Below are 111,253 nucleotides of genomic sequence, written 5' to 3'. Positions count from 1 at the left end.
CCTCCCTCTCCCCCCTCTCCTCCCTCCCCCTCCCTCATCCCCCTCCCTCTCTCCCTCCTCTCCCCCCTCCCTCTCCCCCTCCCTCATCCTCCCCCCTCTCCCCCCCCTCTTCCCCTCCCTCTCCCCTCTCTCCCCCTCTTCCCCTCCCCTCCCTCTCCCTCTCCCTCTCCCCCTCCTCTCTCCCCTCCCTCTCCCCCTCTCTCCCCCTCTCTCACACCCTCCTCCCCTCTCTCCCCCTCTCTCCCCCTCTCTCACACACCCTCCCCCTCTCCCCCTCCTCCCCCTCTCTCCCCCTCTCCCCCTCTCCCCCCTCTCTCCCCCTCTCTCCCCCACCTCTCCCCCACTCCTCCCCCTCTCTCTCCCCCACTCTCCCCCCACTCTCTCCCCTCTCCCCTCTCCCCCCCTCTCCTCCCCTCTCACCCCCTCTCTCCCCCTCTCCCCCTCTCTCTCCCCCTCCCTCACCCCCTCTCTCCCCCCCTCTCCCCCCTCTCCCCCTCTCTCTCCCCCCTCTCCCCCTCTCCTCTCCCCCTCCCTCTCCCCCTCCCTCTCCCCCCTCTCCCCCTCCTCTCCCTCTCCCTCCCTCTCCCCCTCTCTCCCCTCCCCACCCCCTCTCCCCCCCTCAACCCCTCTCCCCCACCCTCCCCCTCCTCTCCCCCCTCCTCTCCCCCCTCTCCCTCTCTCCCCCATCTCACCCCCCCTCCCTCTCCCCCACACCCCCTCTCCCCCTCCCCCCTCCTCTCCCCCTCTCCCCCTCTCCCCCTCTCCCCCTCCCTCTCCCCCTCTCCCCCTCTCCCCCTCCCTCTCACCCTCTCTCTCTCCCCTCTCCCCCTCTCTCTCCCCCCCTCTCCCCTCTCTCTCCCCCTCTCCCCCTCCCCTCCCCCCCTCTCTCCCCCTCTCTCTCCCCCTCTCCCCCCCCTCTCCCCCCCTCTCCCCTCTCTCCCCCCCTCTCCCCCTCTCTCCCCCCTCTCCCCCTCTCCCCTCCCTCTCCCCCTCTCTCTCCCCCTCCCTCTCCCCCTCTCCCCCACTCTCTCCCCCTCCCTCTCCCCCTCTCCCCCCCTCCCCCCCTCTCTCCCCCTCTCTCTCCCCCTCCCTCTCCCCTCTCTCTCCCCCTCCCTCTCCCCCTCTCCCCCCCCTCCCCCCCCTCTCTCTCCCCCTCTCTCTCCCCCTCCCTCTCCCCCTCTCCCCTCCCTCTCCCTCTTCCCCCCTCTCTTCCCCCCTCTCACCCCCCCTCTCTTCCCCCCTCTCTTCCCCCCTCTCTTCCCCCCTCTCTTCCCCCCTCTCTCCCCCCCTCCTCCCCCCCCTCTCTCCCCCCCCCCTCTCTCCCCCCCCTCTCTCCCCCCCTCTCTCCCCCCCTCCCACTCCCCCCCCCGCTCTCCCCCTCTCTCCCCCTCCCTCTCCCCCTCTCTCCCCCTCCCTCTCCCCCCCCCCTCTCTCCCCCTCTCTCCCCCTCCCCTCTCCCCCCTCTCTCCCCCTCCCTCTCCCCCTCTCCCCCTCCCTCTCCCCCTCCCCCTCCCTCTCCCCCTCCCTCTCCCCCTCCCCCCTCCCTCTCCCCCTCCCTCTCCCCCCTCCCCCCTCCCTCTCCCCCTCCCTCTCCCCCCTCTCTCCCCCTCCCCCCTCCCCCTCCCCCTCCCTCTCCCCCTCTCTCCCCTCCCCCTCCCCTCCCCTCTCCCCCTCCTCTCCCCCTCCTCTCCCCCTCTCTCTCCCCCTCTCTCTCCCCCTCTCTCTCCCCCTCCCTCTCCCCCCCCTCTCCCCCCCTCCCCCTCTCTCTCCCCCTCCCTCTCCCCTCCCTCTCCCCCTCCCCCTCTCCCCCTCCCTCTCCCCCCTCTCCCCCTCTCTCACACACCCTCCCCCTCTCCCCCCTCTCCCCCTCTCTCACACACCCTCCCCCCCTCTCCCCCTCTCCCCCACTCCCCCTCTCCCCCTCTCTCCCCCACCCTCCCCCTCTCCCCCTCTCTCTCCCCTCTCCCCCCCCCTCCCCCCCCACCCTCCCCTCTCTACCCTTCCCCCTCCCCCTCTCCCCCTCCCCCTCTCCCCCCCCTCCCCCCCCACCCTCCCCCTCTACCCCTCTCCCTCCCCCTCCCCCTCTCCCCCTCTCTCCCCCTCTCTCTCCCCCCTCTCTCCCCCTCTCTCCCCCTCTCTCCCCCTCTCTCTCCCCCCTCCTCTCTCTCCCCCTCCCTCTCCCCCTCCCCCCCTCTCTCTCCCCCACCCTCTCCCCCTCCCCCCCTCTCTCTCCCCCTCCCTCTCCCCCTCCCTCTCCCCCTCCCCCCCTCTCTCCCACCCTCTCTCCCCCTCCCTCTCCCCCTCTCTCCCCCTCCCTCTCCCCCTCCCCCTCCCCCTCTCTCCCCCTCCCCCCTCTCTCCCCCCCTCTCTCCCCCTCCCTCCCCCCTCTCTCCCCCTCCCTCTCCCCCTCTCCCCCTCTCTCCCCCTCCCTCTCCCCCTCTCTCCCCCTCCCTCTCCCCCTCTCTCCCCCTCCCTCTCCCCCTCTCTCCCCCTCCCTCTCCCCCTCTCTCCCCCTCCCTCTCCCCCTCTCTCCCCCCTCCCTCTCCCCCTCTCTCCCCCTCCCTCTCCCCCTCCCTCTCCCCCTCTCTCCCCCTCCCTCTCCCCCTCTCTCCCCCTCCCTCTCCCCCTCCCTCTCCTCTCCCCCCCTCTCTCCCCCTCCCTCTCCCCCTCCCTCTCCTCTCCCCCCCTCTCTCCCCCTCCCTCTCCCCCTCCCTCTCCTCTCCCCCCCTCTCCTCTCCCCCCCTCTCTCCCTCTCTCCCCCTCCCTCTCCCCCTCCCTCTCCTCTCCCCCCCTCTCCTCTCCCCCCCTCTCTCCCTCTCTCCCCCTCCCTCTCCCCCCCCCTCTCCCCCTCCCTCTCCCCCTCTCCCCCTCTCCCCCTCTCCCCCTCTCCCCCTCTCCCCCTCTCCCCCTCTCCCCCTCTCCCCCTCTCTCTCCCCCTCTCCCCCTCTCCCCCTCTCCCCCTCTCCCCCTCTCCCCCTCTCCCCCTCTCCCCTCTCTCTCCCCCTCTCCCCCTCTCTCTCCCCCTCTCCCCCTCTCTCTCCCCCTCTCCCCCTCTCTCTCCCCCTCTCCCCCTCCCTCTCCCCCTCTCCCCCTCCCTCCCCCTCTCCCCCTCTCCCCCTCTCCCCTCTCTCTCCCCCCTCTCCCCCTCCCTCTCCCCCTCTCCCCCTCTCCCCCTCTCCCCCTCTCCCCCTCTCTCTCCCCCTCTCCCCCTCTCTCTCCCCCTCTCCCCCTCCCTCTCCCCCTCTCCCCCTCTCCCCCTCTCCCCCTCTCCCCCTCTCCCCCTCTCCCCCTCTCCCCCTCTCTCTCCCCCTCTCCCCCTCCCTCTCCCCCTCTCCCCCTCTCCCCCTCTCCCCCTCTCCCCCTCTCCCCCTCTCCCCCTCTCCCCCTCTCTCTCCCCCTCTCCCCCTCTCTCTCCCCCTCTCCCCCTCCCTCTCCCCCTCTCCCCCTCTCCCCCTCTCTCTCCCCCCTCTCCCCCCTCCCTCTCCCCCTCTCCCCCTCTCCCCCTCTCCCCCTCTCCCCCTCTCTCTCCATCTCCCCCTCTCCGTGTAGGTATTGCCCCTTCTATAAGACGGTGGGGATCTTGCAGAACATCATTAGTTTCCACGAGCTGGCCCACCAGGCAGTGGAGAGCACAGCGCAGTCCGAGCGCCGCATCACCTGGGTGAATATCCGGGAGAACCTGGGGGACATCCTCTACAAACTCAGCTCCATGAAGTTCAAGGTCAGTGTCTGCCCAGCCTCACTGCTGCCCTGCTGGAACCTGCTGGGAATTTCACTCACTGCTCCCCCACCTCACACCCGCCTGTCTGCTGGGAATTTCACTCACTGCTCCCTACCTCGCACACCCCTGTCTGCTGGGAATTTCACTCACTGCTCCCCACCTCACACACCCCTGTCTGCTGGGAATTTCACTCACTGCTCCCTACCTCACACCCCCCTGTCTGCTAGAAGTTTAACTCACTGCTCCCCACCTCACACCCCACTGTCTGCTGGGAATTTAACTCACTGCTCCCCACCTCACACCCGCCTGTCTGCTGGGAATTTCACTCACTGCTCCCCACCTCACACCCACCTGTCTGCTGGGAATTTCACTCACTGCTCCCTACCTCACACACCCCTGTCTGCTGGGAATTCACCCCACACACCCCTGTCTGCTGGGAATTTCACTCACTGCTCCCCACCTCACACCCCTCTGTCTGCTAGAAGTTTATCTCCCTGCTCCCCACCTCACACCCCACTGTCTGCTGGGAATTTAACTCCCTGCTCCCCACCTCACACCCCCCTGTCTGCTAGACGTTTATCTCCCTGCTCCCCACCTCACACCCCACTGTCTGCTGGGAATTTAACTCCCTGCTCCCCACCTCACACCCCTCTGTCTGCTAGAAGTTTATCTCCCTGCTCCCCACCTCACACCCCTCTGTCTGCTGGGAATTTAACTCACTGCTCCCCACCTCACACCCCTCTGTCTGCTAGAAGTTTAACTCCCTGCTCCCCACCTCACACCCCACTGTCTGCTGGGAATTTAACTCCCAGCACCCCACCTCACACCCCTCTGTCTGCTGGGAATTTAACTCACTGCTCCCCACCTCACACCCCCCTGTCTGCTGGGAATTTAACTCCCTGCTCCCCACCTCACACCCCTCTGTCTGCTAGAAGTTTAACTCCCTGCTCCCCACCTCACACCCCCCTGTCTGCTGGGAATTTAACTCCCTGCTCCCCACCTCACACCCCTCTGTCTGCTAGAAGTTTAACTCCCTGCTCCCCACCTCACACCCCTCTGTCTGCTGGGAATTTAACTCCCTGCTCCCCACCTCACACCCCTCTGTCTGCTGGGAATTTAACTCCCTGCTCCCCACCTCACACCCCTCTGTCTGCTGGGAATTTAACTCACTGCTCCCCACCTCACACCCCCCTGTCTGCTGGGAATTTAACTCACTGCTCCCCACCTCACACCCCTCTGTCTGCTGGGAATTTAACTCCCTGCTCCCCACCTCACACCCCTCTGTCTGCTAGAAGTTTAACTCCCTGCTCCCCACCTCACACCCCTCTGTCTGCTGGGAATTTAACTCCCTGCTCCCCACCTCAAACCCCTCTGTCTGCTAGAAGTTTAACTCACTGCTCCCCACCTCACACCCCCCTGTCTGCTGGGAATTTAACTCCCTGCTCCCCACCTCACACCCCCCTGTCTGCTAGAAGTTTAACTCCCTGCTCCCCACCTCACACCCCCCTGTCTGCTGGGAATTTAACTCACTGCTCCCCACCTCACACCCCTCTGTCTGCTGGGAATTTAACTCACTGCTCGCCACCTCACACCCCTCTGTCTGCTGGGAATTTAACTCCCTGCTCCCCACCTCACACCCCCATGTCTGCTAGAAGTTTAACTCCCTGCTCCCCACCTCACACCCCCCTGTCTGCTGGGAATTTAACTCCCTGCTCCCCACCTCACACCCCTCTGTCTGCTGGGAATTTCACTCCCTGCTCCCCACCTCACACCCCTCTGTCTGCTGGGAATTTAACTCCCTGCTCCCCACCTCACACCCCTCTGTCTGCTGGGAATTTAACTCCCTGCTCCCCACCTCACACCCCTCTGTCTGCTAGAAGTTTAACTCACTGCTCCCCACCTCACACCCCTCTGTCTGCTGGGAATTTAACTCACTGCTCCCCACCTCACACCCCCCTGTCTGCTAGAAGTTTAACTCACTGCTCCCCACCTCACACCCCCCTGTCTGCTGGGAATTTAACTCCCTGCTCCCCACCTCACACCCCCCTGTCTGCTGGGAATTTAACTCCCTGCTCCCCACCTCACACCCCCCTGTCTGCTGGGAATTTAACTCCCTGCTCCCCACCTCACACCCCCCTGTCTGCTGGGAATTTAACTCCCTGCTCCCCACCTCACACCCCCCTGTCTGCTGGGAATTTAACTCCCTGCTCCCCACCTCACACCCCTCTGTCTGCTAGAAGTTTAACTCCCTGCTCCCCACCTCACACCCCTCTGTCTGCTGGGAATTTAACTCCCTGCTCCCCACCTCACACCCCCCTGTCTGCTGGGAATTTAACTCCCTGCTCCCCACCTCACACCCCCCTGTCTGCTAGAAGTTTAACTCCCTGCTCCCCACCTCACACCCCTCTGTCTGCTGGGAATTTAACTCACTGCTCCCCACCTCACACCCCCATGTCTGCTAGAAGTTTAACTCCCTGCTCCCCACCTCACACCCCTCTGTCTGCTGGGAATTTAACTCACTGCTCCCCACCTCACACCCCTCTGTCTGCTAGAAGTTTAACTCCCTGCTCCCCACCTCACACCCCCCTGTCTGCTGGGAATTTAACTCACTGCTCCCCACCTCACACCCCTCTGTCTGCTGGGAATTTAACTCACTGCTCCCCACCTCACACCCCCCTGTCTGCTGGGAATTTAACTCCCTGCTCCCCACCTCACACCCCCCTGTCTGCTGGGAATTTAACTCCGTGCTCCCCACCTCACACCCCTCTGTCTGCTGGGAATTTAACTCCCTGCTCCCCACCTCACACCCCTCTGTCTGCTAGAAGTTTAACTCACTGCTCCCCACCTCACACCCCTCTGTCTGCTGGGAATTTAACTCACTGCTCCCCACCTCACACCCCCCTGTCTGCTAGAAGTTTAACTCACTGCTCCCCACCTCACACCCCCCTGTCTGCTGGGAATTTAACTCCCTGCTCCTCACCTCACACCCCACTGTCTGCTGGGAATTTAACTCCCTGCTCCCCACCTCACACCCCTCTGTCTGCTAGAAGTTTAACTCACTGCTCCCCACCTCACACCCCCCTGTCTGCTGGGAATTTAACTCACTGCTCCCCACCTCACACCCCTCTGTCTGCTGGGAATTTAACTCCCTGCTCCCCACCTCACACCCCTCTGTCTGTTGGGAATATAACTCACTGCTCCCCACCTCACACCCCTCTGTGTGCTAGAAGTTTAACTCCCTGCTCCCCACCTCACACCCCTCTGTCTGCTGGGAATTTAACTCCCTGCTCCCCACCTCACACCCCCCTGTCTGCTGGGAATATAACTCCCTGCTCCCCACCTCACACCCCTCTGTCTGCTAGAAGATTAACTCCCTGCTCCCCACCTCACACCCCCCTGTCTGCTGGGAATTTAACTCCCTGCTCCCCACCTCACACCCCTGTCTGCTGGGAATTTAACTCCCTGCTCCCCACCTCACACCCCCCTGTCTGCTGGGAATTTAACTCACTGCTCCCCACCTCACACCCCCCTGTCTGCGAGAAGTTTAACTCCCTGCTCCCCACCTCACACCCCTCTGTCTGCTGGGAATTTAACTCCCTGCTCCCCACCTCACACCCCCCTGTCTGCTAGAAGTTTAACTCCCTGCTCCCCACCTCACACCCCTCTGTCTGCTAGAAGTTTAACTCCCTGCTCCCCACCTCACACCCCCCTGTCTGCTGGGAATTTAACTCACTGGTCCCCACCTCACACCCCCTTGTCTGCTGGGAATTTAACTCACTTGTCCCCAACTCACACCCCCCTGTCTGCTGGGAATTTAACTCCCTGCTCCCCACCTCACACCCCCCTGTCTGCTGGGAATTTAACTCACTGCTCCCCACCTCACACCCCCCTGTCTGCTAGAAGTTTAACTCCCTGCTCCCCACCTCACACCCCCCTGTCTGCTGGGAATTTAACTCCCTGCTCCCCACCTCACACCCCCCTGTCTGCTGGGAATTTAACTCCCTGCTCCCCACCTCACACCCCTCTGTCTGCTGGGAATTTAACTCCCTGCTCCCCACCTCACACCCCTCTGTCTGCTAGAAGTTTAACTCCCTGCTCCCCACCTCACACCCCTCTGTCTGCTGGGAATTTAACTCACTGCTCCCCACCTCACACCCCTCTGTCTGCTGGGAATTTAACTCACTGCTCCCCACCTCACACCCCTCTGTCTGCTGGGAATTTAACTCACTGCTCCCCACCTCACACCCCTCTGTCTGCTGGAATTTAACTCCCTGCTCCCCACCTCACACCCCCCTGTCTGCTGGGAATTTAACTCCCTGCTCCCCACCTCACACCCCTCTGTCTGCTGGGAATTTAACTCCCTGCTCCCCACCTCACACCCCTCTGTCTGCTGGGAATTTAACTCCCTGCTCCCCACCTCACACCCCTCTGTCTGCTGGGAATTTAACTCCCTGCTCCCCACCTCAGACCCCTCTGTCTGCTAGAAATTCAACTCCCTGCTCCCCACCTCACACCCCCCTGTCTGCTGGGAATTTAACTCCCTGCTCCCCACCTCACACCCCCCTGTCTGCTGGGAATTTAACTCCCTGCTCCCCACCTCACACCCCTCTGTCTGCTAGAAGTTTAACTCCCTGCTCCCCACCTCACACCCCTCTGTCTGCTGGGAATTTAACTCCCTGCTCCCCACCTCACACCCCTCTGTCTGCTGGGAATTTAACTCCCTACTCCCCACCTCACACCCCCCTGTCTGCTAGGAATTTAACTCCCTGCTCCCCACCTCACACCCCCCTGTCTGCTAGAAGTTTAACTCCCTGCTCCCCACCTCACACCCCCCTGTCTGCTGGGAATATAACTCACTGCTCCCCACCTCACACCCCTCTGTCTGCTGGGAATTTAACTCCCTGCTCCCCACCTCACACCCCCCTGTCTGCTGGGAATTTAACTCCCTGCTCCCCACCTCACACCCCCCTGTCTGCTGGGAATTTAACTCCCTGCTCCCCACCTCACACCCCTCTGTCTGCTGGGAATTTAACTCACTGCTCCCCACCTCACACCCCCCTGTCTGCTAGAAGTTTAACTCACTGCTCCCCACCTCACACCCCCCTGTCTGCTGGGAATTTAACTCCCTGCTCCCCACCTCACACCCCTCTGTCTGCTGGGAATTTAACTCCCTGCTCCCCACCTCACACCTCCCTGTCTGCTAGAAGTTTAACTCCCTGCTCCCCACCTCACACCCCCCTGTCTGCTGGGAATATAACTCACTGCTCCCCACCTCACACCCCTCTGTCTGCTGGGAATTTAACTCCCTGCTCCCCACCTCACACCCCCCTGTCTGCTGGGAATTTAACTCCCTGCTCCCCACCTCACACCCCTCTGTCTGCTGGGAATTTAACTCCCTGCTCCCCACCTCACACCCCTCTGTCTGCTGGGAATTTAACTCCCTGCTCCCCACCTCACACCCCTCTGTCTGCTAGAAGTTTAACTCCCTGCTCCCCACCTCACACCCCCCTGTCTGACAGGAATTTAACTCCCTGCTCCCCACCTCACACCCCCCTGTCTGCTGGGAATTTAACTCCCTGCTCACAAACCTCACACCCCTCTGTCTGCTAGAAGTTTAACTCCCTGCTCCCCACCTCACACCCCTCTGTCTGCTGGGAATTTAACTCCCTGCTCCCCACCTCACACCCCCCTGTCTGCTAGAAGTTTAACTCCCTGCTCCCCACCTCACACCCCCCTGTCTGCTGGGAATTTAACTCCCTGCTCCCCACCTCACACCCCCCTGTCTGCTGGGAATTTAACTCCCTGCTCCCCACCTCACACCCCCCTGTCTGCTGGGAATTTAACTCCCTGCTCCCCACCTCACACCCCTCTGTCTGCTAGAAGTTTAACTCCCTGCTCCCCACCTCACACCCCTCTGTCTGGTGGGAATTTAACTCACTGCTCCCCACCTCACACCCCTCTGTCTGCTGGGAATATAACTCACTGCTCCCCACCTCACACCCCCCTGTCTGCTGGGAATTTAACTCCCTGCTCCCCACCTCACACCCCCCTGTCTGTTAGAAGTTTAACTCCCTGCTCCCCACCTCACACCCCACTGTCTGCTGGGAATTTAACTCCCTGCTCCCCACCTCACACCCCCCTGTCTCCTGGGAATTTAACTCCCTGCTCTCCACCTCACACCCTGCTGTCTGCTGGGAATTTAACTCCCTGCTCCCCACCTCACACCCCTCTGTCTGCTGGGAATTTAACTCCCTGCTCTGCACCTCACACCCCCCTGTCTGCTAGAAGTTTAACTCCCTGCTCCCCACCTCACACCCCTCTGTCTGCTGGGAATTTAACTCCCTGCTCTCCACCTCACACCCCTCTGTCTGCTAGAAGTTTAACTCCCTGCTCCCCACCTCACACCCCGCTGTCTGCTGGGAATTTTACTCCCTGCTCCCCACCTCACACCCCCCTGTCTGCTAGACGTTTAACTCCCTGCTCCCCACCTCACACCCCTCTGTCTGCTGGGAATTTAACTCACTGTTCCCCACCTCACACCCCTCTGTCTGCTGGGAATTTAACTCCCTGCTCCCCACCTCACACCCCCCTGTCTGCTGGGAATTTAACTCCCTGCTCCCCACCTCACACCGCCCTGTCTGCTAGAAGTTTAACTCCCTGCTCCCCACCTCACACCCCACTGTCTGCTGGGAATTTAACTCACTGCTCCCCACCTCACACCCCTCTGTCTGCTGGGAATTTAACTCACTGCTCCCCACCTCACACCCCTCTGTCTGCTGGAATTTAACTCACTGCTCCCCACCTCACACCCCTCTGTCTGCTGGGAATTTAACTCCCTGCTCCCCACTTCACACCCCCCTGTCTGCTGGGAATTTAACTCCCTGCTCCCCACCTCACACCCCTCTGTCTGCTGGGAATTTAACTCCCTGCTCCCCACCTCACACCCCTCTGTCTGCTGGGAATTTAACTCACTGCTCCCCACCTCACACCCCTCTGTCTGCTGGGAATTTAACTCACTGCTCCCCACCTCACACCCCTCTGTCTGCTGGAATTTAACTCCCTGCTCCCCACCTCACAACCCCCTGTCTGCGGGGAATTTAACTCCCTGCTCCCCACCTCACACCCCCCTGTCTGCTAGAAGTTTAACTCCCTGCTCCCCACCTCACACCCCTCTGTCTGCTGGGAATTTAACTCACTGCTCCCCAACTCACACCCCTCTGTCTGCTGGGAATTTAACTCACTGCTCCCCACCTCACACCCCTCTGTCTGCTGGGAATTTAACTCCCTGCTCCCCACCTCACACCCCCCTGTCTGCTGGGAATTTAACTCCCTGCTCCCCACCTCACACCCCACTGTCTGCTGGGAATTTAACTCCCTGCTCCCCACCTCACACCCCTCTGTCTGCTAGAAGTTTAACTCACTGCTCCCCACCTCACACCCCCCTGTCTGCTGGGAATTTAACTCCCTGCTCCCCACCTCACACCCCCCTGTCTGCTGGGAATTTAACTCCCTGCTCCCCACCTCACACCCCCCTGTCTGCTGGGAATTTTACTCACTGCTCCCCACCTCACACCCCTCTGTCTGCTGGAATTTAACTCACTGCTCCCCACCTCACACCCCTCTGTCTGCAGTGAATTTAACTCCCTGCTCCCCACCTCACACCCCTCTGTCTGCTGGGAATTTAACTCCCTGCTCCCCACCTCACACCCCCCTATCTGCTGGGAATTTAACTCCCTGCTCCCCACCTCACACCCCCCTGTCTGCTGCGAATTTAACTCCCTGCTCCCCACCTCACACCCCCCTGTCTGCTGGGAATTTAACTCCCTGCTCCCCACCTCACACCCCCCTGTCTGCTAGAAGTTTAACTCCCTGCTCCCCACCTCACACCCCTCTGTCTGCTGGGAATTTAACTCACTGCTCCCCACCTCACACCCCTCTGTCTGCTGGGAATTTAACTCACTGCTCCCCACCTCACACCCCTCTGTCTGCTGGGAATTTAACTCCCTGCTCCCCACCTCACACCCCGCTGTCTGCTAGAAGTTTAACTCCCTGCTCCCCACCTCACACCCCCCTGTCTGCTGGGAATTTAACTCCCTGCTCCCCACCTCACACCCCCCTGTCTGCTGGGAATTTAACTCCCTGCTCCCCACCTCACACCCCGCTGTCTGCTAGAAGTTTAACTCCCTGCTCCCCACCTCACACCCCCCTGTCTGCTGGGAATTTAACTCCCTGCTCCCCACCTCACACCCCCCTGTCTGCTGGGAATTTAACTCACTGCTCCCCACCTCACACCCCCCTGTCTGCTAGAAGTTTAACTCCCTGCTCCCCACCTCACACCCCGCTGTCTGCTGGGAATTTAACTCCCTGCTCCCCACCTCACACCCCCCTGTCTGCTGGGAATTTAACTCCCTGCTCCCCACCTCACACCCCCCTGTCTGCTGGGAATTTAACTCCCTGCTCCCCACCTCACACCCCTCTGTCTGCTAGAAGTTTAACTCCCTGCTCCCCACCTCACACCCCCCTGTCTGCTGGGAATTTAACTCCCTGCTCCCCACCTCACACCCCTCTGTCTGCTGGGAATTTAACTCCCTGCTCCCCACCTCACACCCCTCTGTCTGCTGGGAATTTAACTCCCTGCTCCCCACCTCACACCCCCCTGTCTGCTGGGAATTTAACTCCCTGCTCCCCACCTCACACCCCCCTGTCTGCTGGGAATTGAACTCACTGCTCCCCACCTCACACCCCTCTGTCTGCTAGAAGTTTAACTCCCTGCTCCCCACCTCACACCCCCCTGTCTGCTGGGAATTTAACTCCCTGCTCCCCACCTCACACCCCTCTGTCTGCTGGGAATTTAACTCAGTGCTCCCCACCTCACACCCCCCTGTCTGCTAGAAGTTTAACTCCCTGCTCCCCACCTCACACCCCCCTGTCTGCTGGGAATTTAACTCCCTGCTCCCCACCTCACACCCCTCTGTCTGCTGGGAATTTAACTCCCTGCTCCCCACCTCACACCCCTCTGTCTGCTAGAAGTTTAACTCCCTGCTCCCCACCTCACACCCCTCTGTCTGCTGGGAATTTAACTCACTGCTCCCCACCTCACACCCCCCTGTCTGCTAGAAGTTTAACTCCCTGCTCCCCACCTCACACCCCCCTGTCTGCTGGGAATTTAACTCACTGCTCCCCACCTCACACCCCCCTGTCTGCTGGGAATTTAACTCCCTGCTCCCCACCTCACACCCCTCTGTCTGCTGGGAATTTAACTCCCTGCTCCCCACCTCACACCCCTCTGTCTGCTGGGAATTTAACTCCCTGCTCCCCACCTCACACCCCTCTGTCTGCTGGAATTTAACTCACTGCTCCCCAGCTCACACCCCTCTGTCTGCTGGGAATTTAACTCCCTGCTCCCCACCTCACACCCCCCTGTCTGCTGGGAATTTAACTCCCTGCTCCCCACCTCACACCCCCCTGTCTGCTGGGAATTTAACTCCCTGCTCCCCACCTCACACCCCACTGTCTGCTGGGAATTTAACTCACTGCTCCCCACCTCACACCCCTCTGTCTGCTGGGAATTTAACTCCCTGCTCCCCACCTCACACCCCTCTGTCTGCTGGGAATTTAACTCCCTGCTCCCCACCTCAACCCCTCTGTCTGCTAGACATTTAACTCCCTGCTCCCCACCTCACACCCCTCTGTCTGCTGGGAATTTAACTCACTGCTCCCCACCTCACACCCCTCTGTCTGCTGGAATTTAACTCACTGCTCCCCACCTCACACCCCTCTGTCTGCTGGGAATTTAACTCCCTGCTCCCCACCTCACACCCCCCTGTCTGCTGGGAATTTAACTCCCTGCTCCCCACCTCACACCCCCCTGTCTGCTAGCAGTTTAACTCCCTGCTACCCACCTCACACCCCTCTGTCTGCTGGGAATTTAACTCACTGCTCCCCACCTCACACCCCTCTGTCTGCTGGGAATTTAACTCACTGCTCCCCACCTCACACCCCTCTGTCTGCTGGAATTTAACTCACTGCTCCCCACCTCACACCCCTCTGTCTGCTGGGAATTTAACTCCCTGCTCCCCACCTCACACCCCCCTGTCTGCTGGGAATTTAACTCCCTGCTCCCCACCTCACACCCCACTGTCTGCTGGGAATTTAACTCCCTGCTCCCCACCTCACACCCCTCTGTCTGCTAGAAGTTTAACTCACTGCTCCCCACCTCACACCCCCCTGTCTGCTGGGAATTTAACTCACTGCTCCCCACCTCACACCCCCCTGTCTGCTGGGAATTTAACTCCCTGCTCCCCACCTCACACCCCCCTGTCTGCTGGGAATTTAACTCACTGCTCCCCACCTCACACCCCTCTGTCTGCTGGAATTTAACTCACTGCTCCCCACCTCACACCCCTCTGTCTGCTGGGAATTTAACTCCCTGCTCCCCACCTCACACCCCCCTGTCTGCTGGGAATTTAACTCACTGCTCCCCACCTCACACCCCTCTGTCTGCTGGGAATTTAACTCCCTGCTCCCCACCTCACACCCCACTGTCTGCTAGAAGTTTAACTCCCTGCTCCCCACCTCACACCCCTCTGTCTGCTGGGAATTTAACTCCCTGCTCCCCACCTCACACCCCTCTGTCTGCTGGGAATTTAACTCCCTGCTCCCCACCTCACACCCCCCTGTCTGCTAGAAGTTTAACTCCCTGCTCCCCACCTCACACCCCTCTGTCTGCTGGGAATTGAACTCACTGCTCCCCACCTCACACCCCTCTGTCTGCTGGGAATTTAACTCCCTGCTCCCCACCTCACACCCCTCTGTCTGCTAGAAGTTTAACTCCCTGCTCCCCACCTCACACCCCCCTGTCTGCTGGGAATTTAACTCACTGCTCCCCACCTCACACCCCTCTGTCTGCTGGGAATTTATCTCCCTGCTCCCCACCTCACACCCCTCTGTCTGCTGGGAATTTAACTCCCTGCTCCCCACCTCACACCCCTCTGTCTGCTAGAAGTTTAACTCCCTGCTCCCCACCTCACACCCCACTGTCTGCTGCGAATTTAACTCACTGCTCCCCACCTCACACCCCTCTGTCTGCGGGGAATTTAACTCCCTGCTCCCCACCTCACACACCCCTGTCTGCTAGAAGTTTAACTCCCTGCTCCCCACCTCACACCCCTCTGTCTGCTGGGAATTTAACTCACTGCTCCCCACCTCACACCCCTCTGTCTGCTGGGAATTTAACTCCCTGCTCCCCACCTCACACCCCCCTGTCTGCTAGAAGTTTAACTCCCTGCTCCCCACCTCACACCCCACTGTCTGCTGGGAATTTAACTCCCTGCTCCCCACCTCACACCCCTCTGTCTGCTGGGAATTTAACTCCCTGCTCCCCACCTCACACCCCTCTGTCTGCTAGAAGTTTAACTCCCTGCTCCCCACCTCACACCCCTCTGTCTGCTGGGAATTTAACTCACTGCTCCCCACCTCACACCCCTCTGTCTGCTGGGAATTTAACTCACTGCTCACCACCTCACACCCCTCTGTCTGCTGGAATTTAACTCACTGCTCCCCAGCTCACACCCCTCTGTCTGCTGGGAATTTAACTCCCTGCTCCCCACCTCACACCCCCCTGTCTGCTGGGAATTTAACTCCCTGCTCCCCACCTCACACCCCCCTGTCTGCTAGAAGTTTAACTCCCTGCTCCCCACCTCACACCTCTCTGTCTGCTGGGAATTTAACTCACTGCTCCCCACCGCACACCCCTCTGTCTGCTGGGAATTTAACTCACTGCTCCCCACCTCACACCCCTCTGTCTGCTGGAATTTAACTCACTGCTCCCCACCTCACACCCCTCTGTCTGCTGGGAATTTAACTCCCTGCTCCCCACCTCACACCCCCCTGTCTGCTGGGAATTTAACTCCCTGCTCCCCACCTCACACCCCTCTGTCTTCTGGGAATTTAACTCCCTGCTCCCCACCTCACACCCCTCTGTCTGCTAGAAGTTTAACTCCCTGCTCCCCACCTCACACCCCTCTGTCTGCTGGGAATTTAACTCACTGCTCCCCACCTCACACCCCTCTGTCTGCTGGGAATTTAACTCACTGCTCCCCACCTCACACCCCTCTGTCTGCTGGAATTTAACTCACTGCTCCCCACCTCACACCCCTCTGTCTGCTGGGAATTTAACTCCCTGCTCCCCACCTCACACCCCCCTGTCTGCTGGGAATTTAACTCCCTGCTCCCCACCTCACACCCCACTGTCTGCTGGGAATTTTACTCCCTGCTCCCCACCTCACACCCCTCTGTCCGCTGGAATTTAACTCACTGCTCCCCACCTCACACCCCTCTGTCTGCTGGGAATTTAACTCCCTGCTCCCCACCTCACACCCCCCTGTCTGCTGGGAATTTAACTCCCTGCTCCCCACCTCACACCCCACTGTCTGCTGGTAATTTAACTCCCTGCTCCCCACCTCACACCCCCCTGTCTGCTGGGAATTTAACTCCCTGCTCCCCACCTCACACCCCACTGTCTGCTGGGAATTTAACTCCCTGCTCCTCACCTCACACCGCTCTGTCTGCTAGAAGTTTAACTCACTGCTCCCCACCTCACACCCCTCTGTCTGTTGGGAATTTAACTCACTGCTCCCCACCTCACACCCCTCTGTCTGCTGGGAATTTAACTCACTGCTCCCCACCTCACACCCCTCTGTCTGCTGGGAATATAACTCACTGCTCCCCACCTCACACCCCCCTGTCTGCTGGGAATTTAACTCCCTGTTCCCCACCTCACACCCCCCTGACTGCTGGGAACATAACTCCCTGCTCCCCACCTCACACCCCCCTGTCTGCTGGGAATTTAACTCCCTGCTCCCCACCTCACACCCCTCTGTCTGCTGGGAATTTAACTCACTGCTCCCCACCTCACACCCCTCTGTCTGCTGGGAATATAACTCACTGCTCCCCACCTCACACCCCCCTGTCTGCTGGGAATTTAACTCCCTGTTCCCCACCTCACACCCCCCTGTCTGCTGGGAATTTAACTCCCTGCTCCCCACCTCACACCCCCCTGTCTGCTGGGAATTTAACTCCCTGCTCCCCACCTCACACCCCCCTGTCTGCTGGGAATTTAACTCCCTGCTCCCCACCTCACACCCCTCTGTCTGCCAGAAGTTTAACTCACTGCTCCCCACCTCACACCCCACTGTCTGCTGGGAATTTAACTCCCTGCTCCCCACCTCACACCCCTCTGTCTGCTGGGAATTTAACTCCCTGCTCCCCACCTCACACCCCTCTGTCTGCTGGGAATTTCACTCACTGCTCCCTACCTCACACCCCCCTGTCTGCTGGGAATTTAACTCCCTGCTCCCCACCTCACACCCCCCTGTCTGCTGGGAATTTAACTCCCTGCTCCCCACCTCACACCCCACTGTCTGCTGGGAATTTAACTCCCTGCTCCTCACCTCACACCGCTCTGTCTGCTAGAAGTTTAACTCACTGCTCCCCACCTCACACCCCTCTGTCTGTTGGGAATTTAACTCACTGCTCCCCACCTCACACCCCTCTGTCTGCTGGGAATTTAACTCACTGCTCCCCACCTCACACCCCTCTGTCTGCTGGGAATATAACTCACTGCTCCCCACCTCACACCCCCCTGTCTGCTGGGAATTTAACTCCCTGTTCCCCACCTCACACCCCCCTGACTGCTGGGAACATAACTCCCTGCTCCCCACCTCACACCCCCCTGTCTGCTGGGAATTTAACTCCCTGCTCCCCACCTCACACCCCTCTGTCTGCTGGGAATTTAACTCACTGCTCCCCACCTCACACCCCTCTGTCTGCTGGGAATATAACTCACTGCTCCCCACCTCACACCCCCCTGTCTGCTGGGAATTTAACTCCCTGTTCCCCACCTCACACCCCCCTGTCTGCTGGGAATTTAACTCCCTGCTCCCCACCTCACACCCCCCTGTCTGCTGGGAATTTAACTCCCTGCTCCCCACCTCACACCCCCCTGTCTGCTGGGAATTTAACTCCCTGCTCCCCACCTCACACCCCTCTGTCTGCCAGAAGTTTAACTCACTGCTCCCCACCTCACACCCCACTGTCTGCTGGGAATTTAACTCCCTGCTCCCCACCTCACACCCCTCTGTCTGCTGGGAATTTAACTCCCTGCTCCCCACCTCACACCCCTCTGTCTGCTGGGAATTTCACTCACTGCTCCCTACCTCACACCCCCCTGTCTGCTGGGAATTTAACAGACTGGTCCACACCTCACACACCCCCTGTCTGCTGGGAATTTCACTCACTGCTCCCCACCTCACACCCCCCTGTCTGCTGGGAATCTAACACACTGGTCCCCACCTCACACCCATCTACTGGGAATTTAACTCACTGCTCCCCACCTCACACCCCTCTGTCTGCTGGGAATTTAACTCCCTGCTCCCCACCTCACACCCCCCTGTCTGCTGGGAATATAACTCACTGCTCCCCACCTCACACCCCTCTGTCTGCGAGAAGTTTAACTCACTGCTCCCCACCTCACACCCCCCTGTCTGCTGGGAATTTAACTCACTGCTCCCCACCTCACACCCCTCTGTCTGCTAGAAGTTTAACTCACTGCTCCCCACCTCACACCCCCCTGTCTGCTGGGAATTTAACTCCCTGCTCCCCACCTCACACCTCCTTGTCTGCTGGGAATTTAACTCCCTGCTCCCCACCTCACACCCCCCTGTCTGCTAGAAGTTTAACTCCCTGCTCCCCACCTCACACCCCTCTGTCTGCTGGGAATTTAACTCCCTGCTCCCCACCTCACACCCCTCTGTCTGCTGGGAATTTAACTCCCTGCTCCCCACCTCACACCCCACTGTCTGCTGGGAATTTAACTCACTGCTCCCCACCTCACCCCACTGTCTGCTGGGAATTTAACTCCCTGCTCCCCACCTCACACCCCTCTGTCTGCTGGGAATTTAACTCACTGCTCCCCACCTCACCCCACTGTCTGCTGGGAATTTAACTCACTGCTCCCCACCTCACACCCCTCTGTCTGCTGGGAATTTAACTCACTGCTCCCCACCTCACACCCCCCTGTCTGCTGGGAATTTAACTCACTGCTCCCCACCTCACACCCCTCTGTCTGCTGGGAATTTAACTCCCTGCTCCCCACCTCACACCCCCCTGTCTGCTGGGAATTTAACTCCCTGCTCCCCACCTCACACCCCTCTGTCTGCTGGGAATTTAACTCCCTGCTCCCCACCTCACACCCCTCTGTCTGCTAGAAGTTTAACTCCCTGCTCCCCACCTCACACCCCTCTGTCTGCTGGGAATTTAACTCACTGCTCCCCACCTCACACCCCTCTGTCTGCTGGGAATTTAACTCACTGCTCCCCACCTCACACCCCTCTGTCTGCTGGAATTTAACTCACTGCTCCCCACCTCACACCCCTCTGTCTGCTGGGAATTTAACTCCCTGCTCCCCACCTCACACACCCCTGTCTGCTGGGAATTTAACAGACTGGTCCCCACCTCACACACCCCCTGTCTGCTGGGAATTTAACTCACTGCTCCCCACCTCACACCCCTCTGTCTGCTGGGAATTTAACTCACTGCTCCCCACCTCACACCCCCCTGTCTGCAGGGAATTTAACAGACTGGTCCCCACCTCACACACCCCCTCTCTGCTGGGAAGTTCACTTACTGCTCCCCACCTCACACCCCCCTGTCTGCTGGGAATCTAACACACTGGTCCCCACCTCACACCCATCTACTGGGAATTTAACTCACTGTGCCCCACCTTACACCCCCCCGTCTGCTGGGAATCTAACACACTGCTCCCCATCTCACACCCGTCTGCTGGGTATTTAACACACTGTTCCCCACCTCCCACCCATCTACTGGGAATTTACCACACTGCTCCCCCCCACCCCTCCTCACAACCTCCTGTCTGCTGGGAGTTTACCCCACACAGACCCCTGTCTGCTGGGAATATTACTCACTGCTCCCCACCTCACAACTTGCTGTCTGCTGGAAATTTAACTCACTGCTACCCACCACACTCCCCCCACACCTCCCTGTCTGCTGGGAATTTCACTCACTGCTCTCCACCTCACACCCCTCTGTCTGCTGGGAATTTAACTCCCTGCTCCCCACCTCACACCCCCCTGTCTGCTAGAAGTTTAACTCCCTGCTCCCCACCTCACACCCCTCTGTCTGCTAGAAGTTTAACTCCCTGCTCCCCACCTCACACCCCACTGTCTGCTGGGAATATAACTCCCTGCTCCCCACCTCACACCCCCCTGTCTGCTAGAAGTTTAACTCCCTGCTCCCCACCTCACACCCCTCTGTCTGCTAGAGATTTAACTCCCTGCTCCCCACCTCACACCCCCCTGTCTGCTGGGAATTTAACTCCCTGCTCCCCACCTCACACCCCTCTGTCTGCTGGAATTTAACTCACTGCTCCCCACCTCACACCCCTCTGTCTGCTGGGAATTTAACTCCCTGCTCCCCACCTCACACCCCCCTGTCTGCTGGGAATTTAACTCCCTGCTCCCCACCTCACACCCCCCTGTCTGCTAGAAGTTTAACTCCCTGCTCCCCACCTCACACCCCTCTGTCTGCTGGGAATTTAACTCACTGCTCCCCACCTCACACCCCTCTGTCTGCTGGGAATTTAACTCACTGCTCCCCACCTCACACCCCTCTGTCTGCTGGAATTTAACTCACTGCTCCCCACCTCACACCCCTCTGTCTGCTGGGAATTTAACTCCCTGCTCCCCACCTCACACCCCCCTGTCTGCTGGGAATTTAACTCCCTGCTCCCCACCTCACACCCCTCTGTCTGCTGGGAATTTAACTCCCTGCTCCCCACCTCACACCCCTCTGTCTGCTAGAAGTTTAACTCCCTGCTCCCCACCTCACACCCCTCTGTCTGCTGGGAATTTAACTCACTGCTCCCCACCTCACACCCCTCTGTCTGCTGGGAATTTAACTCACTGCTCCCCACCTCACACCCCTCTGTCTGCTGGAATTTAACTCACTGCTCCCCACCTCACACCCCTCTGTCTGCTGGGAATTTAACTCCCTGCTCCCCACCTCACACCCCCCTGTCTGCTGGGAATTTAACTCCCTGCTCCCCACCTCACACCCCCCCTGTCTGCTAGAAGTTTAACTCCCTGCTCCCCACCTCACACCCCTCTGTCTGCTGGGAATTTAACTCCCTGCTCCCCACCTCACACCCCTCTGTCTGCTAGAAGTTTAACTCCCTGCTCCCCACCTCACACCCCCCTGTCTGCTGGAAATTTAACTCCTTGCTCCCCACCTCACACCCCCCTGTCTGCTGGGAATTTAACTCACTGCTCCCCACCTCACACCCCTCTGTCTGCTGGGAATTTAACTCACTGCTCCCCACCTCACACCCCCTCTGTCTGTTAGAAGTTTAACTCCCTGCTCCCCACCTCACACCCCTCTGTCTGCTGGGAATTTAACTCACTGCTCCCCACCTCACACCCCTCTGTCTGCTGGGAATTTAACTCCCTGCTCCCCACCTCACACCCCCCTGTCTGCTAGAAGTTTAACTCCCTGCTCCCCACCTCACACCCCACTGTCTGCTGGGAATTTAACTCCCTGCTCCCCACCTCACACCCCCCTGTCTGCTGGGAATTTAACTCCCTGCTCCCCACCTCACACCCCTCTGTCTGCTAGAAGTTTAACTCCCTGCTCCCCACCTCACACCCCTCTGTCTGCTGGGAATTTAACTCACTGCTCCCCACCTCACACCCCTCTGTCTGCTGGGAATTTAACTCACTGCTCCCCAACTCACACCCCTCTGTCTGCTAGAAGTTTAACTCCCTGCTCCCCACCTCACACCCCACTGTCTGCTGGGAATTGAACTCCCTGCTCCCCACCTCACACCCCCCTGTCTGCTGGGAATTTAACTCCCTGCTCCCCACCTCACACCCCTCTGTCTGCTGGGAATTTAACTCCCTGCTCCCCACCTCACACCCCCCTGTCTGCTGGGAATTTAACTCCCTGCTCCCCACCTCACACCCCCCTGTCTGCTAGAGGTTTAACTCCCTGCTCCCCACCTCACACCCCTCTGTCTGCTGGGAATTTAACTCCCTGCTCCCCAACTCACACCCCTCTGTCTGCTGGGAATTTAACTCCCTGCTCCCCACCTCACACCCCCCTGTCTGCTAGAAGTTTAACTCCCTGCTCCCCACCTCACACCCCTCTGTCTGCTGGGAATTTAACTCCCTGCTCCCCACCTCACACCCCTCTGTCTGCTAGAGGTTTAACTCCCTGCTCCCCACCTCACACCCCTCTGTCTGCTGGGAATTTAACTCCCTGCTCCCCAACTCACACCCCTCTGTCTGCTGGGAATTTAACTCCCTGCTCCCCACCTCACACCCCTCTGTCTGCTGGGAATTTAACTCCCTGCTCCCCACCTCACACCCCACTGTCTGCTAGAAGTTTAACTCCCTGCTCCCCACCTCACACCCCCCTGTCTGCTGGAATTTAACTCACTGCTCCCCACCTCACACCCCCCTGTCTGCTAGAATTTTAAATCCCTGCTCCCCACCTCACACCCCTCTGTCTGCTGGGAATTTAACTCACTGCTCCCCACCTCACACACCCCTGTCTGCTGGGAATATAACTCCCTGCTCCCCACCTCACACCCCTCTGTCTGCTGGGAATTTAACTCCCTGCTCCCCACCTCACACCCCTCTGTCTGCTGGGAATTTAACTCACTGCTCCCCACCTCACACCCCCCTGTCTGCTGGGAATATAACTCCCTGCTCCCCACCTCACACCCCTCTGTCTGCTGGGAATTTAACTCACTGCTCCCCACCTCACACCCCCCTGTCTGCTAGAAGTTTAACACCCTGCTCCCCACCTCACATCCCTCTGTCTGCTGGGAATTTAACTCCCTGCTCCCCACCTCACACCCCTCTGTCTGCTGGGAATTTAACTCACTGCTCCCCACCTCACACCCCTCTGTCTGCTGGAATTTAACTCACTGCTCCCCACCTCACACCCCTCTGTCTGCTGGGAATTTAACTCCCTGCTCCCCACCTCACACCCCCTGTCTGCTGGGAATTTAACTCCCTGCTCCCCACCTCACACCCCCCTGTCTGCTAGAAGTTTAACTCCCTGCTCCCCACCTCACACCCCTCTGTCTGCTGGGAATTTAACTCACTGCTCCCCAACTCACACCCCTCTGTCTCTGGAATTTAACTCACTGCTCCCCACCTCACACCCCTCTGTCTGCTGGGAATTTAACTCCCTGCTCCCCACCTCACACCCCCCTGTCTGCTGGGAATTTAACTCCCTGCTCCCCACCTCACACCCCACTGTCTGCTGGGAATTTAACTCCCTGCTCCCCACCTCACACCCCTCTGTCTGCTAGAAGTTTAACTCACTGCTCCCCACCTCACACCCCTCTGTCTGCTGGGAATTTAACTCCCTGCTCCCCACCTCACACCCCTCTGTCTGCTGGGAATTTAACTCACTGCTCCCCACCTCACACCCCCCTGTCTGCTGGGAATATAACTCCCTGCTCCCCACCTCACACCCCTCTGTCTGCTGGGAATTTAACTCACTGCTCCCCACCTCACACCCCCCTGTCTGCTAGAAGTTTAACACCCTGCTCCCCACCTCACATCCCTCTGTCTGCTGGGAATTTAACTCCCTGCTCCCCACCTCACACCCCTCTGTCTGCTGGGAATTTAACTCACTGCTCCCCACCTCACACCCCTCTGTCTGCTGGAATTTAACTCACTGCTCCCCACCTCACACCCCTCTGTCTGCTGGGAATTTAACTCCCTGCTCCCCACCTCACACCCCCTGTCTGCTGGGAATTTAACTCCCTGCTCCCCACCTCACACCCCCCTGTCTGCTAGAAGTTTAACTCCCTGCTCCCCACCTCACACCCCTCTGTCTGCTGGGAATTTAACTCACTGCTCCCCAACTCACACCCCTCTGTCTGCTGGAATTTAACTCACTGCTCCCCACCTCACACCCCGCTGTCTGCTGGGAATTTAACTCCCTGCTCCCCACCTCACACCCCCCTGTCTGCTGGGAATTTAACTCCCTGCTCCCCACCTCACACCCCACTGTCTGCTGGGAATTTAACTCCCTGCTCCCCACCTCACACCCCCCTGTCTGCTAGAAGTTTAACTCACTGCTCCCCACCTCACACCCCCCTGTCTGCTGGGAATTTAACTCACTGCTCCCCACCTCACACCCCTCTGTCTGCTAGAAGTTTAACTCACTGCTCCCCACCTCACACCCCCCTGTCTGCTGGGAATTTAACTCACTGCTCCCCACCTCACACCCCTCTGTCTGCTGGGAATTTAACTCCCTGCTCCCCACCTCACACCCCTCTGTCTGCTGGGAATATAACTCACTGCTCCCCACCTCACACCCCTCTGTCTGCTGGGAATATAACTCCCTGCTCCCCACCTCACACCCCCCTGTCTGCTAGAAGTTTAACTCCCTGCTCCCCACCTCACACCCCCCTGTCTGCTGGGAATTTAACTCCCTGCTCCCCACCTCACACCCCCCTGTCTGCTGGGAATTTAACTCCCTGCTCCCCATCTCACACCCCTCTGTCTGCTAGAAGTTTAACTCACTGCTCCCCACCTCACACCCCTCTGTCTGCTAGAAGTTTTACTCCCTGCTCCCCACCTCACACCCCACTGTCTGCTGGGAATTTAACTCACTGGTCCCCACCTCACACCCCCCTGTCTGCTGGGAATTTAACTCACTGGTCCCCACCTCACACCCCCCTGTCTGCTGGGAATTTAACTCCCTGCTCCCCACCTCACACCCCTCTGTCTGCTAGAAGTTTAACTCCCTGCTCCCCACCTCACACCCCTCTGTCTGCTGGGAATTTAACTCCCTGCTCCCCACCACACACCCTTCTGTCTGCTAGAATTTTAAATCCCTGCTCCCCACCTCACACCCCCCTGTCTGCTGGGAATATAACTCCCTGCTCCCCACCTCACACCCCTCTGTCTGCTGGGAATTTAACTCCCTGCTCCCCACCTCACACCCCTCTGTCTGCTGGAATTTAACTCACTGCTCCCCACCTCACACCCCCCTGTCTGCTAGAAGTTTAACTCCCTGCTCCCCACCTCACACCCCTCTGTCTGCTGGGAATTTAACTCACTGCTCCCCACCTCACACCCCTCTGTCTGCTGGGAATTTAACTCACTGCTCCCCACCTCACACCCCTCTGTCTGCTGGAATTTAACTCACTGCTCCCCACCTCACACCCCCCTGTCTGCTGGGAATTTAACTCCCTGCTCCCCACCTCACACCCCTCTGTCTGGTGGGAATTTAACTCCCTGCTCCCCACCTCACACCCCTCTGTCAGCTGGGAATTTAACTCCCTGCTCCCCACCTCACACCCCTCTGTCTGCTGGGAATTTAACTCCCTGCTCCCCACCTCAGACCCCTCTGTCTGCTAGAAATTTAACTCCCTGCTCCCCACCTCACACCCCCCTGTCTGCTGGGAATTTAACTCCCTGCTCCCCACCTCACACCCCCCTGTCTGCTGGGAATTTAACTCCCTGCTCCCCACCTCACACCCCTCTGTCTGCTAGAAGTTTAACTCCCTGCTCCCCACCTCACACCCCTCTGTCTGCTGGGAATTTAACTCCCTACTCCCCACCTCACACCCCCCTGTCTGCTGGGAATTTAACTCCCTGCTCCCCACCTCACACCCCCCTGTCTGCTAGAAGTTTAACTCCCTGCTCCCCACCTCACACCCCCCTGTCTGCTGGGAATATAACTCACTGCTCCCCACCTCACACCCCTCTGTCTGCTGGGAATTTAACTCCCTGCTCCCCACCTCACACCCCCCTGTCTGCTGGGAATTTAACTCCCTGCTCCCCACCTCACACCCCCCTGTCTGCTAGAAGTTTAACTCCCTGCTCCCCACCTCACACCCCCCTGTCTGCTGGGAATTTAACTCCCTGCTCCCCACCTCACACCCCTCTGTCTGCTAGAAGTTTAACTCCCTGCTCCCCACCTCACACCCCTCTGTCTGCTGGGAATTTAACTCACTGCTCCCCACCTCACACCCCTCTGTCTGCTGGGAATTTAACTTCCTGCTCCCCACCTCACACCCCACTGTCTGCTGGGAATTTAACTCACTGCTCCCCACCTCACACCCCCCTGTCTGCTAGAGGTTTAACTCCCTGCTCCCCACCTCACACCCCCCTGTCTGCTGGGAATTTAACTCCCTGCTCCCCACCTCACACCCCCCTGTCTGCTAGAAGTTTAACTCCCTGCTCCCCAACTCACACCCCCCTGTCTGCTGGGAATTTAACTCCCTGCTCCCCACCTCACACCCCCCTGTCTGCTGGGAATTTAACTCCCTGCTCCCCACCTCACACCCCCCTGTCTGCTGGGAATTTAACTCCCTGCTCCCCACCTCACACCCCTCTGTCTGCTAGAAGTTTAACTCCCTGCTCCCCACCTCACACCCCTCTGTCTGCTGGGAATTTAACTCACTGCTCCCCACCTCACACCCCTCTGTCTGCTGGGAATATAACTCACTGCTCCCCACCTCACACCCCCCTGTCTGCTGGGAATTTAACTCCCTGCTCCCCACCTCACACCCCCCTGTCTCTTAGAAGTTTAACTCCCTGCTCCCCACCTCACACCCCCCTGTCTCCTGGGAATTTAACTCCCTGCTCCCCACCTCACACCCTGCTGTCTGCTGGGAATTTAACTCCCTGCTCCCCACCTCACACCCCTCTGTCTGCTGGGAATTTAACTCCCTGCTCCCCACCTCACACCCCTCTGTCTGCTGGGAATTTAACTCCCTGCTCCCCACCTCACACCCCTCTGTCTGCTGGGAATTTAACTCCCTGCTCCCCACCTCACACCCCTCTGTCTGCTAGAAGTTTAACTCCCTGCTCCCCACCTCACACCCCGCTGTCTGCTGGGAATTTAACTCCCTGCTCCCCACCTCACACCCCCCTGTCTGCTAGAAGTTTAACTCCCTGCTCCCCACCTCACACCCCTCTGTCTGCTGGGAATTTAACTCACTGCTCCCCACCTCACACCCCTCTGTCTGCTGGGAATTTAACTCCCTGCTCCCCACCTCACACACCCCTGTCTGCTGGGAATTTAACTCCCTGCTCCCCACCTCACACCGCCCTGTCTGCTAGAAGTTTAACTCCCTGCTCCCCACCTCACACCCCACTGTCTGCTGGGAATTTAACTCACTGCTCCCCACCTCACACCCCTCTGTCTGCTGGAATTTAACTCAATGCTCCCCACCTCACACCCCTCTGTCTGCTGGGAATTTAACTCCCTGCTCCCCACCTCACACCCCCCTGTCTGCTGGGAATTTAACTCCCTGCTCCCCACCTCACACCCCTCTGTCTGCTGGGAATTTAACTCCCTGCTCCCCACCTCACACCCCTCTGTCTGCTGGGAATTTAACTCCCTGCTCCCCACCTCACACCCCTCTGTCTGCTGGGAATTTAACTCACTGCTCCCCACCTCACACCCCTCTGTCTGCTGGGAATTTAACTCACTGCTCCCCACCTCACACCCCTCTGTCTGCTGGAATTTAACTCACTGCTCCCCACCTCACACCCCTCTGTCTGCTGGGAATTTAACTCCCTGCTCCCCACCTCACACCCCCCTGTCTGCGGGGAATTTAACTCCCTGCTCCCCACCTCACACCCCCCTTTCTGCTAGAGGTTTAACTCCCTGCTCCCCACCTCACACCCCTCTGTCTGCTGGGAATTTAACTCACTGCTCCCCACCTCACACCCCTCTGTCTGCTGGGAATTTAACTCACTGCTCCCCACCTCACACCCCTCTGTCTGCTGGAATTTAACTCACTGCTCCCCACCTCACACCCCTCTGTCTGCTGGGAATTTAACTCCCTGCTCCCCACCTCACACCCCCCTGTCTGCTGGGAATTTAACTCCCTGCTCCCCACCTCACACCCCACTGTCTGCTGGGAATTTAACTCCCTGCTCCCCACCTCACACCCCTCTGTCTGCTAGAAGTTTAACTCACTGCTCCCCACCTCACACCCCCCTGTCTGCTGGGAATTTAACTCCCTGCTCCCCACCTCACACCCCCCTGTCTGCTGGGAATTTAACTCCCTGCTCCCCACCTCACACCCCCCTGTCTGCTGGGAATTTTACTCACTGCTCCCCACCTCACACCCCTCTGTCTGCTGGAATTTAACTCACTGCTCCCCACCTCACACCCCCCTGTCTGCTGGGAATTTAACTCCCTGCTCCCCACCTCACACCCCTCTGTCTGCTGGGAATTTAACTCCCTGCTCCCCACCTCACACCCCTCTGTCTGCTGGGAATTTAACTCCCTGCTCCCCACCTCACACCCCTCTGTCTGCTGGGAATTTAACTCCCTGCTCCCCACCTCAGACCCCTCTGTCTGCTAGAAATTTAACTCCCTGCTCCCCACCTCACACCCCCCTGTCTGCTGGGAATTTAACTCCCTGCTCCCCACCTCACACCCCTCTGTCTGCTAGAAGTTTAACTCCCTGCTCCCCACCTCACACCCCTCTGTCTGCTGGGAATTTAACTCCCTACTCCCCACCTCACACCCCCCTGTCTGCTGGGAATTTAACTCCCTGCTCCCCACCTCACACCCCCCTGTCTGCTAGAAGTTTAACTCCCTGCTCCCCACCTCACACCCCCCTGTCTGCTGGGAATATAACTCACTGCTCCCCACCTCACACCCCTCTGTCTGCTGGGAATTTAACTCCCTGCTCCCCACCTCACACCCCCCTGTCTGCTGGGAATTTAACTCCCTGCTCCCCACCTCACACCCCTCTGTCTGCTAGAAGTTTAACTCCCTGCTCCCCACCTCACACCCCTCTGTCTGCTGGGAATTTAACTCCCTACTCCCCACCTCACACCCCCCTGTCTGCTGGGAATTTAACTCCCTGCTCCCCACCTCACACCCCCCTGTCTGCTAGAAGTTTAACTCCCTGCTCCCCACCTCACACCCCCCTGTCTGCTGGGAATATAACTCACTGCTCCCCACCTCACACCCCTCTGTCTGCTGGGAATTTAACTCCCTGCTCCCCACCTCACACCCCCCTGTCTGCTGGGAATTTAACTCCCTGCTCCCCACCTCACACCCCCCTGTCTGCTGGGAATTTAACTCCCTGCTCCCCACCTCACACCCCTCTGTCTGCTGGGAATTTAACTCACTGCTCCCCACCTCACACCCCCCTGTCTGCTAGAAGTTTAACTCCCTGCTCCCCACCTCACACCCCCCTGTCTGCTGGGAATTTAACTCCCTGCTCCCCACCTCACACCCCTCTGTCTGCTAGAAGTTTAACTCCCTGCTCCCCACCTCACACCCCGCTGTCTGCTGGGAATTTAACTCCCTGCTCCCCACCTCACACCCCCCTGTCTGCTAGAAGTTTAACTCCCTGCTCCCCACCTCACACCCCTCTGTCTGCTGGGAATTTAACTCACTGCTCCCCACCTCACACCCCTCTGTCTGCTGGGAATTTAACTCCCTGCTCCCCACCTCACACCCCCCTGTCTGCTGGGAATTTAACTCCCTGCTCCCCACCTCACACCGCCCTGTCTGCTAGAAGTTTAACTCCCTGCTCCCCACCTCACACCCCACTGTCTGCTGGGAATTTAACTCACTGCTCCCCACCTCACACCCCTCTGTCTGCTGGAATTTAACTCACTGCTCCCCAGCTCACACCCCTCTGTCTGCTGGGAATTTAACTCCCTGCTCCCCACCTCACACACCCCTGTCTGCTGGGAATTTAACTCCCTGCTCCCCACCTCACACCCCTCTGTCTGCTGGGAATTTAACTCCCTGCTCCCCACCTCACACCCCTCTGTCTGCTGGGAATTTAACTCACTGCTCCCCACCTCACACCCCTCTGTCTGCTGGGAATTTAGCTCACTGCTCCCCACCTCACACCCCTCTGTCTGCTGGAATTTAACTCACTGCTCCCCACCTCACACCCCTCTGTCTGCTGGGAATTTAACTCCCTGCTCCCCACCTCACACCCCCCTGTCTGCGGGGAATTTAACTCCCTGCTCCCCACCTCACACCCCCCTGTCTGCTAGAAGTTTAACTCCCTGCTCCCCACCTCACACCCCTCTGTCTGCTGGGAATTTAACTCACTGCTCCCCACCTCACACCCCTCTGTCTGCTGGGAATTTAACTCACTGCTCCCCACCTCACACCCCTCTGTCTGCTGGAATTTAACTCACTGCTCCCCACCTCACACCCCTCTGTCTGCTGGGAATTTAACTCCCTGCTCCCCACCTCACACCCCCCTGTCTGCTGGGAATTTAACTCCCTGCTCCCCACCTCACACCCCACTGTCTGCTGGGAATTTAACTCCCTGCTCCCCACCTCACACCCCTCTGTCTGCTAGAAGTTTAACTCACTGCTCCCCACCTCACACCCCCCTGTCTGCTGGGAATTTAACTCCCTGCTCCCCACCTCACACCCCCCTGTCTGCTGGGAATTTAACTCCCTGCTCCCCACCTCACACCCCCCTGTCTGCTGGGAATTTTACTCACTGCTCCCCACCTCACACCCCTCTGTCTGCTGGAATTTCACTCACTGCTCCCCACCTCACACCCCCCTGTCTGCTGGGAATTTAACTCCCTGCTCCCCACCTCACACCCCTCTGTCTGCTGGGAATTTAACTCCCTGCTCCCCACCTCACACCCCTCTGTCTGCTGGGAATTTAACTCCCTGCTCCCCACCTCACACCCCTCTGTCTGCTAGAAGTTTAACTCCCTGCTCCCCACCTCACACCCCCCTGTCTGCTGGGTATTTAACTCCCTGCTCCCCACCTCACACCCCCCTGTCTGCTGGGAATTTAACTCACTGCTCCCCACCTCACACCCCCCTGTCTGCTAGAAGTTTAACTCCCTGCTCCCCACCTCACACCCCGCTGTCTGCTGGGAATTTAACTCCCTGCTCCCCACCTCACACCCCCCTGTCTGCTGGGAATTTAACTCCCTGCTCCCCACCTCACACCCCCCTGTCTGCTGGGAATTTAACTCCCTGCTCCCCACCTCACACCCCTCTGTCTGCTAGAAGTTTAACTCCCTGCTCCCCACCTCACACCCCCCTGTCTGCTGGGAATTTAACTCCCTGCTCCCCACCTCACACCCCTCTGTCTGCTGGGAATTTAACTCCCTGCTCCCCACCTCACACCCCTCTGTCTGCTGGGAATTTAACTCCCTGCTCCCCACCTCACACCCCCCTGTCTGCTGGGAATTTAACTCCCTGCTCCCCACCTCACACCCCCCTGTCTGCTGGGAATTTAACTCCCTGCTCCCCACCTCACACCCCTCTGTCTGCTAGAAGTTTAACTCCCTGCTCCCCACCTCACACCCCCCTGTCTGCTGGGAATTTTACTCACTGCTCCCCACCTCACACCCCTCTGTCTGCTGGAATTTAACTCACTGCTCCCCACCTCACACCCCCCTGTCTGCTGGGAATTTAACTCCCTGCTCCCCACCTCACACCCCTCTGTCTGCTGGGAATTTAACTCCCTGCTCCCCACCTCACACCCCTCTGTCTGCTGGGAATTTAACTCCCTGCTCCCCACCTCACACCCCTCTGTCTGCTAGAAGTTTAACTCACTGCTCCCCACCTCAAACCCCGCTGTCTGCTGGGAATTTAACTCCCTGCTCCCCACCTCACACCCCTCTGTCTGCTGGGAATTTAACACCCTGCTCCCCACCTCACACCCCCCTGTCTGCTGGGAATTTAACTCACTGCTCCCCACCTCACACCCCCCTGTCTGCTAGAAGTTTAACTCCCTGCTCCCCACCTCACACCCCGCTGTCTGCTGGGAATTTAACTCCCTGCTCCCCACCTCACACCCCCCTGTCTGCTGGGAATTTAACTCCCTGCTCCCCACCTCACACCCCCCTGTCTGCTGGGAATTTAACTCCCTGCTCCCCACCTCACACCCCTCTGTCTGCTAGAAGTTTAACTCCCTGCTCCCCACCTCACACCCCCCTGTCTGCTGGGAATTTAACTCCCTGCTCCCCACCTCACACCCCTCTGTCTGCTGGAATTTAACTCACTGCTCCCCACCTCACACCCCCCTGTCTGCTAGAAGTTTAACTCCCTGCTCCCCACCTCACACCCCTCTGTCTGCTGGGAATTTAACTCACTGCTCCCCACCTCACACCCCTCTGTCTGCTGGGAATTTAACTCACTGCTCCCCACCTCACACCCCTCTGTCTGCTGGAATTTAACTCACTGCTCCCCACCTCACACCCCCCTGTCTGCTGGGAATTTAACTCCCTGCTCCCCACCTCACACCCCTCTGTCAGCTGGGAATTTAACTCCCTGCTCCCCACCTCACACCCCTCTGTCTGCTGGGAATTTAACTCCCTGCTCCCCACCTCAGACCCCTCTGTCTGCTAGAAATTTAACTCCCTGCTCCCCACCTCACACCCCCCTGTCTGCTGGGAATTTAACTCCCTGCTCCCCACCTCACACCCCCCTGTCTGCTGGGAATTTAACTCCCTGCTCCCCACCTCACACCCCTCTGTCTGCTAGAAGTTTAACTCCCTGCTCCCCACCTCACACCCCTCTGTCTGCTGGGAATTTAACTCCCTACTCCCCACCTCACACCCCCCTGTCTGCTGGGAATTTAACTCCCTGCTCCCCACCTCACACCCCCCTGTCTGCTAGAAGTTTAACTCCCTGCTCCCCACCTCACACCCCCCTGTCTGCTGGGAATATAACTCACTGCTCCCCACCTCACACCCCTCTGTCTGCTGGGAATTTAACTCCCTGCTCCCCACCTCACACCCCCCTGTCTGCTGGGAATTTAACTCCCTGCTCCCCACCTCACACCCCCCTGTCTGCTGGGAATTTAACTCCCTGCTCCCCACCTCACACCCCTCTGTCTGCTGGGAATTTAACTCACTGCTCCCCACCTCACACCCCCCTGTCTGCTAGAAGTTTAACTCCCTGCTCCCCACCTCACACCCCCCTGTCTGCTGGGAATTTAACTCCCTGCTCCCCACCTCACACCCCTCTGTCTGCTAGAAGTTTAACTCCCTGCTCCCCACCTCACACCCCTCTGTCTGCTGGGAATTTAACTCACTGCTCCCCACCTCACACCCCTCTGTCTGCTGGGAATTTAACTCCCTGCTCCCCACCTCACACCCCACTGTCTGCTGGGAATTTAACTCACTGCTCCCCACCTCACACCCCCCTGTCTGCTAGAGGTTTAACTCCCTGCTCCCCACCTCACACCCCCCTGTCTGCTGGGAATTTAACTCCCTGCTCCCCACCTCACACACCCCTGTCTGCTAGAAGTTTAACTCCCTGCTCCCCACCTCACACCCCCCTGTCTGCTGGGAATTTAACTCCCTGCTCCCCACCTCACACCCCCCTGTCTGCTGGGAATTTAACTCCCTGCTCCCCACCTCACACCCCCCTGTCTGCTGGGAATTTAACTCCCTGCTCCCCACCTCACACCCCTCTGTCTGCTAGAAGTTTAACTCCCTGCTCCCCACCTCACACCCCTCTGTCTGCTGGGAATTTAACTCACTGCTCCCCACCTCACACCCCTCTGTCTGCTGGGAATATAACTCACTGCTCCCCACCTCACACCCCCCTGTCTGCTGGGAATTTAACTCCCTGCTCCCCACCTCACACCCCCCTGTCTGTTAGAAGTTTAACTCCCTGCTCCCCACCTCACACCCCCCTGTCTCCTGGGAATTTAACTCCCTGCTCCCCACCTCACACCCTGCTGTCTGCTAGAAGTTTAACTCCCTGCTCCCCACCTCACACCCCTCTGTCTGCTGGGAATTTAACTCACTGCTCCCCACCTCACACCCCTCTGTCTGCTGGGAATTTAACTCCCTGCTCCCCACCTCACACACCCCTGTCTGCTGGGAATTTAACTCCCTGCTCCCCACCTCACACCGCCCTGTCTGCTAGAAGTTTAACTCCCTGCTCCCCACCTCACACCCCACTGTCTGCTGGGAATTTAACTCACTGCTCCCCACCTCACACCCCTCTGTCTGCTGGAATTTAACTCACTGCTCCCCACCTCACACCCCTCTGTCTGCTGGGAATTTAACTCCCTGCTCCCCACCTCACACCCCCCTGTCTGCTGGGAATTTAACTCCCTGCTCCCCACCTCACACCTCTCTGTCTGCTGGGAATTTAACTCCCTGCTCCCCACCTCACACCCCTCTGTCTGCTGGGAATTTAACTCCCTGCTCCCCACCTCACACCCCTCTGTCTGCTGGGAATTTAACTCACTGCTCCCCACCTCACACCCCTCTGTCTGCTGGGAATTTAACTCACTGCTCCCCACCTCACACCCCTCTGTCTGCTGGAATTTAACTCACTGCTCCCCACCTCACACCCCTCTGTCTGCTGGGAATTTAACTCCCTGCTCCCCACCTCACACCCCCCTGTCTGCGGGGAATTTAACTCCCTGCTCCCCACCTCACACCCCCCTGTCTGCTAGAAGTTTAACTCCCTGCTCCCCACCTCACACCCCTCTGTCTGCTGGGAATTTAACTCACTGCTCCCCACCTCACACCCCTCTGTCTGCTGGGAATTTAACTCACTGCTCCCCACCTCACACCCCTCTGTCTGCTGGAATTTAACTCACTGCTCCCCACCTCACACCCCTCTGTCTGCTGGGAATTTAACTCCCTGCTCCCCACCTCACACCCCCCTGTCTGCTGGGAATTTAACTCCCTGCTCCCCACCTCACACCCCTCTGTCTGCTGGGAATTTAACTCCCTGCTCCCCACCTCACACCCCTCTGTCTGCTGGGAATTTAACTCCCTGCTCCCCACCTCACACCCCTCTGTCTGCTGGGAATTTAACTCCCTGCTCCCCACCTCAGACCCCTCTGTCTGCTAGAAATTTAACTCCCTGCTCCCCACCTCACACCCCCCTGTCTGCTGGGAATTTAACTCCCTGCTCCCCACCTCACACCCCCCTGTCTGCTGGGAATTTAACTCCCTGCTCCCCACCTCACACCCCTCTGTCTGCTAGAAGTTTAACTCCCTGCTCCCCACCTCACACCCCTCTGTCTGCTGGGAATTTAACTCCCTACTCCCCACCTCACACCCCCCTGTCTGCTGGGAATTTAACTCCCTGCTCCCCACCTCACACCCCCCTGTCTGCTAGAAGTTTAACTCCCTGCTCCCCACCTCACACCCCCCTGTCTGCTGGGAATATAACTCACTGCTCCCCACCTCACACCCCTCTGTCTGCTGGGAATTTAACTCCCTGCTCCCCACCTCACACCCCCCTGTCTGCTGGGAATTTAACTCCCTGCTCCCCACCTCACACCCCCCTGTCTGCTGGGAATTTAACTCCCTGCTCCCCACCTCACACCCCTCTGTCTGCTGGGAATTTAACTCACTGCTCCCCACCTCACACCCCCCTGTCTGCTAGAAGTTTAACTCCCTGCTCCCCACCTCACACCCCCCTGTCTGCTGGGAATTTAACTCCCTGCTCCCCACCTCACACCCCTCTGTCTGCTAGAAGTTTAACTCCCTGCTCCCCACCTCACACCCCGCTGTCTGCTGGGAATTTAACTCCCTGCTCCCCACCTCACACCCCCCTGTCTGCTAGAAGTTTAACTCCCTGCTCCCCACCTCACACCCCTCTGTCTGCTGGGAATTTAACTCACTGCTCCCCACCTCACACCCCTCTGTCTGCTGGGAATTTAACTCCCTGCTCCCCACCTCACACCCCCCTGTCTGCTGGGAATTTAACTCCCTGCTCCCCACCTCACACCGCCCTGTCTGCTAGAAGTTTAACTCCCTGCTCCCCACCTCACACCCCACTGTCTGCTGGGAATTTAACTCACTGCTCCCCACCTCACACCCCTCTGTCTGCTGGAATTTAACTCACTGCTCCCCAGCTCACACCCCTCTGTCTGCTGGGAATTTAACTCCCTGCTCCCCACCTCACACCCCCCTGTCTGCTGGGAATTTAACTCCCTGCTCCCCACCTCACACCCCCCTGTCTGCTGGGAATTTAACTCCCTGCTCCCCACCTCACACCTCTCTGTCTGCTGGGAATTTAACTCCCTGCTCCCCACCTCACACCCCTCTGTCTGCTGGGAATTTAACTCCCTGCTCCCCACCTCACACCCCTCTGTCTGCTGGGAATTTAACTCACTGCTCCCCACCTCACACCCCTCTGTCTGCTGGGAATTTAACTCACTGCTCCCCACCTCACACCCCTCTGTCTGCTGGAATTTAACTCACTGCTCCCCACCTCACACCCCTCTGTCTGCTGGGAATTTAACTCCCTGCTCCCCACCTCACACCCCCCTGTCTGCGGGGAATTTAACTCCCTGCTCCCCACCTCACACCCCCCTGTCTGCTAGAAGTTTAACTCCCTGCTCCCCACCTCACACCCCTCTGTCTGCTGGGAATTTAACTCACTGCTCCCCACCTCACACCCCTCTGTCTGCTGGGAATTTAACTCACTGCTCCCCACCTCACACCCCTCTGTCTGCTGGAATTTAACTCACTGCTCCCCACCTCACACCCCTCTGTCTGCTGGGAATTTAACTCCCTGCTCCCCACCTCACACCCCCCTGTCTGCTGGGAATTTAACTCCCTGCTCCCCACCTCACACCCCTCTGTCTGCTGGGAATTTAACTCCCTGCTCCCCACCTCACACCCCTCTGTCTGCTGGGAATTTAACTCCCTGCTCCCCACCTCACACCCCTCTGTCTGCTGGGAATTTAACTCCCTGCTCCCCACCTCAGATCCCTCTGTCTGCTAGAAATTTAACTCCCTGCTCCCCACCTCACACCCCCCTGTCTGCTGGGAATTTAACTCCCTGCTCCCCACCTCACACCCCCCTGTCTGCTGGGAATTTAACTCCCTGCTCCCCACCTCACACCCCTCTGTCTGCTAGAAGTTTAACTCCCTGCTCCCCACCTCACACCCCTCTGTCTGCTGGGAATTTAACTCCCTACTCCCCACCTCACACCCCCCTGTCTGCTGGGAATTTAACTCCCTGCTCCCCACCTCACACCCCCCTGTCTGCTAGAAGTTTAACTCCCTGCTCCCCACCTCACACCCCCCTGTCTGCTGGGAATATAACTCACTGCTCCCCACCTCACACCCCTCTGTCTGCTGGGAATTTAACTCCCTGCTCCCCACCTCACACCCCCCTGTCTGCTGGGAATTTAACTCCCTGCTCCCCACCTCACACCCCCCTGTCTGCTGGGAATTTAACTCCCTGCTCCCCACCTCACACCCCTCTGTCTGCTGGGAATTTAACTCACTGCTCCCCACCTCACACCCCCCTGTCTGCTAGAGGTTTAACTCCCTGCTCCCCACCTCACACCCCCCTGTCTGCTGGGAATTTAACTCCCTGCTCCCCACCTCACACCCCTCTGTCTGCTAGAAGTTTAACTCCCTGCTCCCCACCTCACACCCCGCTGTCTGCTGGGAATTTAACTCCCTGCTCCCCACCTCACACCCCCCTGTCTGCTAGAAGTTTAACTCCCTGCTCCCCACCTCACACCCCTCTGTCTGCTGGGAATTTAACTCACTGCTCCCCACCTCACACCCCTCTGTCTGCTGGGAATTTAACTCCCTGCTCCCCACCTCACACCCCCCTGTCTGCTGGGAATTTAACTCCCTGCTCCCCACCTCACACCGCCCTGTCTGCTAGAAGTTTAACTCCCTGCTCCCCACCTCACACCCCACTGTCTGCTGGGAATTTAACTCACTGCTCCCCACCTCACACCCCTCTGTCTGCTGGAATTTAACTCACTGCTCCCCAGCTCACACCCCTCTGTCTGCTGGGAATTTAACTCCCTGCTCCCCACCTCACACCCCCCTGTCTGCTGGGAATTTAACTCCCTGCTCCCCACCTCACACCCCTCTGTCTGCTAGAAGTTTAACTCCCTGCTCCCCACCTCACACCCCCCTGTCTGCTGGGAATTTAACTCCCTGCTCCCCACCTCACACCCCTCTGTCTGCTGGGAATTTAACTCCCTGCTCCCCACCTCACACCCCTCTGTCTGCTAGAAGTTTAACTCCCTGCTCCCCACCTCACACCCCACTGTCTGCTGGGAATTTAACTCCCCGCTCCCCACCTCACACCCCCCTGTCTGCTAGAAGTTTAACTCCCTGCTCCCCACCTCACACCCCTCTGTCTGCTGGGAATTTAACTCACTGCTCCCCACCTCACACCCCTCTGTCTGCTGGGAATTTATCTCACTGCTCCCCACCTCACACCCCTCTGTCTGCTGGAATTTAACTCACTGCTCCCCAGCTCACACCCCTCTGTCTGCTGGGAATTTAACTCCCTGCTCCCCACCTCACACCCCCCTGTCTGCTGGGAATTTAACTCCCTGCTCCCCACCTCACACCCCCCTGTCTGCTGGGAATTTAACTCCCTGCTCCCCACCTCACACCCCACTGTCTGCTGGGAATTTAACTCACTGCTCCCCACCTCACACCCCTCTGTCTGCTGGGAATTTAACTCCCTGCTCCCCACCTCACACCCCTCTGTCTGCTGGGAATTTAACTCCCTGCTCCCCACCTCACACCCCTCTGTCTGCTAGAAGTTTAACTCCCTGCTCCCCACCTCACACCCCTCTGTCTGCTGGGAAATTAACTCACTGCTCCCCACCTCACACCCCTCTGTCTGCTGGGAATTTAACTCACTGCTCCCCACCTCACACCCCTCTGTCTGCTGGAATTTAACTCACTGCTCCCCACCTCACACCCCTCTGTCTGCTGGGAATTTAACTCCCTGCTCCCCACCTCACACCCCCCTGTCTGCTGGGAATTTAACTCCCTGCTCCCCACCTCACACCCCCCTGTCTGCTAGAAGTTTAACTCCCTGCTCCCCACCTCACACCCCTCTGTCTGCTGGGAATTTAACTCACTGCTCCCCACCTCACACCCCTCTGTCTGCTGGGAATTTAACTCACTGCTCCCCACCTCACACCCCTCTGTCTGCTGGAATTTAACTCACTGCTCCCCACCTCACACCCCTCTGTCTGCTGGGAATTTAACTCCCTGCTCCCCACCTCACACCCCCCTGTCTGCTGGGAATTTAACTCCCTGCTCCCCACCTCACACCCCACTGTCTGCTGGGAATTTAACTCCCTGCTCCCCACCTCACACCCCTCTGTCTGCTAGAAGTTTAACTCACTGCTCCCCACCTCACACCCCCCTGTCTGCTGGGAATTTAACTCACTGCTCCCCACCTCACACCCCCCTGTCTGCTGGGAATTTAACTCCCTGCTCCCCACCTCACACCCCCCTGTCTGCTGGGAATTTAACTCACTGCTCCCCACCTCACACCCCTCTGTCTGCTGGAATTTAACTCACTGCTCCCCACCTCACACCCCTCTGTCTGCTGGGAATTTAACTCCCTGCTCCCCACCTCACACCCCCCTGTCTGCTGGGAATTTAACTCCCTGCTCCCCACCTCACACCCCACTGTCTGCTAGAAGTTTAACTCCCTGCTCCCCACCTCACACCCCTCTGTCTGCTAGAAGTTTAACTCCCTGCTCCCCACCTCACACCCCTCTGTCTGCTGGGAATTTAACTCCCTGCTCCCCACCTCACACCCCTCTGTCTGCTGGGAATTTAACTCCCTGCTCCCCACCTCACACCCCCCTGTCTGCTAGAAGTTTAACTCCCTGCTCCCCACCTCACACCCCTCTGTCTGCTGGGAATTTAACTCACTGCTCCCCACCTCACACCCCTCTGTCTGCTAGAAGTTTAACTCCCTGCTCCCCACCTCACACCCCTCTGTCTGCTGGGAATTTAACTCCCTGCTCCCCACCTCACACCCCTCTGTCTGCTAGAAGTTTAACTCCCTGCTCCCCACCTCACACCCCCCTGTCTGCTGGGAATTTAACTCACTGCTCCCCACCTCACACCCCTCTGTCTGCTAGAAGTTTAACTCCCTGCTCCCCACCTCACACCCCCCTGTCTGCTGGGAATTTAACTCACTGCTCCCAACCTCACACCCCTCTGTCTGCTAGAAGTTTAACTCCCTGCTCCCCACCTCACACCCCTCTGTCTGCTGGGAATTTAACTCCCTGCTCCCCACCTCACACCCCTCTGTCTGCTAGAAGTTTAACTCCCTGCTCCCCACCTCACACCCCCCTGTCTGCTGGGAATTTAACTCCCTACTCCCCACCTCACACCCCACTGTCTGCTGGGAATTTAACTCCCTGCTCCCCACCTCACACCCCTCTGTCTGCTGGGAATTTAACTCCCTGCTCCCCAACTCACACCCCTCTGTCTGCTAGAAGTTTAACTCCCTGCTCCCCACCTCACACCCCACTGTCTGCTGGGAATTTAACTCCCTGCTCCCCACCTCACACCCCCCTGTCTGCTGGGAATTTAACTCCCTGCTCCCCACCTCACACCCCTCTGTCTGCTGGGAATTTAACTCCCTGCTCCCCACCTCACACCCCCCTGTCTGCTGGGAATTTAACTCCCTGCTCCCCACCTCACACCCCCCTGTCTGCGAGAGGTTTAACTCCCTGCTCCCCACCTCACACCCCTCTGTCTGCTGGGAATTTAACTCCCTGCTCCCCAACTCACACCCCTCTGTCTGCTGGGAATTTAACTCCCTGCTCCCCACCTCACACCCCCCTGTCTGCTAGAAGTTTAACTCCCTGCTCCCCACCTCACACCCCTCTGTCTGCTGGGAATTTAACTCCCTGCTCCCCACCTCACACCCCTCTGTCTGCTGGGAATTTAACTCCCTGCTCCCCACCTCACACCCCCCTGTCTGCTGGGAATTTAACTCCCTGCTCCGCACCTCACACCCCTCTGTCTGCTAGAGGTTTAACTCCCTGCTCCCCACCTCACACCCCCCTGTCTGCTGGGAATTTAACTCCCTGCTCCCCACCTCACACCCCCCTGTCTGCTGGGAATTTTACTCACTGCTCCCCACCTCACACCCCTCTGTCTGCTGGAATTTAACTCACTGCTCCCCACCTCACACCCCCCTGTCTGCTGGGAATTTAACTCCCTGCTCCCCACCTCACACCCCTCTGTCTGCTGGGAATTTAACTCCCTGCTCCCCACCTCACACCCCTCTGTCTGCTGGGAATTTAACTCCCTGCTCCCCACCTCACACCCCTCTGTCTGCTAGAAGTTTAACTCCCTGCTCCCCACCTCACACCCCGCTGTCTGCTGGGAATTTAACTCCCTGCTCTCCACCTCACAGCCCCCTGTCTGCTAGAAGTTTAACTCCCTGCTCCCCACCTCACACCCCTCTGTCTGCTGGGAATTTAACTCCCTGCTCCCCACCTCACACCCCCCTGTCTGCTGGGAATTTAACTCACTGCTCCCCACCTCACACCCCCCTGTCTGCTAGAAGTTTAACTCCCTGCTCCCCACCTCACACCCCGCTGTCTGCTGGGAATTTAACTCCCTGCTCCCCACCTCACACCCCCCTGTCTGCTGGGAATTTAACTCCCTGCTCCCCACCTCACACCCCCCTGTCTGCTGGGAATTTAACTCCCTGCTCCCCACCTCACACCCCTCTGTCTGCTAGAAGTTTAACTCCCTGCTCCCCACCTCACACCCCCCTGTCTGCTGGGAATTTAACTCCCTGCTCCCCACCTCACACCCCTCTGTCTGCTGGGAATTTAACTCCCTGCTCCCCACCTCACACCCCTCTGTCTGCTGGGAATTTAACTCCCTGCTCCCCACCTCACACCCCCCTGTCTGCTGGGAATTTAACTCCCTGCTCCCCACCTCACACCCCCCTGTCTGCTGGGAATTTAACTCCCTGCTCCCCACCTCACACCCCTCTGTCTGCTAGACGTTTAACTCCCTGCTCCCCACCTCACACCCCCCTGTCTGCTGGGAATTTTACTCACTGCTCCCCACCTCACACCCCTCTGTCTGCTGGAATTTAACTCACTGCTCCCCTCCTCACACCCCCCTGTCTGCTGGGAATTTAACTCCCTGCTCCCCACCTCACACCCCTCTGTCTGCTGGGAATTTAACTCCCTGCTCCCCACCTCACACCCCTCTGTCTGCTGGGAATTTAACTCCCTGCTCCCCACCTCACACCCCTCTGTCTGCTAGAAGTTTAACTCCCTGCTCCCCACCTCACACCCCCCTGTCTGCTGGGAATTTAACTCCCTGCTCCCCACCTCACAGCCCCCTGTCTGCTAGAAGTTTAACTCCCTGCTCCCCACCTCACACCCCTCTGTCTGCTGGGAATTTAACACCCTGCTCCCCACCTCACACCCCCCTGTCTGCTGGGAATTTAACTCACTGCTCCCCACCTCACACCCCCCTGTCTGCTAGAAGTTTAACTCCCTGCTCCCCACCTCACACCCCGCTGTCTGCTGGGAATTTAACTCCCTGCTCCCCACCTCACACCCCCCTGTCTGCTGGGAATTTAACTCCCTGCTCCCCACCTCACACCCCCCTGTCTGCTGGGAATTTAACTCCCTGCTCCCCACCTCACACCCCTCTGTCTGCTAGAAGTTTAACTCCCTGCTCCCCACCTCACACCCCCCTGTCTGCTGGGAATTTAACTCCCTGCTCCCCACCTCACACCCCTCTGTCTGCTGGGAATTTAACTCCCTGCTCCCCACCTCACACCCCTCTGTCTGCTGGGAATTTAACTCGCTGCTCCCCACCTCACACCCCCCTGTCTGCTGGGAATTTAACTCCCTGCTCCCCACCTCACACCCCCCTGTCTGCTGGGAATTTAACTCCCTGCTCCCCACCTCACACCCCTCTGTCTGCTAGAAGTTTAACTCCCTGCTCCCCACCTCACACCCCCCTGTCTGCTGGGAATTTAACTCACTGCTCCCCACCTCACACCCCCCTGTCTGCTAGATGTTTAACTCCCTGCTCCCCACCTCACAACCCCCTGTCTGCTGGGAATTTAACTCACTGCTCCCCACCTCACACCCCCCTGTCTGCTGGGAATTTAACTCCCTGCTCCCCACCTCACACCCCTCTGTATGCTGGGAATTTAACTCCCTGCTCCCCACCTCACACCCCCCTGTCTGCTGGGAATTTAACTCCCTGCTCCCCACCTCACACCCCTCTGTCTGCTTGAAGTTTAACTCCCTGCTCCCCACCTCACACCCCCCTGTCTGCTGGGAATTTAACTCCCTGCTCCCCACCTCACACCCCCCTGTCTGCTAGAAGTTTAACTCCCTGCTCCCCACCTCACACCCCTCTGTGTGATGGGAATTTAACTCACTGCTCCCCACCTCACACCCCTCTGTCTGCTGGGAATTTAACTCACTGCTCCCCACCTCACACCCCTCTGTCTGCTGGAATTTAACTCACTGCTCCCCAGCTCACACCCCTCTGTCTGCTGGGAATTTAACTCCCTGCTCCCCACCTCACACCCCCCTGTCTGCTGGGAATTTAACTCCCTGCTCCCCACCTCACACCCCCCTGTCTGCTGGGAATTTAACTCCCTGCTCCCCACCTCACACCCCTCTGTCTGCTAGAAGTTTAACTCTCTGCTCCCCACCTCACACCCCTCTGTCTGCTGGGAAATTAACTCACTGCTCCCCACCTCACACCCCTCTGTCTGCTGGGAATTTAACTCACTGCCCCCCACCTCACACCCCTCTGTCTGCTGGAATTTAACTCACTGCTCCCCACCTCACACCCCTCTGTCTGCTGGGAATTTAACTCCCTGCTCCCCACCTCACACCCCCCTGTCTGCTGGGAATTTAACTCCCTGCTCCCCACCTCACACCCCCCTGTCTGCTAGAAGTTTAACTCCCTGCTCCCCACCTCACACCCCTCTGTCTGCTGGGAATTTAACTCACTGCTCCCCACCTCACACCCCTCTGTCTGCTGGGAATTTAACTCACTGCTCCCCACCTCACACCCCTCTGTCTGCTGGAATTTAACTCACTGCTCCCCACCTCACACCCCTCTGTCTGCTGGGAATTTAACTCCCTGCTCCCCACCTCACACCCCCCTGTCTGCTGGGAATTTAACTCCCTGCTCCCCACCTCACACCCCACTGTCTGCTGGGAAATTAACTCCCTGCTCCCCACCTCACACCCCTCTGTCTGCTAGAAGTTTAACTCACTGCTCCCCACCTCACACCCCCCTGTCTGCTGGGAATTTAACTCACTGCTCCCCACCTCACACCCCCCTGTCTGCTGGGAATTTAACTCCCTGCTCCCCACCTCACACCCCCCTGTCTGCTGGGAATTTAACTCACTGCTCCCCACCTCACACCCCTCTGTCTGCTGGAATTTAACTCACTGCTCCCCACCTCACACCCCTCTGTCTGCTGGGAATTTAACTCCCTGCTCCCCACCTCACACCCCCTGTCTGCTGGGAATTTAACTCCCTGCTCCCCACCTCACACCCCTCTGTCTGCTGGGAATTTAACTCCCTGCTCCCCACCTCACACCCCTCTGTCTGCTGGGAATTTAACTCCCTGCTCCCCACCTCACACACCCCTGTCTGCTAGAAGTTTAACTCCCTGCTCCCCACCTCACACCCCTCTGTCTGCTGGAATTTAACTCACTGCTCCCCACCTCACACCCCTCTGTCTGCTGGGAATTTAACTCCCTGCTCCCCACCTCACACCCCCCTGTCTGCTGGGAATTTAACTCCCTGCTCCCCACCTCACACCCCTCTGTCTGCTGGGAATTTAACTCCCTGCTCCCCACCTCACACCCCTCTGTCTGCTGGGAATTTAACTCCCTGCTCCCCACCTCACACACCCCTGTCTGCTAGAAGTTTAACTCCCTGCTCCCCACCTCACACCCCTCTGTCTGCTGGGAATTTAACTCACTGCTCCCCACCTCACACCCCTCTGTCTGCTAGAAGTTTAACTCCCTGCTCCCCACCTCACACCCCTCTGTCTGCTGGGAATTTAACTCCCTGCTCCCCACCTCACACCCCTCTGTCTGCTAGAAGTTTAACTCCCTGCTCCCCACCTCACACCCCCCTGTCTGCTGGGAATTTAACTCACTGCTCCCCACCTCACACCCCTCTGTCTGCTAGAAGTTTAACTCCCTGCTCCCCACCTCACACCCCTCTGTCTGCTGGGAATTTAACTCCCTGCTCCCCACCTCACACCCCTCTGTCTGCTAGAAGTTTAACTCCCTGCTCCCCACCTCACACCCCCCTGTCTGCTGGGAATTTAACTCCCTGCTCCCCACCTCACACCCCACTGTCTGCTGGGAATTTAACTCCCTGCTCCCCACCTCACACCCCTCTGTCTGCTGGGAATTTAACTCCCTGCTCCCCAACTCACACCCCTCTGTCTGCTAGAAGTTTAACTCCCTGCTCCCCACCTCACACCCCACTGTCTGCTGGGAATTTAACTCCCTGCTCCCCACCTCACACCCCCCTGTCTGCTGGGAATTTAACTCCCTGCTCCCCACGTCACACCCCTCTGTCTGCTGGGAATTTAACTCCCTGCTCCCCACCTCACACCCCCCTGTCTGCTGGGAATTTAACTCCCTGCTCCCCACCTCACACCCCCCTGTCTGCGAGAGGTTTAACTCCCTGCTCCCCACCTCACACCCCTCTGTCTGCTGGGAATTTAACTCCCTGCTCCCCAACTCACACCCCTCTGTCTGCTGGGAATTTAACTCCCTGCTCCCCACCTCACACCCCCCTGTCTGCTAGAAGTTTAACTCCCTGCTCCCCACCTCACACCCCTCTGTCTGCTGGGAATTTAACTCACTGCTCCCCACCTCACACCCCCCTGTCTGCTGGGAATATAACTCCCTGCTCCCCACCTCACACCCCTCTGTCTGCTGGGAATTTAACTCCCTGCTCCCCACCTCACACCCCTCTGTCTGCTGTGAATTTAACTCACTGCTCCCCACCTCACACCCCTCTGTCTGCTGGGAATTTAACTCACTGCTCCCCACCTCACACCCCTCTGTCTGCTGGAATTTAACTCACTGCTCCCCACCTCACACCCCTCTGTCTGCTGGGAATTTAACTCCCTGCTCCCCACCTCACACCCCCTGTCTGCTGGGAATTTAACTCCCTGCTCCCCACCTCACACCCCCCTGTCTGCTAGAAGTTTAACTCCCTGCTCCCCACCTCACACCCCTCTGTCTGCTGGAAATTTAACTCACTGCTCCCCACCTCACACCCCTCTGTCTGCTGGAATTTAACTCACTGCTCCCCACCTCACACCCCTCTGTCTGCTGGGAATTTAACTCCCTGCTCCCCACCTCACACCCCCCTGTCTGCTGGGAATTTAACTCCCTGCTCCCCACCTCACACCCCACTGTCTGCTGGGAATTTAACTCCCTGCTCCCCACCTCACACCCCTCTGTCTGCTAGAAGTTTAACTCACTGCTCCCCACCTCACACCCCCCTGTCTGCTGGGAATTTAACTCACTGCTCCCCACCTCACACCCCTCTGTCTGCTGGGAATTTAACTCCCTGCTCCCCACCTCACACCCCTCTGTCTGCTGGGAATATAACTCACTGCTCCCCACCTCACACCCCTCTGTCTGCTGGGAATATAACTCCCTGCTCCCCAGCTCACACCCCTCTGTCTGCTAGAAGTTTAACTCCCTGCTCCCCACCTCACACCCCACTGTCTGCTGGGAATTTAACTCACTGGTCCCCACCTCACACCCCCCTGTCTGCTGGGAATTTAACTCCCTGCTCCCCACCTCACACCCCACTGTCTGCTGGGAATTTAACTCACTGCTCCCCACCTCACACCCCCCTGTCTGCTAGACGTTTAACTCCCTGCTCCCCACCTCACACCCCCCTGTCTGCTGGGAATTTAACTCCCTGCTCCCCACCTCACACCCCCCTGTCTGCTGGGAATTTAACTCCCTGCTCCCCACCTCACACCCCTCTGTCTGCTAGAAGTTTAACTCCCTGCTCCCCACCTCACACCCCTCTGTCTGCTGGGAATTTAACTCCCTGCTCCCCACCACACACCCCTCTGTCTGCTGGGAATTTAACTCCCTGCTCCCCACCTCACACCCCCTGTCTGCTGGGAATTTAACTCACTGCTCCCCACCTCACACCCCCCTGTCTGCTAGAATTTTAAATCCCTGCTCCCCACCTCACACCCCCCTGTTTGCTGGGAATATAACTCCCTGCTCCCCACCTCACACCCCTCTGTCTGCTGGGAATTTAACTCCCTGCTCCCCACCTCACACCCCTCTGTCTGCTGGAATTTAACTCCCTGCTCCCCACCTCACACCCCCCTGTCTGCTGGGAATTTAACTCACTGCTCCCCACCTCACACCCCCCTGTCTGCTAGAAGTTTAACTCCCTGCTCCCCACCTCACACCCCTCTGTCTGCTGGGAATTTAACTCACTGCTCCCCACCTCACACCCCTCTGTCTGCTGGGAATTTAACTCACTGCTCCCCACCTCACACCCCTCTGTCTGCTGGAATTTAACTCACTGCTCCCCACCTCACACCCCCCTGTCTGCTGGGAATTTAACTCCCTGCTCCCCACCTCACACCCCTCTGTCTGCTGGGAATTTAACTCCCTGCTCCCCACCTCACACCCCTCTGTCTGCTGGGAATTTAACTCCCTGCTCCCCACCTCACACCCCTCTGTCTGCTGGGAATTTAACTCCCTGCTCCCCACCTCAGACCCCTCTGTCTGCTAGAAATTTAACTCCCTGCTCCCCACCTCACACCCCCCTGTCTGCTGGGAATTTAACTCCCTGCTCCCCACCTCACACCCCCCTGTCTGCTGGGAATTTAACTCCCTGCTCCCCACCTCACACCCCTCTGTCTGCTAGAAGTTTAACTCCCTGCTCCCCACCTCACACCCCTCTGTCTGCTGGGAATTTAACTCCCTACTCCCCACCTCACACCCCCCTGTCTGCTGGGAATTTAACTCCCTGCTCCCCACCTCACACCCCCCTGTCTGCTAGAAGTTTAACTCCCTGCTCCCCACCTCACACCCCCCTGTCTGCTGGGAATATAACTCACTGCTCCCCACCTCACACCCCTCTGTCTGCTGGGAATTTAACTCCCTGCTCCCCACCTCACACCCCCCTGTCTGCTGGGAATTTAACTCCCTGCTCCCCACCTCACACCCCCCTGTCTGCTGGGAATTTAACTCCCTGCTCCCCACCTCACACCCCTCTGTCTGCTGGGAATTTAACACCCTGCTCCCCACCTCACACCCCACTGTCTGCTGGGAATTTAACTCACTGCTCCCCACCTCACACCCCCCTGTCTGCTAGAGGTTTAACTCCCTGCTCCCCACCTCACACCCCCCTGTCTGCTGGGAATTTAACTCCCTGCTCCCCACCTCACACCTCCCTGTCTGCTAGAAGTTTAACTCCCTGCTCTCCACCTCACACCCCCCTGTCTGCTGGGAATTTAACTCCCTGCTCCCCACCTCACACCCCCCTGTCTGCTGGGAATTTAACTTCCTGCTCCCCACCTCACACCCCTCTGTCTGCTAGAAGTTTAACTCCCTGCTCCCCACCTCACACCCCTCTGTCTGCTGGGAATTTAACTCACTGCTCCCCACCTCACACCCCTCTGTCTGCTGGGAATATAACTCACTGCTCCCCACCTCACACCCCCCTGTCTGCTGGGAATTTAACTCCCTGCTCCCCACCTCACACCCCCCTGTCTGTTAGAAGTTTAACTCCCTGCTCCCCACCTCACACCCCCCTGTCTCCTGGGAATTTAACTCCCTGCTCCCCACCTCACACCCTGCTGTCTGCTGGGAATTTAACTCCCTGCTCCCCACCTCACACCCCTCTGTCTGCTGGGAATTTAACTCCCTGCTCCCCACCTCACACCCCTCTGTCTGCTGGGAATTTAACTCCCTGCTCCCCACCTCACACCCCTCTGTCTGCTGGGAATTTAACTCCCTGCTCCCCACCTCACACCCCTCTGTCTGCTAGAAGTTTAACTCCCTGCTCCCCACCTCACACCCCGCTGTCTGCTGGGAATTAAACTCCCTGCTCCCCACCTCACACCCCCCTGTCTGCTGGGAATTTAACTCCCTGCTCCCCACCTCACACCCCCCTGTCTGCTAGAAGTTTAACTCCCTGCTCACCACCTCACACCCCTCTGTCTGCTGGGAATTTAACTCACTGCTCCCCACCTCACACCCCTCTGTCTGCTGGGAATTTAACTCCCTGCTCCCCACCTCACACCCCCCTGTCTGCTGGGAATTTAACTCCCTGCTCCCCACCTCACACCGCCCTGTCTGCTAGAAGTTTAACTCCCTGCTCCCCACCTCACACCCCACTGTCTGCTGGGAATTTAACTCACTGCTCCCCACCTCACACCCCTCTGTCTGCTGGAATTTAACTCACTGCTCCCCACCTCACACCCCTCTGTCTGCTGGGAATTTAACTCCCTGCTCCCCACCTCACACCCCCCTGTCTGCTGGGAATTTAACTCCCTGCTCCCCACCTCACACCCCTCTGTCTGCTGGGAATTTAACTCCCTGCTCCCCACCTCACACCCCTCTGTCTGCTGGGAATTTAACTCACTGCTCCCCACCTCACACCCCTCTGTCTGCTGGGAATTTAACTCACTGCTCCCCACCTCACACCCCTCTGTCTGCTGGAATTTAACTCACTGCTCCCCACCTCACACCCCTCTGTCTGCTGGGAATTTAACTCCCTGCTCCCCACCTCACACCCCCCTGTCTGCGGGGAATTTAACTCCCTGCTCCCCACCTCACACCCCCCTGTCTGCTAGAAGTTTAACTCCCTGCTCCCCACCTCACACCCCTCTGTCTGCTGGGAATTTAACTCACTGCTCCCCACCTCACACCCCTCTGTCTGCTGGGAATTTAACTCACTGCTCCCCACCTCACACCCCTCTGTCTGCTGGAATTTAACTCACTGCTCCCCACCTCACACCCCTCTGTCTGCTGGGAATTTAACTCCCTGCTCCCCACCTCACACCCCCCTGTCTGCTGGGAATTTAACTCCCTGCTCCCCACCTCACACCCCACTGTCTGCTGGGAATTTAACTCCCTGCTCCCCACCTCACACCCCTCTGTCTGCTAGAAGTTTAACTCACTGCTCCCCACCTCACACCCCCCTGTCTGCTGGGAATTTAACTCCCTGCTCCCCACCTCACACCCCCCTGTCTGCTGGGAATTTAACTCCCTGCTCCCCACCTCACACCCCCCTGTCTGCTGGGAATTTTACTCACTGCTCCCCACCTCACACCCCTCTGTCTGCTGGAATTTAACTCACTGCTCCCCACCTCACACCCCTCTGTCTGCAGTGAATTTAACTCCCTGCTCCCCACCTCACACCCCCCTGTCTGCTGGGAATTTAACTCCCTGCTCCCCACCTCACACCCCCCTGTCTGCTAGAAGTTTAACTCCCTGCTCCCCACCTCACACCCCTCTGTCTGCTGGGAATTTAACTCACTGCTCCCCACCTCACACCCCTCTGTCTGCTGGGCATTTAACTCACTGCTCCCCACCTCACACCCCTCTGTCTGCTGGGAATTTAACTCCCTGCTCCCCACCTCACACCCCCCTGTCTGCTGGGAATTTAACTCCCTGCTCCCCACCTCACACCCCCCTGTCTGCTGGGAATTTAACTCCCTGCTCCCCACCTCACACCCCCCTGTCTGCTAGAAGTTTAACTCCCTGCTCCCCACCTCACACCCCTCTGTCTGCTGGGAATTTAACTCACTGCTCCCCACCTCACACCCCTCTGTCTGCTGGGCATTTAACTCACTGCTCCCCACCTCACACCCCTCTGTCTGCTGGGAATTTAACTCCCTGCTCCCCACCTCACACCCCCCTGTCTGCTGGGAATTTAACTCCCTGCTCCCCACCTCACACCCCGCTGTCTGCTAGAAGTTTAACTCCCTGCTCCCCACCTCACACCCCCCTGTCTGCTGGGAATTTAACTCCCTGCTCCCCACCTCACACCCCCCTGTCTGCTGGGAATTTAACTCACTGCTCCCCACCTCACACCCCCCTGTCTGCTAGAAGTTTAACTCCCTGCTCCCCACCTCACACCCCGCTGTCTGCTGGGAATTTAACTCCCTGCTCCCCACCTCACACCCCCCTGTCTGCTGGGAATTTAACTCCCTGCTCCCCACCTCACACCCCCCTGTCTGCTGGGAATTTAACTCACTGCTCCCCACCTCACACCCCCCTTTCTGCTGGGAATTTAACTCCCTGCTCCCCACCTCACACCCCCCTGTCTGCTGGGAATTTAACTCCCTGCTCCCCACCTCACACCCCCCTGTCTGCTGGGAATTTTACTCACTGCTCCCCACCTCACACCCCTCTGTCTGCTGGAATTTAACTCACTGCTCCCCACCTCACACCCCTCTGTCTGCAGTGAATTTAACTCCCTGCTCCCCACCTCACACCCCTCTGTCTGCTGGGAATTTAACTCCCTGCTCCCCACCTCACACCCCCCTGACTGCTAGAAGTTTAACTCCCTGCTCGCCACCTCACACCCCTCTGTCTGCTGGGAATTTAACTCACTGCTCCCCACCTCACACCCCTCTGTCTGCTGGGCATTTAACTCACTGCTCCCCACCTCACACCCCTCTGTCTGCTGGGAATTTAACTCCCTGCTCCCCACCTCACACCCCCCTGTCTGCTGGGAATTTAACTCCCTGCTCCCCACCTCACACCCCCCTGTCTGCTGGGAATTTAACTCCCTGCTCCCCACCTCACACCCCCCTGTCTGCTAGAAGTTTAACTCCCTGCTCCCCACCTCACACCCCTCTGTCTGCTGGGAATTTAACTCACTGCTCCCCACCTCACACCCCTCTGTCTGCTGGGCATTTAACTCACTGCTCCCCACCTCACACCCCTCTGTCTGCTGGGAATTTAACTCCCTGCTCCCCACCTCACACCCCCCTGTCTGCTGGGAATTTAACTCCCTGCTCCCCACCTCACACCCCGCTGTCTGCTAGAAGTTTAACTCCCTGCTCCCCACCTCACACCCCCCTGTCTGCTGGGAATTTAACTCCCTGCTCCCCACCTCACACCCCCCTGTCTGCTGGGAATTTAACTCACTGCTCCCCACCTCACACCCCCCTGTCTGCTAGAAGTTTAACTCCCTGCTCCCCACCTCACACCCCGCTGTCTGCTGGGAATTTAACTCCCTGCTCCCCACCTCACACCCCCCTGTCTGCTGGGAATTTAACTCCCTGCTCCCCACCTCACACCCCCCTGTCTGCTGGGAATTTAACTCCCTGCTCCCCACCTCACACCCCTCTGTCTGCTAGAAGTTTAACTCCCTGCTCCCCACCTCACACCCCCCTGTCTGCTGGGAATTTAACTCCCTGCTCCCCACCTCACACCCCTCTGTCTGCTGGGAATTTAACTCCCTGCTCCCCACCTCACACCCCTCTGTCTGCTGGGAATTTAACTCCCTGCTCCCCACCTCACACCCCCCTGTCTGCTGGGAATTTAACTCCCTGATCCCCACCTCACACCCCCCTGTCTGCTGGGAATTTAACTCCCTGCTCCCCACCTCACACCCCTCTGTCTGCTAGAAGTTTAACTCCCTGCTCCCCACCTCACACCCCCCTGTCTGCTGGGAATTTAACTCCCTGCTCCCCACCTCACACCCCTCTGTCTGCTGGGAATTTAACTCACTGCTCCCCACCTCACACCCCCCTGTCTGCTAGAAGTTTAACTCCCTGCTCCCCACCTCACAACCCCCTGTCTGCTGGGAATTTAACTCACTGCTCCCCACCTCACACCCCCCTGTCTGCTGGGAATTTAACTCACTGCTCCCCACCTCACACCCCCCTGTCTGCTAGAAGTTTAACTCCCTGCTCCCCACCTCACAACCCCCTGTCTGCTGGGAATTTAACTCACTGCTCCCCACCTCACACCCCCCTGTCTGCTGGGAATTTAACTCACTGCTCCCCACCTCACACCCCCCTGTCTGCTAGAAGTTTAACTCCCTGCTCCCCACCTCACAACCCCCTGTCTGCTGGGAATTTAACTCACTGCTCCCCACCTCACACCCCCCTGTCTGCTGGGAATTTAACTCCCTGCTCCCCACCTCACACCCCTCTGTCTGCTGGGAATTTAACTCCCTGCTCCCCACCTCACACCCCCCTGTCTGCTGGGAATTTAACTCCCTGCTCCCCACCTCACACCCCTCTGTCTGCTAGAAGTTTAACTCCCTGCTCCCCACCTCACACCCCCCTGTCTGCTGGGAATTTAACTCCCTGCTCCCCACCTCACACCCCCCTGTCTGCTAGAAGTTTAACTCCCTGCTCCCCACCTCACACCCCTCTGTCTGCTGGGAATTTAACTCACTGCTCCCCACCTCACACCCCTCTGTCTGCTGGGAATTTAACTCACTGCTCCCCACCTCACACCCCTCTGTCTGCTGGAATTTAACTCACTGCTCCCCAGCTCACACCCCTCTGTCTGCTGGGAATTTAACTCCCTGCTCCCCACCTCACACCCCCCTGTCTGCTGGGAATTTAACTCCCTGCTCCCCACCTCACACCCCCCTGTCTGCTGGGAATTTAACTCCCTGCTCCCCACCTCACACCCCACTGTCTGCTGGGAATTTAACTCACTGCTCCCCACCTCACACCCCTCTGTCTGCTGGGAATTTAACTCCCTGCTCCCCACCTCACACCCCTCTGTCTGCTGGGAATTTAACTCCCTGCTCCCCACCTCACACCCCTCTGTCTGCTAGAAGTTTAACTCCCTGCTCCCCACCTCACACCCCTCTGTCTGCTGGGAATTTAACTCACTGCTCCCCACCTCACACCCCTCTGTCTGCTGGGAATTTAACTCACTGCTCCCCACCTCACACCCCTCTGTCTGCTGGAATTTAACTCACTGCTCCCCACCTCACACCCCTCTGTCTGCTGGGAATTTAACTCCCTGCTCCCCACCTCACACCCCCCTGTCTGCTGGGAATTTAACTCCCTGCTCCCCACCTCACACACCCCTGTCTGCTAGAAGTTTAACTCCCTGCTCCCCACCTCACACCCCTCTGTCTGCTGGGAATTTAACTCACTGCTCCCCACCTCACACCCCTCTGTCTGCTGGGAATTTAACTCCCTGCTCCCCACCTCACACCCCCCTGACTGCTAGAAGTTTAACTCCCTGCTCGCCACCTCACACCCCTCTGTCTGCTGGGAATTTAACTCACTGCTCCCCACCTCACACCCCTCTGTCTGCTGGGCATTTAACTCACTGCTCCCCACCTCACACCCCTCTGTCTGCTGGGAATTTAACTCCCTGCTCCCCACCTCACACCCCCCTGTCTGCTGGGAATTTAACTCCCTGCTCCCCACCTCACACCCCCCTGTCTGCTGGGAATTTAACTCCCTGCTCCCCACCTCACACCCCCCTGTCTGCTAGAAGTTTAACTCCCTGCTCCCCACCTCACACCCCTCTGTCTGCTGGGAATTTAACTCACTGCTCCCCACCTCACACCCCTCTGTCTGCTGGGCATTTAACTCACTGCTCCCCACCTCACACCCCTCTGTCTGCTGGGAATTTAACTCCCTGCTCCCCACCTCACACCCCCCTGTCTGCTGGGAATTTAACTCCCTGCTCCCCACCTCACACCCCGCTGTCTGCTAGAAGTTTAACTCCCTGCTCCCCACCTCACACCCCCCTGTCTGCTGGGAATTTAACTCCCTGCTCCCCACCTCACACCCCCCTGTCTGCTGGGAATTTAACTCACTGCTCCCCACCTCACACCCCCCTGTCTGCTAGAAGTTTAACTCCCTGCTCCCCACCTCACACCCCGCTGTCTGCTGGGAATTTAACTCCCTGCTCCCCACCTCACACCCCCCTGTCTGCTGGGAATTTAACTCCCTGCTCCCCACCTCACACCCCCCTGTCTGCTGGGAATTTAACTCCCTGCTCCCCACCTCACACCCCTCTGTCTGCTAGAAGTTTAACTCCCTGCTCCCCACCTCACACCCCCCTGTCTGCTGGGAATTTAACTCCCTGCTCCCCACCTCACACCCCTCTGTCTGCTGGGAATTTAACTCCCTGCTCCCCACCTCACACCCCTCTGTCTGCTGGGAATTTAACTCCCTGCTCCCCACCTCACACCCCCCTGTCTGCTGGGAATTTAACTCCCTGATCCCCACCTCACACCCCCCTGTCTGCTGGGAATTTAACTCCCTGCTCCCCACCTCACACCCCTCTGTCTGCTAGAAGTTTAACTCCCTGCTCCCCACCTCACACCCCCCTGTCTGCTGGGAATTTAACTCCCTGCTCCCCACCTCACACCCCTCTGTCTGCTGGGAATTTAACTCACTGCTCCCCACCTCACACCCCCCTGTCTGCTAGAAGTTTAACTCCCTGCTCCCCACCTCACAACCCCCTGTCTGCTGGGAATTTAACTCACTGCTCCCCACCTCACACCCCCCTGTCTGCTGGGAATTTAACTCACTGCTCCCCACCTCACACCCCCCTGTCTGCTAGAAGTTTAACTCCCTGCTCCCCACCTCACAACCCCCTGTCTGCTGGGAATTTAACTCACTGCTCCCCACCTCACACCCCCCTGTCTGCTGGGAATTTAACTCACTGCTCCCCACCTCACACCCCCCTGTCTGCTAGAAGTTTAACTCCCTGCTCCCCACCTCACAACCCCCTGTCTGCTGGGAATTTAACTCACTGCTCCCCACCTCACACCCCCCTGTCTGCTGGGAATTTAACTCCCTGCTCCCCACCTCACACCCCTCTGTCTGCTGGGAATTTAACTCCCTGCTCCCCACCTCACACCCCCCTGTCTGCTGGGAATTTAACTCCCTGCTCCCCACCTCACACCCCTCTGTCTGCTAGAAGTTTAACTCCCTGCTCCCCACCTCACACCCCCCTGTCTGCTGGGAATTTAACTCCCTGCTCCCCACCTCACACCCCCCTGTCTGCTAGAAGTTTAACTCCCTGCTCCCCACCTCACACCCCTCTGTCTGCTGGGAATTTAACTCACTGCTCCCCACCTCACACCCCTCTGTCTGCTGGGAATTTAACTCACTGCTCCCCACCTCACACCCCTCTGTCTGCTGGAATTTAACTCACTGCTCCCCAGCTCACACCCCTCTGTCTGCTGGGAATTTAACTCCCTGCTCCCCACCTCACACCCCCCTGTCTGCTGGGAATTTAACTCCCTGCTCCCCACCTCACACCCCCCTGTCTGCTGGGAATTTAACTCCCTGCTCCCCACCTCACACCCCACTGTCTGCTGGGAATTTAACTCACTGCTCCCCACCTCACACCCCTCTGTCTGCTGGGAATTTAACTCCCTGCTCCCCACCTCACACCCCTCTGTCTGCTGGGAATTTAACTCCCTGCTCCCCACCTCACACCCCTCTGTCTGCTAGAAGTTTAACTCCCTGCTCCCCACCTCACACCCCTCTGTCTGCTGGGAATTTAACTCACTGCTCCCCACCTCACACCCCTCTGTCTGCTGGGAATTTAACTCACTGCTCCCCACCTCACACCCCTCTGTCTGCTGGAATTTAACTCACTGCTCCCCACCTCACACCCCTCTGTCTGCTGGGAATTTAACTCCCTGCTCCCCACCTCACACCCCCCTGTCTGCTGGGAATTTAACTCCCTGCTCCCCACCTCACACACCCCTGTCTGCTAGAAGTTTAACTCCCTGCTCCCCACCTCACACCCCTCTGTCTGCTGGGAATTTAACTCACTGCTCCCCACCTCACACCCCTCTGTCTGCTGGGAATTTAACTCACTGCTCCCCACCTCACACCCCTCTGTCTGCTGGAATTTAACTCACTGCTCCCCACCTCACACCCCTCTGTCTGCTGGGAATTTAACTCCCTGCTCCCCACCTCACACCCCCCTGTCTGCTGGGAATTTAACTCCCTGCTCCCCACCTCACACCCCACTGTCTGCTGGGAATTTAACTCCCTGCTCCCCACCTCACACCCCTCTGTCTGCTAGAAGTTTAACTCACTGCTCCCCACCTCACACCCCCCTGTCTGCTGGGAATTTAACTCACTGCTCCCCACCTCACACCCCCCTGTCTGCTGGGAATTTAACTCACTGCTCCCCACCTCACACCCCTCTGTCTGCTGGAATTTAACTCACTGCTCCCCACCTCACACCCCTCTGTCTGCTGGGAATTTAACTCCCTGCTCCCCACCTCACACCCCCCTGTCTGCTGGGAATTTAACTCCCTGCTCCCCACCTCACACCCCACTGTCTGCTAGAAGTTTAACTCCCTGCTCCCCACCTCACACCCCTCTGTCTGCTAGAAGTTTAACTCCCTGCTCCCCACCTCACACCCCTCTGTCTGCTGGGAATTTAACTCCCTGCTCCCCACCTCACACCCCTCTGTCTGCTGGGAATTTAACTCCCTGCTCCCCACCTCACACCCCCCTGTCTGCTAGAAGTTTAACTCCCTGCTCCCCACCTCACACCCCTCTGTCTGCTAGAAGTTTAACTCCCTGCTCCCCACCTCACACCCCTCTGTCTGCTGGGAATTTAACTCCCTGCTCCCCACCTCACACCCCTCAGTCTGCTAGAAGTTTAACTCCCTGCTCCCCACCTCACACCCCCCTGTCTGCTGGGAATTTAACTCACTGCTCCCCACCTCACACCCCTCTGTCTGCTAGAGGTTTAACTCCCTGCTCCCCACCTCACACCCCACTGTCTGCTGGGAATTTAACTCACTGCTCCCCACCTCACACCCCTCTGTCTGCTAGAAGTTTAACTCCCTGCTCCCCACCTCACACCCCTCTGTCTGCTGGGAATTTAACTCCCTGCTCCCCACCTCACACCCCTCTGTCTGCTAGAAGTTTAACTCCCTGCTCCCCACCTCACACCCCCCTGTCTGCTGGGAATTTAACTCACTGCTCCCCACCTCACACCCCTCTGTCTGCTGGGAATTTAACTCCCTGCTCCCCACCTCACACCCCTCTGTCTGCTGGGAATTTAAATCCCTGCTCCCCACCTCACACCCCCCTGTCTGCTAGAAGTTTAACTCCCTGCTCCCCACCTCACACCCCACTGTCTGCTGGGAATTTAACTCACTGCTCCCCACCTCACACACCCCTGCCTGCGGGGAATTTAACTCCCTGCTCCCCACCTCACACCCCCCTGTCTGCTGGGAATTTCACTCACTGCTCCCCACCTCACACCCCCCTGTCTGCTGGGAATTTAACTCCCTGCTCCCCACCTCACACCCCCCTGTCTGCTAGAAGATTAACTCCCTGCTCCCCACCTCACACCCCACTGTCTGCTGGGAATTTAACTCCCTGCTCCCCACCTCACACCCTGCTGTCTGCTGGGAATTTAACTCCCTGCTCCCCACCTCACACCCCACTGTCTGCTAGAAGTTTAACTCCCTGCTCCCCACCTCACACCCCTCTGTCTGCTGGGAATTTAACTCCCTGCTCCCCACCTCACACCCCCCTGTCTGCTCGAAGATTAACTCCCTGCTCCCCACCTCACACCCCTCTGTCTGCTGGGAATTTAACTCCCTGCTCCCCACCTCACACCCCCCTGTCTGCTCGAAGTTTAACTCCCTGCTCCCCACCTCACACCCCACTGTCTGCTAGAAGTTTAACTCCCTGCTCCCCACCTCACACCCCTCTGTCTGCTGGGAATATAACTCCCTGCTCCCCACCTCACACCCCTCTGTCTGCTGGGAATTTAACTCCCTGCTCCCCACCTCACACCCCTCTGTCTGCTAGAAGTTTAACTCACTGCTCCCCACCTCACACCCCTCTGTCTGCTGGGAATATAACTCCCTGCTCCCCACCTCACACCCCTCTGTCTGCTGGGAATTTAACTCCCTGCTCCCCACCTCACACCCCTCTGTCTGCTAGAAGTTTAACTCCCTGCTCCCCACCTCACACCCCTCTGTCTGCTGGGAATTTAACTCACTGCTCCCCACCTCACACCCCTCTGTCTGCTGGGAATTTAACTCACTGCTCCCCACCTCACACCCCTCTGTCTGCTGGAATTTAACTCACTGCTCCCCACCTCACACCCCTCTGTCTGCTGGGAATTTAACTCCTTGCTCCCCACCTCACACACCCCTGTCTGCTGGGAATTTAACTCCCTGCTCCCCACCTCACACCCCCCTGTCTGCTAGAAGTTTAACTCCCTGCTCCCCACCTCACACCCCTCTGTCTGCTGGGAATTTAACTCACTGCTCCCCACCTCACACCCCTCTGTCTGCTGGGAATTTAACTCACTGCTTCCCACCTCACACCCCTCTGTCTGCTGGAATTTAACTCCCTGCTCCCCACCTCACACCCCACTGTCTGCTGGGAATTTAACTCCCTGCTCCCCACCTCACACCCCTCTGTCTGCTGGAATTTAACTCACTGCTCCCCACCTCACACCCCTCTGTCTGCTGGGAATTTAACTCCCTGCTCCCCACCTCACACCCCACTGTCTGCTGGGAATTTAACTCCCTGCTCCCCACCTCACACCCCCCTGTCTGCTGGGAATTTAACTCCCTGCTCCCCACCTCACACCCCACTGTCTGCTGGGAATTTAACTCCCTGCTCCCCACCTCACACCGCTCTGTCTGCTAGAAGTTTAACTCACTGCTCCCCACCTCACACCCCTCTGTCTGTTGGGAATTTAACTCACTGCTCCCCACCTCACACCCCTCTGTCTGCTGGGAATTTAACTCACTGCTCCCCACCTCACACCCCTCTGTCTGCTGGGAATATAACTCACTGCTCCCCACCTCACACCCCCCTGTCTGCTGGGAATTTAACTCCCTGTTCCCCACCTCACACCCCCCTGTCTGCTGGGAATATAACTCCCTGCTCCCCACCTCACACCCCCCTGTCTGCTAGAAGTTTAACTCCCTGCTCCCCACCTCACACCCCCCTGTCTGCTGGGAATTTAACTCACTGCTCCCCACCTCACACCCCCCTGTCTGCTAGAAGTTTAACTCCCTGCTCCCCACCTCACACTCCCTCTGTCTGCTGGGAATTTAACTCCCTGCTCCCCACCTCACACCCCTCTGTCTGCTAGAAGTTTAACGCCCTGCTCCCCACCTCACACCCCTCTGTCTGCTGGGAATTTAATTCCCTGCTCCCCACCTCACACACCTCTGTCTGCTAGAAGTTTAACTCCCTGCTCCCCACCTCACACCCCTCTGTCTGCTGGGAATTTAACTCCCTGCTCCCCACCTCACACCCCTCTGTCTGCTGGGAATATAACTCCCTGCTCCCCACCTCACACCCCCCTGTCTGCAAGAAGTTTAACTCCCTGCTCCCCACCTCACACCCCTCTGTCTGCTGGGAATTTAACTCCCTGCTCCCCACCTCACACCCCCCTGTCTGCTGGGAATTTTACTCCCTGCTCCCCACCTCACACCCCACTGTCTGCTAGAAGTTTAACTCCCTGCTCCCCACCTCACACCCCTCTGTCTGCTGGGAATTTAACTCCCTGCTCCCCACCTCACACCCCTCTGTCTGCTAGAAGTTTAACTCCCTGCTCCCCACCTCACACCCCTCTGTCTGCTGGGAATTTAACTCCCTGCTCCCCACCTCACACCCCTCTGTCTGCGAGAAGTTTAACTCCCTGCTCCCCACCTCACACCCCTCTGTCTGCTGGGAATTTAACTCCCTGCTCCCCACCTCACACCCCCCTATCTGCTGGTAATTTAACTCCCTGCTCCCCACCTCACACCCCCCTGTCTGCTGGGAATTTAACTCCCTGCTCCCCACCTCACACCCCTCTGTCTGCGAGAAGTTTAACCCCCTGCTCCCCACCTCACACCCCTCTGTCTGCTGGGAATTTAACTCCCTGCTCCCCACCTCACACCCCCCTATCTGCTGGGAATTTAACTCCCTGCTCCCCACCTCACACCCCCCTGTCTGCTAGAAGTTTAACTCCCTGCTCCCCACCTCACACCCCTCTGTCTGCTGGGAATTTAACTCACTGCTCCCCACCTCACCCCCCCCCCCCCCCCCTCCCCCCCCCCCCCCCGTCTGCTAGAAGTTTAACTCCCTGCTCCCCACCTCACACCCCTCTGTCTGCTGGGAATTTAACTCACTGCTCCCCACCTCACACCCCTCTGTCTGCTGGGAATTTAACTCGCTGCTCCCCACCTCACACCCCTCTGTCTGCTAGAGGTTTAACTCCCTGCTCCCCAACTCACTCCCCTCTGTCTGCTGGGAATTTAACTCACTGCTCCCCACCTCACACCCCCCTGTCTGCTGGGAATTTAACTCCCTGCTCCCCACCTCACACCCCCCTGTCTGCTGGGAATTTAACTCACTGCTCCCCACCTCACACCCCTCTGTCTGCTGGGAATTTAACTCACTGCTCCCCACCTCACACCCCTCTGTCTGCTGGGAATTTAACTCCCTGCTCCCCACCTCACACCCCCTCTGTCTGCTAGAAGTTTAACTCCCTGCTCCCCACCTCACACCCCACTGTCTGCTGGGAATTTCACTCCCTGCTCCCCACCTCACACCCCTCTGTCTGCTGGGAATTTAACTCCCTGCTCCCCACCTCACACCCCTCTGTCTGCTGGGAATTTAACTCCCTGCTCCCCACCTCACACCCCACTGTCTGCTAGAAGTTTAACTCCCTGCTCCCCACCTCACACCCCACTGTCTGCTGGGAATTTAACTCCCTGCTCCCCACCTCACACCCCTCTGTCTGCTGGGAATTTAACTCACTGCTCCCCACCTCACACCCCTCTGTCTGCGAGAAGTTTAACTCCCTGCTCCCCACCTCACACCCTCTGTCTGCTGGGAATTTAACTCCCTGCTCCCCACCTCACACCCCTCTGTCTGCTGGGAATTTAACTCACTGCTCCCCACCTCACACCCCCCTGTCTGCTGGGAATTTAACTCCCTGCTCCCCACCTCACACCCCCCTGTCTGCTGGGAATTTAACTCACTGCTCCCCACCTCACACCCCTCTGTCTGCTGGGAATTTAACTCCCTGCTCCCCACCTCACACCCCCCTGTCTGCTGGGAATTTAACTCACTGCTCCCCACCTCACACCCCCCTGTCTGCTGGGAATTTAACTCACTGCTCCCCACCTCACACCCCCCTGTCTGCTGGGAATTTAACTCCCTGCTCCCCACCTCACACCCCTCTGTCTGCGAGAGGTTTAACTCCCTGCTCCCCACCTCACACCCCCCTGTCTGCTGGGAATTTAACTCCCTGCTCCCCACCTCACACCCCACTGTCTGCTGGGAATTTAACTCCCTGCACCCCACCTCACACCCCTCTGTCTGCGAGAGGTTTAACTCCCTGCTCCCCACCTCACACCCCCCTGTCTGCTGGGAATTTAACTCCCTGCTCCCCACCTCACACCCCTCTGTCTGCTCGAAGTTTAACTCCCTGCTCCCCACCTCACACCCCCCTGTCTGCTGGGAATTTAACTCCCTGCTCCCCACCTCACACCCCTCTGTCTGCTAGAAGTTTAACTCCCTGCTCCCCACCTCACACCCTCCTGTCTGCTGGGAATTTAACTCACTGCTCCCCACCTCACACCCCTCTGTCTGCTAGAAGTTTAACTCCCTGCTCCCCACCTCACACCCCCCTGTCTGCTGGGAATTTAACTCCCTGCTCCCCACCTCACACCCCTCTGTCTGCTGGGAATTTAACTCACTGCTCCCCACCTCACACCCCTCTGTCTGCTAGAAGTTTAACTCCCTGCTCCCCACCTCACACCCCCCTGTCTGCTGGGAATTTCACTCCCTGCTCCCCACCTCACACCCCTCTGTCTGCTGGGAATTTAACTCACTGCTCCCCACCTCACACCCCTCTGTCTGCTAGAAGTTTAACTCCCTGCTCCCCACCTCACACCCCCCTGTCTGCTGGGAATTTAACTCACTGCTCCCCACCTCACACCCCTCTGTCTGCTAGAAGTTTAACTCCCTGCTCCCCACCTCACACCCCCCTGTCTGCTGGGAATTTCACTCCCTGCTCCCCACCTCACACCCCTCTGTCTGCTGGGAATTTAACTCCCTGCTCCCCACCTCACACCCCTCTGTCTGCTGGGAATTTAACTCCCTGCTCCCCACCTCACACCCCCCTGTCTGCTGGGAATTTAACTCCCTGCTCCCCACCTCACACCCGTCTGTCTGCTAGAAGTTTAACTCCCTGCTCCCCACCTCACACCCTCCTGTCTGCTGGGAATTTAACTCACTGCTCCCCACCTCACACCCCTCTGTCTGCTGGGAATTTAACTCCCTGCTCCCCACCTCACACCCCCCTGTCTGCTGGGAATTTAAGTCCCTGCTCCCCACCTCACACCCCCCTGTCTGCTAGAAGTTTAACTCCCTGCTCCCCACCTCACACCCCCCTGTCTCCTGGGAATTTAACTCCCTGCTCCCCACCTCACACCCCCCTGTCTGCTGGGAATTTAACTCCCTGCTCCCCACCTCACACCCCCCCGTCTCCTGGGAATTTAACTCCCTGCTCCCCACCTCACACCCCTCTGTCTGCTAGAAGTTTAACTCCCTGCTCCCCACCTCACACCCCCCTGTCTGCTGGGAATTTAACTCCCTGCTCCCCACCTCACACCCCTCTGTCTGCTAGAAGTTTAACTCACTGCTCCCCACCTCACACCCCCCTGTCTCCTAGAAGTTTAACTCCCTGCTCCCCACCTCACACCCCTCTGTCTGCTGGGAATTTAACTCCCTGCTCCCCACCTCACACCCCTCTGTCTGCTGGGAATTTAACTCACTGCCCCCCACCTCACACCCCTCTGTCTGCTGGGAATTTAACTCACTGCTCCCCACCTCACACCCCCCTGTCTGCTGGGAATTTAACTCCCTGCTCCCCACCTCACACCCCCCTGTCTGCTGGGAATTTAACTCCCTGCTCCCCACCTCACACCCCTCTGTCTGCTAGAAGTTTAACTCCCTGCTCCCCACCTCACACCCCGCTGTCTGCTGGGAATTTAACTCCCTGCTCCCCACCTCACACCCCCCTGTCTCCTAGAAGTTTAACTCCCTGCTCCCCACCTCACACCCCCCTGTCTGCTGGGAATTTAACTCACTGCTCCCCACCTCACACCCCACTGTCTGCTGGGAATTTAACTCCCTGCTCCCCACCTCACACCCCTCTGTCTGCTAGAAGTTTAACTCCCTGCTCCCCACCTCACACCCCGCTGTCTGCTGGGAATTTAACTCCCTGCTCCCCACCTCACACCCCCCTGTCTCCTAGAAGTTTAACTCCCTGCTCCCCACCTCACACCCCTGTCTGCTGGGAATTTAACTCACTGCTCCCCACCTCACACCCCTCTGTCTCCTGGGAATTTAACTCCCTGCTCCCCACCTCACACCCGTCTGTCTGCTAGAAGTTTAACTCCCTGCTCCCCACCTCACACCCCTCTGTCTGCTGGGAATTTAACTCACTGCTCCCCACCTCACACCCCCCTGTCTGCTAGAAGTTTAACTCCCTGCTCCCCACCTCACACCCCTCTGTCTGCTGGGAATTTAACTCCCAGCTCCCCACCTCACACCCCTCTGTCTGCTGGGAATTTAACTCCCTGCTCCCCACCTCACACCCCTCTGTCTGCTGGGAATTTAACTCACTGCTCCCCACCTCACACCCCCCTGTCTGCTAGAAGTTTAACTCACTGCTCCCCACCTCACACCCCTCTGTCTGCTGGGAATTTAACTCACTGCTCCCCACCTCACACCCCCCTGTCTGCTAGAAGTTTAACTCCCTGCTCCCCACCTCACACCCCTCTGTCTGCTGGGAATTTAACTCCCTGCTCCCCACCTCACACCCCTCTGTCTGCGAGAAGTTTAACTCCCTGCTCCCCACCTCACACCCCTCTGTCTGCTGGGAATTTAACTCCCTGCTCCCCACCTCACACCCCTCTGTCTGCGAGAAGTTTAACTCCCTGCTCCCCACCTCACACCCCTCTGTCTGCTGGGAATATAACTCACTGCTCCCCACCTCACACCCCCCTGTCTGCTGGGAATTTAACTCCCTGCTCCCCACCTCACACCCCTCTGTCTGCTAGAAGTTTAACTCCCTGCTCCCCACCTCACACCCCTCTGTCTGCTGGGAATTTAACTCCCTGCTCCCCACCTCACACCCCTCTGTCTGCTAGAAGTTTAACTCCCTGCTCCCCACCTCACACCCCTCTGTCTGCTGGGAATTTAACTCCCTGCTCCCCACCTCACACCCCCCTGTCTGCTAGAAGTTTAACTCCCTGCTCCCCACCTCACACCCCCCTGTCTGCTGGGAATTTAACTCACTGCTCCCCACCTCACACCCCTCTGTCTGCTGGGAATTTAACTCACTGCTCCCCACCTCACACCCCACTGTCTGCTGGGAATTTATCTCACTGCTCCCCACCTCACACCCCTCTGTCTGCTAGAAGTTTAACTCCCTGCTCCCCACCTCACACCCCTCTGTCTGCTGGGAATTTAACTCCCTGCTCCCCACCTCACACCCCTCTGTCTGCTGGGAATTTAACTCACTGCTCCCCACCTCACACCCCTCTGTCTGCGAGAAGTTTAACTCCCTGCTCCCCACCTCACACCCCTCTGTCTGCTGGGAATTTAACTCCCTGCTCCCCACCTCACACCCCCCTATCTGCTGGTAATTTAACTCCCTGCTCCCCACCTCACACCCCTCTGTCTGCGAGAAGTTTAACTCCCTGCTCCCCACCTCACACCCCTCTGTCTGCTGGGAATTTAACTCCCTGCTCCCCACCTCACACCCCCCTATCTGCTGGTAATTTAACTCCCTGCTCCCCACCTCACACCCCTCTGTCTGCTGGGAATTTAACTCCCTGCTCCCCACCTCACACCCCTCTGTCTGCGAGAAGTTTAACTGCCTGCTCCCCACCTCACACCCCTCTGTCTGCGGGGAATTTAACTCCCTGCTCCCCACCTCACACCCCCCTATCTGCTGGGAATTTAACTCCCTGCTCCCCACCTCACACCCCCCTGTCTGCTGGGAATTTAACTCACTGCTCCCCACCTCACACCCCTCTGTCTGCGAGAAGTTTAACTCCCTGCTCCCCACCTCACACCCCTCTGTCTGCTGGGAATTTAACTCCCTGCTCCCCACCTCACACCCCCCTATCTGCTGGTAATTTAACTCCCTGCTCCCCACCTCACACCCCTCTGTCTCCTGGGAATTTAACTCCCTGCTCCCCACCTCACACCCCTCTGTCTGCTGGGAATTTAACTCACTGCTCCCCACCTCACACCCCTCTGTCTGCGAGAAGTTTAACTCCCTGCTCCCCACCTCACACCCCTCTGTCTGCTGGGAATTTAACTCCCTGCTCCCCACCTCACACCCCCCTATCTGCTGGTAATTTAACTCCCTGCTCCCCACCTCACACCCCTCTGTCTGCGAGAAGTTTAACTCCCTGCTCCCCACCTCACACCCCTCTGTCTGCTGGGAATTTAACTCCCTGCTCCCCACCTCACACCCCCCTATCTGCTGGTAATTTAACTCCCTGCTCCCCACCTCACACCCCTCTGTCTGCTGGGAATTTAACTCCCTGCTCCCCACCTCACACCCCTCTGTCTGCGAGAAGTTTAACTCCCTGCTCCCCACCTCACACCCCTCTGTCTGCGGGGAATTTAACTCCCTGCTCCCCACCTCACACCCCCCTATCTGCTGGGAATTTAACTCCCTGCTCCCCACCTCACACCCCCCTGTCTGCTAGAAGTTTAACTCCCTGCTCCCCACCTCACACCCCTCTGTCTGCTGGGAATTTAACTCCCTGCTCCCCACCTCACACCCCCCTGTCTGCTGGGAATTTAACTCACTGCTCCCCACCTCACACCCCTCTGTCTGCTGGGAATTTAACTCACTGCTCCCCACCTCACACCCCTCTGTCTGCTGGGAATTTAACTCACTGCTCCCCACCTCACACCCCTCTGTCTGCTAGAAGTTTAACTCACTGCTCCCCACCTCACACCCCCCTGTCTGCTGGGAATTTAACTCACTGCTCCCCACCTCACACCCCTCTGTCTGCTGGGAATTTAACTCCCTGCTCCCCACCTCACACCCCTCTGTCTGCTGGGAATTTAACTCCCTGCTCCCCACCTCACACCCCTCTGTCTGCTGGGAATTTAACTCACTGCTCCCGACCTCACACCCCTCTGTCTGCTGGGAATTTAACTCACTGCTCCCCACCTCACACCCCTCTGTCTGCTAGAAGTTTAACTCACTGCTCCCCACCTCACACCCCCCTGTCTGCTGGGAATTGAACTCCCTGCTCCCCACCCCACACCCCTCTGTCTGCTGGAATTTAACTCACTGCTCCCCACCTCACACCCCTCTGACTGCTGGGAATTTAACTCACTGCTCCCCACCTCACACCCCCCTGTCTGCTGGGAATTTAACTCCCTGCTCCCCACTTCACACCTAACTGTCTGCTAGAAGTTTAACTCCCTGCTCCCCACCTCACACCCCCCTGTCTGCTGGGAATTTAACTCACTGCTCCCCACCTCACACCCCCCTGTCTGCTGGGAATTTAACTCACTGCTCCCCACCTCACACCCCTCTGTCTGCTAGAAGTTTAACTCCCTGCTCCCCACCTCACACCCCACTGTCTGCTGGGAATTTAACTCCCTGCTCCCCACTTCACACCCCTCTGTCTGCTGGGAATTTAACTCCTTGCTCCCCACCTCACACCCCTCTGTCTTTTAGAAGTTTAACTCCCTGCTCCCCACCTCACACCCCTCTGTCTGCTGGGAATTTAACTCCCTGCTCCCCACCTCACACCCCACTGTCTGCTGGGAATTTAACTCACTGCTCCCCACCTCACACCCCTCTGTCTGCTAGAAGTTTAACTCCCTGCTCCCCACCTCACACCCCTCTGTCTGCTGGGAATTTAACTCACTGCTCCCCACCTCACACCCCCCTGTCTGCTGGGAATTTAACTCACTGCGCCCCACCTCACACCCCTCTGTCTGCTCGAAGTTTAACTCACTGCTCCCCACCTCACACCCCTCTGTCTGCTGGGAATATAACTCACTGCTCCCCACCTCACACCCCCCTGTCTGCTAGAAGTTTAACTCACTGCTCCCCACCTCACACCCCCCTGTCTGCTGGGAATTTAACTCCCTGCTCCCCACCTCACACCCCCCTGTCTGCTGGGAATTTAACTCCCTGCTCCCCACCTCACACCCCACTGTCTGCTAGAAGTTTAACTCCCTGCTCCCCACCTCACACCCCACTGTCTGCTGGGAATTTAACTCCCTGCTCCCCACCTCACACCCCCCTGTCTGCTGGGAATTTAACTCCCTGCTCCCCACCTCACACCCCCCTGTCTGCTGGGAATTTAACTCCCTGCTCCCCACCTCACACCCCACTGTCTGCTAGAAGTTTAACTCCCTGCTCCCCACCTCACACCCCACTGTCTGCTGGGAATTTAACTCCCTGCTCCCCACCTCACACCCCACTGTCTGCTAGAAGTTTAACTCCCTGCTCCCCACCTCAGACCTCCTCCCCCCGTCTGCTGGGAATTTCACTCAGTTCTCCCAACTCCCCCTCCAAGAATTGAACGCATGTTTCCCAGTGCCTGCTGGGAATTTAACTCACTTCTCTGACTCCCACCCGGATATTCTGTCTTCATTTGGGCAGAAGATACAAAGGTTTGAAAACTTGTGTTGTCAGATTCAGAAACAGCTCCTTCACCGTTGCTATCAGACTTAACACCGGGCCTATCATATATTTCAATTCCTCAGATTCCATACACTGTGGAAACAGGCCCTTCGGCCTAACAAGTACATTTCGACCCTCTGAAGAGTAACCCATCCCTAACACTGTAACCCTGCTTTTCCCAAGGCCAATCCACCCTAACCTCCACATCCCTGAACACTATGGGTAATTTAGCAAGGTCAATCCACCCTAACCTACACATCCCTGGACACTATGGGGTAATTTAACATGGTCAATCCACCCTAACCTGCACATCCCTGAACACTATGGGGTAATTTAGCATGGCCAATCCACCCTAACCTACACATCCCTGAGCACTACGGGGTAATATAGCATGGCCACTCCACCCTAACCTCCACATCCCTGAACACTATGGGTAATTTAGCATGGCCAATCCAACCCTAACCTGCACATCCCTGAACACTATGGGTAATTTAGCATGGCCAATCCACCCTAACCTGCACATCCCTGAGCACTATGGGGTAATTTAGCATGGCCAACCCACCCTAACCTACACATCCCTGAGCACTATGGGGTAATTTAGCATGGCCAACCCACCCCAACCTGCACATCCCTGAACACTATGGGGTAATTTAGCATGGCCAATTCACCCTAACCTACACATCCCTGAACACTATGGGTAATTTAGCATGGCCAACCCAACCCTAACCTGCACATCCCTGAGCACTATGGGTAATTTAGCATGGCCAATCCACCCTAACCTACACATCCCTGAGCACTATGGGGTAATTTATCATAGCCAATCCACCCTAACCTACACATCCCTGAACACTATGGGTAATTTAGCATGGCCAATCCACCCTAACCTACACATCCCTGAACACTATGGGGAATGTAGCATGGCCAATCCATCCTAACCTACACATCCCTGAACACTATGGGTAATTTAGCATGGCTAATCCACCCTAATCTACACATCCCTGAACACTATGGGGTAATTTAGCATGGCCAATCCACCCTAACCTACACATCCCTGAGCACTATGGGGTAATATAGCATGGCTAATTCACCCTTAACCTACACATCCCTGAACACTATGGGTAATTTAGCATGGCCAATCCACCCTAACCTACACATCCCTGAGCACTGTGGGGTAATATAGCATGGCTAATTCACCCCTAACCTACACATCCCTGAACACTATGGGTAATTTAGCATGGCCAATCCACCCTAACCTACACATCCCTGAACACTATGGGGTAATTTAGCATGGCCAATCCACCCTAACCTGCACATCCCTGAACACTATGGGGTAATTTAGCATGGCCAATCCACCCTAACCCGCATATCCCTGAACACTACGGGGTAATTTAGCATGGCCAATCCACCCTAACCTACACATCCCTGAACACTATGGGGTAATTTAGCATGGCCAATCCACCCTAACCTGCACATCCCTGAACACTATGGGTAATTTAGCATGGCCAATCCACCCTAACCCGCACATCCCTGAACACTATGGGGTAATTTACCCCTGGCCAATCCACCCTAACCTACACATCCCTGAACACTATGGGTAATTTAGCATGGCCAATCCACCTTAACCCGCACATCCCTGAACACTATGGGTAATTTAGCATGGCCAATCCACCCTAACCTACACATCCCTGAACACTATGGGTAATTTAGCATGGCCACTTCACCCTAACCCGCACATCCCTGAACACTATGGGTAATTTACCCCTGGCCAATCCACCCTAACCTACATATCCCTGAACACTATGGGTAATTTAGCATGGCCAATCCAACCCTAACCTGCACATCCCTGAGTACTATGGGTAATTTACCCCTGGCCAATCCACCCTAACCTGCACATCCCTGAACACTATGGGGTAATTTAGCATGGCCAATCCAACCCTAACCTGCACATCCCTGAGTACTATGGGTAATTTAGCATGGCCAATCCACCCTAACCTGCACATCCCTGAACACTATGGGGTAATTTAGCATGACCAATCCCCCCTAACCTGCACATCCCTGAACACTTTGGTGTAATTTAGCATGGCCAATCCACCCTAACCTGCACATCCCTGATCACTATGGGTAATTTAGCATGGCCAATTCACCCTAACCTACACATCCCTGATCACTATGGGTAATTTAGCATGGCCAATTCACCCTAACCTACACATCCCTGAACACTATGGGTAATTTAGCATGGCCAATTCACCCTAACCTACACATCCCTGATCACTATGGGTAATTTAGCATGGCCAATCCACCCTAACCTACACATCCCTGATCACTATGGGTAATTTAGCATGGCCAATTCACCCTAACCTACACATCCCTGATCACTATGGGTAATTTAGCATGGCCAATTCACCCTAACCTACACATCCCTGAACACTATGGGGTAATTTAGCATGGCCAATCCACCCCAACCTGCCCATCCCTGATCACTATGGGTAATTTAGCATGGCCAATCCACCCTAACCTACACATCCCTGATCACTATGGGTAATTTAGCATGGCCAATTCAAGCTAACCTACACATCCCTGAACACTATGGGTAATTTAGCATGGCCAATCCACCCTAACCTACACATCCCTGAACACTATGGGTAATTTAGCATGGCCAATCCACCCTAACCTACACATCCCTGATCACTATGGGTAATTTAGCATGGCCAATCCACCCTAACCTACACATCCCTGAACACTATGGGTAATTTAGCATGGCCAATCCACCCTAACCTACACATCCCTGATCATTATGGGTAATTTAGCATGGCCAATCCACCCTAACCTACACATCCCTGAACACTATGGGTAATTTAGCATGGCCAATCCACCCTAACCTACACATCCCTGAACACTATGGGTAATTTAGCATGGCCAATCCACCCTAACCTACACATCCCTGAACACTATGGGTAATTTAGCATGGCCAATCCACCCTAACCTACACATCCCTGAACACTATGTGGTAATTTAGCATGGCCAATCCACCTTAACCCGCACATCCCTGAACACTATGGGTAATTTAGCATGGCCAATCCACCTTAACCCGCACATCCCTGAACACTATGGGGTAATTTAGCATGGCCATTCCACCCTAACCTACACATCCCTGAACACTTTGGTGTAATTTAGCATGGCCATTCCACCCTAACCTACACATCCCTGAACACTATGGGGTAATTTAGCATGGCCAATTCACCCTAACCTACACATCCCTGAACACTATGGGTAATTTAGCATGGCCAATTCACCCTAACCTACACATCCCTGAACACTATGGGTAATTTAGCATGGCCAATCCACCCTAACCCGCACATCCCTGAACACTATGGGGTAATTTAGCATGGCCAATCCACCCTAACCCACACATCCCTGAACACTATGGGAAATTTAGCATGGCCAATCCACCCTAACCCACACATCCCTGAACACTATGGGGTAATTTAGCATGGCCAATCCACCCTAACCCACACATCCCTGAACACTATGGGAAATTTAGCATGGCCAATCCACCCTAACCCACACATCCCTGAACACTATGGGGTAATTTAGCATGGCCATTCCACCCTAACCTACACATCCCTGAACACTATGGGGTAATTTAGCATGGCCAATTCACCCTAACCTGCACATCCCTGAACACTATGGGTAATTTAGCATGGCCAATCCACCCTAACCCACACATCCCTGAACACTATGGGGTAATTTAGCATGGCCAAACCACCCTAACCTACACATCCCTGAACACCATGGGTAATTTAGCATGGCCAATCCACCCTAACCTGCACATCCCTGAACACTATGGGGTAATTTAGCATGGCCAAACCACCCTAACCTACACATCCCTGAACACTATGGGTAATTTAGCATGGCCAATCCACCCTAACCTACACATCCCTGAACACTATGGGGTAATTTAGCATGGCCAATCCACCCTAACCTTCACATCCCTGAACACTATGGGTAATTTAGCATGGCCAATCCACCCTAACCTGCACATCCCTGAACACTATGGGGTAATTTAGCATGGCCAATCCACCCTAACCTACACATCCCTGAACACTTTGGTGTAATTTAGCATGGCCATTCCACCCTAACCCACACATCCCTGAACACTATGGGGTAATTTAGCATGGCCAATCCACCCTAACCTACACATCCCTGAACACTATGGGGTAATTTAGCATGGCCAATCCACTCTAACCTACACATCCCTGAACACTATGGGGTAATTTAGCATGGCCCATCCACCCTAACCTACACATCCCAGAGCACTATGGGGTAATTTAGCATGGCCATTACACCCTAACCTACACATCCCTGAACACTATGGGGTAATTTAGCATGGCCAATCCACCCTAACCTACACATCCCTGAACACTTTGGTGTAATTTAGCATGGCCATTCCACCCTAACCCACACATCCCTGAACACTATGGGGTAATTTAGCATGGCCAATCCACCCTAACCTACACATCCCAGAGCACTATGGGGTAATTTAGCATGGCCCATCCACCCTAACCTACACATCCCAGAGCACTATGGGGTAATTTAGCATGGCCATTACACCCTAACCTGCACATCCCTGAACACTATGGGGTAATTTAGCATGGCCAATCCACCCTAACCTACACATCCCTGAACACTATGGGGTAATTTAGCATGGCCAATCCACCCTAACCTACACATCCCTGAACACTATGGGGTAATTTAGCATGGCCAATCCACCCTAACCTACACATCCCAGAGCACTATGGGGTAATTTAGCATGGCCAATCCACCCTAACCTGCACATCCCTGAACACTATGGGGTAATTTAGCATGGCCAATCCACCCTAACCTGCACATCCCTGAACACTATGGGTAATTTAGCATGGCCAATCCACCCTAACCTGCACATCCCTGAACACTATGGGGTAATTTAGCATGGCCAATCCACCCGAACCTGCACATCCCTGAGCCCTATGGGGTAATTTAGCATGGCCAATCCACCCGAACCTGCACATCCCTGAGCACTATGGGGTAATTTAGCATGGCCAATCCACCCTAACCTGCACATCCCTGAACACTATGGGGTAATTTAGCATGGCCAATCCACCCTAACCTGCACATCCCTGAACACTATGGGGTAATTTAGCATGGCCAATCCACCCTAACCTACACATCCCTGAACACTATGGGTAATTTAGCATGGCCAATCCACCCTAACCTACACATCCCTGAACACTATGGGTAATTTAGCATGGCCAATCCACCCTAACCTACACATCCCTGAACACTATGGGTAATTTAGCTTGACCAATCCACCCTAACCTGTACATCTTTGGAGTCTGGGAGAAAACGGGAGCACCCGAGAGAATGTGCAAACTCCACCCAGACAGTTGCCCAGAGGGTGCGATCGAACCCGGATCCCTGTTGCTCAGAGGCTGTGGTGTTACCCTCTGACCCACCCCTTTCTCTGCCTGTTCACAGTGGCTGTAACACTATATTCTTCTTTCTGTTACCCTGGTGTATTCATGTGGATAGCGCACAAACCAGCACTTTTCACTTTAACTTGGCACATGTGACTACAAGAAATTAAATCAAATCACCCCAGATTCTCTCTCTCTCTCTCCTGCCTTTCTCTCTCGCTTTTTCTCTCTCTATTGATCTCTCTCTGTCTCTCTCTCTCTCTCTCCACCCCCACCACTCTCTCTCACTCTCAACCTGTCTCTATCTCCCTCCCCCTGTCTCTTTCTTTCTCTCTCTCTTTCTCTCATTCTCTCTCTCTTTCTCTCTCTCTCTCCCTCCTCCTCTCTCTTTCTTTCTCACTCTTTTTTTCTCTGTCTCTCTCTCTCTTTCTCTGTCTCACTCTATCTCTCCCTCCCCTCTCTCTTTCGTTCTCTCTCTTTCTCTCTCTCTCTCATTCTCTCTCTCTTTCTCTCTATCTCTCCCTCCCCCTCTCTCTTTCGCTCTCTCTCTTTCTCTCCCTCTATCTCTCGCTCTCTCTCTCTCTCTCTCCACCTCCCTCAATGTCTCCCTCCCTGACTCCACCACAGGACCCAGTTCAGGACGGTGAGGTGAAGATTAAAGCTGATTATGCCCAGCTGCACGATGAGATGCAAAACGCATTCCGCAACCTGGAGGTTTGAAGGCAGGAGCTGGGCTGCTTAACTGTGGGAGCCGGCGCCCAGAGAGATAATCAACAAGCTACCATTAAACAGAGACTTGTTTCACCAAACTCGACATGGAAATCTGTGTGCAATGTGTGTGTGTGTGTAAATGGGGAGAGGGCGGGTGAGGGGGTTAATCCCCCTCCGATAGGGGGAACAGACTGCCCGGTGTGTGTGTAAATGGGGAGAGGGTGTGTGTGGGGGTTAATCCCCCTCCGATAGGGGGCACAGACTGCCCGGTGTGTGTAAATGGGGAGAGGGTGGGTGAGGGGGTTAATCCCCCTCCGATAGGGGGAACAGACTGCCCGGTGTGTGTGTAAATGGGGAGAGGGCGGGTGAGGGGGTTAATCCCCCCCTCCGATAGGGGGAACAGACTGCCCAGTGTGTGTGTAAATGGGGAGAGGGTGGGTGAGGGGGTTAATCCCCCACGGATAGGGGGAACAGACTGCCCGGTGTGTGTGTAAATGGGCAGAGGGTGGGTGAGGGGGTTAATCCCCCTCCGATAGGGGGAACAGACTGCCCGGTGTGTGTGTAAATGGGGAGAGGGTGGGTGAGGGGGTTAATCCCCCTCCGATAAGGGGGAACAGACTGCCCGGTGTATGTGTAAATGGGGAGAGGGTGGGTGAGGGGGTTAATCCCCCTCCGATAGGGGGAACAGACTGCCCGGTGTGTGTGTAAATGGGGAGAGGGTGGGTGAGGGGGTTAATCCCCCTCCGATAAGGGGGAACAGACTGCCCGGTGTATGTGTAAATGGGGAGAGGGTGGGTGAGGGGGTTAATCCCCCTCCGATAGGGGGAACAGACTGCCCGGTGTGTGTGTAAATGGGGAGAGGGTGGGTGAGGGGGTTAATCCCCCTCCGATAGTGGGAACAGACTGCCCGGTGTGTGTGTAAATGGGGAGAGGGTGGGTGAGGGGGTTAATCCCCCTCCGATAAGGGGAACAGACTGCCCGGTGTGTGTGTAAATGCGGAGAGGGTGGGTGAGGGGTGTAATTCCCCTCCGATAGGGGGCACAGACTGCCCGGTGTGTGTGTAAATGGGGAGAGGGTGGTTGAGGGGGTTAATCCCCCTCCGATAGGGGGTACAGACTGCCCGGTGTGTGTGTAAATGGGCAGAGGGTGGGTGAGGGGGTTAATCCCCCTCCGATAGGGGGCATAGACTGCCCGGTGTGTGTGTAAATGGGCAGAGGGTGGGTGAGGGGGTTAATCCCCCTCCGATAAGGGGGAACAGACTGCCCGGTGTATGTGTAAATGGGGAGAGGGTGGTTGAGGGGGTTAATCCCCCTCCGATAGGGGGCATAGACTGCCCGGTGTGTGTGTAAATGGGGAGAGGGCGGGTGAGGGGGTTAATCCCCCTCTGATAGGGGGCACAGACTGCCCGGTGTGTGTGTAAATGGGGAGAGGGTGGGTGAGGGGGTTAATCCCCCTCCGATAGGGGGAACAGACTGCCCGGTGTGTGTGTAAATGGGGAGAGGGTGGGTGAGGGGGTTAATCCCCCTCCGATAGGGGGCACAGACTGCCCGGTGTGTGTGTAAATGGGGAGAGGGTGGGTGAGGGGGTTAATCCCCCTCCGATAGGGGGAACAGACTGCCCGGTGTGTGTGTAAATGGGGAGAGGGTGGGTGAGGGGGTTAATCCCCCTCCGATAGGGGGCACAGACTGCCCGGTGTGTGTAAATGGGGAGAGGGTGGGTGAGGGGGTTAATCCCCCTCCGATAGGGGGCACAGACTGCCCGGTGTGTGTAAATGGGGAGAGGGTGGGTGAGGGGGTTAATCCCCCTCCGATAAGGGGAACAGACTGCCCGGTGTGTGTGTAAATGCGGAGAGGGTGGGTGAGGGGGTTAATCCCCCTCCGATAGGGGGCACAGACTGCCCGGTGTGTGTGTAAATGGGGAGAGGGTGGGTGAGGGGGTTAATCCCCCTCCGATAGGGGGCACAGACTGCCCGGTGTGTGTGTGTAAATGGGGAGTGGGTGGGTGTGGGGGTTAATCCCCCTCCGATAGGGGGACCAGACTGCCCGGTGTGAGTAAATGGGGAGAGGGGGTTAATCTCCCCTTCGATAGGGAGAACAGACTGCCCGGTGTGTGTGTAAATGGGGAGAGGGTGGGTGAGGGGGTTAATCCCCCTCCGATAAGGGGAACAGACTGCCCGGTGTGTGTGTAAATGGGGAGAGGGTGGGTGAGGGGGTTAATCCCCCTCCGTAGGGGGGAACGGACTGCCCGGTGTGTGTAAATGGGGAGAGGGTGGGTGAGGGGGTCAGTCCCCCTCCGATAGGGGGCACAAACTGCCCGATGTGTGTGTAAATGGGGAGAGGGTGGGTGAGGGGGTTAATCCCCCTCCGATAGGGGGCACAGACTGCCCGGTGTGTGTAAATGGGGAGAGGGTGGGTGAGGGGGTTAATCCCCCTCCGATAGGGGGAACAGACTGCCCGGTGTGTGTGTAAATGGGGAGAGGGCGGGTGAGGGGGTTAATCCCCCTCCGATAGGGGGCACAGACTGCCCGGTGTGTGTAAATGGGGAGAGGGCGGGTGAGGGGGTTAATCCCCCCCTCCGATAGGGGGCACAGACTGCCCGGTGTGTGTGTAAATGGGGAGAGGGCGGGTGAGGGGGTTAATCCCCTCCTCCGATAGGGGGAACAGACTGCCCGGTGTGTGTGTAAATGGGGAGAGGGTGGGTGAGGGGGTTAATCCCCCTCCGATAGTGGGAACAGACTGCCCAGTGTGTGTGTAAATGGGGAGAGGGCGGGTGAGGGGGTTAATCCCCCTCTGATAGGGGGCACAGACTGCCCGGTGTGTGTAAATGGGGAGAGGGTGGGTGAGGGGGTTAATCCCCCTCCGATAGGGGGCACAGACTGCCCGGTGTGTGTGTAAATGGGGAGAGGGTGGGTGAGGGGGTTAATCCCCCTCCGATAGGGGGAACAGACTGCCCGGTGTGTGTGTAAATGGGGAGAGGGTGGGTGAGGGGGTTAATCCCCCTCCGATTGGGGGAACAGACTGCCCGGTGTGTGTGTAAATGGGGAGAGGGTGGGTGAGGGGGTTAATCCCCCTCCGATAGGGGGCACAGACTGCCCGGTGTGTGTAAATGGGGAGAGGGTGGGTGAGGGGGTTAATCCCCCTCCGATAAGGGGAACAGACTGCCCGGTGTGTGTGTAAATGCGGAGAGGGTGGGTGAGGGGGTTAATCCCCCTCCGATAGTGGGAACAGACTGCCCAGTGTGTGTGTAAATGGGGAGAGGGTGGGTGAGGGGGTTAATCCCCCTCCGATAGTGGGAACAGACTGCCCAGTGTGTGTGTAAATGGGGAGAGGGTGGGTGAGGGGGTTAATCCCCCACGGATAGGGGGAACAGACTGCCCGGTGTGTGTGTAAATGGGCAGAGGGTGGGTGAGGGGGTTAATCCCCCTCCGATAGGGGGAACAGACTGCCCGGTGTGTGTGTAAATGGGGAGAGGGTGGGTGAGGGGGTTAATCCCCCTCCGATAAGGGGGAACAGACTGCCCGGTGTATGTGTAAATGGGGAGTGGGTGGGTGAGGGGGTTAATCCCCCTCCGATAGGGGGAACAGACTGCCCGGTGTGTGTGTAAATGGGGAGAGGGTGGGTGAGGGGGTTAATCCCCCTCCGATAAGGGGGAACAGACTGCCCGGTGTATGTGTAAATGGGGAGAGGGTGGGTGAGGGGGTTAATCCCCCTCCGATAGGGGGAACAGACTGCCCGGTGTGTGTGTAAATGGGGAGAGGGTGGGTGAGGGGGTTAATCCCCCTCCGATAGGGGGAACAGACTGCCCGGTGTGTGTGTAAATGGGGAGAGGGTGGGTGAGGGGGTTAATCCCCCTCCGATAGTGGGAACAGACTGCCCGGTGTGTGTAAATGGGGAGAGGGTGGGTGAGGGGGTTAATCCCCCTCCGATAGGGGGAACAGACTGCCCGGTGTGTGTGTAAATGGGGAGAGGGTGGGTGAGGGGGTTAATCCCCCTCCGATAAGGGGAACAGACTGCCCGGTGTGTGTGTAAATGCGGAGAGGGTGGGTGAGGGGTGTAATTCCCCTCCGATAGGGGGCACAGACTGCCCGGTGTGTGTGTAAATGGGTAGAGGGTGGGTGAGGGGGTTAATCTCCCCTCCGATAGGGGGCACAGACTGCCCGGTGTGTGTGTAAATGGGGAGAGGGTGGTTGAGGGGGTTAATCCCCCTCCGATAGGGGGTACAGACTGCCCGGTGTGTGTGTAAATGGGCAGAGGGTGGGTGAGGGGGTTAATCCCCCTCCGATAGGGGGCATAGACTGCCCGGTGTGTGTGTAAATGGGCAGAGGGTGGGTGAGGGGGTTAATCCCCCTCCGATAAGGGGGAACAGACTGCCCGGTGTATGTGTAAATGGGGAGAGGGTGGGTGAGGGGGTTAATCCCCCTCCGATAGGGGGCATAGACTGCCCGGTGTGTGTGTAAATGGGGAGAGGGCGGGTGAGGGGGTTAATCCCCCTCTGATAGGGGGCACAGACTGCCCGGTGTGTGTAAATGGGGAGAGGGTGGGTGAGGGGGTTAATCCCCCTCCGATAGGGGGCACAGACTGCCCGGTGTGTGTGTAAATGGGGAGAGGGTGGGTGAGGGGGTTAATCCCCCTCCGATAGGGGGAACAGACTGCCCGGTGTGTGTGTAAATGGGGAGAGGGTGGGTGAGGGGGTTAATCCCCCTCCGATAGGGGGAACAGACTGCCCGGTGTGTGTGTAAATGGGGAGAGGGTGGGTGAGGGGGTTAATCCCCCTCCGATAGGGGGCACAGACTGCCCGGTGTGTGTAAATGGGGAGAGGGTGGGTGAGGGGGTTAATCCCCCTCCGATAAGGGGAACAGACTGCCCGGTGTGTGTGTAAATGCGGAGAGGGTGGGTGAGGGGGTTAATCCCCCTCCGATAGGGGGCACAGACTGCCCGGTGTGTGTGTAAATGGGGAGAGGGTGGGTGAGGGGGTTAATCCCCCTCCGATAGGGGGCACAGACTGCCCGGTGTGTGTGTAAATGGAGAGAGGGTGGGTGAGGGGGTTAATCCCCCTCCGATAGGGGGCACAGACTGCCCGGTGTGTGTGTAAATGGGGAGAGGGTGGGTGAGGGGGTTAATCCCCCTCCGATAGGGGGCACAGACTGCCCGGTGTGTGTGTGTAAATGGGGAGTGGGTGGGTGTGGGGGTTAATCCCCCTCCGATAGGGGGACCAGACTGCCCGGTGTGAGTAAATGGGGAGAGGGTGGGTGAGGGGGTTAATCTCCCCTTCGATAGGGAGAACAGACTGCCCGGTGTGTGTGTAAATGGGGAGAGGGTGGGTGAGGGGGTTAATCCCCCTCCGATAAGGGGAACAGACTGCCCGGTGTGTGTGTAAATGGGGAGAGGGTGGGTGAGGGGGTTAATCCCCCTCCGTAGGGGGGAACGGACTGCCCGGTGTGTGTAAATGGGGAGAGGGTGGGTGAGGGGGTAAGTCCCCCTCCGATAGGGGGCACAGACTGCCCGATGTGTGTGTAAATGGGGAGAGGGTGGGTGAGGGGGTTAATCCCCCTCCGATAGGGGGCACAGACTGCCCGGTGTGTGTGTAAATGGGGAGAGGGTGGGTGAGGGGGTTAATCCCCCTCCGATAAGGGGGCACAGACTGCCCGGTGTGTGTAAATGGGGAGAGGGTGGGTGAGGGGGTTAATCCCCCTCCGATAGGGGGAACAGACTGCCCGGTGTGTGTGTAAATGGGGAGAGGGTGGGTGAGGGGGTTAATCCCCCTCCGATAGGGGGAACAGACTGCCTGGTGTGTGTAAATGGGGAGAGGGTGGGTGAGGGGGTTAATCCCTCTCCGATAGGGGGAACAGACGGCCCGGAGTGTGTGTAAATGGGGAGAGGGTGGGTGAGGGGGTTAATCCCCCTCCGATAGGGGGCACAGACTGATCGGTGTGTGTGTAAATGGGGAGAGGGTGGGTGAGGGGGTTAATCCCTCTCCGATAGGGGGAACAGACGGCCCGGAGTGTGTGTAAATGGGGAGAGGGTGGGTGAGGGGGTTAATCCCTCTCCGATAGGGGGAACAGACTGCCCGGTGTGTGTAAATGGGGAGAGGGTGGGTGAGGGGGTTAATCCCTCTCCGATAGGGGGAACAGACGGCCCGGAGTGTGTGTAAATGGGGAGAGGGTGGGTGAGGGGGTTAATCCCCCTCTGATCCGGGATCAGAATTGCTTATAGCTCTGGGTGTCCATTACAAAGCAGTGTTTGTTCTGTGTAGATTCCCAGGATTAGTGTTGATTTGAATAGAAACTGGATATCTTCTTGTGAAATACTGAAATTAAAGCTGCCCAGAGCCTTGAGCTCGTTGTCATAGCTTCTGCAGCTTCCAAACAACATTTCAAAGCGGTTGGAAGTGATTTCAGTCCCTGACAGGCAGTTAGGAAGGGTCTGTCACTTTGTGTCACATTCTCTTCGATTCGATGAGATTAGATTACTTACAGTGTGGGAACAGGCCCTTCGGCCCAACAAGTCCACACCCACCCGCCGAAGCGCAACCCACCCATACATTTACCCTGTCACCTAACACTATGGGTAATTTAGCATGGCCAATCCACCCTAACCTGCACATCCCTGAACACTATGGGTAATTTAGCATGGCCAATCCACCCTAACCTGCACATCCCTGAACACTATGGGTAATTTAGCATGGCCAATCCACCCCTAACCTGCACATCCCTGAACACTATGGGGTAATTTAGCATGGCCAATCCACCCCTAACCTGCACATCCCTGAACACTATGGGGTAATTTAGCATGGCCAATCCACCCTAACCTGCGCATCCCTGATCACTATGGGGTAATTTAGCACGGCCAATCCACCCTAACCTGCACATCCCTGAACACTATGGGGTAATTTTGCATGGCCAATCCACCCTAACCTGCACATCCCTGAACACTATGGGGTAATTTAGCATGGCCAATCCACCCTAACCTACACATCCCTGAACACTATGGGTAATTTAGCATGGCCAATCCACCCTAACCTACACATCCCTGAACACTATGGGTAATTTAGCATGGCCAATCCCCCCTAACCTACACATCCCTGAACACTATGGGTAATTTAGCATGGCCAATCCACCCTAACCTACACATCCCTGAACACTATGGGTAATTTAGCATGGCCAATCCCCCCTAACCTACACATCCCTGAACACTATGGGTAATTTAGCATGGCCAATTCACCCTAACCTACACATCCCTGAACACTATGGGGTAATTTAGCATGGCCAATCCCCCCTAACCTACACATCCCTGAACACTATGGGTAATTTAGCATGGCCAATCCACCCTAACCTACACATCCCTGAACACTATGGGGTAATTTAGCATGGCCAATCCACCCTAACCTACCCATCCCTGAACACTATGGGGTAATTTAGCATGGCCAATCCACCATAACCTACACATCCCTGAACACTATGGGTAATTTAGCATGGCCATTCCCCCCTAACCTACACATCCCTGAACACTATGGGGTAATTTAGCATGGCCAATCCCCCCTAACCTGCACATCCCTGAACACTATGGGGTAATTTAGCATGGCCAATCCACCCTAACCTGCACATCCCTGAGCACTATGGGGTAATTTAGCATGGCCAATCCACCCTAACCTGCACATCCCTGAGCACTGTGGGGTAATATAGCATGGCTAATTCACCCCTAACCTACACATCCCTGAACACTATGGGTAATTTAGCATGGCCAATCCCCCCTAACCTACACATCCCTGAACACTATGGGTAATTTAGCATGGCCAATCCCCCCTAACCTACACATCCCTGAACACTATGGGGTAATTTAGCATGGCCAATCCACCCTAACCTACCCATCCCTGAACACTATGGGGTAATTTAGCATGGCCAATCCCCCTTAACCTGCACATCCCTGAACACTATGGGGTAATTTAGCATGGCCAATCCACCCTAACCTGCACATCCCTGAGCACTATGGGGTAATTTAGCATGGCCAATCCACCCTAACCTGCACATCCCTGAACACTATGGGGTAATTTAGCACGGCCAATCCACCCTAACCTACACATCCCTGAACACTATGGGGTAATTTAGCATGGCCAATCCACCCTAACCTGCACATCCCTGAACACTATGGGGTAATTTAGCATGGCCAATCCACCCTAACCTGCACATCCCTGAACACTATGGGGTAATTTAGCATGGCCAATCCACCCTAACCTGTACATCCCTGAACACTATGGGGTAATTTAGCATGGCCAATCCACCCTAACCTGCACATCCCTGAACACTATGGGGTAATTTAGCATGGCCAATCCACCCTAACCTGCACATCCCTGAACACTATGGGGTAATTTAGCATGGCCAATCCACCCTAACCTGCACATCCCTGAACACTATGGGGTAATTTAGCATGGCCAATCCACCCTAACCTACACATCCCTGAACACTATGGGGTAATTTAGCATGGCCAATCCACCCTAACCTGCACATCCCTGAACACTATGGGGTAATTTAGCACGGCCAACTCACGTGAGCTGCACATCTTTGGAATGTGGGAGGAAACCGGAGCACCCGGAGGAAACCCACGCAGACACGGGGAGAATGTGCAAACTCCACACAGTCAGTTGCCTGAGGCGGGAATTGAACCCGGGTCACTGGCCACCGTGCCGCCCACATTCTGACGAGTCCCACAACTTTATTCTCTCTCTCTCTCTCTTTGTCTCTCTCTCTCTCCACCTGTCTCTACCTCTCACACGCTCTCTCTCTCTTTGTCTCTCAGTCTGTTTGTTTACTCTCTGTGTCCCACTTCTCTCTCTCTCTCTCTCTTTCTGTCACTCTCACTCTGTCCCTCGTTCTCTCTCTCTCTCTCTCTAGTTGAGAAATTGCTCAAGGGTCTGTGCAATTTGTCCTGACTGGATTATATGACCCTGCACATTCTCTCTCTCTCTCAGTCCTGTCTCTCTCTCTCTTGCTCCCTCCTCCTCTCTCTCTCTCTCAGTCCCGTTTCTCTCTCTCTCTCAGTCCCGTCTCTCTCTCTCTCTCTCTCTCAGTCCCGTCTCTCTCTCTCTCAGTCCCGTTTCTCTCTCTCTCTCTCTCTCTCTCAGTCCCGTCTCTCTCTCTCTCTCTCTCTCTCTCAGTCCCGTCTCTCTCTCTCTCTCTCTCTCTCAGTCCCGTCTCTCTCTCTCTCTCTCTCTCTCCCTCCCCTGGTTTAGTCAAACATTGCCAAGCAGCGAATGGGTCAGCAACCCAATGTCCCAATGTATGCTGGGGACTAAGGTAGGAGGGTAATGTGAAACCATTTTAGGATCTCACTCTCTCTCAGCCTCTGACCCTCCCACTGCCTCAAACTCTCTTTCTCTCTGACCCCCACTGCCTCACTCTCTCTCTCTCTCTCTCTCTGACGACTGTCTTCCTTCTCAGTATTCTGTCTTATCACTCTCCCTCAATAAGATCGCTTTGATCCGTGGCAGTGGAATTCTGACACCAAACCTCTCCCTTGGTGTCTTTCTGTCACTCCATCTCGGTCTACCACACTCCTGCGCGCTCTCTCTCGTGTAACTGTCTCAGTTTGCCCATCTCTGCCACCTTCCTGAATTACGCCGTCTCTCTCTTTCACTCTCCCTCTTTGTCTCTCTCTCTGTTTCTCTCTCTGTCTCTCTCTGTCTCTCGCTCTCTCTGTCTTTCTCTCTGTCTGTTTCTCTCTCTTTCACTCTCTCTCTGTTTCACTCTCTCTCTTTGCCTCTCTCTCTCTGTTTCTCTCTCTCTCTGTTTCTCTCTCTCTGTTTTTCTCTCTATCTGTCTCTCACTCTCTCTGTCTTTCTCTCTCTGTCTGTCTCTCTCTTCCACTCCCTCTCTGTCTCTCTCTCTGTCTTTCTCTCTCTGTCTCTCTCTCTCTTTCACTCTCTCGTTCACTCTCTCTCTGTCTCTTTCTGTTTTTCTGTCTCTCTGTTTCTCTGTCTGTCTCTCGCTCTCTGTCTCCCTGTGTCTTTCTCTCTCTCTGCGCCTCTCTCTCTGTGTCTCTCTCTCTCACTTTCTCTCTCTCTGTCTCTGTCTGTCTCTCTCTCTCTCTCTGTCCCTCTGTCTCTCTCGCTCCCCTCTCTGTCTGTCCCTCTCTGTCTCCGTCTCTGGAAGACCGTGGGCAGACAGTTTCTGATCTTCCCCACCAATGTGGGGGCCGTGGTTACAAAGCGTTCATTTGACCCGTTCAAGGAGACGGGAAGCGAGTCTGACGCAATAAATCTGGGCGCAGGACCAGAGAAGCAAAAACAGGAGGGACTGTGGGTGGGAACACGTGGACCGACCAAGTGGGGGAGAGAGGGTGAGCTGGTTGTGGGCATGCAGGATTGATGCCAGTGCATTTTTGCACAGAGGCGTGCTGAGAGAGGAGCTCATGCTGGACTTAGTCACATAGTCACTGGGAAAGTATGGGACACACAAAACAGTATCCACCTGCTCCTCTTCCATCACTCCCTCAGTACTGACCCTCCGACAGTGCGGCACTCCCTCAGTACTGACCCTCTGAATATACGGCGCTCCCTCAGTACTGACCGTCCGACACTGCGGCACTCCCTCAGTACTGACCCTCTGAATATACGGCGCTCCCTCAGTACTGACCGTCCGACACTGCGGCACTCCCTCAGTACTGACCGTCCGACAGTGCGGCTCTCCCTCAGTACTGACCCTCCGACAGTGCGGCATTCCCTCAGTACTGACCCTCAGACAGTGCGGCACTCCCTCAGTACTGACTCTCCGACAGTGCGGCATTCACTCAGTACTGACCCTCCGACAGTGCGGCACTCCGTCAGTACTGACCCCCCGACAGTGCGGCACTCCTTCAGTACTGACCCTCCGACAGTGCGGCATTCACTCAGTACTGACCCTCTGACAGTGCGGCACTCCCTCAGTATTGACCCTCCGACAGTGCGGCACTCCCTCAGTACTGACCCTCCGACAGTGCGGTCCTCCCTCAGTACTGACCCTCCGACAGTGCGGCGCTCCCTCAGTACTGACCCTCCGACAATGCGGCACTCCCTCAGTACTGACCCTCCGACAGTGCGGCACTCCCTCTGTACTGACCCTCCGACAGTGCGGCACTCCCTCAGTACTGACCCTCCGACAGTGCGGCGCTCCCTCAGTACTGACCCTCCGACAATGCGGCACTCCCTCAGTACTGACCCTCCGACAGTGCGGCACTCCCTCAGTACTGACCCTCCGACAGTGCGGCCCTCCCTCTGTACTGACCCTCCGACAGTGCGGCGCTCCCTCAGTACTGACCCTCCGACAATGCGGCACTCCCTCAGTACTGACCCTCCGACAGTGCGGCACTCACTCAGTACTGACCCTCCGACAGTGCGGCACTCCCTCAGTACTGTCCCTCCGACAGTGCGGCACTCCCTCAGTACTGACCCTCCGACAGTGCAGCACTCCCTCAGTACTGACCCTCCGACAGTGCGGCACTCCCTTAATACTGACCCTCCGACAGTGCGGCACTCCCTCAGTACTGTCCCTCCGACAGTGCGGCACTTCCTCAGCACTGACCCTCCGACAGTGCGGCACTCCCTCAGTACTGACCCTCTGACAGTGCGGCACTCACTCAGTACTGACCCTCCGACAGTGCGGCACTCCCTCAGTACTGACCCTCCAACAGTGCGGCACTCCCTTAATACTGACCCTCCGACAGTGCGTCTCTCCCTCTGTACTAACCCCCCCACAGTGCGGCCCTCCCTCAGTACTAACCCTCCAACAGTGCGGCCCTCCCTCAGTACTGACCCCCCGACAGTGCGGCACTCCCTCAGCACTGACCCTCCGACAGTGCTGCACTCCCTCAGTACTGACCCTCCGACAGTGCGGCACTCCCTCAGTACTGTCCCTCCGACAGTGCGGCGCTCCCTCAGTACTGACCCTCCGACAGTGCGGCACTCCCTCAGTACTGACCCTCCAACACTGCGGCACTCCCTCAGTACTGACCCTCTGACAGTGCGGCACTCCCTCAGTACTGACCCCCCGACAGTGCGGCACTCCCTCAGCACTGACCCTCCGACAGTGCTGCACTCCCTCAGTACTGACCCTCCGACAGTGCGGCACTCCCTCAGTACTGTCCCTCCGACAGTGCGGCGCTCCCTCAGTACTGACCCTCCGACAGTGCTGCACTCCCTCAGTACTGACCCTCCGACACTGCGGCACTCCCTCAGTACTGACCCTCTGACAGTGCGGCCCTCCCTCAGTACTGACCCTCCGACAGTGCGGCTCTCCCTCAGAACTGACCCTCCGACAGTGCGGCACTCCCTCAGTACTGACCCTACGACAGTGCGGCACTCCCTCAGTACTACCCTCCGACAGTGCGGCACACCTTCAGTACTGACCCTCCGACAGTGCGTCGCTACCTCAGTACTGACCGTCCGACAGTGCGGCAGTCCCTCAGGACTGACCCTCCAACAGTGCGGCGCTCACTCAGTACTGACCCTCTGACAGTGCGGTCCTCCCTCTGTACTGACCCACCGATAGTGCAGCACTCCCTCAGTACTGACCCTCCGACAGTGCGTGCTCCCCCTGCACTGACCCTCCGACAGTGCGGCACTCCCTCAGTACTGACCCTCCGACAGTGCGGCTCTACCCCAGTACTGACCCTCCGACAGTGCGGCATTCCCTCAGTACTGACCCTCCGACAGTGCGGCTCTACCCCAGTACTGACCCTCCGACAGTGCGGCATTCCCTCAGTACTGACCCTCCAACAGTGCGGCCCTCCCTCAGTACTGACCCCCCGACAGTGCGGCACTCCCTCAGCACTGACCCTCCGACAGTGCGGCACTCTCTCTGTACTGACCCTCCGACAGTGCGGCTCTCCATCAGTACTGACCCTCCGACAGTGCGGCACTCCCTCAGTACTGACCCCCCGACAGTGCGGCACTCCCTCAGTACTGACCCTCCGACAGTGCGGCACTCCCTCAGCACTGACCCTTCGACAGTGCGGCACTCCCTCAGTGCTGTCCCTCCGACAGTGCATCCCTCCCTCAGTACTGACTCTCCGACAGTGCGGCACTCCCTCAGTACTGACCCTTCGACAGTTCGGCACTCCCTCAGTACTGACCCGCCGACAGTGCGGCACTCCCTCAGTACTGACCCTCCGACAGTGCGACACTCCCTCAGTACTGACCCTCCGACTGTGCGACACTCCCTCAGTACTGACCCTCCGACTGTGCGGCGCTCCCTCAGTACTGACCCTCCGACAGTGAGGCACTCCCTCAGTACTGACCCTCTGACAGTGCGGCACTCCCTCAGTACTGACCCTCCGACAGTGCGGCACTCACTCAGTACTGACCCTTCGACAGTTCGGCGCTCCCTCAGTACTGACCCTCCCACAGTGCGGCACTCCCTCAGTACTGACCCTCCGACAGTGCGACACTCCCTCAGTACTGACCCTCCGACAGTGCGGCGCTCCCTCAGTACTGACCCTCCGACAGTGCAGCACTCCCTCAGTACTGACCCTCCGACAGTGCGGCACTCCCTTAATACTGACCCTCCGACAGTGCGGCACTCCCTCAGTACTGTCCCTCCGACAGTGCGGCACTTCCTCAGCACTGACCCTCCGACAGTGCGGCACTCCCTCAGTACTGACCCTCCGACAGTGCGGCACTCACTCAGTACTGACCCTCCGACAGTGCGGCACTCCCTCAGTACTGACCCTCCAACAGTGCGGCACTCCCTTAATACTGACCCTCCGACAGTGCGTCTCTCCCTCTGTACTAACCCCCCCACAGTGCGGCCCTCCCTCAGTACTAACCCTCCAACAGTGCGGCCCTCCCTCAGTACTGACCCCCCGACAGTGCGGCACTCCCTCAGCACTGACCCTCCGACAGTGCTGCACTCCCTCAGTACTGACCCTCCGACAGTGCGGCACTCCCTCAGTACTGTCCCTCCGACAGTGCGGCGCTCCCTCAGTACTGACCCTCCGACAGTGCGGCACTCCCTCAGTACTGACCCTCCAACACTGCGGCACTCCCTCAGTACTGACCCTCTGACAGTGCGGCACTCCCTCAGTACTGACCCCCCGACAGTGCGGCACTCCCTCAGCACTGACCCTCCGACAGTGCTGCACTCCCTCAGTACTGACCCTCCGACAGTGCGGCACTCCCTCAGTACTGTCCCTCCGACAGTGCGGCGCTCCCTCAGTACTGACCCTCCGACAGTGCTGCACTCCCTCAGTACTGACCCTCCGACACTGCGGCACTCCCTCAGTACTGACCCTCTGACAGTGCGGCCCTCCCTCAGTACTGACCCTCCGACAGTGCGGCTCTCCCTCAGAACTGACCCTCCGACAGTGCGGCACTCCCTCAGTACTGACCCTACGACAGTGCGGCACTCCCTCAGTACTACCCTCCGACAGTGCGGCACACCTTCAGTACTGACCCTCCGACAGTGCGTCGCTACCTCAGTACTGACCGTCCGACAGTGCGGCAGTCCCTCAGGACTGACCCTCCAACAGTGCGGCGCTCACTCAGTACTGACCCTCTGACAGTGCGGTCCTCCCTCTGTACTGACCCACCGATAGTGCAGCACTCCCTCAGTACTGACCCTCCGACAGTGCGTGCTCCCCCTGCACTGACCCTCCGACAGTGCGGCACTCCCTCAGTACTGACCCTCCGACAGTGCGGCATTCCCTCAGTACTGACCCTCCGACAGTGCAGCGCTCCCTCAGTACTGACCCTCCGACAGTGCGGCTCTACCCCAGTACTGACCCTCCGACAGTGCGGCATTCCCTCAGTACTGACCCTCCGACAGTGCGTCACTCCCTCAGTAATGACCCTCCGACAGTGCGGCACTCCCTCAGTACTGACCCTCCGACAGTGCTGCACTCCCTCAGTACTGACCCTCTGACAGTGCAGCACTCCCTCAGTACTGACTCTCCGACAGTGCGTCACTCCCTCAGTAATGACCCTCCGACAGTGCGGCACTCCCTCAGTACTGACCCTCCGACAGTGCGGCACTCTCTCTGTACTGACCCTCCGACAGTGCGGCTCTCCATCAGTACTGACCCTCCGACAGTGCGGCACTCCCTCAGTACTGACCCCCCGACAGTGCGGCACTCCCTCAGTACTGACCCTCCGACAGTGCGGCACTCCCTCAGCACTGACCCTTCGACAGTGCGGCACTCCCTCAGTGCTGTCCCTCCGACAGTGCGGCACTCCCTCAGTACTGACTCTCTAACAGTGCATCCCTCCCTCAGTACTGACTCTCCGACAGTGCGGCACTCCCTCAGTACTGACCCTTCGACAGTGCGACACTCCCTCAGTACTGACCCTCCGACTGTGCGACACTCCCTCAGTACTGACCCTCCGACAGTGCGACACTCCCTCAGTACTGACCCTCCGACTGTGCGACACTCCCTCAGTACTGACCCTCCGACTGTGCGGCGCTCCCTCAGTACTGACCCTCCGACAGTGAGGCACTCCCTCAGTACTGACCCTCTGACAGTGCGGCACTCCCTCAGTACTGACCCTCCGACAGTGCGGCACTCACTCAGTACTGACCCTTCGACAGTTCGGCGCTCCCTCAGTACTGACCCTCTGACAGTGCATCCCTCCCTCAGTTCTGACCCTCCGACAGTGCGGCGCTCCCTCAGTACTGACCCTCCGACAGTGCAGCCCTCCCTCTGTACTGACCCTCCGACAGTGCGGCGCTCCCTCAGTACTGACCCTCCGACAATGCGGCACTCCCTCAGTACTGACCCTCCGACAGTGCGACACTCCCTCAGTACTGACCCTCCGACAGTGCGGCGCTCCCTCAGTACTGACCCTCCGACAATGCGGCACTCACTCAGTACTGACCCTTCGACAGTTCGGCGCTCCCTCAGTACTGACCCTCTGACAGTGCATCCCTCCCTCAGGACTGACCCTCCGACAGTGTGGGACTCCCTCAGTACTGACCCTCCGACTGTGCGGCGCTCCCTCAGTACTGACCCTCCGACGGTGCGGCAGTCCCTCAGTACTGACCCCCCCACAGTGCGGCCCTCCCTCAGTACTGACCCTCCGACAGTGCGGCGCTCTCTCAGTACTGACCCTCCGACAGAACGGCGCTCCCTCAGCACTGACCCTCTGACTGTGCGGCACTCCCTCAGTACTGACTGTCCGACAGTGTGGCACTCCCTCAGTACTGACCCTCCGACAGTGCCGCGCTCCCTCAGTACTGTCCCTCCGACAGTGCGACACTCCCTCAGTACTGACCCTCCGACAGTGCGGCACTCCCTCAGTACTGTCCCTCCGACAGTGCGACACTCCCTCAGTACTGACCCTCCAACAGTGCGTCACTCCCTCAGAACTGTCCCTCCGACTGTGCGGCACTCCCTTAATACTGACCCTCCGACAGTGCGTCACTCCCTCAGTACTGACCCTCCGACAGTGCGGCACTTCCTCAGTACTGATCATCCGACAGTGCGGCACTCCCTTAATACTGACCCTCCGACAGTGCGTCACTCCCTCAGTACTGACCCTCCAACAGTGCGTCACTCCCTCAGAACTGTCCCTCCGACAGTGCGGCACTCCCTTAATACTGACCCTCCGACAGTGCGGCACTCCCTCAGTACTGACCCTCCGACAGTGCGACACTCCCTCAGTACTGACCCTCCAACAGTGCGTCACTCCCTCAGAACTGTCCCTCCGACAGTGCGGCACTCCCTTAATACTGACCCTCCGACAGTGCGGCATTCCCCCGTACTGACCGTCCATCAGTGCGGCGCTCCATCAGTACTGACCCTCCGACAGTGCGGCACTCCCTCAGTACTGACCCTCCGACAGTGCGGCACTCCCTCAGTACTGACCCTCCGACAGTGCGGCCCTCCCTCAGTGCTGACCCTCCGACAGTGCGGCGCTCCCTCAGTACTGACTCTCCGACAGTGCGGCACTCCCTCAGCACTGCCCCTCCGACAGTGCAGCACTCCCTCAGTACTGACCCCCCCACAGTGCGGCACTCCCTCAGTACTGACCCTCCGACAGTGCGGCACTCCCTCAGTACTGACCCTCCGACAGTGCGGCACTCCCTCAATACTGTCCCTCTGACAGTGCGACACTCCCTCAGTACTGACCCTCCAACAGTGCGTCACTCCCTCAGAACTGTACCTCCGACAGTGCGGCACTCCCTTAATACTGACCCTCCGACAGTGCGTCACTCCCTCAGTACTGACCCTCCGACAGTGCGGCACTTCCTCAGTACTGACCATCCGACAGTGCGGCACTCCCTCAGCACTGACCCTCCGACAGTGCGGCGCTCCATCAGTACTGAGCCTCTGACAGTGCGGCACTCCCTCAGTACTGACCGTCCGACAGTGCGGCGCTCCATCAGTACTGACCCTCCGACAGTGCGGCACTCCCTCAGTACTGACCCTCCGACAGTGCGGCACTTCCTCAGTACTGAGCCTCTGACAGTGCGGCACTCCCTCAGTACTGACCGTCCGACAGTGCGGCGCTCCATCAGTACTGACCCTCCGACAGTGCGGCACTCCCTCAGTACTGACCCTCCGACAGTGCGGCACTCCCTCAGTACTGACCCTCCGACAGTGCGGTCCGCCCTCAGTACTGACCCTCCGACAGTGCGGCGCTCCCTCAGCACTGACCCTCTGACAGTGCGGCACCCCCTCAGTACTGACCCCCCCACAGTGCGGCCCTCCCTCAGTACTAACCCTCCAACAGTGCGACATTTCCCCGTACTGACCCACCGACCGTGCGGCGATCCCTCAGCACTGACCCTCCGACAGTGCGGCACTCCCTCAGTACTGACCCTCCGACAGTGCGGCGCTCCCTCAGGACTGACCCCCTGACAGTGCGGCGCTCCCTCAGTACTGTCGCTCCTACAGTGCGGCGCTCCCTCAGTACTGACCCTCCGACAGTGCGGCACTCCCTCAGTACTGACCCCCTGACAGTGCCGCACTCCCTCAGTACTGTCCCTCCTACAGTGCGGCACTCCCTCAGTACTGACCCTCCGACAGTGCGTCGCTCCCTCAGTACTGACCCCCTGACAGTGCCGCACTCCCTCAGTACTGTCCCTCCTACAGTACGGCACTCCCTCAGTACTGACCCCCTGACAATGCGGCACTCCCTCAGTACTGACCCCCTGACAGTGCGGCACTCCCTCAGTACTGACCCTCCGACAGTGCGGCACTCCCTCAGTACTGACCCTCCCACAGTGCGGCACTCCCTCAGTACTGACCCCCCTGACAATGCGGCACTCCCTCAGTACTGACCCCCTGACAGTGCGGCACTCCCTCAGTAATGTCCCTCCTACAGTGCGGCACTCCCTCAGTACTGACCCCCTGACAATGCGGCACTCCCTCAGTACTGACCCCCTGACAGTGCGGCACTACCTCAGTACTGACCCCCTGACAGTGCGGCACTCCCTCAGTACTGACCCTCCGACAGTGCGGCGCTACCTCAGCACTGACCCTCCGACAGTGCTGCACTCGCTCAGTACTGACCCTCCGACAGTGCGGCACTCCCTCAGTACTGACCCTCCGACAGTGCAGCACTCCCTCAGTACTGACCCCCCCACAGTGCGGCCCTCCCTCAGTTCGAACCCTCCAACAGTGCGACATTTCCCCGTACTGACCCTCCGACAGTGCGGCAGTCCCTCAGTACTGACCCTCCGACAGTGCGGCTCTCCCTCAGTACTGACCCTCTGACAGTGCAGCACACCCACAGTACTGAACCTCCGACAGTGCGGCATTCCCCCGTACTGACCCTCCCACAGTGCGGCACTTCCTCAGTACTGACCCCCTGACAATGCGGCACTCCCTCAGTACTGACCCCCTGACAGTGCGGCACTCCCTTAGTAATGTCCCTCCTACAGTGCGGCACTCCCTCAGTACTGACCCCCTGACAATGCGGCACTCCCTCAGTACTGACCCCCTGACAGTGCGGCACTCCCTCAGTACTGACCCTCCGACAGTGCGGCACTACCTCAGTACTGACCCCCTGACAGTGCGGCACTCCCTCAGTACTGACCCTCCGACAGTGCGGCACTACCTCAGTACTGACCCCCTGACAGTGCTGCACTCCCTCAGTACTGACCCTCCGACAGTGCGGCAGTCCCTCAGTACTGACCCTCCGACAGTGCGGCACTCTCTCAGTACTGACCGTCCGACAGTACGGCAGTCCCTCAGTACTGACCCTCCGACAGTGCGGCACTCCCTCAGTACTGACCGTCCGACAGTACGGCAGTCCCTCAGTACTGACCCTCCGACAGTGCGGCACTCCCTCAGTACTGACCCTCCGACAGTGCGGCACTCTCTCAGCACTGACCCTCCGACAGTGCGGCACTCCCTCAGTACTGTCCCTCCGACAGGGCGGCGCTCCCTCAGTACTGACCCTCCGACAGTGCGGCACTCCCTCAGTACTGACCCTCCGACAGTGCGGTCCTCCCTAAGTACTGACCCTCCGACAGTGCGGCGCTCCCTCAGTACTGTCCCTCCGACAGTGCGGCCCTCCCTCAGTACTGACCCTCCGACAGTGCGGCGCTCCCTCAGTACTGACCCTCTGACAGTGCTGCACTCCCTCAGTACTGACCCGCCGACAGTGCGGCACTCCCTCAATACTGACCCTCCGACATTGGGGCTCTCCCTCAGTTCTGACCCTCCGACAGTGCGGTCCTCCCTCAATACTGACCCTCCGACATTGGGGCTCTCCCTCAGTTCTGACCCTCCGACAGTGCGGTCCTCCCTCAGTACTGACCCTCCGACAGTGCGGCGCTCCCTCAGTACTGACCCTCCGACAGTGCGGCGCTCCCTCAGTACTGACCCTCCGACAGTGCGGCACTCCCTCAGTACTGACCCTCTGACAGTGCTGCACTCCCTCAGTACTGACCCGCCGACAGTGCGGCACTCCCTCAATACTGACCCTCCGACATTGGGGCTCTCCCTCAGTTCTGACCCTCCGACAGTGCGGTCCTCCCTCAGTACTGACCCTCCGACAGTGCGGCGCTCCCTCAGTACTGACCCTCCGACAGTGCGGCCCTCCCTCAGTACTGACCCTGATATCGCAGTGGTGTTCTGTGTAATGGGTGAAGGTTTCTCCTGTGCAGATGGACTGAGCAGGATGGTGAAAGGTCCCCTGTACCGAGGTGGGGGAGAGCAGGAGAATACTGGACTGACGCCCACAGGTCGGAAAGGACGGAGTTACAGTTTGGGGAGGAAGGGTATTGCGGTTTTTGTAGGCCAACTGCTGAGTGCCCGTTACAAGAACCATATCAGTCAATCCAGAATGACATTTCTCCCAAATACATGGCTCAACCTACCTCGTATTTATATGGTCCTCTGCTCAGGTAAGACATGGACTGGGAGATGTATGGGGGATTAGACTGGGTGGGATATTAAAGGGAGCGGGGAGTGAGGGGGGAGAGTGGGATTAGACTGGGTGGGATATTAAAGGGAGTGGGGAGTGAGGGGGAGAGTGGGATTAGACTGGGTGGGATATTAAAGGGAGCGGGGAGTGAGGGGGGAGAGTGGGATTAGACTGGGTGGGATATTAAAGGGAGTGGGGAGTGAGGGGGGAGAGTGGGATTAGACTGGGTGGGATATTAAAGGGAGTGGGGAGTGAGGGGGGAGAGTGGGATTAGACTGGGTGGGATATTAAAGGGAGTGGGGAGTGAGGGGGGAGAGTGGGATTAGACTGGGTGGGATATTAAAGGGAGTGGGGAGTGAGGGGGGACAGGGGGATTAGACTGGGTGGGATATTAAAGGGAGTGGGGAGTGAGGGGGAGAGTGGGATTAGATTGGGTGAGATATTAAAGTGAGTGGGGAGTGAGGGGGGAGAGTGGGATTAGACTGGGTGGGATATTAAAGGGAGTGGGGAGTGAGGGGGGAGAGTGGGATTAGACTGGGTGGGATATTAAAGGGAGCGGGGAGTGAGGGGGAGAGTGGGATTAGACTGGGTGGGATATTAAAGGGAGTGGGGAGTGAGGGGGGAGAGTGGGATTAGACTGGGTGGGATATTAAAGGGAGTGGGGAGTGAGGGGGGAGAGTGGGATTAGACTGGGTGGGATATTAAAGGGAGCGGGGAGTGAGGGGGGAGAGTGGGATTAGACTGGGTCGGATATTAAAGGGAGTGGGGAGTGAGGGGGGAGAGTTGGATTAGACTGGGTGGGATATTAAAGGGAGTGGGGAGTGAGGGGGAAGAGTGGGATTAGACTGGGTGGGATATTAAAGGGAGCGGGGAGTGAGGGGGGAGAGTGGGATTAGACTGGGTCGGATATTAAAGGGAGTGGGGAGTGAGGGGGAAGAGTGGGATTAGACTGGGTGGGATATTAAAGGGAGCGGGGAGTGAGGGGGAAGAGTGGGATTAGACTGGGTGGGATATTAAAGGGAGCGGGGAGTGAGGGGGGAGAGTGGGATTAGACTGGGTGGGATATTAAAGGGAGTGGGGAGTGAGGGGGAAGAGTGGGATTAGACTGGGTGGGATATTAAAGGGAGCGGGGAGTGAGGGGGGAGAGTGGGATTAGACTGGGTCGGATATTAAAGGGAGTGGGGAGTGAGGGGGGAGAGTGGGATTAGACTGGGTGGGATATTAAAGGGAGTGGGGAGTGAGGGGGGAGAGTGGGATTAGACTGGGTCGGATATTAAAGGGAGGAGGGAGTGAGGGGGGAGAGTGGGATTAGACTGGGTGGGATATTAAAGGGAGTGGGGAGTGAGGGGGGAGAGTGGGATTAGACTGGGTCGGATATTAAAGGGAGTGGGGAGTGAGGGGGGAGAGTTGGATTAGACTGGGTGGGATATTAAAGGGAGCGGGGAGTGAGGGGGGAGAGTGGGATTAGACTGGGTGTGATATTAAAGGGAGTGGGGAGTGAGGGGGGAGAGTGGTATTAGACTGGGTGGGATATTAAAGGGAGCGGGGAGTGAGGGGGGAGAGTGGGATTAGACTGGGTCGGATATTAAAGGGAGTGGGGAGTGAGGGGGGAGAGTTGGATTAGACTGGGTGGGATATTAAAGGGAGTGGGGAGTGAGGGGGAAGAGTGGGATTAGACTGGGTGGGATATTAAAGGGAGCGGAGAGTGAGGGGGGAGAGTGGGATTAGACTGGGTGGGATATTAAAGGGAGCGGGGAGTGAGGGGGGAGAGTGGGATTAGACTGGGTGTGATATTAAAGGGAGTGGGGAGTGAGGGGGGAGAGTGGGATTAGACTGGGTGGGATATTAAAGGGAGCGGGGAGTGAGGGGGGAGAGTGGGATTAGACTGGGTCGGATATTAAAGGGAGTGGGGAGTGAGGGGGGAGAGTTGGATTAGACTGGGTGGGATATTAAAGGGAGTGGGGAGTGAGGGGGAAGAGTGGGATTAGACTGGGTGGGATATTAAAGGGAGCGGGGAGTGAGGGGGGAGAGTGGGATTAGACTGGGTCGGATATTAAAGGGAGTGGGGAGTGAGGGGGGAGAGTTGGATTAGACTGGGTGGGATATTAAAGGGAGTGGGGAGTGAGGGGGGAGAGTGGGATTAGACTGGGTGGGATATTAAAGGGAGTGGGGAGTGAGGGGGTGAGTGGGATTAGACTGGGTGGGATATTAAAGGGAGCAGGGAGTGAGGGGGCAGAGTGGGATTAGACTGGGTGGGATATTAAAAGGAGTGGGGAGTGAGGGGGAGAGTTGGATTAGACTGGGTGGGATATTAAAGGGAGCGGGGACTGAGGGGGAGAGTGGGATTAGACTGGGTGGGATATTAAAGGGAGTGGGGAGTGACGGGGAGAGTGGGATTAGACTGGGTGGGATATTAAAGGGAGTGGTGAGTGAGGGGGGAGAGTGGGATTAGACTGGGTGGGATATTAAAGGGAGCGGGGAGTGAGGGGGGAGATTGGGATTAGACTGCGTGGGATATTAAAGGGAGTGGGGAGTGACGGGGAGAGTGGGATTAGACTGAGTGGGATATTAAAGAGAGTGGGGAGTGAGGGGGAGAGTGGGATTAGACTGGGTGGGATATTAAAGGGAGCGGGGAGTGAGGGGGGAGAGTGGGATTAGACTGGGTGGGATATTAAAGGGAGTGGGGAGTGAGGGGGAGAGTGGGATTAGACTGGGTGGGATATTAAAGGGAGTGGGGAGTGAGGGGGGAGAGTGGGATTAGACTGGGTGGGATATTAAAGGGAGTGGGGAGTGACGGGGGAGAGTGGGATTAGACTGGGTGGGATATTAAAGGGAGCGGGGAGTGAGGGGGGAGAGTGGTATTAGACTGGGTGGGATATTAAAGGGAGCGGGGAGTGAGGGGGGAGAGTGGGATTAGACTGGGTGGGATATTAAAGGGTGTAGGGAGTGAGGGGGTAGAGTGGGATTAGACTGGGTGGGATATTAAAGGGAGCGGGGAGTGAGGGGGGAGAGTGGGATTAGACTGGGTGGGATATTAAAGGGAATGGGGAGTGAGGGGGTGAGTGGGATTAGACTGGGTGGGATATTAAAGGGAGCGGGGAGTGAGGGGGGAGAGTGGGATTAGACTGGGTGGGATATTAAAGGGAGTGGGGAGTGAGGGGGGAGAGTGGGATTAGACTGAGTGGGATATTAAAGGGAGCGGGGAGTGAGGGGGGAGAGTGGGATTAGACTGGGTGGGATATTAAAGGGAGCGGGGAGTGACGGGGGAGAGTGGGATTAGACTGGGTGGGATATTAAAGGGAGTGGGGAGTGAGGGGGGAGAGTGGGATTAGACTGGGTGGGATATTAAAGGGAGCGGGGAGTGACGGGGGAGAGTGGGATTAGACTGGGTGGGATATTAAAGGGAGCGGGGAGTGAGGGGGGAGAGTGGGATTAGACTGGGTGGGATATTAAAGGGAGCGGGGAGTGAGGGGGGAGAGTGGGATTAGACTGGATGGGATATTAAAGGGAGCGGGGAGTGACGGGGGAGAGTGGGATTAGACTGGGTGGGATATTAAAGGGAGCGGGGAGTGAGGGGGGAGAGTGGGATTAGACTGGGTGGGATATTAAAGGGAGCGGGGAGTGAGGGGGGAGAGTGGGATTAGACTGGGTGGGATATTAAAGGGAGCGGGGAGTGAGGGGGGAGAGTGGGATTAGACTGGGTGGGATATTAAAGGGAGCGGGGAGTGAGGGGGGAGAGTGGGATTAGACTGGGTGGGATATTAAAGGGAGCGGGGAGTGAGGGGGGAGAGTGGGATTAGACTGGGTGGGATATTAAAGGGAGCGGGGAGTGAGGGGGGAGAGTGGGATTAGACTGGGTGGGATATTAAAGGGAGTGGGGAGTGAGGGGGGGAGAGTGGGATTAGACTGGGTGGGATATTAAAGGGAGCGGGGAGTGAGGGGGAGAGTGGGATTAGACTGGGTGGGATATTAAAGGGAATGGGGAGTGAGGGGGGAGAGTGGGATTAGACTGGGTGGGATATTAAAGGGAGTGGGGAGTGAGGGGGGAGAGTGGGATTAGACTGGGTGGGATATTAAAGGGAGCGAGGAGTGAGGGGGGAGAGTGGGATTAGACTGGGTGGGATATTAAAGGGAGCGGGGAGTGACGGGGGAGAGTGGGATTAGACTGGGTGGGATATTAAAGGGAGCGGGGAGTGAGGGGGAGAGTGGGATTAGACTGGGTGGGATATTAAAGGGAGGGGGGAGTTAGGGGGGAGAGTGGGATTAGACTGGGTGGGATATTAAAGGGAATGGGGAGTGAGGGGGGAGAGTGGGATTAGACTGGGTGGGATATTAAAGGGAGCGAGGAGTGAGGGGGGAGAGTGGGATTAGACTGGGTGGGATATTAAAGGGAGCGGGGAGTGACGGGGGAGAGTGGGATTAGACTGGGTGGGATATTAAAGGGAGTGGGGAGTGAGGGGGGAGAGTGGGATTAGACTGGGTGGGATATTAATGGGAGTGGGGAGGGAGGGGGGGAGAGTGGGATTAGACTGGGTGGGATATTAAAGGGAGTGGGGAGTGACGGGGGAGAGTGGGATTAGACTGGGTGGGATATTAATGGGAGTGGGGAGGGAGGGGGGGAGAGTGGGATTAGACTGGGTGGGATATTAAAGGGAGGGGGGAGTGAGGGGGTTCCGGAGTTTTCGGGGAAGGCACTGAAACTGTGCAGCCTCGCTGAGTCGAATGTCCCAGCGTGCCCGTCGCTGTCCCCTGTGCAGTGTGTGGAGTTTGTGCCCGTAATGCCAGTGTTGCCCGGGTTGGCGAAGACGCGGAACTGCCCTGTGTGTTCGTGCCAGCCTCCATGAACGGGCTGATCATTGAGTGGACCCTGCAGCGGGAGGAAATCCGCCTAGCCTACAGCTACCACCACGGAGCTGCCCGCGTGCTCAACCAGCACCCGCAGTTCCGGGATCGCGCTGAGGTGAACGAGACCCGCCTGGGACACGGGGAAGCGTCTCTGCGGCTGAGGAACGTCTCCATTCGGGACGAGGGTACCTACGGCTGCTACGTCCGCTCGGTCTGGGGAAAGCACGAGGAGACGCACCAGTTACTGGTCGCAGGTCTGTCCCACCCTCCGGCACGCGGTGTCTGCTGTGGGCCCACGGGCCAGCCAGTCCGTCCCCACCGTGGGAGCTCTGTCTGGGAGGGGGATGAGACACTGATCGTCAGGGTGTGAGATTTGCCCCTGGGTTGGTGCACTCTGCTGCCTGACTCGTTTCTCCTCCCTGACTCTCTCTCTGTCACACCCCTTACCCTCCCCCATGTGTGTGCTAGTGTGGGTGTGTGTGGGTGGGTGTGTGTGTGTGTGTGTGTGAGAGTGTGGGTGTGTGTGTGTGGGTGTGTGTGTGTGTGTGTGGAGGTGTGGGTGTGACAGTGTGTGAGAGTGAGTGAGAGAGAGTGTGGGTGTGTGTGTGTGTGTGAGAGAGAGAGAGAGTGTGGGTGTGTGTGGGTGGGGATGTGTGTGTGTGTGTGAGTGTGAGTGTGTGTGAGAGAGTGTGTGGGTGTGAGAATGTGGGTGTGTGGGTGTGGATGTGTATGTGGGTGTGTGTGGGGGTGTGTGTGTGTGAGAGTGTGTGGGTGTGTGTGAGAGAGTGTGGGGGTGTGTGAGTGTGTGTGGATGTGTGTGTGTGAGAGAGTGTGGGTGTGTGAGTGTGTGTGTGTGAGTGTGTGGGTGTGTGTGTGTGAGTGTGTGGGTGTGTGTGTGTGAGAGAGAGTGTGGGTGTGTGTGGGTGAGGGGGTGTGTGAGAGAGTGTGGGTGTGTGCGGGTGTGTGTGTGTGAGAGTGTGGGTGTGTGTGTGAGAGTGTGGGTGTGTGTGTGATTGTGTGAGTGTGTGTGTGCATGTGTGAGTGTGTGTGAGTGAGTTTGCGTGTGTGTCTGTGTGTGTGTGAGTATGTGCGTGAGAGAGAGAGAGTGGGAGCGTGTGAGTGTGTATGTGTGAGAGTGTGGGTGTGTGTGAGGGTGTGTGTGTGAGTGAGTTTGCGTGTGAGTGTGTGTCTGTGTGTGTGAGTATGTGCGTGAGAGAGAGAGTGGGAGCGTGTGAGTGTGCATATGTGTGAGAGTGTGGGTATGTGTGAGGGTGTGTGTGTGTGAGTTTGCGTGAGTGTGTCTGTGCGCGTGTGCGAGTGTGTGTGTGAGAGAGTTGTGTGAATGAGTGTGTTTGTGTGTGTGTGAGTGTGTGTATGTGTGAATGTGTGTGTCTCATCAGATTGACAGATAACTGCCATTACAAATAGACACAGATGTATAGACAGAGTGAGAAAGACATATCAAGTGAGAGACAGACAGAGAGAGAGAGAGAGAGAGACAGGAGGGCTATGAAACTCACATAGAGAGAGGGAGGCACTCAGTTTTGCTCTCTCCCTGCCTCGGCGTGTTTCTCTCTATGTCTCTTCCTTGTTGCATTTCTCTCTCTGTCAGCCTCTTACTTTGTCCATGTCACTCTCTCTCTCTCTATCTCTGTCACTGTATGTCTCTCTCTCTCTCTCTGTGTCTCTCTCTCTGTCTCTCTCTCTGTCACTGTATGTCTCTCTCTCTCTCTGTCTCCCTCGGTCTGTCTCTCGCTCGGTATGTCTTTCTCTCTCTCTCACTCTCTCTCTCATATATAATATATATAATGGCAGTTATCTGCCAATCTGTTGAAGGACGTTGGTTCAGTTGGTGCTACTCAGTTAAACTGTAACCCTCTGCAGACTCTGTGTAACACACGCGCCTTGTCTTCCTACACACTCTTGTGTTCTCTTTTGTGTGAAGAGAGAGAGAGGGTTCAGAGGAGACTTATTGGGCTGTTTCTGGGTATGGAGGGTTTGAGCTACAGGGAGAGGCTGAACAGGCTGGGGCTGTTTTCCCTGGAGCGTCGGAGGCTGAGGGGTGACCTTATAGAGGTTTATAAAATCATGAGGGGCATAGATAGGGTAAATAGACAAAGTCTTTTCCCCTGGGGTGGGGGAATCCAGAACTAGAGGGGCATAGGTTTAGGGTGAGGGGGGAAAGATATAAAAGGGACCTAAGGGGCAACTTTTTCACCCAGAGGGTGGTACGTGTGTGGAATGAGCTGCCAGAGGATGTGGTGGGGGCTGGTACAATTACAGCATTTAAGAGGCATCTGGATGGGTATATGAATAGGAAGGGTTTGGAGGGATATGGGCCGGGTGCTGGCAGGTGGGACTAGATTGGGTTGGGATATCTGGTCGGCCTGGACGGGTTGGGCCGAAGGGTCTGTTTCCGTGCTGCACGTCTCTGTGACTCAGAGCGGGAACGTCCTCCCTCAGAGGAGGAGACCAAAGCGGTGCCCAGCACTCAAGGGTGCGGCCCTCACCAAGGCCCTGTGTAACTGCAGCGAGACCTCCTTGCTCCGACACTCGAATCCTCTCGCGACGCAGGCCCGCCTGGCGTTGGCTTTCCTGGCCAACCCGCGTGTCAACCTTCAGCCAACTGTGCCACACCCGGGTCTCGCTGCGTCTCAACCTCCTTCCTGAACGGCCACCGTTCAGGAAGCCAATCTGCCTTGCAGTTTCTCTGTCAGCCAAGTGGAGGAAGCTGACCTACGTCCACGTGGTCTTGCATTTGCCAAGCACCTGCCCGTTCGGACCAGCCTGTCCAAGCCGTCCTGTAGCCTCCCGGCCTGCCCCTCCCGGCATGCTGGGTCCTGTCGGCAAATCTGCAGTTCAATTCCTCCGTCCACCTCCTTCGTGTATTTGGCTGAGAGCCCAGCGCTGACCCCCCCCACCCCCCCTGCCCCCCCGCCGCGGTAAAACCCCCCAAACCCGTCACTCCCTGCCACTCGGAAACGGTCAGAAAGGAACCCACACATGACACCAGGGGGATTATTTAGGAGGGCTGCAGACGCTGGCCAGTCAAGGGTGGAAGAGTGTGGCGCTAGAAAAACGCAGCCGGCCAGGCAGCATCCGAGGGAGCGGGAGAGTCAACCTTTTGGGGATTAGCCCTTCGTCAGGATTGAGGCTTGTGGGCCAGGGGGGCTGAGAGATAAATGGGGAGGTGGGCGTTGGGACTGAGGAGAAGGTAGCTGGGAACACGACAGATGGATGAAGACGGGGCTGATGGTGGGTAGGCGGGAAGGAAGATGGACAGGTCAAGGGGGCGGTTGGAGGGTTGAGCCGGGGGAGACGAGGAAACCGGTGAAACCCCCACATTGATCCCACGGGGGGGTTGGAGGGTCCTGAGGCGGAAGATGAGGCGCCCTTCCTCCAGGTGGGGAGGGTTTTGGCAGTGGAGGAGGCTCAGGACCGCGGCAGAGCTTGGGGGGGGGGGTTGAAGTATTCAGCCACGGGGCGGTGGGGTGCGGGGTGTCCTATTTGAAAACACAAGCTTTCGGAGCGACTCGCGATCGCATTTGCTGTTTCATTCCCAAAGCACGTTTGCAGACAAAGGGGCATTTGGTCGATTCCCCCTTTTGGAAACAAGACACAGCTTCTAAACGAGACCTCACACCGAAATTGTCTTGTCTGACCTGAGACGTCACCTCTTCTATCCTGGCAAAACCTCAGTTGATCCCAGGACAGTGACTTGAAAGAAATTCTGTGCTTTGCACATTAATCGATTGAAACCTGTTCCCTCCAGTCGAGCTGCTGAAAGATTCATTCATTCCCAGCAGTTGTATGACCCTGTTGCTCACAAGTCTGAATTTCTCCCTCTCTCACCAGCACCCCACAAAGGATCAGCGCTCTGAAAGCTTGCGGTTTCAAAGAAGTCTGTTGGACTGAGACCTGAGGATTTATTTTTGATCTTGTCCAAAACCAGTCCAACTCCTCTGCAAACGGTCTGTCTGCTCCTGTCACCTACCCAGCCATCCTCTCAAAAGATCAGGGGGTAAGCGAGGAGGGAGGATGCTGGAGATCAGAGTCCAGAGAGCACAGCGCTGGCCAAGCGCAGCAGGTCAGGGCAGCATCCGAGGTGCAGGGCAGTCAACGTTTCGGGCGCCAGGAATCCCGGCGAAGGGCTCATTGCCCGATAGGTCGACTCTCTCGCTTCCTCGGATGCTGCCCTGAGCTGCCCTTTTACCAGCGCCTGACTCTTGCCAAAGTCACGGATCGCTCAATATTCAGTCCCCAGTTTTCACCACCCTGTAACCACTGTCCCAATGCTGGCTCCAAGATTATAATGAATAAGTTTTATCCGCGCTATTAATTAATCTTCTTTGGTTCAAATACCACGCGTGTTGAAGCGAAAAGTCATTGATTTTGAGTTCTAGTCGTTTCCTCTTCCCCCCGGATCCATTGACCACTGTTGGAATATTGCGTGCAATTCTGGTCTCCTTCCTATCGGAAAGATGTTGTGAAACCTGAAAGGGTTCAGAAAAGGATGTTGCCAGGGTTGGAGGGTCTGAGCTACAGGGAGAGGCTCAACAGGCTGGGGCTGTTTTCCCTGGAGCGTCGGAGGCTGAGGGGTGACCTTTGTAAAATTATGAGGGGCATGGATAGGGTAAATAGACAAGGTCTTTTCCCCTGGGGTGGGGGAGTCCAGAGGGGCATAGGTTTAGGGTGAGAGGGGAAAGATATAAAAGGAAGCTAAGGGGCAACTTTTTCAGGGGAAGTCACTTTGGGGTATCTGAGTGGTGTCACAGCACAGCGCAGTCTAGGGGTCACACAGAGGGGTAAATGACATCCAGGCCGCACAAGAAGAGCAGGCCAGGGTGCCCCTGCCGTCCCACTTGCTAATCGGCCTTCCGCTTTGGGTAGCAGTGAGGGGCCAGGCAAGAGGAAGAGTGGTATTGATAAGGGACTGATTCGTGAGAACAAGAGACAGGGTGTGCCCATGGCTCACAGACAGGCCTCCAGGATGGCCAACTGGCTCCGCTGTGCCATGGTGTTACAGAGCGGCTGGAGAGGGTAATCGCCCATCTTGTTACCAATGACTGAGGGAGGAAGGAGGAGGGGAGGGACGGCACGGTGGGCTCAGGGGTTAGCACCGCTGCCTCACGGCGCCCGGGACCCGAGTTCGATTCCAAACTGTGGGAGTTTGCACATTGCACAGTCGCCGTGTTAGGGTGGATTGGCCATGCTAAATTACCCATAGTGCTCAAGGATGTGTAGGTTAGGGTGGATTGGCCATGCTAAATTACCCATAATGTTCAGGGATATGCAGGTTAGGGTGGATTGGCCATGCTAAATTACCCCATAGTGTTCAGGGATGTGTAGGTTAGGGTGGATTGGCCATGCTAAATTACCCCATAGTGTTCAGGGATGTGCAGGTTAGGGTGGATTGGCCATACTAAATTACCCATAGTGCTCAGGGATGTGCAGGTTAGGGTGGAGTGGCCATGCTAAATTACCCATAATGTTCAGGGATATGCAGGTTAGGGTGGATTGGCCATGCTAAATTACCCCATAGTGTTCAGGGATGTGTAGGTTAGGGTGGATTGGCCATGCTAAATTACCCCATAGTGTTCAGGGATGTGAAGGTTAGGGTGGATTGGCCATGCTAAATTACCCATAGTGTTCAGGGATGTGCAGGTTAGGGTGGATTGGCCATGCTAAATTACCCCATAGTGCTCAGGGATGTGTAGGTTAGGGTGGATTGGCCATGCTAAATTACCCCATAGTGTTCAGGGATGTGCAGGTTAGGGTGGATTGGCCATGCTAAATTACCCCATAGTGTTCAGGGATGTGAAGGTTAGGGTGGATTGGCCATGCTAAATTACCCCATAGTGCTCAGGGATGTGTAGGTTAGGGTGGATTGGCCATGCTAAATTACCCATAGTGTTCAGGGATGTGCAGGTTAGGGTGGATTGGCCATGCTAAATTACCCCATAGTGCTCAGGGATGTGTAGGTTAGGGTGGATTGGCCATGCTAAATTACCCCATAGTGCTCAGGGATGTGCAGGTTAGGGTGGATTGGCCATGCTAAATTACCCCATAGTGTTCAGGGATGTGCAGGTTAGGGTGGATTGACCATGCTAAATTACCCATAGTGTTCAGGGATGTGCAGGTTAGGGTGGATTGGCCATGCTAAATTACCCATAGTGTTCAGGGATGTGCAGGTTAGGGTGGATTGGCCATGCTAAATTACCCATAGTGTTCAGGGATGTGCAGGTTAGGGTGGATTGGCCATGCTAAATTATCCCATAGTGTTCAGGGATGTGTAGGTTAGGGTGGATTGGCCATGCTAAATTACCCCATAGTGTTCAGGGATGTGTAGGTTAGGGTGGATTGGCCATGCTAAATTCCCCATAGTGTTCAGGGATGTGTAGGTTAGGGTGGATTGGCCACACTAAATTACCCATAGTGTTCAGGGATGTGTAGGTTAGGGTGGATTGGCCATGCTAAATTACCCCATAGTGTTCAGGGATGTGTAGGTTAGGGTGGATTGGCCATGCTAAATTACCCATAGTGCTCAGGGATGTGTAGGTTAGGGTGGATTGGCCATTCTAAATTACCCCATAGTGTTCAGGGATGTGCAGGTTAGGGTGGATTGGCCATGCTAAATTACCCCATAGTGTTCAGGGATGTGCAGGTTAGGGTGGATTGGCCATGCTAAATTAGCCCATAGTGTTCAGGGATGTGCAGGTTAGGGTGGATTGGCCATGCTAAATTTACCCATAGTGTTCAGGGATGTGCAGGTTAGGGTGGATTGGCCATGCTAATTTACCCATAGTGTTCAGGGATGTGCAGGTTTGGGTAATTTAGCATGGCCAATCCACCCTAACCTGCACATCCCTGAACACTATGGGTAATTTAGCATGGCCAATCCACCCTTAGTGTTCAGGGATGTGTAGGTTAGGGTGGATTGGCCATGCTAAATTACCCATAGTGTTCAGGGATGTGCAGGTTAGGGTGGATTGGCCATGCTAAATTACCCATAGTGTTCAGGGATGTGCAGGTTAGGGTGGATTGGCCATGCTAAATTACCCCATAGTGTTCAGGGATGTGCAGGTTAGGGTGGATTGGCCATGCTAAATTACCCATAGTGCTCAGGGATGTGTAGGTTAGGGTGGATTGGCCATTCCAAATTACCGATGAGAAAGTGAGGTCTGCACATGCTGGAGATCAGAGCTGAAAATGTGTTGCTGGAAAAGTGCAGCAGGTCAGTCAGCATCCAGGGAACAGGAGAATCGACGTTTCGGGCATAAGCCCTCTGAAGAAGGGCTTATGCCCGAAACGTCGATTCTCCTGTTTCCTGGATGCTGCCTGACCTGCTGCGCTTTTCCAGCAACACATTTTCAGCTCATTCTAAATTACCCCATAGTGCTCAGGGATGTGCAGGTTAGGGTGGATTGGCCATGCTAAATTACCCCATAGTGTTCAGGGATGTGTATGTTAGGGTGGACTGGCCATGCTAAATTACCCATAGTGTTCAGGGATGTGTAGGTTAGGGTGGATTGGCCATGCTAAATTACCCTATAGTGCTCAGGGATGTGCAGGTTAGGGTGAATTGGCCATGCTAAATTACCCCATAGTGTTCAGGGATGTGTAGGTTAGGGTGGATTGGCTATGCTAAATTACCCCACAGTGTTCAGGGATGTGCAGGTTAGGGTGGATTGGCCAAGCTAAATTACCCCATAGTGTTCAGGGATGTGTAGGTTAGGGTGGATTGGCCGTGCTAAATTACCCCATAGTGTTCAGGGATGTGCAGGTTAGGGTGGATTGGCCGTGCTAAATTACCCCATAGTGCTCAGGGATGTGCAGGTTAGGGTGGATTGGCCGTGCTAAATTACCCATAGTGTTCAGGGATGTGCAGGTTAGGGTGGATTGGCCATGCTAAATTACCCCATAATGCTCAGGGATGTGCAGGTTAGGGTGGATTGGCCGTGCTAAATTACCCATAGTGTTCAGGGATGTGCAGGTTAGGGTGGATTGGCCATGCTAAATTACCCATCGTACTCAGGGATGTGCAGGTTAGGTCGGTTAACTATGGAAAATATGCGGTTCCAGGGATTGGGGGAAGTGCTTGGGTCTGGGTGGGATGCTCTTGGGAAGGTCTGCGCAGACTCCGATGGGCTGAACAGCCACTGTTTGGGGTTTCTATGAGATTGAAAAGTAGGCCCTCCAAAGCGGTCACCTTTGGGTTCCTCCCCATCCCGCGTCCCAGTGAGCGTGGAAACGCAGAACGCAATCAATTGGCGACGTGGCCATCAGTTGTCTGAGGCATGGTTGCTAGTTCCCTTCTACAGTGTGAACTTGCTGGAGAGATTGGGCTGTATCTCAGCTAGAGCTGAAAATGTGTTGCTGGAAAAAGCGCAGCAGGTCAGGCAGCGTCCGAGGAGCGGGAGAATCGACATCGATTGGGTGCCGCCTGACCTGCTGCGCTTTTTCCAGCAACACATTTTTCAGCTCTGATCTCCAGCACCTGCAGCCCTCACTTTCTCCTCCCGGTCTGTCAGCAAGACCTGGGTCTGACTTTGTCAGCAGTGCCGTCTGGGGGGGGGGAGGGCGTAATCCAGCCTGAGAGGGGAACGGGAAGCCTCATGTTCGAGGGAACCAAAACTAGCAACAGGAAACTAAAGGACAAAATAGAACTCAAAAGAGACGACCGAGACGGCCCACGACTAACTAAAGGGGGTCCATCTGAACGCGAGTCATTTCTGTAAACAGCCTGTTGCCTTAAACGCAGAAGTCGAGGTGAGCTGGAGATGTGGTGGGGAGAGGTGCGGTCGAGGAGAGTAAGGGGCAGATGGAAGGGGATTAGTAGCAGTAATGTCAGACTGACTCTGAATCAGGAAACCAGGGATGGGTGTAATGTGGGTGTGTCCAATTTACAACTAGGCTAAGCTCACCAAATGCTGTGGGCAACGAATGCCTGGAACACGTCCAAACTGGCTTTCAGGATCAGTACTCTGAACGGAGGACTGCACAGCCCAGGAACAGGCCACTCAGCCCACGACACTGTGCTGGACATGACACCAAATTCAACTAATCCCCTTCCATCTGCCCTTGGCCCATAACCCTGCATCCCTTGAGTATTCATCTGCCTGTTGAAAAGCCCCTTAACTCTCCTCTACCGTACCTCTCCCCACCACCCCCCCCCCCCCTCCCCCGGCAGCGTGTTCCAGAGTCCCACCACTCTCTGTGCAATAACCCTTGCCCCTCACATCACCTTTGAACTTTCCCCTCTCACCCTAAATGCATGCTCCCCCAGTATGAGCCATTTCAACCTGGGGTGAAAACGCTAATTAATGGCCTTGCCTTAGAGGAGCATGTAGGAAATAGTGATCATAATCAGATAAAATTTTACATTACGTCCCAATTTTATTTTTTTAATTATTCAGTCAAGGGGTGATGGAATTGCTGGCTAGGCCCTGACTTATTGCCCGCCCCTAATTACCCAGAGGGCAGTTTAGGAGTCAACCACGTTGATGTGGGTCTGGAGTTACGTGTAGGCCCAGACCAGGTAAGGATGTCGGTTTCCCTCCCTAAAAGAACTTTAGTGAACCAGATGTGGGTTTTCCCCGAAAATGGATCCATTGTTGTCGTTAGATTCTTCGTTCCAAATTTTTTTTAAAAATTGAATTTGGAAGGAGTAACAGGAATGCAGAGTACTGGGTTAATGGTAAGATTCTTGGCAGTGTCGATGAGCAGAGAGATCTCGGTGTTCATGTACATAGATCACTGAAAGTTGCCACCCAGGTTGACAGGGTTGTTAAGAAGGCTTACGGTGGATTGGTGTTTATTTGTAGAGGGATTGAGTTCCGGAACCATGAGGTTATGCTGCAGCTGTACAAAACTCTGTTGCGGCCGCACTTGGAGTATTGTGCACAGTTCTGGTCACCGCATTATAGGAAGGATGTGGAAGCTTTGGAAAGTGTGTAGAGATTTACCAGGAGGGAAGGTCTTACGAGGAAAGGCTGAGGGAACTGAGGCTGTTTTCATTAGAGAGAAGGTTGAGAGGTGGCTTAATAGAGACGTATAAGATAATTAGAGGGTTAGATAGGTTGGACAGGGAGAGCCTTTTTCCAAGTATGGTGACGGCGAGCATGAGGGGGCATAGCTTTAAACTGAGGGGTGATAGATATAGGACAGATGTCAGAGGTAGTGTCTTTACTCAGGGAGCAGGAGGGGCTTGGCGAGATCCACCCTAGCCCACACATCCCTGAACACTATGGGGTAATTTAGCATGGCCAATCCACCCTAACCTACACATCCCTGAACACTATGGGTAATTTAGCATGGTCAATCCACCCTAACCTGCACATCCCTGAACACTATGGGTAATTTAGCATGGCCAACCCACCCTAACCTGCACATCCCTGAACACTATGGGGTAATTTAGCATGGCCAATCCACCCTAACCTACACATCCCTGAACACTATGGGTAATTTAGCATGGCCAATCCACCCTAACCTACACATCCCTGAGCACTATGGGGTAATTTAGCATGGCCAATCCACCCTAACCTGCACATCCCTGAACACTATGGGTAATTTAGCATGGCCAATCCACCCTAACCTACACATCCCTGAGCACTATGGGGTAATTTAGCATGGCCAATCCACCCTAACCTACACATCCCTGAACACTATGGGGTAATTTAGCATGGCCAATCCACCCTAACCTACACATCCCTGAACACTATGGGTAATTTAGCATGGCCAATCCATCCTAACCTACACATCCCTGAACACTATGGGGTAATTTAGCATGGCCAATCCCCCCTAACCTGCACATCCCAGAACACTCTGGGTAATTTAGCATGGCCAATCCACCCTAACCTACACATCCCTGAACACTATGGGGTAATTTAGCATGGCCAATCCCCCCTAACCTGCACATCCCTGAGCACTATGGGGTAATTTAGCATGGCCAATCCACCCGAACCTGCACATCCCTGGAAAAGCATGAGGTTCTGCACTTTGGCCGGCAGACCGGAAACATGGATTATTTTCCCAATGGGGAATGGTTTTGGAAATCTGAAGCCCAAAGGGGTCTGGGACTGCCAGTTCAGGATTCTCTTCAGGTTAAGCCGCAGGCTCAGTTGGCAGTAGGGAGGGCAAATCCGACATTCACATTCATTTCGAGAGGGCTAGAATACAGGAGCAGGGATGTGACGCTGAGGCTGGATAAGGCTCTGGGTCAGACAGCATCTGGAGTACAGTGAGCAGTTTGGGGCCCCGTATCTAAGGGAGGGATGTGCTGGCCTTGGATGGGTGGTCCGGGGGAGGTTTATACGAACGATCCCGGGGATGACGGGCTTGTCGTATGAGGAGGGGTTGAGGGCTCTGGGTCTGTGCTCGATGGAGTCTGGGAGGACGTTGGGAATCTGATTGGAACTGAGAGAATACTGAGGCGCCTGGATAGAGGGGACGTGGGGAAGATGTTTCCACCAGGAGGGGAGACTAGGCACAGCCTCAGAGCGAAGGGACCCCTATAGGACTGAGATGGGGAGGAATTTCTTCAGGTGGAGGGTGTGGGGAATGTGTGGGACCCAGAGGCCTGGGGAGGGCAAGGCACTGGGTGGGTCTAAGACAGAGACAGACAGGTTCTCGATTGGTCAGGGGGGTGAATTGACAAGTGGAGCAGTTTTTAGACTGTTT

General features: G+C 57.0%; 1 protein-coding gene and 1 long non-coding RNA gene across 2 annotated transcripts; both read left to right on the top strand.

Moving 5' to 3' along the window:
• Nucleotides 1-3,553: 3,553 nt before the first annotated feature.
• LOC148138286 (uncharacterized) lies at nucleotides 3,554-74,495 on the top strand. Its single transcript, XR_015754005.1, has 2 exons — nucleotides 3,554-3,721; nucleotides 74,309-74,495. It is a non-coding gene; the product is annotated as an uncharacterized LOC148138286 (long non-coding RNA).
• An 8,654-nt stretch (nucleotides 74,496-83,149) lies between these two features.
• Nucleotides 83,150-99,822, top strand: LOC148138285 (uncharacterized). The gene is made up of 4 exons (XM_087981610.1): nucleotides 83,150-83,611; nucleotides 84,002-84,723; nucleotides 94,470-94,709; nucleotides 99,487-99,822. Exons 1-2 carry the CDS (start codon nucleotides 83,327-83,329, stop codon nucleotides 84,602-84,604), a joined length of 888 nt encoding a protein of 295 aa, XP_087837736.1. The 5' UTR covers nucleotides 83,150-83,326; the 3' UTR covers nucleotides 84,605-84,723; nucleotides 94,470-94,709; nucleotides 99,487-99,822.
• Nucleotides 99,823-111,253: the final 11,431 nt, after the last annotated feature.

This window comes from Chiloscyllium plagiosum, unplaced genomic scaffold (genome assembly GCF_037043375.1).
Source record: "Chiloscyllium plagiosum isolate Xiang-an unplaced genomic scaffold, Cpla_swu_hap1 HiC_scaffold_40, whole genome shotgun sequence".
Lineage (NCBI taxonomy): Eukaryota > Metazoa > Chordata > Chondrichthyes > Orectolobiformes > Hemiscylliidae > Chiloscyllium > Chiloscyllium plagiosum.
The sequence above is the reverse complement of the archived record's forward strand: the minus strand, read 5'-3'. Positions and strand labels throughout refer to the sequence as shown.

Coding starts and splice junctions, on each gene's coding strand:
- LOC148138285 (XM_087981610.1), top strand. CDS start 83,327: ATGACCCTGCACATTCTCTCTCTCTCTCAGTCCTGTCTCTCTCTCTCT. Junction 83,612..84,001: donor CTCTCTCTCTCCCTCCCCTG/GTTTAGTCAAAC, acceptor CCTTCCTGAATT/ACGCCGTCTCTCTCTTTCAC.